Here is a 144179-nt window from a genome sequence, read left to right on the forward strand (position 1 = left end):
TTGTCAAATCAGTTTCAGATTATTTTGGTTCCATGCCCACGCTCATCATCGCTACTGGATCTGTGACACTACCTCCCCTATTTATCTATATCTATATCTATCTATCTATCTATCTATTTGAAATACAATTTGGGCCCTATCTTACACCAGGTGCATTGTGGCACAAGGTGCAAAATTTTGTTCTTAGATTACACTCAATGCAGTGATCATTATGCTGCCAGGCACATGAGTTGACAAGTTGTCAAATGACGGCGTATCAATGAATAGCATAGGTGTAGTCAGGCGCATAATCAAAAATTGGTATTTTAACGCCACTAAATTATAACGTGCATTATATTGCTACTGTCAGAGAATGAAACAACTGGGAACGAGTCCCAGGCAACAATTAACCTGTCGCTAAGCCCCGCATCCCATTGTTACTGTGTGAAACTCGGACAAACAAACCAGACTTGATTAGAAATACATTATGGAAAATGGCAGCTGACAGTATATCAGAGCAGGCTTTGAGGACGTTTTGGTCAATAAAGGATTTAATTTCGTCCAGAAGTAATCAAAAGAGACTTAATTATGCTATGGAGGGGTAAATTCAAAACTTACATACATATATAAATACATATACATATAAATACATACAAGGCAAAAACCACTGACGTTAATGCTAGCTACCTAGTGGAAGATTGAAACTGATCAGGCTACGTTAACATTCGATGTAGTAAGAATATAGTAGTTGGCTAATGAGCTTTTTCATCTTGGGGTTTATCAGGGAACCTAGTTACTGTGCCCACATTGTTGGCTTAGCAGCCTACATTTCTTCAAGCTGTTGAAAACGCGAGAGACGTCCTGTAGGCAACTGTTGATGAAATATACCCTCGTTTTCTAGCCTCTCGGGGTACCGGCTATCAGTATTACACGTCCCCCATGCACAATGTTTGACCATGGTTATCCGTCATCTGTCAGGGTTTTTTGATGAAATAAGCTCCATAAATAACCATTAATTTGTAATTTTATGCCTCCGCCCTGTTGTTTCCTTTGGAGTTGTTAGAGGGGATGCATCCCCTCTATTGAAATCCGGAGACTTCTTCTTCTTATTTTTCTTTTTACCTTTTTGTGCGCGCTATTCAGCCCAAACCGCTTAACGTACAAATTTGGTTGAAACACCGTTCCGTAGATCTTCCAAGGCTTTACCGTCCTATCCGTTTTTCATTTTTGAGAAGTTTATACTTTTTGAGATATTCTAATTAAAAGTGTATTTTTCCCCCATAGACTTGAATGGGGGCTGTGATGTCATAATAGAGCCAGCTGGGCTCGTTAAGTAGTTCTCAGAGCAGTTCCCAGGCTAATCAGAACACTGGCACAGGTGTCACTTGTGAGGAATTCAACTGTCTCAGCCTCTAAGCATACAATCTAGCTCTACCTGAACTACACATCCTGTTAAAGTGTTTCCTGTGTGTCAAAATAAAAGTCCCAGCCATAATATCTCATGCATTCAGCATTATATCTCTAGAACGGCTTGACGTACATGCTTCAAATTTGGTACGAGTGTTTTTATGGACTCAAAGATGAAGTGAGTTGATGTTGGAGGTTGAAGGTCAAATGTCAAGGTCAAAAACACCTTGAGTGTGATATCTCAAGAATGCCATGTCACACAAGATTCAAATTTGGTTACTCCAAAAGCACCTTTGCAGGTATCACAATTACCCTACCAACCAGCTAGCATCAAGCTTAACAGCCCCTCCAACACTCTAACCAGCAGATTGCATCCCCTCGTGTAATTCCTCGGAATTGCATTTCTAGTTTGAGCTGAGTCTGAGTCAGTTGAGGCTGGACTGTCATTGGCTCATCTGCGTTCTAAGGGTGGCGCTTAGCAACAGGTCAATTGGACTGCTTAAATGTCCTTAGGATTTTTATTCAGTCATTTAATATTATTAGCGTAATGTTTTTTTGCTATGTTGACGCATAGACAATTTTTAAAGCTGTTGAAATACTGAAAGGGAATTCAGACATGCCCTAAATGTGTATTTAGCATCGCGCTTCAGACTATGTTTAGTTTCTGTTGCACGCCAAAGCACAGCTTGCACCCAACCTCTGTCTACTATCAGTGTAACTTTCACACAAGCAGCTGCATCCCAACCACTTATGGGTCAGAGTGTTCTTGGGGACCCCGGTTTGATTTAGACCGCTTGTTATTTCCTATCCTATCCGCATTAAGGCAAAAGAACCCAAAAGGTATACTTAAAAAATGTCCAAAATATTTGTAGCCAGGAAACCCAGAAAACCTATACTAAACAAGTACAGAGTGGAAGTATAGCTTCAGGGCAGATGCGTAACCTTAGCAATGCACATGGATATGAAACCGTCTATAGGCCTAGGTTGAGTTTGTGATGAATAAATGGTGTGTATCTTCTGACCATAAAAGCAAGGCTCCACTAACATAGGTCACCACCCAGTTCTGTTTTAGAGTACAATTTCACTCTGAATGCAAGGGGAAATCATGTGCATGACAAGCTAACATTAACCTCCACACTTCCCCTCTGTCAACCTTCATATACAGAGGAACTAGAAGCGTTCTTTTCATTTCACTTTTATCAGACACCACATCTGCCAAGACTTATATCTCTTTAGTGGGGAATAACAGACATGAACAAACAAGGTAATGTTTTGAAAAACAATCTCCTTTTATCTCTATTCTGTTCCAAGCTGAAGAGGGTAAATTGTGAGTTATTAAAGTAAATTTTATCCTTAAGTTCCCTGTATTTAAGCAATTTGCAAATAATGCTATTGATGCAACACATACGTGTACATATTTGTATTTACAGATTCGGCATTATAATGTAGGCTATTATTAGTTATGACAGGTCACTTTGTAACACACTATGTAGCTCACACAGACTCATTTCTCATGCTCGCTGATGTGTGAGACTTTTTTGTACTTCCTTAAATTGTTTCACTTAGAGTTGTCCACATTTCAAAGCTTGATTGGCCAAATATGGTTATAAATGGTCTTTTGGCTTTTATACTTCAGAAAATGTACATATATTTAAGTATGATATATTCCTGATTATATCCCAAACTTTTACAGGTGGGAAAGCATATGGAATGCTCAAATCCCAACAAGACGACAAACTGAACTCCATCAATGAGGTTTGGTTACATTTGTTAATAGTAACATTATGCAGTCTGATATCATTCATCTGATTGTACACAAAAATTGATCTTTCAGTCAATATACTCTTAATATTCTACAAAATATCAGGTATGATGTTTTTTTAGTAGGCAATTGTTTCTAGACATGTCTATAAACGTATAATGATATCAATGTTACACTTAGGCTACTTAAGAACTTAAGCAACTTCTGCAAATCGTAGAAACTATTGTAACATGTTCAATGAACCCATCCATTAAGCATTATAAAGGCACATATAAAACACTGAATACGCACTGACATGAGTTGTAAGCAGCCCTCACCAACTAGTCCCAAACAACTTGTCTGCAGCATAAATACAGTGCTTATAAAAAGTATATTGGATATTTCCCCTTTTGTAGCTTTTATAAATGGAATCTTGATCAATTTAATTTGGCAATTTTTTTACAATAATTTACAAAAATCTTCCTTCCTCTTTAATGCCAAAGTGAAAGCAGATTTCTACAAAAGTAATTGTAACCCCTTTTTAACGAGTGCTAGTCACTCAGCACAGTAAAGCTTAACTTAGTTACACTAAATAATGGCGCGACAGGATCCTGAATTCTCAGCGGTGGAATAGTGAATTGGCTGAGATTCCTGATACCATAAATATAAATGTATAGCTGTGTAGTAGGATTATAAATGGTAAATATGAATATGAATAATTATAAATACAAATTTAGTAGCGCGGTGTCTCCACTGTAAAAATACTACACTTACCTTAGGCTAGTGTATTATGCACTTCTACAGAATGTAAATAACAATGTGAAAATAATAATCAGACTAGTGAATGTAGTTAAATGAATTGCCAATACACCCTGGATATAAAGAAATATAATAATTAAATATTTATTTGATAATAGCCACGTCGTGGACGTGACAACCCAAAAGCTGACAAATGTCAGGGAGCGAACAATTCACTCAAGGGTAAAGTTACGATAAAACCGACCGTTAAGGAATGGTAATGTTAAAGATTAACATATAATGCTATGTTAGCTTAAGCTAAACAGACACCAGTGTGGAAAGAAACAAACAGTCAGCGATACATTACAAACAACATACCATATAATCACATTAATATAGTATTGACCCCATACTTATTAAAATAAAGATAGCCCCAACCCCCTTTTTGGCTGGCCGTTTGGAGCTCGGTGGTGGTGCACAAGTGGCAGCTCTATGAGCTGCAGGCAGGACAGCAACCGCTGAAGCGGCCCTCCAACTTGCCGGTGATCCAAACGAACGAGGGAACGTGTGTGTGTCAGTGTGGGTTCAAGTTACTCACGATCCACCGTCCCGACCTGGCGAATCAGCTCGCAGCCGACCCGCAGCCAGTGGTGGCTCTCTGGTGGGCCCAGCACCAGAGAACAGAATGCGCCCCTGCAGCGTTGGCTAGCGGCAGTGAGATGCGACCTCAAACAAGGATCCTCGACGTCAGCAGTGTAGCGGCAGGAGATGTCTGTGATGGTTGTCGACCTCCGGTGGGCCCAGCACGGAGGAAGAAAAACGAGTCCCCGACAAGTATCAGGCCAGTCCCTGAGGTGAATTAGCTAAGGCGGCAGCAGCTATCTGCCCCCTAGCTAGCCGTCTGCTTTAGCTTGCCAACAGCCCAAAAAACACGAGCTTCTAAATGTCAACACTGCCTCAACACAGCAGTGGACAGAATAACAGTGATCCTGAGACCTCCGACAAAACGTGATATACAGATACAGATCGCAGTGGGCATAGCACTACACACCAGAATGGCATTGATGGAGTAGCCTATCAAAAACGGGACTCCGCTCCTCTGAACTCTGACTGGGACTGCACTCTCAGCTCCTCTCCTGAGGCGTTCGAATGTTCAGAGAGCTCACCATTTCGCGGGCATTAAACATTTATAAATTATCATTGGACGATATAAAATTCAAATAAAAACACAGAGAACAAACAAATCTGATTGGTCTGTACCGAATTCCATATCAACATATTGCAAAAACATAAAGCACTATGGTCATTGTAGTAACAAAAATTAAACAGTGTGGTGATAACCACTATAAACATATTTTACAGGTGCTTACATAATGTTAACTAAATAAAAGTATATATAATGCAAAATAAGTGATTGCATAAATATTCACCCCCTTCAAGTCCGCATTAAGAACTGTAGATACACCTTTGGCTGCAAATAAAGCATGGAGCCTATGTGGATAGGTCTCAATTAGGCTTGCACATCTGGATACTGATACTGTTGGAAGGTAGCCTGACGAGCCAGACCCACATTAAAATGTAGGGTCTGGGCACTCACCGTTCGCAGTGCTCAGTCCGAGGAGCGGGATAATCGGTTGTCTTTCAAATTCCCTCTGCATGCAATAGGACAGCGCTATGAGTTCCATGCGTTTCCCACCAGCGGAGCTAGTTGGCTAGTTCAAACTTTTGCCAACTTAATAAAAGCTTAACTCGTGTAACACTGTTCGCCAACGCGCAACATCCATCTTATTTGTTTTCAAGTAGGGAATTCAAGCCAAAACAACTCTGCCATCAATCATTATGTTAAGCCCGCCTAACGACTCTATACACGATTTGATTGGCCTGATAGAAGTTTCATTTTTCGAGCTCACAAGCTAACGGAGAGTTGCTAGACTAGCCCTGGCAGCAATTTGCTGCTGCTAGGGTGCGTCTAGATTTCTAGGCTAGTTGGAAGGGGATTGGGCGTGAAAAGGCAAAATTTTGGTCTCAGCAGACCAAAGAACCTTCTTCTATTTGACCTTAGAGTCTCCCACATGACTTTGGGTGAACTTTAGTCGAAATTTAATAACAGCTTTGCCACTCACCCATAGAGCTTTGATTGGTGAAGGCAAAAGTTGCTGTATGCATAGTTTCTCGCATCTCAGCTGCTGAAACTTTTAAGTTCTTCAGAGTTATCATACCACTCTCCACCACTATTGTTCTTGAACGGTCACTTAGTTTGTGGTGACTGCCTGCTCTAGGCAGATTTGTACATTTGCGGTTTACGGTTACCCCCACATTCTAAATAATTTTTATACATCAGATTTATGTGGCATAGTCATATTATACATCATTTGAAAGCTTGGACTCTTGGGAATCAATACATGACAATTTTCTTCATGTAAAATATGTGTAGTGCTTTGCATTGTCAGATTAATCTAACTATGTCTCACTTAATCAAAAATGCCATCCTCCCCCTCCTCCGCCTTTGGTGCTTCCCTACCTTCTAGCTGCAGTGTAGCTTCTAGGCCTAATATGCTAGCTATATGCTAGATATAGCATATTGGGTCTTGAAATATTCACAGGAATCCATAGAAATTGAATAATCATGTTATTTTATCCAATATCAGTTGTACAGATGTATAGTCCATCCTATACACACCAATTGAATTGAAATAGAAATTGCAAATATTTATATTTTTGTGTAATTATTCTATATTTAGTGTAGTCATTCCATATCAGAACCCCTGAAGTACAATTCAAATACAAGCATGCAACTTCAAAGTTTTACCTTTCATTTGAGACCAAGATTATGCTTCTACACTAGAGTGTGGCTACCCGACCTGAGCCCGACGGGACCCGACGGGTCGGGTCGGGTTTGGACAAATACTTAGAAATTGTAGTTGGGTTCGGTTGGGGTTCGGACACATGGGGGCAATATGCATTGGACGTTTGTTTTTTGAGAATAAAATAAAATGTAAAAAAGACAGCTTTCTTCCTGTGTGCAAGATTTGTTTATGTAGCCGTGACAATGTGCATTTCAGGCTTGGGTGACGTTAAAAAAAGTTGTTAGCCTATCAGGAGATTTTAAGACCAAAGAAAATTAAGCAAATTAAGTCTAGACCTAGTATGTGAAGGCAGTCCTATTTGCGCTGCATACTGTGGTAAAGACATAGGCTATAGCCTATGTCCATAGCCCATACCATACCTATAACCATAGGTATATACCGGTAGGCTATAAGGTCGTCTCGTTCAACTGGAGGAGGATTTCCTCGAGTTGCCCCAATTAACGTTGATGCTGCATATGGATCAGTGACAGAGGGACTGTAGTTTCAATGACTGTTGCAGTTCATTTCAAGACTTTTCGTCAATGGTAAGACTAGAATTCTACTTGCTTGGGCCTCTTGTTAATATGCGCTGTGTGTGACCTGCGTGCGTGCACTCATCTGATTCTGTAGACAAGAATTCCATTTGTTGTTTGTTCCGTTTAATGGGCTAAGGCTATCTACAAACGTGAACGTTTAATCACTAGTATGGGAATAACTGAGGTATCATCTGCGTCGGGCTCGGGTCAGGTTCGGACATAAAAATGAAAATGCCTGTCGGGTTCAGGTCGGGTTCGGACGCAACTCTGTCGGATGCGGGACGGGTTCGGACAGAAATTTGCGAACCGCACTCTATTCTACACAAAGGGGTTCATAGACAGTAAGCATTTGATTGTCAGTATGTTTTGGATAACCAAAAGTCCTATGGGGAGTTTCCATAGGGCATTTTACAAAACACATGAGCATACCTTGGCAAATATTGGTCTAAAGTACTCATATTTTCATTCTATATTGATCTACTTTTGAACATAGCTTCACAAGACCTTGTGCTAGGTCTCAGTTGTGTTTCTAAGTCATATCAAGAGACCTAGAGGGCTGAAATGTGGTGAGTTCAGAGATGCTTGTTATCTGGCAGAAAAAAAAAAATATCCTAGCCTCTGTAACTCTGTGTCAGTACACCACACAGTTCTTTTGATTGTTTTCCAAGAAACAGTGTCTGAGCTTTCCAAAGAGGTCAAGCATGTGATTATAGGCCAAACTAGGTGGGAACAGTGGCCTCTGAAGCAGGCACTGTGCAATTTCAGGCAACACCTGGAAATTGGTATTGAGAATTAAGCTGTTAGATGCGCATCTCGTCAGTGATTGGCTGGAAAAGTTTGTTATGCTTTTATGGTCCAGGCTGGACCAGGTTGTCCACAGAGACCTCATTTTTTACAGTGTATTAAGGGCACAGGCAGCTAGCGGATGGTGAGGTGATGTTTGCTGTATGTGACTGTATGTGAAAATGTTTCCGCGTAACATCGCTTAGAGCTCCTTTAATAATGGATATCACTGAAAAGTGTTTTGTATCCATCCCCTCACTTATGCTTTTCAATATAGACTCATTGACCAGTGACTGGACCTTCCAGACACAGGTTACTTTATATTAGTATACTATACACATTCACTTCACTCAGGCAATCTCCATTTCACTAATTGTGAGACTTAATATCGACAATTGGCTGGACCGCTGTTGACTTAGTCACTTTAAGGGGAATATTTATGCAATTGCATATTTTGCATCATATATGTGATGGTATCCAGGATTTTGCAAGGTGACGGTGTCCAGAATGTTGCTAGAATGGTATCAGAATCTTAAGTTGGTGAAATTCCACCAGAGAGAGTTGAAACAGAGCAAAAATCAAGAATTTTTGAGTGCTCCATGTGAAGGATCGCATCACATATTTTTAATTATTTAACATTATTTTGTAGAAATCTGCTTTCACTTTTACATTAAAAAGTGGAATTTTTGTAAACTATTGTAAAATGGGCCGAATTAAATTGAAACAACTTATTGCGCACGACGGGATGGATTGGCAGCATGGCTCATTCACAGACTCATTCATACTTTTCCTTTTTGTTAAATATCCTTTTATCTTCGATTGTATGGGGGGAATTGGTTATTTAAGTTATGTATTAATTATTTATTTATCACAATGTATGATTTGAAACTTCAATAAAATGTGTTTGTGTTGTTTGATTTGTGTGATAGTTTTGCTGCAACTGTGGCTATGGTTGAACTGGCAGCAAATACAGCCTGGCACCCCAGAGATAATTACATCTCTAAACTTAAAACTAAAAATTCAGATTAGTCACATTACAATATAATAAATGGTTTAGTGAAGGTTAAGTAGTCATTTTGTTTGTGTCATTCTGCAGATGTACCTTACTGATTCTAAGTATGCTGATGTGGAATACCTGCAGTCCAAACTGGAATCTTTCAAACGTAGGCCATAGTGACAAACTCCACGCATTTAATAGTTGAATAGCTATGAATGATACCTAACTGCTGCAAATAATACAATAACATTCTCTCCCTCTCCTTTTCCAGACAAATACATGGAGTTTGACCTTAATGACCAAGGAGAAATAGGTAAGCAGACAGCACTGGAATTTTGCTATATTAGCTTATTTCAACTCAGTATCAACAGTCTTTAATACGTCCCTTCAGACATTATGGGTCTAAAACGAATGCTGGAGAAGTTGGGTGTTGCCAAGACTCATCTTGAACTAAAGAAGATGATGTCTGAAGTGGTGGGAGATAAAGAGTCCAGGGACACCATCAGCTACACTGATTTCCTTAACATGATGCTTGGGAAGAGGAATGCAATATTAAGGCTGTAAGTCTACAACATACTACAGATTAACTAATGATCACAGAAAGTGGTTCTACCAGTTGAGTTCGAAATGAGCAGCCAGAACACAAATAGAATGTAAGAACATTTTATACATTTTCATTATTCTTTTTTGTCTCCAAAAGGATTCTAATGTATGAAGAAAAAGCAAAGGAGGAAGAGCCCAAGAACACTGGCCCACCACCTCCCAAAACCTTTGCTGATCTCCCATAATTTCAAAATGATTCAAGTTAGGATATGGCCTTCAGTATTATCTGAGACATCATATTATTCTATTATAGACAATGAATCAAGTTGTTTAACGTGTAAGGCTACAAGTAAGATAAGGACGACACGGCGTTCGGGTAGCAGAAGTTAATGCACATTCAAGGTGGTAATGTGACCAGAACGCCAAATGGTCATTACACCTTGAGGTACATTAACTTCTGCTTTCTGAAAAAAGTCCATTATCCTGCTTATACCACTGTTGCCACACTTGCATTATGTAGCTTATGGCCTCTTTACACCAAACAACTTTGACAAGATTTGGGAAAGATTCTTGAAAGATTGTAGTCTTTTGAGTAACGCTTGAATGGGGGGTATTAGTTAAAAGACTACAATCTTTCAAGAATCTTTTTCCAAATCTTGTCAAAGTTGTTTGGTGTAAAGAGGCCATAAGCTGATAATATTTCCACGTTTTGATCACTAAAACAGAATTGCTCGTAGAACTACTTCACCACACCTCACCACATATTCTCTATTTTCTTAACTTACAGGACACACTGCCATTACTAGTTCAAAATGTGTGGTTGCTTTGGCCAGCACAGCCCCCCAATATGACATGGGCTCCCCTGAAAAAGTGATGTGAAATATTGGGAGTCTCTAAAATCTGGATGATGCTATTATGCCATGCAATTTTGCAGTTTCCTGGATCAGACATAAAATCATATCTTCACATATTGATTTATCACTAATTCCCTTAAATAAAGATACTGACATGCATGCTAGCATGCCATTGTTGTAATAACCATTTATGAGTGGCGCCACTAAAAAATCAATCTTCACTCACATTGACACTTTACTAATGACCAGAAGAAGGAACACAAGAAACAACTTTGTTGAGTCCCATTAGTCTACACGCAACATTTCTTTATTTTGTAGTTAGCAATCAGTACACCCCAAAAACATTTTACAGTGTAGGATCATTGACACCCTCTGAATGCATGCCAAGTTTTGTGAAATTATGTTCATGGGGGCCATATCAGCTACACATACTCACACACACATGCATGCACACACAAGCACATATGCACACACAGACACACGCACACACATAAACACACCCACACACACACGCAGGCACACCATTACCCCCACATGCACACTCACAAACGAACACACACACACACACACACATAAGCACACATATACTGTACACAAACACTATGCACACACTCATTTACATGCACAAAAGTTGCAAGAGTAGGGACTGGAGTAAGAGATGGAGACAAATTGATAAGCGTTTATTTTTGCGGAGAGAATGTGCAGGACTGAACAGCGGCTGTATTTTGTACCGCAATTGGTGTTGAGGACTAGCATTTTTTTTCAGGGGGGGGATATAATACTTGTCTTTGTGGGTTGTGGCTGGCTGGTTTGTTGACAGACCTTCAGACCTGAGTTTCCCTTATAAATGGTAGAATCTGCTAAATGTGGAAGTTGTTACAGTCTTTCCACCATCTACTTGCTGAAACACTCTGCTTTGCATGTTTCCACCCCAGAGTCTGTATCTTCTGTGCTGTACTGCCCACTTCCACCAGACTATGCATCTGCATCCCCACTGTTATGATGCCATTCCCACCTGACATGCATCTGCATCAAAGGCAACTGCAACTTTCTTGCTCATTTCTGCATGTCTGCAATGCAGTGTGTTTTATACTCTTGAATGAATGCATGCATGAAAACCTTTTCCGCATTATTTTACAAAAATAATAGGGATTTTGAACTTTTCTCAGAAATATCACTTCAGGGCACCAACTAAACTTACAAATGCGAGAACAAAAGGGACGGACAGAGGAATGTGAAACTTGACGTACTTTTAATAAAAAAGACAAAACAAAGCACTTTAGAAAATGACAATTTTACCAAAAAACCCCTACCTGTGGCATGTCTGACTATAATTCAAGAATTCTGTCATACAACAACCCCCACCCACACACACACACACACACACACACACTACATTAAACATAAAGAACAGTGGGAGTGAAGCTAAACAAACAAGTGCTGGCCTGCTTGATATAATGATCCATTTCTAAAGTCGGTTAGTGGTTCTGAGTGCCCATTACGTGAGTAGTAGTCAGGTTATCTAGCAGGCTACAGAAATGTCCTTAAAAGGCTTGCATGATTAAAATAGTTGCACAAAGCATTTTGAAATAAGAAATGTGACTACACAAAAATATATATAAAAGTAAAACATGTTTTCAAAAATCAACATACATTTCTATTAATCAGTCATGATGAAATTTATCAATAACATACATGAAATGACTTGAACCCATGTTTTCGTGGCAAACTGAGACAATGTTGTCATGTACTGTGTCAGAGACTTGCCAGATGAAAGGGGAAATGCCCTAAACAAATTCTATGATTTACCATCAGGAGTTTCCAAATGAAGGCACAGTGTAACCCTGCCATTCCAAACTTGCAGCAAGAGTCTGACCACCCATTTTTGACTTCAAGGCGTATCCTTCCAATACAAAAGTGAACCAGAAATTATAGAATTTCTAAGAGTTACCTAACTCCTTCACAAACTGTCCATTGTTTGTGTCTCTTTGGAAGTATACAAAGAAAGCTGAAATGATAAGCATCAATAAATCAAGGCATATTTAGATGAAGCGATTCCCATCTCCAGGCCATTCTTAGGGTGGCCAGAACACGGTCCCTTAAAGCTAATGAGGCTCATTTAACTATTACTCTCTCACAAGAAATATTACGCTATATGAAAAATATTTTGTCTATTTAAGGCATTACAGCAGTGGTTTCCACCCCCCCACCCCACACACACACACCCAGCACCACAATGGAGAGGCTCATATAGCCAACATGTCCATCGGCTGTTGCATAGCTTTTCTTTAACATTATTTCTGCATCCAAACTATTTAAATTAATACAATTTTCTCTGTTGAACTTTTGTCTTTTATCCTGCTAAACGTTAGGCCAACCAACATTATGTATAAGTACAAAGTTAGCTATGAACTCATCATCATTGGTTAGGCTAGTAGGCTACTCTGCTGCTATGCATTGCCATACAGTGCCCTCCACAATTATTGGAACCCTTGGTAAAAATTAGTAAAAATACGTTTTTTAAGTTATTTGTGTCTATGAACCTTCAAGCAGTAAATCATGACAATGTTTCACTAAGATATAAAAAAATAAGGTGACACAGCTTCAAATTTTGGTAACAAACACTCAAGGCGGGTTCGGCATACATTGAAAGATGACTGATGAACTGAATACAAATAAACTCAATATCAACCCCATGCCTACTGATGGGCTGTTTGTTTCTCCAACTTTTTCCCCTTTACTGAGCACAAAATCAAACTTCTGTGATGATTATCTCAGTCTCAGTCAGGTCATTTCCCCCCTCATTGTTTTGAGTGTGTGTGTTTACTAAAATTAATCAGGATAATTGTATACATCTTTTTACTCAACTTTACCAGGAGTGGCAATAATTATAGAGGCAGCTGTAATGTAAAATAAAGTGAGTGAGATTTAGTACACGCGTGGCAACGCTAGTACTTCTCCATCACTCCCCAGACCAGTAGTTTAATTTGACCAGTAGTTGTTTAAGACTTCTCGTTACATTTTTTCACCCCGATCACACGGCCCTCTATCGGCCACCACCATCACCACCCCCACACCCTTGGGGCCCAGCCCCATACATCAGGAACCACTGCTTTACAGGCGTCACATAGCCATGTAAATGGTCAGCAGGAAGAAAACTGCTACATCACAACTTTGACTACAGCTATAATTATCACCATATAAGTCCCCATTGTTCTGAAGGCTACTAGTGCTGAATTTTGGTATTTGACTAAGACAAATAATGCTCCAATATATCAATAATGATTTAAAATTCCAGCAGTTGACATTTCATGCAGCTGCAGTTTTGGAGGGGCTCTTACAAATACACATAGGGTTGAGGTTTGTACAGGTTCCGGGGTTGAAGGTTGGGTTCAGGTCTGCATTTTGGGAAGAGTAGAACAACTGCTCCTTTGATCCTGACTTCTTGGCAAAGGGCTCTCGCTACTACTGTGAAGAATGCCATGGAGAGATGGTTGCATATCTTCTGGAAACTCTACTCTCGGTTTCACACTAAAGTGAACAAAAATAAGAATTTATTTCATAAAATTATTAATAGTATGTAATGTTATTGATGTAATTGCCTGTCAAATGTACACTATCATTCAAAAGTTTAGAATCACCTAGAAAACTTGCCCTGACACTGATGAGTTAATGAAGTCTGCTTGTCTGAAGTTATACTTGTGCTTGAAATGTGACTTCTACAGAAGTAATGCGCAGAAACGTTCTTTGCAGTTGTATTTATAATTTCTACACTATATGTTTGATACATTATGTTATTTTTTTTAATTGAAATGGTAACGTGTCAGTGATTCCATGTTTTTGAAAAGAAATGCATATTACATTTGATAGCAAATGATCCAAACTGTAAAATCTACAAGAATGAACACACACACATATACAGATGCACATCTACAGTTGAAGTCAGAAGTTTACATACACCTTAACTAAATATATTCAAACTCAGCTTTTCATAATACCAAATATTTAATTTAAATACACACACACACACACGGCCACTGTATTAGGTACACTTGTTCAACTGCTTATTAAACACAAATATCTAATTAGCCAATCACACGGCAGCAAAAAAAAAAACCTGACAGACAAAACAAAATGTGATTAATTAATCTATATTAATCGCATGCATCCATTTTGCCATGAAATTATTTTCTAAATATTGCAATGTTGGCAAATGACTGAATCATTATAAAGCTAAACCAACATTATACACTTTAAAGCAATCCTACAGGGCTGCAGCTATCGATTATTTTTGGAATCGAGTATTCTATAGATTATTTCATCAATTAGTCGGATAAAAAACTATTTTCCGTCATTAAATGCAATTTATTAATATGCACAAACAATGTCATGCTGTAAACTAGCCCTACTCATTTCAAAGTAAATTAATATATCTTTGTTATGTAGATTTGTGCATCTGCAGCATTTACCTTTACTACCAAGTAACCTATAATAATTACGTCTCGGGTAGGTAGGGTGACCAGACGTCCCGAAAAATTCGGGACAGTCCCGATATCCAAGCAGTTGTCCCGAATCCCGAATCCTGCCCTAATTATCCCGAAAATTATACTCAATCAGAATACTGAGTAGTTATTTTCTGATAAACATTAAAAACTGTCCGTAGAGAGTCTGAGTCGACTGCATGCAGCCCCTGACGGCAGCTAAGTGTCTGGATGCAGCCCGGCTACTTTGTTTCTTTTTGACGTTCTATAATTAGGCGCGAATATGCACTGATTTCACGAAGCCGAGGACATTGTGCAGGCAGCGCAGCAGGCAGAGCCAGCGTGTGTGCAAAAAAATTCGTTGGAAGTTCGGCCTAATGTCCATGTCGTTTTAACATAATCTACTTAATCTAACAATTATTTTGTATTCTTACTTAATGACCCATAATTTTGGCAAGGCTTGTTATTAGCGTTAGGCTATGATTGTTCTTATTCTGAAAGGTCTGATTTGCACTGTTACGCATCATTGGTTTTTTTTGTTTTTTTCCCACAATGACATTTTGAGTTCAGGTTTTCTCTGTTGTATTTTGAGGCAGACTTTGTTTGCAGACAGATGTTTGAATAAAAATGTGTTTTGGTACAGGTTAGAAAATTCGCTGTAAGCCACCAGGCTGGTAACTAACATATTATACTTACCTTCCTGCTGAAATCTTTCGGAAGTTCTCAGACTGACTGCTGAATTTGCTTGAGCTTCCAGTGTTGTTATGCTTCTCTGAGCTTAAGTGAGCAGCCATAGCCTGTCCAACAGGGCCTTTACCACTTCTCCTAGACATAGGCCTCTCCACCTGGTCTTTTCCTGACATCTCAGAGGAACTTTGTGTCCTTGAGAATGCAGTCTGATTCCTGGCTTGGTGGTTCCCAAGAGTTTGGGTAATGAGAAGATCATCACCTTGGTTATCAGTGGGTGCAGGGATTGGCTCACCAGTGCTGGTGCCCATGGATTTTGATATGACCTTAAGTTTGTGGGAGTTAGGCATGTAGTGCTTCTTCTTGTGCTGCACACGGCTGTTGTGCTTCAAAAAGAATTCACAAGACTCTTGCAATACTCGGCGACTCTCGTTGATTGCACTGTTATTTGGAACAGAAAGAAAATTCATGTCATTTTTTTTTTAAAGGGCCCCAACATAAATCATATATCACAGAATCATAACTTCAAAAGAAAAACAAAAACATTCAAGATTGAAAAATGGAATGGAGAAAAAGAATATGCAAACTAGTGTTGTCACGACACTAAAATTATTGATTCGATACCGATATCAAGTCAAGAATTGCAATTTCGATACTTTTTCAATATTTTTTTTTATTTTGGGGGCGCCCACCACCTTGACGTCATCAGTAATATTGAATATAGTGTGATCATTCACACCAGTGGCAATCCTAGATTCTGCTTGACCCTCTACATGCACACACACACAAACAAACAAACACACACGGAATATGATGGCTTATGTCATATGTTTCTATTTCATATATTATTTAATATATTTTGGAATTCATATAAAGTGTATTTTGTTAATAATATATAGTATTTTATCATCTGCATAATTACTAGTAGCTACAAATATTTTGTCATTTAAATAGGTTATATTGATTTTTAAACTAATACACTTAGGCATATCTTTAATGTGGTGTGTAGGTCTAATTGAGTTCGCATAGATCTCAACAGTTCCGCCCACCACTGATTCCGGAAGTAAGAATTCCATATACTGTAATTTCTCCATTGACAACTGGAGTATAAAATCGTAACTGTCCACGGTAGACATAAAACCAGCTATGACATGATTTGTCATGATGACAAATTTCACAGGGAAACTACAATGATTGGTAACATTTGCAGAAAAGTTGTAGTGTTTGGACAAAATTGCAAGGTGACCCAGAATTTGGAGGGATTGGTTGAATTTGCGTTAATTGTTGCGATCGCAACATCGCAAAATCCTGGAGGGACTGAAATGCAACCTAAATCCTGAATTAAATTAGCCTGGAAAATCCAGACCCTGGTAATCTAGAAAGATTAAGGGTCTGGCCACGAACAATGTAATGGCCCAAATTGAGGGGCGGCAACAAGCATGCATTTAAAAATCTCACTGCACGCAATTGGATAACTCTAGACCATGTTAACTCTGAATGATTTCGGACTTCGGCGCAATCGGAAAACACTACGACCAATTTTTACTGTCCTCCAACGTTGCAGCGCTGTATTCATCAGTTTAGCTGGTTCCCCGGGATGCAAGGGGTAAAAGTAACGTGCATCATTGCTCATTGCCAGAGTGTCTTGCAGAGACAATTCCATTGTGCTCTCGCGAGAACTCTGGATTTCCAGGGTACAATTACATGCTCATAGTAGCCGATTCATCCCTCATTACCACTACGCTACACCACACAAAGAACATAAGCAGGGGTTTCTACAGGTTTAAAAAAATTAAAGTTAAGACTTTAAGACATTTTATTCATTATGAATAAATGCCCATATTTGCAAAAAATCCAAGAATTATAATCAAAGTAAATACATTTGTTCTCTGAACTTTTAAACAAGCTACAAAGTTTTATCAGTTCTCAGTTCCACATAAATCTTTCTATAATTTCATTACATCGAGAAACTGTATCTGTGCCGTTGAGATAAAGAACGATTATGTCAAACAACTAAAAAATGATATGACCACTGTTGAAAAAACGTCAATTGAACATTAACCCCAAAACAGAAAAAGTTGGGACATTGTGTAAAATGCAAATAAAAATAAAATGTGATAATATACAAGTTTTGTAAACCCATATTTAGCAAATATATGGAAAAAAATATGTTAATTTTGAATTTGATGCCAGCAACATGTTTAAAAAAAAGTTGGGATGGGGGTAACAAAATGCTGGAAAAGTTGTGTAAAGATGAAAATGAAAACGAATGAATGAAAACAAAAGGAGGAATATTTTACAACTGTGATAATGTTTGCAAATAGTAGATTCAATTTATAATTATTATCAATGAAGAATTCATATAAAAGTTCATAGCTCATGATATATATAAAGACATTTATTTACTCTTTCTTGTGTGTCCGCTTAAAGAAGATAGCCCATTCTGAGCAAGTCTTCTTACTGCTGACCCAGAAAACAGCAGATATGCCCACTACCAGAGTCATCAGGTATTTGATCAGAAATAAGGACAGGTCAGGCCAATCAAACTCCGTTCTCTACAGAACACAAAGAACGGTGTTAGGCTGATTGTGATCCTGGTACACACACACACACACACACACACACACACACACACTCAAAAGTTTGGGGTCACTTAGAAATGTCCTTGTTTTCATCATTAATGTTGTAAATGACTGTTGTAGAAAGAAATGGCTGATATTAAATGCAATATTTACATTGCCCATTATCAGCAACCATCCATTCAATGTTCCAAAGGCATATTCTGTTTACTAATCTGATATCTGATTTTAAAAGGCTAACTGAGAAAAAATTGGAGAACCCTTTTGCAATTTTGTAAGCACATAATGTAATCTGAAAACTGCTGCCCTGATTAAAAAAAACAATGCAACTGGTCTCAGCTGGTATTCTAATACCTGAAATTTCTAAGTGACCCCAAACTTTTGAGCGTTAGTGTATACATATTAGAGTGTGGCTACCCGACCTGAGCCCTATTATGTTGGGTAACCAACAGGTCTGCTTTACATGATGCAAACGTTGCAAATGTAAACAAGACCTAACAGCTTTCTTCCTGTGTGCAAGATTTGTTTATGTAGCCTTGACAACGCATGTGCATTTCAGGCGGCACGTCTTGGGTAATGATAAAAAAAGTTGTTAGCCTATCAGGAGATTTTAAGACCAAAGAAAATTAAGCAATTAAGTCTAGACCTACTATGTGAAGGCAGTCCTACTTGCGTTGCGTACTGTGGTAAAGACATAGGCTATGTCCATAGCCCATACCATATCTATAGCCATAGGTATAGTATACCGGTAGGCTATAAGACTTTTCTGTCTTTTCTTTTCAATGGTAATGCACACATCTGATTCTGTATACAAGAATTCCATTTGTTGTTTGTTCCGTTTAATGGGCTAAAGACAGGCTATCCACAAACGTGAACGTTTAATCACTAGCATGGGAATAACTGAGGCATCATCTGCATCGGGCTCGGGTCAGGTTCAGACATAAAAATGAAAATGCCTGTCGGGTTCGGACGCAACTCTGTCGGATGCGGGCCGGGTTCAGACAGAAATTTGCGGCTCGCACCGCACTCTAATACATACACACAAATTCACTTTAAATTCACTGAATAACACCAATAACTAAAACAAAAATATGGTTACTTTGATATGAAAATGTCCACTCTCTCACAGCTTACCTTGTGGGAACAGGGAATGCTGAAGTCACGGCAGCGGTCATTGATCCAGCTATGCTCCCAGGCTTCTCGTCGGCCTTGCTCATAAAGATAACAGCCTAAGAGTGTGAGCAACGGCAGTAGGTAGAGGCCACTAAAAATTCCAATGCGTATCATAAATTTTTTCAGCTTCTCTTGGTTTTGCTCATCATGCTGGATCACCTGCCGCACATTATTGAGAGAGACAATGCCAGCCAGCAGCAGAGCCAGGCCAGTGAGAACACCCACACACAATGGTGCAAGTACAAACCAGCGCAGCGTGACAAGGTCATAGAGCCCCACAAAGCACACACCACTGATGCTGTCCCCCTCCACCTTATCTAGGGCCAAAAGGATGATGGTGAGTGCTCCAGGTAGGCCCCATGCCACTGAGTGGAACCACACAGCCTTCTTCTCAATGGCTTCACAGCTCCACTTGGGCCCTGCTGCCAGAAACCAGGTGATTGTGAGAATGACCCACCACACAATCCCTGCTGTGGAGAAGAAGTATAGCAGCATGAAGAGCAGTGTGCATGCCTTATTGCCTTGAGCACCAAGGACAACCGTTCCCACACCTCCTGGGTGGAGAGACTGATTACAAGCAGCCCTGTTGCCCAGCAAAAAACCAACAAAGTAGATGAGTGACACAAAGCTGTAACACACTGCATAAAAGATTATTGGTCGCTCTGGGTAGCGAAAACGTTTAACATCAATGAGGAAAGTGAGGAATGTGAAAAGCGTGGCACACAAGCAAACAATGGAGCACACGCCGATGAATGTCTTGGCAAACTTAATTTCATGTGGCTTTAAGTACATATTTTCACATGGAGGGGCACAATCTTGAGCTCCCAGGAATGAAGAACCTTGTCCAGGTTGAGTCTTAAGCTGCATTGGGCACCAGAAACCTAGGTCCCGCTTTGATGAGGGTGAGCTCTTGGGTGTGGTCACGTGCTTTGTGGGGGACGCTATAGACCCATCAAGTGAGTTCTGACAGTAATTCAACCTGAGGTAGGAGAGAGAAAGACATGATTTAAGACCACTCATAGATGACTTCTATAGATGATCATTAGGGCTGCACGGAATGGATTTTTAGGACATATTGCGATTTGCAATATGATTTTTGAATGTCAATGAATTGATTCAGTTCAATATTCCAAATGTCTCTTTATTTTGTGCCACCCGATTGGTGAGCATGATTGTAAAGCTCACCAATCAGAATTTCTGTGCACTACGTACACAACCAATCAGAACTGGCAAAGTCGATGAGGATGAAATGTATATAAAAGTCAAAAATGTGACAAAATGAACTGGGCACAATTATTTGTAGCTTTTGCAATTGGATATTTGAATTGGTTCATATTGAGATTGCGATTGCTATAACTGTGCAACCCTACTTATCATGACATGGATACCTGGATTTACCTTCCAGTGTTTAAAGTAAGACAGTGTGGTTTGCTATGAAAAGGCAGTACATTGCTATTCACCAAGGCTTTGAACAGGTTCACGGAACGAAAACCAGAAACTTAAAAAAAAAAAAAAAAAATAATGTTCCGGAACAGAATTGTTTATCTAAAATAATGGTAACTGGTTTATACCGTTATTTTTTTCAGTTCTTTGACAAGATTTCTGTGCAATATGACTTGGTAGGGTTCATGTCTGGTTGTTCACTCATCGGGAGAAATGTAATAGAGAAGCTTGCCGCCAGCAAGTAGCCTAATCAAGATTGTATGCCCAAGCTGTAGCATGTCAATCAAGCTCAATCAAAAGAGGTAATTATTGTACCTCGACAAGTATCTCACAAATGTTTAGTTTCAAATACAAATTCTATCTATTTAGATAGGATATGAATTTCCATGTGAATTTCCATGTTCCATGTTGCTGTTCGGAACGAACCAATTGGAAAAAAAATATGGTTCAAAGCCCTGCTATTCAGTCATTTATTTCCCTTTTGGTTCACATAAAGCCAATTTGGTCTTTGACAAACAGGGAAGAAATGCATTTTTCGATCATTGCATTCTCGTTGTTACAGTATCAGATAGGCTGAATGAAACCACTAAGAATACATCAATATGCATTGAAGAATATAAGATTTTAGTGCTACTGTGGCCAATCCAAATGCATTTAAAATGCAAATGCACAGGCAGTCAAAGTATGGACAGCTGCCTGAATAATCACCAAAAATCAATTATCATCCAGTCACCAAATATTTTACTTACCATCTTTCTCATACAGTAGTTTTATTAAAGTCTTAAAATATCATATCAATGTGTCAATGTATGCATCATTGTGAAATCAAATGTGTCCATTTTGAGAAGTAAACGAGTGCATACCTGTCACACTGTAGTTCAGGGGGCCAGCTCAAACCGAAGACCTGCATGTCCATTTTACAGTCTGAGTGGACTCTCTCACACAGCTCCCGACATGGTGACAACACCACTGTGGGCTCATTACATTCAGGGACAAATGCCTGACACAAGAAGAGATGAGCATCTGGGGAGCACTGGAGGTTGGCAAGGGGCATGAATTGCTGTAGGAATATAACAAGTCTTTAAACCACCATTCAGATAAATAAAACAACTAGATGTACCGCAGAGCGGTACAAAATATGACCGCAGCCCAGTCCAGCACATGTTTTCCACAAAAATAAGTCACGCTGAAAGGCATCTGGTATCAGCTAGACCAAGTACCAAAACATGATTAGTTCATAGATTTCACATGTAATATACATTTTATACAACCCCACCCTCATCTTGCCTGTTCATAATTCTAAGAAATTTTTGAATTGTGTGCATGTGTGCGTGTACATGTTTATGTTTATGTGTGTGTGGGTGGGTGTGTGTGCGTGCATGTGCTTGTGTGTTTGCCTGTTTATGTGCCTGTGTGTGTGCATGTGCATGCATGCGTATATATGTCTACTGTGTGAGTATGTGTCATACGTAGGATAACTGTGAATGTATGTGTGTGCGTGTGTGTCTGTTTATGCACATGTGTGCATATGCAATGGGTTTACATGACCCCTGGAGGCAAACATACGCAAAAAATTGTTCATCCTAGGCCCTACGGTTCTCAAGATATTCACAGAAAACTGTGTCTGCCCTACCCTCCTTTCGGGGGGTCCAATCCAGCGGGGGCTACAGATCAAAGCAGCGATGGTTCCATGCTATCTATGTGGGGTTACATGCCCACCAAGTTTCGTGTACCCCGGTCTTTCAGTGTCCCAGGAATCCTTGTTGGTGTACGGTCACTAAATGTACACATAAATTATTTTATTGTAAGGCCCCCCATGAACGAAAGTCCACGAAACTTGGCATGCATTCGGAGGGTGTCATATTGATTCTACACTTTCAATTTCGTGCAGTTTTGACCATGTCAGCCAGAGATATTATGATGAAAACACCTAATGTTTTGCTTTTTAATTTTTAACTAGGTGGCGCTATACATGAAATAAGTGGTAATGGGATAGGTTGACATGCCCCCTTAAGACCAACATACAAAAAAAAGGTGGACCTCCTAGGCCCTACGGTTCTCGAGATATTCACAGAAAACTGTCTCCGGCCACCTACAGGCCAGTTGGTGTATAGTAACATAAATTAATTTATTGTGTGTAATTTATGAACGGAATTCCACGAAACTTGGCGTGCATTCAGAGGGTGTCATAATGATCCTACACTTCCAATTTCGTGCAGTTTTGACTATGTTAGGTCACAGATACCTGCGATTACAACACCTCATTTTTACTTTTTGTGTTTAACTAGGTGGCTTATACATGAAATGAGTGGTTATGGAATGGGTTGACATGGCCCTTTGAGATCAACATACAAAAAAAAAATGGTCCTCCTAAACCCTACGGTTCTCGAGATATTCACAGAAAACTGTTGTCTGCCCTACCTTCCTTTCGGGGGTCCAGTCCAGCGGGGGGGCTACAGATCAAAACGAAAACAGGAGGTTCCATGCTATCCATGTGGGGTTACATGCCCACCAAGCCCACCGGTCTTACAGTGTCCTGGGAATCCTTGACGGAAATTTGGACATGCGAAAAAGAAAAGAAAAAAAAAAAAAAAAAAAAAATCTGACTAAACCTATATGACCGCCGCTTCGCTGCGTGGCGGTCATAATAAGATATGTTTTAGGGGTGCACAATTCAGAAAATGTCACAATTCGATTCAATATCGATTTTAAGAATTAAAAAAACGATTCTCAGTATACCCAGTGTAGTTACTTTTCCCATATGATTGCAGTAAACATAAATATAGTTTAATACTACTCAATATCGGGTTTGAGTAAGATTTATTGTTTTCTTTCTGTACACTCATAAGGATGGCCAACAAAGTTATAATTTTGACATTATTTAGTATAGGCCCACTTGATGATAATATATGGCCTGCCCCCTAACAGTCCTCTGGGTCAATGTACAAAATAGGGAATCATGTGATAGCCTTCTGATATTGATGCTGATTGAAGAGGATGCAGCTTGAAGGTTGTTGATATTTCAGTTCAAAATGGAATCAAATTACACCTCTCCCTCTCCCTCTCCTCCCAATGTAACACTGTAGGTCCTAGCCTACACCTCTCCTCCTAAAGTAAAATGGTAGTCCCTAACAGTCACATTAGATTACATCTGATTGGGGAGCATTTGAGTGCCAGGATCACAGCACATTGCAAAATATAAACATTCCCTGGGTCAGATGCGTAGCAAAACTTGTTATATTCTAAATCACAGACTTTGCTAATCACATTGCCAATTTGAAATTGATGAATCCATCAGCCCTGCCTGAAACTGACAAATTTAGACCATTTCAGACAAATTGACTTCTTACCTTCATTGCCACTGCTGCAATGTCTTGGTCATAGTGTCCCAACATGTTGGGGAAGAAAGTCATGTTGTACGGCATGCCATGGCACCACTGCACCCTACTAGGTTCACAGGTAAAAAGGCTGTGGGCATAACAGGACCTAACAGCCCCCTGTAGTACCACATACATATGAAGCATCCTCCAGATCAACATGGTAGAGTCCATAGGTTCCTCTGTAATTATGATGTAGCTCTCTTAGTCCCCTATGAAGGCTAGTTCCTCTTCACCTATAGTCCACACCATTGGAGATCATCATCTGAAAGGAATGACATTTGGCATAAATTGTTTGTTTGTATAATATAGAGACCTATAAATTATGTTAGATTCACATCACTCACAATTAAGCATTTGAGAGCATTTGCATGTGCCAATCACAAACTACCAGTACTGGTATGTGCAATTGTTTTGGAGCTGAGGACTAGCAACAGGCGAGGACAATCTCGAAACAGCTATATCTACTGACCAGGTAATGTTTCACGATTCTCGTGTCACGTTCATCACTACTGTATGCTAGGTGAACGATTCTCCTATTACAAGGTTGCTTACCATCAAAATGGCTTTGAAGCTGTTATATTAAAGGTAAAAAAACTTGCATAGTGCTGCTTTAAATCGTTAACTTGGACGACCTAGCAAATGGACCAAGTTTGAGACAAGGGATGATAAGAGATAGCTATGTGGTGGTGGGCTCTTGTGTAGGTTCCACTGCATCACAAAGTCAACCTAGTGCATCAGTTGCCTAGCCATTTTTTTTTTAGATGGGCTTTCAATTAAACAAATATTGTTTTCTCAACCAAATAACCTATTTAGCTCTCTGATCATCCCAACAACATATCGCTTTTGTTTATGCACATCATTTAGACAGTAGTGCAATGTCATCACGTGTCTTATAGGCCTATATTCAACTTCACTGCCTTTTCTATGAATAAGAGGTGTGTTAAAGGGACACCAGGCAACGTTTTCGTGTTAATTAATCATCTTGGTAAGTCGGTATATGGTTAAATGACTCATTACAGGGTGAATGAAGACTCTCTCGCCCGCCCCTACTGCCTGTAGGAAGAATATCCTGCTTGCAAGTTCAGTGTATCGTACCCGCCGACCGAAGCAGGATCAGTTTACATCCTTCATCCACAGCACAGAGGCAGGCTAAAGAAACGCTAGCTATTGTTGCAAACGTGTATAATGGCAGAGCCGGCGAAGAAGCAGCGAAAACCCTTGACGGAAGATGCAAAGACAAGGAAAAGAGCTTCAGACCGAGCGAGGGGGAGTTTCGTAGAGAGTTAAGAGCGGTGTTCGGTTTCGGGGCGTGGGTAGGGATTCATGCTTTACCAAAAAATGTGGTCACCAGCAGCCACTGTTGTACCAGAGTTATCTAGATGACCGTGGTAAAGTTAGTTTTATATTGGACGTTGGATATTCGACACATTCGAAAAATCTATTTAGCACTGACTACGATGGTCGAGTTTGTGTCAAACCAACTTTAATGTGTTTAAACAAGGTCTGCCTATATTACACAAAGCTTCTTTTGTCCAAAAACCCATGTTTTGATTTTATGAATTTTTTATGCTGATAAAAGATTTCAATCTATTATGCGGCTTCACCTTTTGACTTACCCATACTAAAACACATCTCCTAAACTCGGCTTACTGCCCTTTCTAGGACACAAAGCTCCTTTTTCCCAAAAACCTGCTCTTTGATTTTATACAATTTTTTTTTAATGTTAAATGTTTCAAATCTATTATACTGCGGCTTCCCCAAAACCCATTCTTTGGTTTTATAAATATTTTTAACCTACCCATGTCAAAACACATCTGGTGAACTTGGATTACTGCTCTATATAGTACACAAAGCTTATTTTTCCCCAAAACCCATTCTTTGGTTTTATAAATATTTTTTAATGTAAAAAAAATGCTTTAAATGCTTTAAATCTATAATGCGGCTTGACCTTTTGACCTTCCCATGTCAAAACACATCTGTTGCACTCAGCTAACTGCCCTACATAGTACACAAAGCTTCTGTTTTTCAAAAACTCATTCTTTGATTTTATATTAATATTTTACTATTCAAAAATGCTATAAATTTATTATGTGCCTTCCCCTTTTGACCCACCCATCTCAAAACACATCTGCTGCACTCATCTAACTGCCCTACATAGTACACAAAGCTTCTTTTTTCCAAAAACTCACTCTTTGATTTTATATTAATTTTTTACTATTCAAAAATGCTATACATCTATTATGCGGCTTGACCTTTTGACCTACCCATGTCAAAACACATCTATTGCACTCAGGTAACTGCCCTACACAGTACACAAAGCTTATTTTTTCCAAAAACTCCCTCTTTGATTTTATATAATTTTTTTTACTATAATTTTTTTTTATAAATCTATTATGTGCCATCCCCTTTTGACTCACCCATCTCAACACACATCTGCTGCACTCATCTAACTTCCCTACATAGTACACAAACCTTCTTTTTTCCAAAAACTCACTCTTTGATTTTATATTTATTTAGGGCAGCCGTGGCCCACCGGTTAGCACTCTGGACTTGTAACCGGAGGGTTGCCGGTTCGAGCCCCGACCAGTGGGCCGCGGTTGAAGTGCCCTTGAGCAAGGCACCTAACCCCTCACTGCTCACTGCGCCGGGATTAGTGTGTGCTTCACCTCACTGTGTGTTCACTGTGTGCTGTTTGTGTTTCACTAATTCACCGATTGGGTTAAATGCAGAGACCAAATTTCCCTCACGGGATCAAAAAAGTATATATACACTTATACTTATACTGGAAAAAAGAAGCTTTGTGTACTATGAAGGACAGTTAGCTGAGTGCAAGAGATGTGTTTTAACATAGGTCGAAAGTGGAAGTCGCATAATAGATTTATAGCATTTTTGAATATTAAAAAATGTATATAAAATCAAAGAATGAGTTTTAAAAAAAATAAAACATGAGTGCAATAGATGTGTTTTGACATGGGTCGGTCAAAAGGTTAAGCCGCATAATACATTTATAGCGTTTTTTGACAGTAAAAAATGTATATAAAATCAAAAAAGTGAGTTTTTGGAAAAAAGATGCTTTGTGCACTATGAAGGGCAGTTACCTGAGTGCAGCAGATGTGTTTTGAGATGGGTGGGTCAAAAGGGGAAGGCACATAATAAATGTATAGCATTTTTTACAGTAAAAAAAATATATAAAATCAAAGAGGGAGTTTTTGGAAAAAAGAAGCTTTGTGTATTATGAAGGGCAGTTAGCTGAGTGTAACAGATGTGTTTTAACATGGGTAGGTTGAAAGTGGAAGTCGCATAATAGATGTATAGCATTTTTGAATAGTAAAAAAATAATATAAAATCAAAGAATGAGTTTTTGAAAAAAATAAGCTTTGTGTACTATGTAGGGCAGTTACCTGAGTGCAATAGATGCATTATGACTTGGGTAGGTCAAAAGGTCAAGCCGCATAATAGATTTATAGAATTTTTGAATAGTAAAATATTAATATAAAATCAAAGAGTGAGTTTTTGGAAGAAAGAAGCTTTGTGTACTATGAAGGGAAATTAGCTGAGTAAAACAGGTGTGTTTTGACATGGGTAGGTCAAAAGGTCAAGCCGCATAGTAGATTTATAGAAGTTTTTAAATAGTAAAAAATTAATATAAAATCAAAGAATGAGTTTTTAAAAAAAATAAGCTTTGTGTAATATGTAGGGCAGTTACCTGAGTGCAATAGATGTGTTTTGACATGGGTAGGTCAAAAGGTCAAACCGCATAATAGATTTATAGCATTTTTGAATAGTAAAATATTCATATAAAATCAAAGAGTGAGTTTTTGGAAAAAGAAGCTTTGTGTACTATGAAGGGCAGTTAGCGGAGTTTTTAAATAGTAAAAATTAATATAAAACAAAAGAATGAGTTTTTAACATGGCAGTACCTGGTCAAAATGTGGAAGGTCAAAAGGTCAAACCGCATAATAGATTTATAGCATTTTTGAATAGTAAAATATTAATATAAAATCAAAGAGTGAGTTTTTAGAAAAAGGAAGCTTTGTGCACTATGAAGGGCAGTTAGCTGAGTGCAACAGATGTGTTTTGACATGGGTAGGTGAAAAGGTCAAGCCGCATAATAGATTTAAAGCATTTTTTTTTCATTAAAAATATTTATAAAAATCAAAGAATGGGTTTTTGGGAAAAAGGAGCTTTGTGTCCTAGAAAGGGCAATAAGCCGAGTTCAGGAGATGTGTTTTAGTATGGGTAAGTCAAAAGGTGAAGCCGCATAATAGATTAAAATCTTTTATCAGCATAAAAAATTCATAAAATCAAAACATGGGTTTTTGGACAAAAGAAGCTTTGTGTAATATAGGCAGGCCTTGTTCAACACATTAAAGTTGGTTTGACACAAACTCGACCCTCATAGTCAGTGCTAAATAGATTTTTCGAATGTGTCGAATATCCAACTTCCAATATAAGGCTGATCATTCTTTCACGTCACCACGCAGTATGCCATTAGGGAGCGCTGTAAAATTTCCTGGTAAAATGTCCCTTTCCTGGACCATGCTTCACTTACTCGAATGATAATAAATAGGCTAATAAATCTTATTCGGTTTAGGAGCTTCCATGAGGCCACAAATGAAGAAACTATACCAATTTTTAACAGAATATTTCATCCTTCGATCAGATCTGCACGGAGATCTCATCCATTTTTTGTTTCTAATATGTCACGTAACTTCTTTCTTCTTTCTGATGAAAACCAGATTGTAGCTTGTTGCCTACCCTACTACGGTTAGATAGAGCTCTCTATTATGCAATGAAAACATTTCTCCTATGATTTATTGAACCGCAAAACGCGAATCTTGCGAATCTGCCCATTTCTGTCTAACTTTACCGAAGTCGTAACCCGAAATCATCATGGAATCTTATTGCAAAGTTCCAGTTAGTTGCATCAGAGACGGGCTCTGGTTGCATTCACCTCGGCTATTGCAAGCAAACACAATAACAAAACTCAAAAGGTTTTCCTGATGAAACTAGGTTATATCTAATTTGTTTAATTTCTTATTAATCTTAAATAACTACTAGATAGAAGAACATGGTGGTGGCAGTAGGCATTTGAGGCCTATCTTAAATATGCTAAATTAGCCTAAGCTAGTTGTCACTTCTTAAACTGATAGTTTACGTTCCTATCCAAATCATATATATATATATATATATAAAAAAAACACGAATAAACAAAAAATGGTATAAAACACCAGCAACATTATAACATTTAGGCTATAGCATTTTATAAACGATGATGCAAAGAGAGTCTCGTATGAGTATCCCCATTCGGGAAATATCGTTAGTAGGTAAACAAATAAACACTGTCTCGTGGGCGACAGATAAACTGCTACTGTCCATTCATTTAAACAGAAAGATAGGCGAAATTGCAACATACCTCCATTGCCTCTCAAAAATAAGCCCTTTACTGGTTAAACACTTTGATACTTTGTATTTAACACAAATCGTTTTGATGGCGGACCTTTCCTCTGTCTGAAGCATAGGGTCTGAAGTCTCCGCCCTCCCCATTCCAACATCCTGTTGCCTATAACACGATGGGATATCTATGTGCTTGCTTTCTGCAAGTGTTTGGTATGGAGAGAGGAAAATACTGAGAATTTCTATAGACGAGTTTTTCGAAGCAAAGCAGCAAGAGAGAAGACGACGAAATTCATTCGATTGCTTTCATCTTCTGGTTTTCTAACAGGGAAAATACATATCTGACTCCTTCCATCCTGTTGGAATCAATATCAAAATGTTGTCCGAGTTGTCTTGAACACCAGTAGAATGTTACTTCCATGTTTGTTTATCCAATGCCATTGGACAATGACTCTAAGAGGCCCCGCCTCCATAGTGTGAGGTTTAGGCGGGCGGGTTTACTTAATTTAGGTAGCCTAACGTTAATCATCTCACGTCGCAAGTATCAAACAACACAGCTTGTTATTTTTAAGAACATGGTAAGTTTCTGGGAGAAATGGCCGGGGTTGTTTCAGATTATTCTCGTAATATAACTTCCTAATGTAACGACTTAACTTGAACGTTGTAGTAGCACTAAGGGAAAGAGTCCTTGTTTAACGTATAACTTCATCCTGCAGGCCTAATTAACGTTACCTTGCCAGCTAACGTTGTCGCTCATGATGAAAACAAACGTTAGTGATTTACTCACATTAAGTCATGATATCCAATAGCTTCTAGTTACGCGAAAACCACTCGAAAGTGTTCTTCTGATATCAATGGGTCTAACTTAGCAGGGACAGCGGGGGATTCGGGATTCAACTGCTTAGTTAACTTGAGGTGACTTAAGTTTAAGGTTAACATTACAGTTAGCTTCTAGCTGTTAAATCTGTTTTTCCCCTTTTGTTTTTACTTTGCAAGCAGGTGGATGCCTTGTGTTAACGTTATATCTCAAAAGGACTTGACGCTAGTGTTATCTTTACAGTCTATGGACAAAGACCGGTATCCTGAACTTTGGTGTTTCGAATTAAAAAGACTTTGTTAGTGCTACGGGGCTAAAATTAGCCACACTCAATGCAGCGTTGTTTGAGTTCTGTTTCAGTATTTAGGACGTTAAATCATGTTATAGCTGCTAATGACATTGTCGAGGTACTTTTGTAAGCGTTAAGAGTTAGCTTGATCATGAATAACGTACATTTGTGCCAACATGGAAACTTTTAATTTCATCGTTAGCTGTCTGTCGATATGGCTAACTTCAAGCGTCAACTAACTTAAAGGGAACAAACACGTTTTACGTAACTTAAAGTAACTTACATCTAAATGGTAGCTGAAAGCTGAAGTTACATTAATATGACCGATATTTCTTGTAATGTTAATAGTCTAACGTAAATTAATGTCAAAGTAATATGGTGGGGTTCTATGCCGCGTTCCATTTACCTCAGAGCCGCTATTCACTTATCAGCTGAGTTCCAGTAGGCTATAAAAGTCGGAAAACTAATTGTTGTTCATTCAGTGCTGGCGGATAATGACGCAGTATGTAGTATTTTGTTGCACATGTGACCGCCTTGAAACATGTCCTCAAATGGACCTATATTGTTCTAACTCAGGGATGTCAAAGTCAAATACATTAGAGGGCCAAAAAACCAAATTTGCTACAAGCCGAGGGCCGGACTGGTTCAATGTTTATTAAAACATTAAAATGACTGCACGTAACCTATTGAACCAAGCCGTGTACTGTATTTTATTTAATTTAATGATTAAATTAATAATGACTGTGACTGAAGTGCGGGCAAAGTTTGCACAGAAATGTACGATTTTTCCCATCCTCACCGACCTTGTCATAAAACTTTTTTAAATTATCATACGATGCATCCTTGCTGCTTTGTCGTCTACATCAGCCTTTCTCAAACTTCTTTGACCTGAGGCCCAGTCAAGGCATACTTTGGGGTCACAGGGCCCACCTACATGAACCCACCCCCTCCTCCCACCCCCCATCAAATTATCATAATGATATCACAATTATTATTATTTTTAGGCTATACTATATTGCTATACATGCACTTCAAAACAGTCAATGTTTAAAGTGCTAAGATTGTTCACAAAAGTTTGTGAAAACATGCACATCAGAGTACTGCTTTACTAATGTAAAATATAATTAGGCCTACAATAGTTTCATTGTTTTTGCATTGTTGCATGATGCTTGCATGAGAAATACTTCTCAAAACAACAGGAATTATATGGGTGCCGTTGTTTTGGGATGTTTCCCTCATGCAAGCAGCATACACTAATAGAATATATATGCTATTTAATTACATTTAATTTGAATGCCTGAATGTAAGGATTCAGGAAACACAATACCAGCTTTTGTGAATGGTAAATGGCGGATCAGATCATGTGTAAATCACTGATCTGGAGATCTTTAACTAAGACTAATTAATAGCTTTTGGCTGACTTTAATACTTAATGCCAAACAGTGTTTTATATAGTCTGTGCTCTGTTTTTTATGGAAGTTGCATAAATCCACATCGTTCTATTAAATGTCGTTTCATAATTAAATAGCCTTCCAATAGGTTGAAGCTTAGCTTTGCTACCAGCGTACACGCATGCATTGAATAAACGCTCATACCACGACTTAATTCTATGCCTCTATGTTTGATGACACCAAACAAGTATTTCCTAATTGCAGAAATGTTTGTTTCTTTTTTTTCTGTTCGCTGCTCCTTGATCAATTGCGCAGCAAATTATCAGACGATGGCCCGGGAATAATTTCACTCTGCAGACCATTGTCCACATTGCGGACCGCGGCCCATAGTTTGACATGGTGACCTGCATGCTGCCATATTAAGGCCTTTTTACAGTGTATTTTAGCCGGGTTGTTCGCGTGGAAGGCTCTGTAGAAATCTGGCACCCTATTCAACGAAGTTAAACTGAAAGAGCGTGCCGTTCACAGACACCAGAATGAACGAGTTCACAGTAATGTTCATCAGGCAATACAGTACGTTCAGTTCACGTTCGCTCAAAATATGAATGAGTTCATGAACTTTTGTTCAATGAACGTGTTAAGGCACAACACTGGGGAGGGGGGTAGCTGAAAGTTGACATCTGCCCTGACTGAATACTGATGAATAATGAAGCCGAGGCCCACTTGCGGCGCCGCAGTGAGTTTGTGCGGGTTACCGTTGCATTGTAGGGAATGGAGTATTGGTGCGTGCAAAACAGCAGCCGGCGGCTGTGGCCTGCGGGCCGGTTCTAATACTAATCAAATATCATCCCGGGGGCCGTAGATAATTCATTCGGGCGGGCCTTGACTTTGACATGTCTGTTCTAACTGAACTGAATCGGACTGTAGCCTATGCCTACTGTACAACAAACTTTAATTCAAATCATATCTCTATCTATCTAAAACCCTTCACATGGTGCAATTTTACCAACTTATGATTCTGATACCAGCCACTGTAAGCCAGTGGTTTTCAAAGTGGGGGCCGGGGCCGCCAGGGGGGCCTCAGCAAGTTGGAGGGAAAAATAAAAGTAAGAAATAAATACATTTAAAATATACTATGAGGGTTGTTATACAATGCCATTATAATAATGTGACGCATATCTGAACATATTTCCGATGATAATGACTGGGAATAATAGTAGAGTGATGGCTCTCATATAGCAGAAAGCCCCAAATACATTTTTTACACACTGTATGCTCCATCGCGATGTGGTTGTGGCTAAAATAATTATTAGATTAGCTTAATGTATTTTTACATTTGCCGTAGTATTGTCGATGGGTGTAATAACACATCAAGGGGGTCCTTGGCCAGAACCTAGTGGTATTTGGGGGGCCTTGTCGTGGTAAAGTTTGGGAACCCCTGCTCTAAGTGATGCTGGGTAACATCACTTCTGTTGACGTTCAAACAAAACAGAAAGTTAGCTCACTACTTCCTCCCCCTCCCTCCCATGCAATTAAAACTCTCCTTAACGCACATCTCGTCGGTGATTTGGTGGAACAATTTGTTATGTTTTTATGGGCAAGCTTTGCCCAAGTTGTTTTGTGGCCTGGGTTGTCTACAGAGATCGTGGTTTTTTTTTTTTACAGTGTCAGGACACAGGCAGCTAGCGGATGGTGAGGTGATGTTTGCTGTAAGTGACAAAATGTTTTAGCCTAAAAAAGGTATGACATCACTTAGAGCACCTTTAAGATTTTCTCTAAGAAAAAACTTGAGAACAAATGAGATTCTTGAAAACAAAGTTCTTACATTTCTTCTCAATTTTCTTTGCCACTTTACAACCCTTCACCTGTCTTAAAATGTTACATAGTAAAGTTAAGCCTCTTAAAGTCATTCATATAATAAACACATTTAACAGTTGGCTCTAGTCTACACTAACATTTCTTTCCTATCTATATCTTTGATGTCAATATATTGTGTAGGTCTAATTGAGTTCCTATCACTTTAAGACTGTCTTGGTAGTGTGTAGGTCATGAGAGAGGAAGCTTGCAGTTTTAACGCAGTTAAAAGGCTACTGATGCGTGGACGCAATTCATAATGTTTTCTATGTAGTTACTTAAAATAAGGTTCGTACTTCTCTTTGGGACGAGCACTTTTGAGTTTTGGACTCACTTTTCCATTTAAATCGGGATTTTGCAAACATTCAGTGTCAGAGTCAATAAATTCAATAGAGCCTTGCACAAGTAGCTTAATTGAAATTGACAAGCAGCTGTAACTAAGCATGCTAAGCTCGACATCCAAACAGTATTCTAACGTTAGCTTAGAGCAGTGACGGCCGGTGGTTAAAAAAATAACGGAGGAAGGAATGTCCACTTGATTGGTGTTTGGCTAATGTGAGGTTGTGATGGTGTTGGTGGCATATGTGAACAATAGTGTATGTAGGCCACCTACCCAGACACATTTATAGCAGCAGTATGTACTAGCATTTTAACTGGCAATGTTGTGCAATAAATGCTGTTTTGACCTTTTCGGGGGGGGGCTGAAATGTTGTGCTCCGATGCTTTCGTTCTTATCCAGAGAATACGGTTATTTTGCTCCTGTGCGACGCTTTCACCCGGTCTGGTCGCATGCTCATTACTTAAATTACGTCACGTTAGCATTGATTTCGGAAAAAAGTTTATTACTCAGTAGGGGTGGGCGATATGGACAAAAAATAATATCTCTATTTTTTGTGATTTCGACGATAACGATAATTAGTCTATCCTTTAAAAAAATTGTAGAAGTCTGAATTACTTTACAGCTCATTATTTATGAATAGCATCAATACAATAATAACCAATAACCTATCCTGTGACTTTTTAACCAAATCAACCAATGCATTGTGACTCTGACACATTTCCAATTTTGCCCACTTGTGTGTGGCAATGACATGGTCTAGCCAGCTACATTAAAGAAGATGACTAGGCCTAACAGTTTCCCAAGAGAAAGTCTGAAGCTTAAGTTCCTTTCAAAAACCTTTACATAGGATTCACTGTAAAACTAAGCAGACCAACAGAGTACCATCTAAGTTATTTCCTTCGATGTTTTGTTTAAGAGAAATCATGTAGGCTAGCATTCCAAGTTACAGAATATAAACTAATGCGTTATCTTATGGCTAATGTATATAAGAAATCCCATAGAGATGCTAACGGTTAGCATAATCGATACACGTAGATATTTAGAGCGAACTTCAGCCCATTTACAAAAGGCTTACATGAGAAGGGTTCTTTGTTTACAACTGAATATTAAAATACTCAAAGGTAAATGTTTTCTCTCCATGTAATACCATGTAGGAAAAAATGTGACTGTCTCATTAATACTACGTGAACAGAAGTAGCTGCACAAAATCCCAAGTAGGCTACGTCTGGATCTCGCTCACAAAATAAACATTATTCAATAAGGGGCTTGAGGAGGAAGCTCCTCCAGACAGTAATTTTCTGTTGGCATTTTGACCTAGGGGAACGATTTTGTTCATTCAAAGTGTAAAAATAGTAATATTAACAGTAATTTATCAGATTAGTAATTCACTTTATATATTTTTTATTTTTCTCTGAAATTTTAGGGAGGGTGTTCCTCCCTTTCCTCAATGAAGGAGCCTCCTCTGGCTTAGAGATATGGCTTGATTGCATAACTTAAATTAGTTTAGTCTCCCCAATTTACTATGGTGTGATAAGACCTTAGCAGAGTTGAGTTCAGTTTTGAACAAATTTGCTCAGCATGGTCACGATTCTAAGCAGATTTAAAAGCAATTTAGCCCGTCATCTTCTAATGCTTCTATGTGCCAACAACAATCCTTCAACAATTGTTAATGTTTTGTTAAATGTAGGCCTACATGCAGAGAGGCGGCAGGTCTGTTAGGAGAGAGAGCGGGACAGGGCAAGGAAAAGCGTGAAAAGCGCAGGTCAAATGAAAAGATTTTATCTAATTTAAATAGTACAACATAGATGATTATTGTGTGATGGCCAGTGTTGATCTTGTGGTGGCCCGCCACAGATTAGTCAATGTATGGGAAACACTGTGTAAATTGGCCCTTAGGCTATCAGTATGCACACTGAAGGACAGGGAGGATCCAGAGCAGAGCCGCGCCTCCATATAAATAAAACTTATTGGATATTGAAATTAATATTCTCTTCTCTGACTGAATTGGTTCTGACTGCTTATGCTGCTTTATCACTGCCAAAGTAAATTCAGCACCAGTATTGTAATGTCTAAGTGACATGAATGTCTCTTCCCTTCCCTATTTCTTTACAGTTCATCTTCTGCTGACTGTTTAACTGAGGCTGACATGATGGAGAATGTCGGAAACATTGTGGATGAGTCTTTTCCCAGCCTTCTCTCAAATAGTGCCAGTGACCAGTCCTCCTTGGAGAATCTGACACTCGGCCCGACTTTAGGGATACCTGTTGCTGCCTCCACTGTTGCTAAAATAAGAGCGAACAGGTAGGCTGTAATAACTTATTAGTGTGTGATTTAAAGTCCAAGAAATTATTGACTAAGTAAGAATTTATTTATATTGTGATTTTCACAGACAGGAGTAACACATTGTTTTACAAAGAATAACTAAAAACAGAATGCAATACACAATTTAAGAGTAAAGGGGAACTATGCAGTTTTTTTTTTAGCTTAATTTACTTTACCTTAAAGGTGCCATGTGTAATGTCCGGAAAAAATCAATTCATACTCCACATTACTCATTTTCCGCCTCCCCCTTGAGTTAAACAATTGATTTTTACCTTTCTCCAGTTCATCCAGCCGTTCTGAGTCTGGTGGTATCAGTTTTAGCTCCAGCCTAGCATAGATCATTAAATCTGATTAGACCATCAGCTTCTGACATTTCTTCTGACACATGACATTTTCCAGGTTGAATGGTGGCTGTCTCGCTTCCCCTTAGCGTCTGTGAGCAGAAAAAACAGCCTTTCAACTTTGGTCTGGCAAGCCGCCAGCCTCAGTCAGAAAGTCTCGCGGTCTCGCAATGTAACAAATTGCTCTATGGCACTACACATATACACGCCAGGCACCGGCTAGAACAAGGTAGCGATGGAGTTTCTCAGACATTCATCAGAGCCAGTTGAGCACTGCTCCCCCATGCCCACATCCATTGCTGATGTGCCCTTGAGCAAGGCATCTAACCACTCACTGCTCCCCGAGCGCCGCTGTAGCAAGGCAGGTCTCTGCTCTGGTTTAGTGTGTGCTTCACCTCACTGTGTGTTCACTGTGTGCTCTGTGTGTTCACTAATACACGGATTGGATAAATGCAGAGACCAAATTCCTTGTATACGCAAGTATACTTGGCATATAAACCTGATATACATTTACAGAAGAGTAAAAAATTCAAGCTACGTTGCAGAGGAGACCTTAGCTTGGAATTACTACTACATTTGTCAATACTATTACAACAGGATAAGAGTGCCGACATTATAAGTACTATAGTCAAAGTGTGGTTGGAGGAGAAGGTGGTAGAAGAAGGAGGTCATTCAGGTCAAACTTGGCAACAATAATCAGAAAGCATCAAAATGTATTTGCTGTAAGAATATTATATTTTTTCGAAAAATCAACTTCCTATTTTCATTTGAAGTTGCTCTGTGTGTAGAGGTTATATTGTCACACATTTTGGCAATTGCTCATACAAATGAAATCAGTAATGGGCAGCCAAATGGGCAAGCAAAAAAGAATTCTACTAATTACATCACATATTATATGAGCACACAAAACCAGTCTATAGCTGATGTATAGGATTATGTATATTAAAGTAAAAATGCATGTATGACATCATAAACTGTTTAAAGTTACTGTTTAATGAGGTTTTTGTCCATTTGTTGTTGCTCAGTACTTAGTCAGAGGAAATTGTTTATTTCCACTTATAAATGATTGTAAAATATTTTACACTGTAAGATGATAGGGTTTGGATGAAAAGCATTTGATACTAGTCAGATATGTGACTGAAATTTTGTAGTTAAACATTTCCATCTCCATCATTGTTTCTTCCAGAATAATAGATACTCAAGCATCATACCTAGAAGATGATAAATTCTTTCTTGAACAGACTCTGAGCTCTGAGGAGAAGCAAAGATTTTCCCTAAGCTTTAAGGATGACTTGTGAGTATGCACCCACTGAAGAATTTCACTCCTTACTCAAAATTAGGTAAAAAGTATCATATGAAGTTCTTCATATCAAGCTTAAAATGACCATAAAATGCTAGAAAAGATTAGGAAATATGAGACAATCAATGCTACAGCCAGTATATTCCCATTAGAAAGGTCTCATAGTCAGAACTTTGTGTTTTTGTTTGTGCTTTGGCCATGGTTTTACCAAAGTCCTTTTAGGCAAGTCCCTCCACTCGGCGGCCATATTGCACTGCTGTTTGGGGACTTATCGGGCATCTATTTCGGCAGAAATGCGTGTGCGCAAGGCTTCTCGACACCAACCTTGCTCCAGCTGTGAGATCACACCACATGATTGGCTCGATGTATTCACAACACACCACATGATTGGCTCAATGTATTCACATGTCAACGGTGTGCCGCGGAAGGGCCACTGTACTGTACTGTGGCATAATGGCACGCAGACTCAAAGCGGCAAAAGCCAACGTTCCTAACCCTGCTCACAAGTGCCATCTGGTGGTTGTTTGGGTCATTGCAGCTTCACTGGGGAAATGTAAATAGAAGCTGCATGGTTCACGTGTGAGGTCACGTGAGAATCACGCGTGAAGACGGCCAATTGAATGTAGTACCCACATGTAGAAATTAGCATGTAAAGTGAATATCTTTCAAAATGTTTTCCCAGGACAGCATGTCCCAAATACCTCTAGTTGTGACCGGTTTTATCTTTCCACACAATGCTCCCCTTTTTTTCCCTTTTACCTGAACTGGAACAACAGAGATAATGTTAGATTCTTCATAAGCTCTCTCTAAAAAGCTCCATGCAGAGGTGTAGTAAAATGCTATGTAACATTAAAGAAAGACAGCAGGTTGCTGGGTTGGCAAACCTGTAAGAACTGAGCTTAAGCTAAGATTAGCTTAACTTATCAGCTACTTTATGCACAGGGATTTGCAAAAAATAAATACGTACACAAAGGTATACATTCGCTCATCATCTTGCAGTGTAGGCACAGCTGCAGTGTAAGATCATTTTCCAGGGTTTCCCGCAGCACTTGGCAAAACATGCCTGCCGCCTTAACTACGTCGTCAAAAAAAAAAAAGTAGTCCACTTCCAAACCGTGACCAACGCCAGTCTCTCTTCTCCGTAACACATTAAAAACCTGCCATAAATCGAAAAATAATCAGTTTTTATCATCTTTACGTGATCCGAATCAGAGCAGGTGAGAGCCGCGCAAATATCCCGCTAGCTCTCAGAATCCGTCAAATCGCGAACAGCCACAGCTCCGTTTACTTATCAGGTGTGATGAAATGCGTTCATATTCCACTTTTTATGTCTGCAAAAACTTTGCAGGAAAGGTTTTGTGGTAGGATTGTCCAATGGTCAAGTTGTTGCTGCAATTTGTGTCACAGTACATCTTAAAGTTGTGAAATATAATCGCATATTCTGTTTTTTAAATGCGGGCGACTGGCTACATTTATATAACCGCGTCTTTAAATGCGTTCATAATAACGTGCAGCTGGGGATGAAACTAGCGGTTTTTCAGCAGAAACACGAACCGTCGAAACTAATCGGTGATTTCACTCGTCCAATACATTTTTAAAAGAAGTAAATGGTTTTACAATAATTTCAGTCAAGCTTTAGTTGGTTTAGATACAACTGAACGCAGCCTATGCCAAATGGAAAGTAGCCTAATGTATTGATTTGCTGTGCATACTGGACAATAGATGCACAACGTAATTTAGGCCTACATGAAGTATTAAAATGATTATTTAAAATAGTCTATGTATGAAAAAATATTGAAGGGAATCAGGGGGAGCCAGCTCAGTAGCCTATCCTATGTCTTTGGCAAGTATAGCCTACTGACACAGATGAAGAACAGTCAGCCTCAGCCAGTAGGCTACAAGCAACCAGACCCTTTAAAAAAAAAAAAAAAGCTACATTAGCTTACTTCAAGTGTCAAACTGCAGATTTTTGAGGATCAAAACTGCAGTTTTGGAGGAAATATTTGCAGTTCTTATGCAGGAAATGTATTTTGGACACAACAAAATTGCATTGTACTGCATATAGTACTGTATTTTACTGCAGAAATGCAGTATTTTGGACATGAAAATACTAGGCTACTGCACTATAGCCTACGGTAGTATAACTGAACTGTACTTCGAAAAAAACTGCAGTTATTTTTTGTAATGGGATATGTACAGCAAGCATCAAAAACAAGCAGCCCAGAACTGGGCATTTATAGCTGTGAAGGTGATTCACACACAATTATTTTTATTTCTCCTAGTCCTTTATGGGGAAAAACACTATATTTTGTACTTAACGTAGAAATTCTAAATGGGGTGGGATGATTGTATTGGGAGCACTGAGGTGTCAGATGCGACTGTCAAAAAATGGTTACAATTTGGCCCTCAGAGTTCAGGTTGGAGGGGCCCTTAGCAGGATTTTGCTTAGGGCCCCATGGAGGTCTGAACCGCCACTGTCCAAACCACACACTGTGTGAAACAAACACTATCATGGAATTTGGACATCACAATAAATGAGGATACCCATAAATAATCTACACTGATAAGAGGTATAATTGACATTGGTGATGGCCTACACACTTTTGTATGTGTAGGCTATCATCTAGAAACTACAACAGAGCCTTTCTTAGCAGCCCATCGGTGGTTTTCAAAGTTCCTCAAGTTTGACATTATTGTTTATTATTGATATTCTCCTTAATGTAGTCTTAGCATGTCATTGTTTTTATATTATTGATTGAATGGACATTATTGTTTTATTATTGCCTTTCCCCTTTTTTTCCATTGCTTTTTATTAGGCTATTGATTGAATTGATATTATTGTGTATTATAACTATTATCCTTATTATATTTGACCTACATTCTAATCTGTTCCCTGTTCAATTTTAAATATTATTATGTTGTTTGTATTTATGTGTCGCTTTGGACAAAGGCGTCTGCTAAATCCATAACTATAACCATATTACAGTATTAACATTGGAACTATACATTCTGCTTAGTATTCCATAGCTTTAGTTTACTTGGGCAGCAAGACTGTACCTTTTACACTCAATTCTCAAATTTACCTTCATAACCTTCTGTTTAAATATATGATTTGTTATAAGCTGTCAGAATGTACTTATTTTCACTTACTACTCAAAATATTCATGCCTCATTCTGTAATTAGGCTAGATATGTTTAATGCTATCTTCATATTCTGTCGATCCTCTAACCTATTTTCATCCCTTTTGCTTCACAGAGGTGATGCAGAGAACTTCTTTGCTGATAACTGTTTCTCAGATATGCTGGTAAAAGTCAATCTTGAAGAATCCAAATCAAAATCTGAAATTTCCAACACCGGACTGTCAGGTCTGCTATCTTGCCTTAAGTAATATAATCATGGTAATGAGGAATGTCAGGTTTAGGAATGGTTAATGGTTAGGAATGTCAGGTTGTTAGAGGTGTTATCATTGCGTTTCCAATAATGCAGGATGGAAAGGGAACAGTTGGAGGCTGCTTTAGTGTTGCCGGTTTTGTGCAAGATTAGCTTTAACTGGCAACTTTAGTTTTACATGTCATCAAGAATGGGAAAATGTGCCAGTATTTAAGAAGGCAGGCATCTAAAGGAACGCGCCAACATTTTGGGAAATTAGCTTATTTGCTCTCTCCCCCAGAGTTGGATAAGATGACCTACTCCTATTATAAATTCTCTGACATGCTCTTCTCGTCTCTGTGCCTGCAGTAACTCAGTCTGGTGCAGCCACCGTTAGCCTAGCTTAGCATAGTTCGTTGAGGTGGCCAGCTCCAACTAGCCTTAAAGGAATTATCCGGAGTAAAATGCACTTTCTGAATGAACTTTCTCAAAACGCATCCAAATGACATGATTTTGATGTCAACTCAACGTATGTACTCCCAATCATCCGTAAATTGATCTAAAGTGCATTTTACTCCGGATAATTCCTTTAAGCTAGTTAAAAGTGACAAAAGAACTCCAACATTTTCCTATTTACATTTGACTTGTATGGTTACATGTACAAATAGCAATGTAAAATGAGACACAGCAATTTTCTAAGCATATACATACTTGGAACCATGTTCTCATTCAGGCAAAGCACTGCTACCTGGGTAGCACCTGAAAAGCTTCGCTTTGACTTCTGCAAATCCCAAGTAGCAGTGCTTCTTTTTTTGTATTCATTTGAGTTAACTGTATTTTGTATTGAAATATAATTTAATGCATGATGCAGATTTAACATCAGTAATGCTCTTCCAAGGCTCTTGCCTTATATAATGGAAAAAAAGTAGCAATGTATGTAGCTATCATTACTCAGTTGTTAGCATTGATGAGATGGTTGTTTGTTGAACGGGTGGGTTGGCTAACATTAGTGACGTTAATAGCTTTTGTGGTAATGAAGTAGATGTTTATCTTCTGAATATTAACCTTCTCTTTAGATGAGTATATTGATGCTGTTCACCTTCAAGATGAGCTGAAACTGTACTTTGACACGGTTGTGCCCTCAGCTATGCAGAGAGGACCAGTAGATGGCCTGGACATCTCAACAGTGAGTGTCTCTCTCTACCCACATATTTTGCTTAAACCTCTATTTGAATATTAAGGAAATTTAAATAATGTTTGCATTTTTATTTTGGTGGTTATGTACACTCGACACATTGGGGATTGCTATTGGTGTTCTATTTCTCATGGACCTTTCCGCTTTTGAGCGGTTGTTCCTGCCCCCATAGTTACTGTTGAGAAATAGCATGATCTGAGCATTTCTTAGACTGACCTAAGTTGCATATGTTCTGTGTTAACATGACATAACAAGGTCAAATGCTCTGCTCATCCATTCTATAAGCCCTTTAACTTATTCTGCAGTAGGTTATTAGCTTTGCTCATTATTGCCCACCTGCGACTGATATCTACACACACCACCAGAGCCACCGTTTGTTTGTGGGACAAAAGAAGGAGCTACAGGAAAATTGGACAATTTGATTGGTTTTAAGGTTATTATGATTAACAGACCGGAAAGGTCCATTAGAGACCATGTTTTTGGTTTGTAAAGTGCATCTGACGGTCAAGCATTAGTAATGTTAGCACCACCATGGACGTGTAGTCGACAACTAGTATGAAAAGTCTTCTCAACTGGTAAAGGGCCTCAACAAAAGACGGTGTTACAGTGGACTGAGCAGTGTTTCCTCTACATTTATTTCAGCATGGCGGCCCCCCACAGTTTAATTAATACCGCCACGGTATCAGAATCAGGGCAGACGCACATTTGCTTTTTAAATAATCCTGCGACCTATCCTCCCCTGCTGGCTGCCGCTCACATTGCAATTTAACAATAAGTAGCCTAAACTAGTCAGATGTTATTATGGCCCGTCCAGTTTCAGTTCACATATTATATATTGTATTGATGTAGCCTATTTAAAGCATTTACTTTCTTCTCAGTGTTTCCTCTTCATTTAGCCGTACCACTGCTTCAGAATTAGGGGAGACGCAAAATATTGTCCGGAAGCATAATAGGCTAAATGCCCTCCGCTGGCTGCTGAAAATTGCAGTTTAAGAATAAACAGCAATGCTAATCCGAGGTACCTGTCTAGTTTTATTCCATAAATATATTGTTTTTATAGACGTTAGTGGCATGCGCTATCAAGAGCTTCCATGTGCTACACATCGCAAAAACTACAATTTTCGCACAACTTGGTGGAAAGGTGTAGCACAGGCCAAGGAAAACCCATTCATTTCTGAAGCTGATCGTAGAAAGTATTTCCCATATCGTAGTCTATAGGCCCTAGCTTGCTCGTAACAACAGCAAAAATGAAACTGGATGTCTCCGTGAAGACACCGCTGTTACATTAGATGCGCACTCAATCGCAAATCGACGCAGTAAAAAAAGCAACGTCTGCTGGTAGTAGCGAAGGTTAATTTTGAAAAAAGAGGTCCTTCACTTTGCCAATAATAAGCCTCATATTACCAAGGACGGCAAAGCCTGCATAAATAAAAAGAAGCTGGCATTTAGAAATAAGGACCGGGTGGGTGTGGCAACAGCTCAAAAAGAACATAACATGATTCTGTGGAAGGCCAGAGAAAACCATAGAGAGGCCACTGAACAGAGCTTCAGGCATATGAACAATAAAAATCTCTTGGACTCCATGAACGGCATCACAAACAAGGATACAAGGAAGTTTATTGTCACATGCATATAGTTACTGGGAGTAAGAAATGCAGTGAAATTATGTCTGGTGTCCGCCTATTTGTGCATTTATGGGGGGCAAAAAATGCTTGGTTAAGTTAGCTGAGGCTTAAACGGTATACGAATTTAGTGTAGAATTTACGAAGTAGTGACTTGTCTAGATGTGTGCCATTCTGAAGTCTTTAAATTCGGGACCATAGCTCGTCACTTGTTTCAGGGACCTTGCAGTCGGAATAGTCATTTGTTTATTCAAAGCCTCAAGTCCAAAGCAGTTTGGGCTATTCGAAGTGTACGTTTATTGTACATAATTTTTACGTCATCCAGCCGTTTTTAGTCTGACAGTAACTCGTTTAGCTTCAGCTCATTGAATCAGATTAGACCGTTAGCTTATAGCAGAGATGCTAACGGTGTAATCTGATTCAATGAGCTGGAGCTAAAAGTGCTACTGTAAGACTCAGAGAATGGCTGGATGAACTGGGAAAAGGTAAAACTCAATTGTTTAACTCGATGGAAGGTGGAAAATGAGTGTAATTCCCCAAATGGCGGAATATCCCTTTAAGCTGTCATTTCTGGTTGGACTTTTGTGTCTCTTAAGGAAGGGGAGAGCAAGCGATTAAACTTCAGGCCTGGATTAGAAGGCGGAGAGAGTAATGTGCCAGCACTTAAGAGCTTGGAAAGTGAACACAGACACTGCGACGAGGACCAGGCCGTCACACCACCAGTCACAGGTGAATGCAGTTGATTTTACGGAGAAATTCTCCAATGTTGCCTGTCCGTTCTTGTTTTGAAGTGACTCTCTCTCCTTTTTATACAACCCCAACTTAGGAAAAAGTTGGGATGTTGTGTAAAATGCATATAAAACAGAATGTGATAATATACTTATTTCCTAAACTCATATTTAGCTGCAAAAATGACAGACAACATATCAAATATTGAAAATTTAAATTTTGACTTTCATGGAAAATATGTTAATTTTGAATTTGATGCCAGCAACATGTTTTTAAAAAAGTTGGGACGGGGCATGTTTACCATTGTGCTGCTTCACCTCTTCGTTTAACAACATTCTGCAAAATGTTTAGGGACTGAGGAGACCATTTGCTAGTGTTTTAAGAATGAAATAATCCTGCCCGATATAGGATTTCAGTTGCTCAACAGTATGGGGTTATTTTAATCATGTTTTTCATTCCATGATTCACCTAATTTGACAGGTCTGGACTGCAGACAGGCTATTTTAGCACCTAGACTCTTCCTCAATGGGGAAATAGTGTTTAAATATGTGCAGAATTCATTTTAGCATTATTTTCCTGAAATATTCAAGGTCTTCCCTGAAAATGGCATTGTCTGTATGGCGGTATGTGTCTACAGGGGACAGTTTAACATGTAATGCACACAACTTTATTGGTTGGTTAAACACACTAGCACAATGCCACAATCTGTAAGTAGCCTAGGCTGCATGTTAAAACATTTCAAACCAATTTTACAAATTAAAGCCTAGTCTACCCTATTTTATATAATAATGTTAGTCTGAAATGGTGTGTCAAGCAAGTTTATTTATTACCTGATTTGGTCCAACAAATATTTAGACTTATCTTATTCAGATTTATTCTAATAGCCTACTATGAAGTGTCCATTAGGCCTATGGAATCTTCAGAAATGTCTGATAACTTCAGGCACAGAGAAAGAGGGCCAAGCTGAAGCATGTTCCCAAACAGTGCAAGCGGGCCCCTTCACTTTTTATTTGCAGATTCACATTCTGTTTTTATTGCAACATATACATAACATCCCACTCCATTTTAGACAGAGTACCAGCTGAGATCAGTTGCATTGTTTTTTTTAATCACAGGAGCAGTTTTCAGATTACATTATGTACATAATTGCAAACGGGTTCTCAAATGTTTTCTCCGTTACAGTGGGCATCGCTTTCAAATGGCCACTTCAGTCGCGCATTACGAGGCGTGAAGCTGCGTGAAGCTTTAGTACCACTTACAGCCACTGTGCGTCGCTCTGCCACTGTATATCACTCTCTTAGTAGCCTGACTGCCGCCCCTTCTGAAAAAGCAGGAGGCTACCTTTAAACATAATTGTTACCGAGAGGAATCCCAGACTACGAATTCAATAACAAAATAAATCATGCATAATTAAACATTACCTCGATTAAGGCTACTTGGGTATGGCTTAAGGCTTGACTAAACGGTGGTAGTGAAAATCAAAATCTGCTTTTGATAGTCTACTGGTGCCGCTCCACAAAACGAAAAAATATCTTAATTTGCTGTCTACGTTATTGTTAGTGTTGGGGGTAACGCAACTACGCAAATCAAAAGTGTCTCAATTTGCCCTACTTTTTGACTGCAATGTAGTCAATTGACTGCTTGACATGTCATTTTTATTTTTCTGTACAATAAACAAATACATCTGCTTTATGCTGCAGAATTACATTCATATTTGGCTGACTGCAGACGCGCCCCATATTCCAAGATTAAGATAGTATGAAGTGCTTTTTGTATAGGCTACTATCATAAAAATTTGTTAAAACAAATAGCTATTTGCAATTTGACAAAACGCTGGTCCTCATTTTGCGAATGTGAGGACGATATGAGCCTGTTGCATTTAGTTCGATGTCCGAGTCACCCACAATGTTTGAAAACCACTGGCTCGTAATCACAATAATAACACACGGCTACCCTCGGAGATGCTGACTTGCAAAGGCCTCGGGAAAACACGTTATCTCCACTATCATCAGTCATGCCCCATGATCAAAGTGGGGAATGAAATAAAAGTTTGAGAACCACTGGCTTAACAAGTTACCTGCAGTCCAGAACACACAGAATCTGTTGCAATATTCTGATGATATCGGCAAATGTTTGTTTTCCAAAGTAAGAATTTCACTTCACCATGCACCTTCGACAATGAATAGCTCATTACACTTGTTACTGTTAAACGTAGGCCTAACTGGTATCATTACAAACATTATTCTCTGTCCTAAAACTGGCATATTTTATGGCATTGTGTCATGTAAGTTCGTTGCAAAATCTAGAGAAATGTGTGAGGTGGTCAGCGGGGGACAATTGAGGCACACAGTGGATTGTGTTATTACTTGAACATTCCACACTATACACAGCTGTGGTATCAGGGGCAGGAGGATTACTGTTAGCGCAGGCTTTATATAAAATTCTTCAACAGAAGTAGTGTTAATTTCGTCAGATGAGAGGAAATATGTTTGTCAACGACCTTTTTTTTTTTCATGACTAAGACGAGACGATGACGAGACGGCAGTAATGTCCTGAAACACTGACTAAGACTATCTTAAGATGAATTGTTGACGAAAAAAGACGAGACTAAAATGTTTTGCATGAAATAAAAACTAAGATAAAATCTCTGTTCATTTTCGTCTACAAAATGAAAAGACAGAATATCTAGCTGTTATGTTTTCAAAATATTCCAAATGAGTTCATACGCAACAGCTTTCATGTAGGCTAGTCTACGTGCTGTTGCTGCAACACGAAACTACATGGAACAAGAACACTGGAGATTTCTGCCAGAGTTAGCAAGCTAACTACCTAAGCTTTATGCCACAATGCTACATACCCAGAAGTTGAAGCTTCTCTCATACAAATTAACATCCCCAGAATGTCCATCACGAAAATGTTCAGCATGTAATGTCAACTATTCATCTAGTTAGACTGATGATGCAAAGTTTGCTAGCAAGTAAGCTAATATGGAAAGTTTGCTAGCAGGTTAGCTATGGCTAAGATGGAGAGTCTGTTTGGGGAATGTGTTGTGTTTAGCATATAAGCCATCTAGCGGTATGGAGTAAAACATTAATAGTTTGGCCTACAACAGTGTTTCTCAAACTTTTTTTCAGTTTCAGGACCACTTAACTAACCCTAGCTAAAAAAAAAAAAAAAAAAAAGATTAGACCTACTTCAACAGTAGCCTATAATTAGTCTGCACAATAGGCCTACTCACTGAACCACCTTGTGGATTCATACTGTATGATTTAAACTGGCATATCTTACATAGACAGTGTTGCAGAACTGTTTTTACATACAAGTTGGTTCAATATTGCAAACAACTCATCTATATTATATTTTACCACGCGTCTGCTCATGGACTACTTGGGATAGCTTATGGACCACCAGTGATTCCCGGACCACACTTTGAGAAACACTGGTCTACGAATATGACAGTGGTCCAGTCAAATCTTTTACTGTCTATGGTCAAATCCCAGCCGAGCTATAACTGTAGCTCGACTTACCTGTGCATGTAAACATACTGACTGACAAAAAATCAGAATGAGTAATTATAAGAGACGAGTAGCCCTGTGGACACACAAAATTGTTGGAAAATTGAGATGTGTGAAACACTATTTGACTATTTATCAGAAATAATTTGTTATAAAAAAAAAAGACTAAAATGTGTTGACTAAAACTGACTAAGACTAAGATGCCTTTAGTTTTCTTTTGACTAAAACTAGACTAAAATAACTAGACTAAAATGATGAGACTTTTAGTCGACTAAAACTTGACTAACAAAAATGATATTTGAATGACTAAATATGACAAAGACTAAAAAGGACATTTCGTCACAAGACTAAGACTAAATAAAAAATAGGTGACAAAATTAACACTAAAAGGCCTTGAATGCAGGCTTGCCCAAAATAAAGGCCTGTGGTTTGTGCAGCCTACAGTAAATAACAGACCCGCCACAATGTGCGGTATGATGCTTTTTTACAAGCAAGATGTTTTTGGTGCCCTACGCACACTGCATGTTCTTAAATAACAATGATAATCAGTAATATTCGACCATTAATTTGTGTAAATGGGGAAAGCGTGACCACCTTGATTGGCTGATGATTGTAACATGGGCATGATTCCAAACACCTCCCTTACGATGATGAGTGACTGTGACAGGTCTCGGAATGCGTGCGCTACACAAGGACAGAAGATGATTAATAACTGGGGCCGTAGGCTATTCACAAAGGCTTTTATCTTACCACTAGGAGTAGGCTACTCCTATATCGCACTAAAAGATTTTAGCTTGGAGTTTTCTCTTAAAAGTTATACACAAAGCCTTTCAGACAACTGCTAAACTAGGAGTGAGTCTTCATTGCTATGGATGACGTCATTACTCATGCACGAGCTTCACTGAAGTGACCACCTTGATTGGGTGACCGGTCGGAGAATGCGTGCGCTACACAAGTAGTGCAAGGACGAAAGATGATTAATAACTGAATAAAAAGGCCTAGCCTAAATGAATAAAGAGTAAGGCAAAACAAATAGCCTAGTAGCCTAATGAAACATGGGCCTACGGATTGATGCAGTATCTTTGCAACATTATTAAATTAATCTGTCACCATATGCCTTGGCTACGCTTGCAAAGAGGAGAACATTTTAATTTGATTCACAATGAAACATTTATTTTACATGTTAACAATGAGTAGTTTTGGTTGTTGTTGGTGGCGTTATTGCATCCCTTTTATGAATGCAAAATTGTTCCCTCGCGATTGGAAGCTCCTGTTGCCGCATAGGCTACGCATTTCAAAACATCGCAACATAAAATGCCACAAAAAGCTGTTTATGAATAGGTCTTAGTGAGTTAGGAGTCCTCTCGACTTCTTTTAAGCTGTCCCAGACTTACAGTAGGTGCTACTTTTAGGTCTAAAATGCTTCGTGAATTACTTTTTGTGAAAAAAATGAGGAGTCCTGAAGTTAGGAGTGACACGCCCATTATTTTTAGGAGTTGCTCCTAAATTAAGCCAGTTAGAGCTACTTTTAGCCTTGAATCTGACCCCTCAATAAAAAAGGCATAGCCTAAATGAATCAAGAGTAAGGCAAAACAAATAGCCTAGCCTAATGAAACATACGGATTGATGTATCTTTGTAACATTATTAAATTATTCTGTTACTATGCCTACGTTTGCAAAAGAGAACATTTTAATTTGATTCACAATAATGTTACATTTAATTTACATGTTGACAATGATTAGCCTAGTTTTGGTTGTTGTTGGCGTTATTGCATGTTAGTTATGCCTACAATGCAAAATTGCTTCCTGATTGCTCCTGTAGCTGCATAAGATTTCAAAACACGCAAAATGCAGGTTTGTGAATAGGTCTGTGAGTTAGGAGTCCTCGACTTCTTTTAAGCTGTCACAGAGGTGGGAAGGTGTGATTTGTTGGGGGCAGGGCCGGATTAACTGGGCACAAATGTCTGATGGCCCCCCTTCCCCCCCAGTCAACGTGAATCGGGTGGTCAGTTAATAGGCCTATATCGTGAAGATTTTTCCTGCCATCTAAGGCCTAGTCCACACGTACCAAACCAACCTTTTTTTCCTCCGTCTTCCCTGGAACCGTATCAAGAATATTTGCGTCCAAACGGATCCATCTCAACACGACTCAACACGTTACTTCATACCCCAGGCCTATAGGTGGCACTGTTTCTTTACAGAAATTGACCAAAACTTGCACTTTACAAACAGACAGAATAGGCTACGACGAAATGGCTAGTGCAAGGAAACCAGAATTGTTTGTGTGGACTGATGGTGAACTGTCAACTGTAGTCAACTGTAAAACTAATAAACTTTATTTTACGGTTTGTGAATGGTGCAGTCCCGTCCTTTATTTGGCTAACGCAGGTAGGCCTACTAATCACCTTTACTTTCTTTGGTTGTAGGATAGTCCGTGATTCACATTAGTTTTGGCTATCACCGCAATTAGGCTACTAAATGCAAGGCTTACCCAAGTTCTAGGCTATTCTGTCGCCACATTTATAATATTGCTATAAAACCTTCGTTAGTAACAGTCAATACTTTTGCCTGCATCAAATTGTGCATTCGCATTCAGTGTGCTACCATCGGCTTAACGTGAGTTCTAAGCGTCTTTGTAGGCCTATGCTTATATCTGATTTCACTCGACTGTGAATGCATGTATGTTGTAAGACATGTAAAATAAATGAATGACACTGGCACTACACACAAATGAATGTAGCCTAAACTTACACCGCACTTTTCTAGTAAGTTAAGTTCAGTTAAGTTTAACTTTAGTTAAATTCACTGACAGTAGCTAGAATGCATAAAAAACACCGGGAAAAACAGTGTTCAGTCCACCAAGTCATAAGCTATCGGCGCTGCGCAGCACCAGTTGTGATATTTATCGTACGGAGTGTAATCGTAGGCAATGTCATGTATGAAAACTAGTATTGTTAGGCAATACTATAAGTGCAAGTCCAGGGCAGCTGAGGTGTGGCGATGACATCATCGATACGCGAGCAGGATGTGCAGTTTCTCTGTCTAAACTAATTCAAACGGACTACGGTTTCAGATTTTTCCACTCGGGGACTAGGTTTCAGAAAAGTGCGGTTTCGGGCAGTGCGTTTACAGGATTCGTTTGGACGCTTGGCCAAGACGAAGCAAAACCTCTGCGTTTAACCTAAAAAGCGTCCACCGTGTGGACAGGCCCTAAGGCAGGAGCGCATCTGTGAGGCCAAGCCTCACCAAGTAGCTTGTTTGTTTACAACTAACATTCCATTTAATTAAACTGCTTCATAGGCTATGCCAAAATAGTTTTCAACATTTTGAATATTCCTGTCGGGTGAATTGAAATGTTCTCAAAGTAGCCTTATGGCTGAAAGCTGCTTGGGATCCCCCCCGTCAAGCAATACAACCATACAAACGCGCTTCCTGCACTCATTGTTTCAAAAGGAGTAATTTCGGCTTTGTCAGAACTGAAGAGCTGTGGACGGCATGGCACGTGATGCCCAATGAAAATAAATTAACGCAACCAGGGCTCTACAGTGCGCCCATTTCACTCGCACATGCGAGTAAAAATGATGCCGTGCGAGTGCAAAAAAATATTTAGGTGCACTGGTGCGAATGACTTCTAACCATGTCAATATTTGTCTACAAAATACACCGCAACATCGGTGAAACATTACTGGTGCAAACCATAGAATCACGTCGCGAATGCAGCATAAAAACTACACCTCCCATCAACGTTAGCAGTTTTTAGCGTTGTGACTAAGCTAGTAGTCTTCTATCAAATCCAAGAGCTGCAGAAAAAAAGCGGAAAGTTGGACTAGACTTGCCTACAGCCAAGATGCAAAGATTGAAGAAATTAGTTTTTCTATCCACCGAATTCATTGGATATAGGAGGAACAGGATGAGATTCTGAGAATGCAGTGAGAGAAGGAAAGGTAACCTAACATGCCTTTTAGCCCAGTTGACGTATTGGCTGCAATATGCAAAATATATCTGTAGCTTAACCGCACAAAAAGTAGCCTCCCCGTAATACTCCCATTTTATTCAAAGGTAGAACGCTACTGACAACTCCAGGCTTCCACGCATGCTGGTTTGTTTACACCGAATACAAGCTGAAGTGCAAAACGAAAGTAGGCCTAACGTTTTCCTACTGCCCCCATCAATGCAGATATTTCAAATACAAACTAAAAGTATTAAAAATAAATATCCTTGATTAGCCTATGTTGGGTTTTGTGGAAGAGAAAATGGACTGTTTTAGTAGTAGTATTAGGCAGTATGCAGTCAGATAGGTCACCATGGGCATATTTGGTTTAGCTATAGATGGATTCACAAATAAATAAATTGGCCTACATTTGACCGGATACTTGATATACAGGCTAAATGCAAATATGGCAATGTATTATATTATTTTACGTTAACAAAATGTAGGAAAATAGAACAGACTGAAAATAAAGTAGGCACTGATCTTTAAAATCCTTCCTGTAGCCTAAATGTCAGTCATTCTTAATATTCGCAATTGGTGCACTGGCATGTTTAACTGTTAGCTGCAGTATGTTAGATTATGTGCAAGTTAAGTACAGAACTGACTGTGCACCCAAATCTTTGTCTGTGCTCCTAATTTTTTTAACTTGGGCGCACAAGTGCTCCTGAAAAAAATATGTTGGTGTAGAGCCCTGGCAACGCAACACAACACAGACCCCGCTTCTCTTGCGTCAGTCACTGACATGAACGAAACACAGAACCTGCTTCTCTCACGGCAGTCACTGACCGTAGCCTAGAATAAATGCATGGGGAAAAACACTTCCCCATGACAAAGACATCGTAAAACACTGAAAGTTAATATTTTGTCACTAGCAACATACATCTGTCAAATGTGTTATGTTCCAAGTAATCGCAATTCTGTTCATAAAGTTGAACAAATACATTTGCTTATTTCACAGAAAAATATTAGGGCTGTCAAAATAACTGATTAATTTCGATTAATTAATTTGAGAAAAAATAACTGATTAAAAAAATTAGTGCAGATTAATCGATTCCGTATGACCTTTGACCCCGAGCCGTTCTAGGAAAAAATTAGACTGTAAAATGAAGGAGAGAAGAAAACGTGCTGCCTGGATCATTGATTGGAACATTTAAAAAATGGCCTGATGGTGTTGAAAATAAAGTCCTTTGCAATGTCTGCAAGTGTTGACATTGAGGGGAGTGTTCATTTATTTTCATTGTGTCCCCTAGATTATATATCTGTGGCCTGAAATGCCTTGTATGTGAAAATAAAACTTCGTCCCGAAGCACTTTTGAATTTTATTTCCTCAGCATATTAGGTCATATCCATAGATTATTATGGCCATTATTTGAACAGTGAAAATAATAATAAGAGTTTTTGAACTTTAATGTCGCTAATGCTGATTATGCAATGATTCATTTGAATTTAAATATTTAAAATACTTTCACAGCAAAAATTATATATGCAATTAATTTAGATTAATTAATCACAGAGTATGTAATTAATTAGATTAACTTTTTAATCGATTGACAGCCCTAAAAAATATAAATAGCCAGTTAGAGTCTACAGTGCAGAGTTGGTAAGTTATGGTAGGCCAACTTGGAGTGAACATACAAACAGGGGAAGTTCTTTCTCTAGTAGCTGAGTAGCCTGATGGTAGGCAGGTGCGCACGTATAAGTCCGAACATGCAAGCGCCAATGAATCGTGCTCTCACGACAATCATGCCGTTAAGTTCGCCTTCAAGCAAGGAAAACGATGATTTGAAGACATCTGTTTCGTTGGAAAGGCAAGGGGGTAGCAACAGGGCAACACAGAGACAGGCCCGATGGCAGGGCTGTTATGAGAGTATTAAAATATGGGATATGCTACGGGAAAACGTTAAAACTGCAAGACAGTGGGGGAAAGTTAAAATACGTGGTAAACACGGAAAAAGTTGGCATGCATTGTTTCGGTCCCCGTGCACAGGGATTATTTGTCATATTATTAATCACATATGATTATTTGTGAAATTGTGCAAACAGGTGCAACACAAAAGAAGGACTGGTAGCGTGCAAGCTCACGGGAAAGACTGATTTAAGAACGTTATCACAGTGTGGCTGTGGCGTAAAGCAGCGCGGGTGGAAGACAGCGACAGTTGGCAGGGGAGGGTCATGTCTTTTTTAACAATTCTGTCGGAGGGTCATTGAACAATTTCTAGCAGGCAAGGGAGGGTCATGCAACTTTAGACTGAAGCATTCAAAATTCCTCTGGTGGCCCCTTCAATAAATAATGAACAGTCCCTAGATTGCTGCTGGGCTATGTCTTGAGAAAACCAGAATGTTTAATTTGTCCTGTGTTTCTTCTACGGCTGCAAACGGGATTCACTTGCAGTTAACCAAATATTTCTTTATTAGGGCAGGCATATTTCTGGCTATTAAATTATTTCTAAACCAGTCTGCTAAAGTCTGTAGTGAAGTCTGTGTAGGGTTTTCCAGGCTCCATTTCTTTTTACGAGACACCCTGCTCACTTGAGACATCTGCCGGTTGTTTGGATTGTTGCAGCGTCGTTGCAGTGTCACTGGAAAAATACAAATTAAAGTTGCGTGATCCCGCACGCGGACCGCGAGTGAAGCTGGCCAAGTCGAAGCACTGCCCACTGTAGCCTTTTAAAATGATAAGTAAATATGTTCCTTTGGAAATTTGGATCAATGGTTGCTTTTATATAGGAACGTCACTAATTACCGCCCATCCCCTATGTCCGCTCTCTTACGTGTATGTGTCACTTAATATTAATTTCATTCGGTTAGCCGTGGCCTACTGGTTAGCGCTTCGGACTTGTAACCGGAGGGTTGCCGGTTCGAACCCCGACCATTAGGCACGGCTGAAGTGCCCTTAAGGAAGGCACCTAACCCCTTACTGCTCCCCGAGCGCCGCTGTTGTTGCAGGCAGCTCACTGCGCCGGGAGTAGTGTGTGCTTCACTGTGTGCTCACTGTGTGCTGAGTGTGTTTCACTAATTCACGGATTGGGATAAAAGCAGAGACCATTTCCCTCACGGAATCAAAAGAGTATATATACTATACTTCTATACAAAGCAAGACTGCGGATTCCTAAAGAAACGCAAGCACCCACACCATAAGTGTATCTAAATTAGCTATGTACCAAAAATGACATTTTACCGTGACTCGATGAGCTGTAAACAGTGTTGTAAGGCTGCGTGTACAAATCCGCTTGGAGCTCCAGTGGAATTTTGCTATCGCGATGAGACTTCTCGTTCTAACCGTTGATGTGCCGTGTGAAAGGGTGGAAATAGGAGGCCCACCAGGCCAGCACTAAGCGTGGTAAACAAAATCGGATAAACGAACCAAACCAAATTTTGTTCAAATCTACACACCTAGGTTCATTTATCAAATGTTATTTTGAAGTATTGAAAAATATTGTTTAATTTTTGAACGAAAGGGGCGTTAATTGGTGCTCTTACCATAAATAAATAAATCCATCCCCAACAACAAATTTAGAAGAACCACAATTATTGGCACCCCTAGAAAATGACACTGATGTAAAATGCACTAGTCATCCTTCAACATGGGAAAGACAAGCGAATACACAATTCAAGCTAGAATGGCACTACGTAGGGCGCATGCCTTTGCTAAGAGCCCAGTGTTTAACTTTGTATATCCTCTGCCACAGGGTGTATTCATGGTATGGTATTTATGGTATAGTATGTACTGTCTAACATTTTGTCAATCCTTGCAGGTGCTTCTGACAGACCTTCTACCAACAATGAGATGAGGGTTCTAGACATTGTGGATGGCATGGGCGCAGACAGCAATGATCACCATTCTTCTGCTTTTTTGCCCACAGCTAGTATACCTGAGGATAGTGCAAGACCTCTCCATCACTTAAATCCCTTTAAGGTGACTCGAGAAAATTGCTATACATAGTGATGTGTTTTTGCATGTACAATACTATTAAACCTCTTTCTCAGAGGTGTCTAACACCCGGGCAATGTTCCATTTATAAAAAGCGAAAAAATAGTTTTTATTTTCATTTTACCACAGAGTTGATATTATAATTGACTTTAGTGTCCATGTCAGCCATTTCAAAAGTACCATTTCAATAGAGATTGAGCCCTGAGCAATTTTTTTAAAACCGCATTAAAGCCAGATTATGTTAACATATTAAAATTTGTGCTAACTTTGACAGCCCATATACATATATAAGAAATTCTAAACTTAATAACTTTTAATAGCTCATCTATACTCGACAGATGATCTAGGCAAACAACCACACACAGAAAGCGGAGGACTGTAAAGAGAAATTTGATTAATGTAACCAAACAAATGTTAAGATTAAAATCATAGATTGCATCTTTGACAAAGCGTGTTGGTGGGAATCGTCTACAACCAAATATTTTCTTCTTTTTTTTACCTTCATTTTCCCCTTACATTAACTATTTTTTGTTGTTGTTGGAATGCAGGATCCTAGGGACAGCACAGCCTTTATGTCAAACACAAACCAGAGTGGTCACCACCTCTCTAAGGTACTTCAGAACACGCATGTGGTCGATGAACTATCGGACAGACAGGAGAACCCCAATAAGGCCTCTGGGTTGTCCTGTGTACTTGAACCTTTACAAGGAAGTAAGGAGGATTTTGAAGGTCCCTCATTGGATCCCAAATATCTCTCTCAAAGCTTTCATGATGAGGAGGCTGGAAGTTGGAGCCACTTCCCTGAGGATATGGACTTTCACCAAGGTTAAATCTTAATCAGATTAGTAGCAACAATATATTATCTTCTTAAGACTATAAAATCTTTCCCAGACGACCCTAGTAATCACTGTTAGGAAGAAGAATGTTAACTTGCATGAAGGTCTCATTTGTTATTTCCTTTTTGTTTTTTTAGGTGAAAGTGAAAAACAGAGTGTTGTGTACCAGAATGAAGAGGGAAAATGGGTGACCGATTTGGCCTACTACTCCTCATTTCAGAAGGAGTTAGAAAGCAATCTGTCTAAGGAACTAAGCAGCCAGTTTCAAAAGGAAGACTTTGTCTCTGGCAGTAAGTAAAGAAAGTTCAACTAAAATTTACACCAAGGCCCGAGTTTGGCAGCGATGTCTCCATTTCAAGGCTTTTCTCCCGCTCAGGTGTATTAAATGTCTCTGGCAATATGGGAAGTTCGGGAAAAGCTATGTCAAGGCGGGGACTGAGATGGGCGAGACCTCTCTGATTAATTTAATTTGAATAAACCAATCACATGCAAACAGCCAAGCTATCTATCGGCAAATACTGTGTTGGCCTAGACAAAAAAAAGGAAGAACCCATAAATGGCGCCATATCGATATTGTGAACAAGTGAGCAGCAACCATACAACAGTGGCACAAGCCTGAATGATAGAGAGACCAAGAAATCATCTCGAACAAAGTGGTTCAAAAATAGGTAAAGTTAACCAACAATTGTGGAGCTACGATGGCAATTTTAAAATAGCAATCATATTTAAAATATATGTTAAAATTTTGATGAGTTTTAAAAATCTGTGGTCCTAAAAGTGGCCGTTTCCAACAGATTAATAGGAGATGTGTGAATATGTGACTGAAAAATGTAATGACTGAATTACCATAACCAGAGCCATCATATAGCTGAAGGCTTTGGAGATCACTAAAGAGCTAAACATACCCACCGACTTCAAAACTAGCCTTAATGATACGGCGCAATGGACACTTTTATGGCATTCTGAAAAAAGATCAAGGCATTCATTAACATATTACTGTATTACAAGTAATTTATTTAATTTCAATTTGACAAATGCATCCCAAAAGATGAATGAATTTGATCTCATGATTTAATTTTAATGGTGTAAAACAGCCTGAATGGCCTCATCAGCAGCATTTTCAAAAAAAGATTTGTTATACAAAAAGCTGCCATTCTTTTATTTTAATTTTATTTATTCATTTTATTTTTCTAAAAATTGTCATGAAAAGAAGGGTCGTCTTATATTCAGGCCAAATACGGTACATGATTGTCCCATTCTTACCATAAAGAGATGTAGCATTCTGCCATCCTATGTGAAATAATAAGCAGAACAGTAGGAGTAGGCTATATCCAAAATACCTACACGATGTTGGCTGCAAATAGCCCATCATTAATAACATGTCATGGTAGGGTGTCCGAAACGGTAGGTAACGTACATAGGCTATGTCATTATATCATATTGTAATGTATTATACGTAGTAGGCCTGGGCGATAAAACGAAAGCGATATGTATCGCAATAGACATGTAATCGATATCAATAAAAAATGCGTTCGATAGAACATTCGATAATTAAAAGCATCATACACCTTCCACCTTACGTTGTCCATAAATAAATAGGCTAAATATATCTTGCATTGTAGCTTGTATGTGCAACTCTACCAGAGTAGACGATAGAAGTAGGCCTACCTCAACACAGACTCTCAATGAGTCCTTGCTCTCTCTCTCTCTCTCTCTCTCTCTCTCTCTCTCTGCATCCCTCCTCAGCATGATGTAATCCAAACATTCACAATGGGTGCAAGACTACTGAATTGCTATTAAATGGGGTTAGCATCATTAGCACGCTGCACCTAATTTGTTCAAAACTGTTGCATTCAAATGGACTGCTAAATTCTAATCAACTCAATCCCGATGGAAAAGTATTTTCCAAGACTCAAACGGCCTGTCCTAAGGAGAAAAAAGTATTCATTTGAAACTTAAACACACGTGGGGAAACTGAACAGTCTAACCAGTAGACTTACTATGATAAACTAGCAAATTACTTTGTTTACAATATTTCCAGGCTTCAACCAGTGCACTCATTCAGACTTATGTGCACAATTATTTATTTGAGTGTTTTTCATGATTGTGTTGCTATTTCTTTTCCCTGTTTGCTTTGATTGATAACTGAGGTGATTCAAATCAGAGGAAGGTTAAGTTTAAAATAAAAGTGTTTAAATGTAACTTTTTTTCCCTTTCTGGTCCTTATCTGAAATAGATAAAATCAATAATTATCGATGTCGACTGATATAAAATACTTATATCGTGATAGTTTTCAGCCATATCGCCCAGCCCTAATACGTAGTCTATCACATATGTCATTTAAGTAATTTGCTGAATTCATATTTGGAGTTCAGAGAGGGTTCACTTCCTTATTTAAACTATGCTATCTCAAGGTGACGTTAGTTAATTAAAGCTACATTGTGGAATTACTTGAGATTTTTTCCTTAAAATGTGTGGTCATTCATGTGGAATTACTTCCACCAACAAAGTGTAGTATCCTTGTAGAATCTGTCATTTAGAACACATACGGGAGAGTAGCCCGAAAAGCGGTAGCCATGTCGGGCCTCCATCTTTAGAATACATTAGGTATGTCCAAGGAAGGACATACCTGAAATTCTAGCTCTGCTCTTTGTGTTTGTCGTTCGGTTACCAAAAGACAGAGGGTTGTGCTCGCGGCTGTCGGGACATTTTAAAACCTGCATTGTACTGATGCCATAATGAAGAATTATGTTTATTCATTATCATATGAGAAGATATCCTCGTCACCAATTTTCTTAGTATATAGGCTAATGTGCAAATGATTGCATTTTTGAAAGTTCCAAATATGAATGAAGCTATCACTTGCCAGTCCCTCCAGGAATTTGCGATGTTGTGATCACAACAGTTAACGCAAATTCAGCAAATCCCTGCAAATTCTGGGCGACTTTACCCTGGAAATCCAAGGTTCTCGCAGGAGCACAATTTGAATTTGCTCAGCGAGTCACTCTGGCAATGAGTAATGATGCTCATTACCTATGCCCATGAAACCGAGCTGCACCAGTCACATCGGTGTGTCCAGGGATGGATTACTGCACGGGCCTACCAGGCCCAGGGGGCCCTGAAGCCCAAGCCTTTGCATGGAATCATTGCCTAAATATTAACAAATCAGGATGTAGGCTATGAATCTGATTGAATCCCCAAAATGCACCAGAATTCAGGAAATCACATCAAACAAATTAAAATAATTCTGGGGGAGGACCCCCAACCCCCCCTTCCACATATGTGACAATTAGTGGGGAGCCCTTAATACATCTGGGCCCAGGGGCCCGAAAGTTCATAATCAATAATGGGTGTGTCTGATATAAGCGGTCCAGAAACGAGCTGCAGCACTGCAATGTTGAAGTTAGGTGTGCCAGTTTGGCTGGTTTTCGTGTTGGTGATATTTGCATAAAATCAGCAAGGTCCTGCCTTCTTAAGAGCGTTCTGCTCTGCCTCCGCCCCTGGAGTGCCAGAAGTTCACATTTTCACTAAGTGTTGTGTAAGTGAGACAACATAATGGATATCGCTGAAAACATCACCAGTTTATGTATAACACATGTCCGTTTAAGCATCATCCACACATACTGTATGAGCGGGAAAAAATATAACGAAACAACGCACTAGAGATCTTGCATGGATTCGAACCTTAGATGTCATGGAAAAACAAAGTCTACAGATTAGCTCCTACGTCGTCTATACCACTATGCTACGAGCTGCTGAGATTTTTGTGATTTCTATCTCTATATTGGACTTTTAGTCTTAGTTAACATATGTGGGAAATTTACGCCCATGTTAACTGGTGACGGCACAAGTTAACATGGCCTATGCAAGCCTCGACATAAAGTAGGTTCATCTTTGCCTCACATACCAAAACCTAACTGATGTACAACAAACTGGCATGACTCCACTTAAAGAAGCCCTATGCAGGTCTGGTTATTCCTTCGCTGTTTCTGGGTTTTCGCCTGATTTGGGCTCGCATTTTTCACAACATAGCTCCCCCTGCAGCTTTGGTAGCAAGTGACTGCTACGCTAAACCCCCACTAGCTAGCGAGCTAGCCATCAAGAAACCAAGCTAAACACATACAGGGCTCACAATAAAACGGTCGAGCAAACACATTGTTCAAGAGACTTATCAAACCACATTACAAAAACGAAGTTCACCCAAGGGTAGGCTACTTACAATTTCAACAGCAACAAAGCCAAGTCTGAGTCCGTTTTGCAGTCTTCTTAGAAACTACAATCTGACTACATTTTCGAGACGTGATTGGATACTTCCGCTGAGTCACATCTTGATTTGTTCGGGACGGGACCAGAAAGTTGCATATTCGTTTTTTCCACGGAGAAGCACTAGGGGGAGATGAAGCACCCACCAAACGACCCAAAAAGTGTACCATCAGAACGACTCTCAACCTGCATAATTAAGGTCATTTTTGCTAAAATTGTTGCATAGGGCTTCTTTAATTCTTTAATCTGTTTTATGGGTAAAAATGAAACGTGTCAGTCATGCACAAACGTGATCATTTATCATTGTTAATGTGGACCATGTCACACAAAAATGTGTAGGCCTATCTCAACACAAACAGTTGCGTTTTTTTATTTTACTAGATCCATATTCGGGTAGGCTATTAGGGTAGGCTATATGTGTAAACCCACAATCGCGATTTTTTTTGTCTTATGATCACCCTATACGCTATTGTTATGACCATATGGCCATTCCAACAATTGAATGTTTTGCAGCAAGGTGCTGATCGACAGATATCGTTTTCTCTAAATAGGCCTGCAGTCAACCATGATATGGATCGGGCGACTTAGTGTTATCTGAGTCTCGGTTAAGTTATGAAGTGAGTTGCAGTAAAAATCTAGTGATTTGAACAATATAAGCTTATTTTCTCCGAGCTATTGCTGCAGCCCACATAGCCTAAATTAGATAAAAATATAGGCTACTGATCGTTCAGCCTGATGTAATGCTATAATAAGTATAGATCTTGTTCGGTTGACGAAAAAGCAATCACAAGACAACATACTCATTAATTTAATGGGAAGACCGTAGGATGTTATAGAGATACAAAACTTACTCAAGCTGTAACATAGTAAGTAGAATTGGTGGCACAACAGCCTGGGGGTGTATTGCTGCTGGCTGCAGTTTTACTGAGCAGTTTTGGCCCAAGTGATCATCATTTTTGCGCATTATAATCACGATTTGTGTTTCTGCCCCCAAAAACGAACAACGTCTGAAGTGGGGCCATGCCAGTTTGTTGTAACTGTTTTGGTATTTGTGGCAAAATAAATCTGTATTGTTCAAGGCTTGCATTCGTTGTGTTTGCTCATGTCATGGGCTATCACCAGTTAACATGGTCATCATGATATCTGTAGGCTATAGCCTACTGCTAAGACTAAAAGCCATTGTCAGCTCTCCGTAGTGTAGTGGCACTAATGCTTGATGCAAAGAACATTTCGCCTTGTGATATTTGCATAAAATCAGTAAATATTCAACAAGTTGACATGCTCACCATCTAAACTGGCACGCCGTAATCAGTAAGTAAACATTGGTTGTAGTGTTATCCAATTGCATGCAGCCCCTCAAGTTGGGCCATAATGGTCATTAGTCATGGCGGCTCCCACACACAGCATGCGTTGCAGTGCTGGAGATGCATCCCGTTCACTTTACGTGGGCTTATGTCATTTGTTTCTGAACTGAATTGTGGGTCCGTTGCGTCGCGTTGCTCCCGTCGCTCGCATTTAGAAGTTCAACTTTTGCTGCACCGACGGACGGCGCCAGCCAATCAAATTATGAACAAGTGAACAACAACAGACGGCACCAGCCAATCAAATTACGGTTATACCTTAAGTCATTTGCATGGCTACCGTCGGGAACACCCACTGACATGCGTTGATGGAACGCAACTGTGTGTGGAAGCCGTTAATCTTTCTAGATTTCCAGGCTAGGGCAGCGACCTTGTAATTTTGTCCAAACATCGCAACTTTTCCGCAGTTTGCCCAATCATCGTAGTTTCCCCGTGAAATTTCACCTACCACAACAGCCCCTCGCTCAGAATATTGACCCAGATGCCACACTAACTTCTGACACCAGAGACATCACCGCCCAACTCTGGGCCTAAGTGTTGCAGTATATTCATTTTAGAAAGATTGTTGATCTTGATCAATGTGATCTTTGCACTTAGGTGATGTCATTGAAAAAATCACAGAGGACCAAGAAGTGTTTGAGAAAGAAAACAGATTCATTCAGGTCTGCATCTCCTTCATTTTGACACTTATTTAGAGTGTATTCTACAAGTAGATTAACATAGAAGTCATTCTATGGCAAATCAGATAAGGTTGTTGCAGCATTTCAGATTCTTTTCAGTACATATGGGTCCCAAAACAAAGGCCTGTAAAATATTTCTGTTCAAATCCTCTGTCTTCATCTTTCAGCCCTAGATTTTTTGTTTTTGTAGCCTGAAAAGCACATGATCTGGGAAGCCATATTTGGGAATAAAATAATAATAATGATAATGATAAAATAAAAACAATTCTTAATGGTTTAGTCATACATGTTTGTCCTCCATCCTCCAGAAGTTTGAACAGGCTAGGAATAATGATTTTCAAGATTAATGCCCAAACATGATTGTTTGTAAAAAATAATTGCTGTGTTTATAACTTCCCCAAATCTTCACCTTGATTGATGTCAGGTCTGACCTTGCCATAAATTTGGTGCTACCTGAATTTTCTCAAATCTTAAAGGAGAAATACGGCAATTTTTCACATAGATCTCTGTTTCACAGTCACCTAGTACTGTCGGTACAAAAGAAAAGAAAAAACAAAACGGGCAGTTTTACCTAGCTCGAGTTGCTGCAGCCAACAGTTAGAGCGTCCAGGCAGCTACGGTGCTACACCCTGGGGCCGTGTTCATAAGCCCCCATGTTCATACCTCATGTTCATAGAGTGTAGTGCTGTAGCTGTCGGCTGCAGCAACTCGAGCTAGGCAAAACCGATTGTTTCCGGGTTTTTTTTGTTTTTTTTCGTACCTTACGCAGTACTCATGACCTTGAGAAATGGAGATCTATGTAAAAAAAAGCTGGATATCTAAGTTAAGAGTGCGGCCCACAAATGGAGATCCCAGAATTAGGTTGGTTCCATTCATAGAAATCTTCATGCTTATAGCAAACTGAGATGCCTTATAGGTTTGCCTGTTTGGATTGTAAATATCATACAATCCTGTATGAACAGATGTCGCACAATCATTCTGTTGCCAGTATTATCATGGAAATACTGTAAAACGTACAGTAATGGCAGAGACTTCAACTTAAACAAAGTCCCTTTATAATTGCCTGTATGCAAGACCCTTACAGTGAAATAAACTCCTGCCCTATATAAATGCAGTGGAAATTATATGTAGTTTTGTGAGTATTATAACAATACTTTCATTATTGTTAGTTAAGATTACGTGTGTTTTAGCACTGCTTTATGTTTGGTCTTTTCATTGATCCAACATGGATGTTTTACAAGGAGGTGAAATGTGGTGTAGGACAATTATTTGGTTGAAATTTGTGTTTGTCTAGGTATGTTTCGTAAATGCATTTGGGAAACGTAATGCTTCCAGGAAATGCAGATGTCTTTATTCCCCTAGGAGGAACAAATGGAGGCTAATGGCAGTTTGGGTATGGGAGATTCTTCATGGAAGCTGCCAACAAGTAGTCATATTCTCATGAGGGCTTCCCAAATTTCTTCTGACTTTGAGAGGGGAAATCATAGTTATCTGCGGTTGTCTTTGGGGGAGTTCTTCCAGCAGAGATCAGAAGCCCTAGGCTGCCTTGGATATGAAGAGGACACTGTTAAACGGGTGTGTATGTTTTTGATGTATGCATCATTGGAAAGTATTTTATGGCCCTTCATTAAAACATAATAACTTAATTTATAAAATTGACTCATGTTACTTGTTTTGCCCTAGATGGTCACACATAAGACTAACTGCTTTTAAAGTCTGTTACAACCACTATTTGTATGATTTTTGCTGTATTCAAGAGTACTGCAAAAACCTTACCCTGACATGAGATACTGTACTATACAACTAATATGCCTGGCTTACATTTCAGACGCATTCATGAAAAGGGGCCACTGTTATTTCATATGAAGTTGACTATTGTTTTGCTAAGTCATGGCTGATCTCGACACACAATACTTTTTAGTAATACCAGTGTTTCCCCTAGAATTTTTTCCAGCAGCGGTGCTGTAAGTTGTTAGCCTGACGAGCCAGACCCACATTAAAATGTAGAGTCTGGGCACTCGCCTTTCGCAGTGCTCAGTCCGAGGGGCGGGATAATCAGTTGTCTTTCAAATTCCCTCTGCACGCAATAGGACAGTGGCAGCGCTATGAGTCCAATGCGTTTCCCACCAGCGGAGCTAGTTGGCTAGTTCAAACGTTTGCCAACTTAATAAAAGGTTAACTCGTGTCAAACTGTTCGCCAACAGCAACAGCAACATCCATCTTATTTGTTTTCAAGTAGCAGGGAATTCAAGCCAAACCGTTGCAACTCTGCCATCAATCATTATGTTAAGCCCACCTAACGACTCTATACACGATTTCATTGGCCTGATTAAGTTTCGATTTCTGGAGCTCACAAGCCAACGGAGAGTTGCTAGACTAGCCCTGGCAGCAAATGTAATCTGCCGCTAGGGGCGCGTCTAGATTTCTAGGCTAGTAAGTTGTAGGAAGGTTTAATTTTTTTTTTAAAAATTACTCATTAAATGATGACTTCTGGTGGATTTTCTTGACAGAAATTGACAGATTGAGAGTTACAAATATGACACAACCATCAACACGGGCATCTGCTGTGAAAAAAAGATGTAAAAAAAATGTAGTGGACAAACCCCATCTTGCAGTCTAATATTAGTTAAAACAACCTGATTTAATGCAATTTGTCAGATTTCTACCCTGCACATATGTCAATCACATGCATACAGCAATCAGCATAGGCTGCTAGACATAAAGGAAACCTATGGTGCGTTCATATCCATGGGGATAAATGTTCCAACCAATTGGATTTTGTTGTTGAGTGGTGTGGTGAATCTTGGACAGTTTAGTGTTGCTAGTTTAGCACGCTAGTTGAAGCAGCCATGGCCTACTGGTTAGCGCTTCGGACTTGTAACCGGAGGGTTGCTGGTTCGAACCCCTACCAGTAGGTGTGGCTGAAGTGCCCTTGAGCAAGGCACCTAACTCCTCACTGCTCCCCAAGCGCTGCTGTTGTTGCAGGCAGCTCACTGCGCCGGTATTAGTGTGTGCTTCACCTCACTGTGTTCACTGTGTGCTGAGTGTGTTTCACTAATTCACGGATTGGGATAAATGCAGAGACCAAATTTCCCTCACGGGATCAAAAGAGTATATATACTTATACTTAGTAAACCATAGGCAGAGAATGGGATTCCCGCTAGCATGCTAGCTAGCTTTGTATGCTAAGCTAAGCGAAAAAACGGAACATATAATCATATTGCTTATTACAAAACAAAATGTTAATGATTGTATATGAAACGGTTTGTATGAATTACCCAAAATTCCCAGTTAATTCCCGTAAATTTCCATTAATTCCCATAGTTTCCTTTAATTCCATGAAAGTTTCCCATTTGGAATATTTCCAAAATTCCCCAGCTTAACTTCCCATGGTAAGTTTCCGGAAATTTTCCGCCCCTTTGCAGCCCTACCCACAACACGGAAAATCATTATTTACAATTAAATTTAAAAAAATTAATCATAATTTTCATCTCACCTGTTAGCTAAACTATTACTATATAGAATGTATAAACTATTCACCTTATTCAGCCCCGCCCATTTTTTTAAATTCCACGTTGTCTTTAAACTTCCGGTCGGCTAGCTACGTCTAGTTAGCTTCATTGGGATAACACAGCAGAAGAGGATAGAGAGGCTACAGGTTACAGAACAGCCGCTCCAAAGTCAGTTTTTTCCTAACTTCAGATAGGAAAGCTGTATAACAGAAATGTCTTAAGTCACCAAAATCCTAAATAAACGTTCCTAACTTTAGGATGACCCATAATATATGATGCCAGTCATCTCGATAGAGCTCTGCTATCTCAATGTAGCGCAATGGATGTACTGCTCAATCGGAAGTTCGGAGACAATGTGGGCAAAGCTAGCGCCCCCATGTTTGCGCGCGGAATAAGGTGAATATAGACTTGTCTTACACTGTATTGGTGCTGTGCAAGTTGAATTGAGTGCCTGTCACTTTAAGGATACGTGACGGCCCATGAGGCTTTCTTGAGTCTTACGGTTTTAAGATAATTAAGTAGCGTTGTTGTAGCCTGGAAAATCCAGACCCTGGTAATCTAGAAAGATTAAGGGTCTGGCCACGAACAATGTAATGGCCCAACTTGAGGGGCGGCAACAAGCATGCATTTAAAAATGTCACTGCACGCAATTGGATAACACTAGACCATGTTTACTCTGAATGACTTCGACGCAATCGGATAACACTACGACCAATATTTACTGTCCTCCAACGTTGCAGCGCTGTATTCATCAGTTTAGCTGGTTCCCCGGGATGCAAGGGGTAAAAGTAACGTGCATCATTGCTCATTGCCAGAGTGTCTCGCAGAGACAATTCTATTGTGCTCTCGCGAGAACTCTGGATTTCCAGGGTAGCGTTGTTGTGCATAAGGATATGTGGATGGAATTAATTAATTGGTAATTAATGTTTTCCATGTCATTTGTTAAAATAAATGCTCAAAAGCCTAAATACTCGAAGAAAATCTATCTTTGATTATAGGAGAAGCGTCTTGTAATGGTAATTTCTCTGATTTTGTTGAACTTCTACTCTACAAGTAACTATCTCCCAGATGTAAATGGTTGCATATCCTATTACTCAAATTCAATTATTATACCCAACAGTAGGCTAGATAATTTCACAGCCTAGGTATGTTAGCAGCACAGGGTTTGAGAGCATTGATTATAGAACAAACAAAAACAAAACCCTGCATGGAATTGATCTGGGAATACTGAAGGTAGGGGTGAGCTACTTCGCTGGCGTGTTTATTTGGTTTCTTGGTTAAAATATGATGTAGGCTATTTTTTTGCACAAAATTGCATCTGCTAATAAACTTAAACATAAACACAAACAAACATGATTTCCTGTGAAATCCCTGACTGTGCCTTCAATGCTAGCCTGCTATTATTTGTTGACATCAGCTGTCGTTCGTTCCTCTCCAGGTTTGCTCCTGAAGTTCACTTGCGTTGTTTTTTTTTTTTTATATTATTATTTTCAATTGGGCGACTTTTTTGCGCCGCTGCTGAACACGTAGTAGGGGAAACACTGAATACCTAGAGAGATTGGGCATGTGGCTGTTTTTTATGCTGGTCCATTTGGAGGAAGCGCTTGTCATTATTTATTTTCTCTTGCATTTCTAGCCCTCATTTGGTTACATCATAACATCTCCAGAGAAGAGGGAACCCTTTGCTCTAATCCGACCTTCAGACTTTTCCTCTAGGGGTAGCTCTTTCCACAGTGAAACTATTCCTCTCAGTGATGCAGATGAACCAATGAATGCAGGTGGGATTTTAGGTGATCTGTTGTATCCAATACTATGGTATTTAAGTGCATTTTTCTACAGTGTATATATAATTTTTCTTCAGATATAGAGACTGAAAAAAAGTGTGAATCCTGTGTTTACATTATTCAAACCTAAAATTGATGCACTTGGCATCATCAGGAATCACTTTCTTCACTTGTTGTGGTAGAGCAGTGTTTGAAAAAGGGGCAACAGACTGAATTAGCAAGCTAACAAACCTTACCACTTACTACTTTTAGTCAGAAGATCCCCCACAACTAAATCTATAATCAATCAATTTTTTTTTTTTTCTTGTTGGTGACTAAACAATACAATCCCTCAATTGTTAAACTGTCTATAATTAAGGCATACGGGTTAAGTTATTCCATACCAGTTTGTTATTTTGTCCTATCCATGTCTTATATTATCATACAACATTTTTGCCTGATATCTTATTTCATTGCTGAGAGATGCCTTTTCAACTATGTATAAACATGCACCAGAAAATTGCAAGGAATGCTCCTTTCCTCTCAACGAAACAATATTTTTGCAGAAAGATAAATGGATAGATAGATTTGATTGTCTGTCCCAAACAAAATTTGTGGTAGCGATGCGTACATTTTTGTCCAGTCAGTCTCCCGTGTCATAAGACATGGTAGACTTATTGGATAGAAATCTGAGGCCAAGGATAACTGATGAATTGATCCATAATGTACAATCTGAATAGCCTGACGAGCCAGACCCACATTTAAATGTAGGGTCTGGGCACTCACCGTTCGCAGTGCTCAGTCCAAGGGGCGGGATAATCAGTTGTCTTTCAAATTCCCTCTGCATGCAATAGGACAGCGGCAGCGCCATGAGTCCCATGCGTTTCCCACCAGCGGAGCTAGTTGGCTAGTTCAAACAACACGTGTCACACTGTTCGCCAGCAGCAACATCCATCTTATTTGTTTTCAAGTAGCAGGGAATTCAAGCCAAACCGTTGCAACTCTGCCATCAATCATTATGTTAAGCCCACCTAACGACTCTATACACGATTTCAATGTCCTGATTAAGTTTCGATTTCTGGAGCTCACAAGCCAACGGAGAGTTGCTAGACTAGCCCTGGCAGCAAATTTAATTTGCCGCTAGGGGCGTGTCTAGATTTCTAGGCTACAATCTGAACTGAACTATCCTACTTTTATTTGTTTTATTCCATTTGCCCTGACAAAACTCTTCTCTCTTTGCACACTTGCATGTGAATTCAGAATTACATGTAGGAGTTGTATTACAGAAAGGTAATTTTATCATTATATTATTTACTCATAAACTTTACCTTTTGTAAGCATAGAAGACTTGGAGAAAACCCTGGAGGACAATGTTGACAGAACCATAACCAATATTGATGTCCAATCTGCACTAACGGACATGGACAATTTAAAGGTAAGCTTATGAAGACCATTGTCATCTGCTTGTGAAGTTAATAAAGGCCATCTTCACACTGCAAGTCAAAGTACAGAAATCCAATGCAATTTCCCAGTTTTATTTTTTATGGTTAGTTATATTGTCATTTAACAAAACTGAATTTCAGACTGTACCTTTTCAATTATAAATTTAGTTTACAAGTGCTTTCTGTGAAACTGGCACAAATCCTAAACTGAAATCCTTGTGTAATTGGTTTCTATTCTGTGTTATGTTTTGAGTGCAAATGAGTACATTGAGGGATTGCCCTAAATCCATAAAATATGTACGACTGGACTGATGCTAAAATAGCCCCCCCTCCCCCAAAGACACATCCTTAATTCTGAATGTCTCCAAGTTCAAAAACAAGCATTAAAGTGACAAACAACATCGTTTTTACCCTCTAGGGTTTGAATAACACTGTCATGCTGGGAAAGGATTGCAATATTAAGGAGACCACAGTTTTGGGAACAGACTTGCCCAAGACCCCTACTGATGTACAGCTAAGCATTAGCACAATTGCTTCTGCAATTGCAAATGCCTCCCTCAATTCTGATCCAGCCCAGCTTGCTGCTATGATTATTGAGCTGTCCCAGAAGAGCCACTTCAAAGTTAAACAGACAACAAATGACGACCAAGATGCCAGCATTTTACCTCATCCCAGCAGCAGGACTGCAGCAGCCCAGGCAAATATTGTAGGTAATATTAGTACATTTGATATGGAGAAATACCTGAAGAGAGTTGAACTTTCAGCCAGTGACAGCGATGTATATAGTTCCCAGTTCTGTGTCGACATTCTTGGTTTGACTGATGGCCAGGATGTCTCCCATCGGATAGTTGAACCTCCTTTTGAAAATAATCTAGAAGCTGGGACTAGGAATTCTACTGAGGCTGAACACCTGTTCAATGAGCGGACTAGATCATGTTCTTCAAGGATTTTATCTACATCATCTGATGGGACAGAAGAAAGCCCTTATAATCTGACAACCTTTCAGTCGAATGGAAGGAAAGTTGTTACTTCTCATCCTAAGAACTTACCAACTGCATTGAAAATGTCAAGTTCCTTGAATTGTAACTTGCCAAACACTAGAGAGGCCCCTCTCAAATCTAAACTTTTGGCAGAATGCAAACCAGGATCGGGCAAATCAGAGGTAGCTAAAGACCCTGCTACAGACAGGAGCAAGAATGATGCTACTGTGAAACTCCAAGAAGTTTGCTCACATGTCTGCAGCACTCCAGCTTCGGACACTCAGGATTCTGTAGAAGGTAATGACCAGCTGTTGTACTAAAAAGAAATCTAGAAATCTTGTGAACCATCTATACTGTAACACAGAAAACCTGTCATGTCTTTTAGTTGTCATAACAAAACATGGCAAACTTCAACAAGGCCTTGTTGTCCAAAGTTACATTGACACACCACACTGTGATGGTAAGATAGGAAGGTGATGGTAAAGTGGTGGTTCAGTAGCATTTTTATATTTGTCCATAGGATGTAGTATATGAAAACGTTTTTTTTTTTTTTTTTTTACCATTTTTTAAAGTAAAATTATTTTTTTACAGGGTGTCCGCGGGGTTGTAAAAGGCATTAAAAGGTAGTAAATGAAATTAGCCAAATTTAAGGCCAAACTCTTCTCAAATTAAAAGTCCCCATAAAGGCAGAAGGCCTTTTCATTCAAACAAATATATAATTAAATGAAAGGGGAAAAAAACAACAATATAACATGTAAACATTATTCACATGTTATAAGGTGTTATTTGCAATGAGCTACCCCTGCCTTGACTACAGAATAGAGGTTAAACATAGGCCTGACAGTGTTGCTTTGTTTAGGCTATAAGATCAGGTTTAGGCTATAGGCTAAGATTTAAAATGTTCTACCCTCAGTAAATGTCATGTTAAGGTTAGTTTAACAGGTGTGACCTTTACATTATTCAAAGCTTGCTCAGGAGCTATAGAGAGCCGAAGTCACAACCCTTCCGTTAGCCACCATGGGACCTATCTTTCAAAAAAAAAATTGAACTGCTGTCTATGGTGAAAAAGAAATTATTTTCTGGTCCCGGTTGACTTGTGCCTTGAATTACCCATATGATATTTGTCAATTTTATGTCATTGTTTATGTAAAGACATTTGCAGTTTGTTTCGTTCTATTGAATTACAATATTGTGATGGATCGTAATTCCAACGACTACAAACCCATCAGTCGCGCTAGTGACATTAGCTCATTCACAGCCACACTAGATTGTACAAGCATACCAGCAACAGGTCTTAATTGGGCTTTCCTTGCCGATGAAAATACCATGAGTCAGAGGATTAAATATATCAGGTAAGTTGTATTTGTCCATAGACTGTACATAAGATACTGTTAAGTGACATAGCAGGCAGCAAGATGCAACCGTTAACTAGCATAACAGCTAATCTTTCGATCGTACATCGTTCGAGACGAGAGATGTAGTCCACTGAGCGGATTCTCATAAAACCAACATAACTTTTGAAGTCTATCGAACAACAGTACTTTCTTGACGTGAAAAATTATCTTTTAAATTCACACACATCATATGTGAAATTCGTGGCACAATTCAAACTGGACCAAAAAAGAATTGTTATCTCTATTAACTCCCGTTCATATTTTTTTGAAAGACAGGTCCCATGGACCGGAAGTAGAAGGGCGTGACTTTCTATAGGCGGCTCCCTTGATGTAGTAGTATGTGATGAGATCAAAGTCCCAATAGACTTGCTTAAAATTAGTTGAATATAACAACGTGTAGGTTTTTATAGGTTGTAGTGTAATATGCTCTTAATATATTATAATATAATATATTTTAAGTCAATTTATCAATTAGTTTTCACAAAATTCCCCAGAAGTCATCATTTAAGGGGTTATTTTTCAAAATTTTCGTCACAGGGAGCATGCAGGCCCAAAAGTATTATCACATGGGGCCCACATTCTCCAGCAGCACCCAATCAATAATTAGTATTTTTGTAAAATGTGACCTATTTTTGAATGTGATACCTTGACTGGTAAAGTATATGAGACAGCAAGTGTGTGTGTGTACTGCGTATGGTCGTGGGCCTATTTGGAAGAAAGTCCAGTAAACCTTTTTTGATTTTCATTTGTCATTTTGTCTTGATTGAGATAGAATGATAGTGAAATAAAGAGTATAGTGCTGGAGAAGTGGTGTGGTAGGCTCTTCCTACACATTACAATGAAATAACTTTTTATCTTGGGTTAGGATTAAATAACAAATAATTATGTCTAGGCCAGTGTTTTTATTGAAGCAAAAAAAGGAACAAAGTGTCCAGTAACTTTATACTTGATTTGAATTGTAAGCATTGCTACACTTTCTTACTCAGAAAGTTAAGTAACAAAATGACTAGTTACTTTATAATTAGTTACCCCCAACACTGAATTTTGAAAGGTCGCCGCTAGTTGCAGCTCGAAGTCGTGTTGGTATTAAAAAATATTGTGAAGGTATTAAAAAAGGTATTAAATTCAATTTAAGAATTTCTGTATATACCCTGTTTTATGCCTTTATTGCAGATAGGACAGTGGAGAATGACAGGAAGTGAGTGGGAGAGAGAGTCGGGGTGGGATCGGGAAAGGACCACGGGGTGGGAATCGAACCCGGGTCGCCGGTGTACAGTGCAGGTGCCCCAGCCAGTTGCGCCACGGCTGGGGCCGAAAACGGTTATTTTACCTCTGAACATAACGTTTTGTTCTTTGTCTATTTCCATTGTGAAAATTTGTCTCTAGCAGATGCATTGAAGTCCTCTCCTGAGCACAACGCTCCAACGCATGCACAGTCTTCCTTTAGGCCCTCCACTTCTCCTCTGACCCATTCAAGCCCTAGCCAGACCTCTATCCTCACCAAAGAGGGGTAAGTACTGTCGATCATTGTATTCTACAGCATTACAGTTCCAGTGTTAGTTTATTTTGATTTTTTTTTTTTTTTACTTTTTTCATTCTGTTATTAAGTGTAGCATTCTTACAGGTGTGTACATTCTTTCCTGTGAAAATTTAAATTATTTTTTTAACATGTCCAGACTATAACATGGTATATCAGGAGCAAAATAAGCAGTCAACATAATGACAAGATTTCTGCTTCAAATTTGTAGTCAGGGTTCTAAAAGACAAATACCACATTATTGTAAAATGACACAAACTGTTGTGACCGAAAGTTGTTGTCTCTGAGCTTCTGTAAAGCCTAGTAGCTCTCATTTTAAAAGTTGTAACAGTATAACAGCTGTAATAGTAATTAACTTTGTTCTGTATCTCTAACTATAGCGCAGGGGTCGGCAACCTTTGTAACATGGAGTGCCAGTTTGAAATTTTCTTCTCATCTAGTGTGCCATTATCAACGATAACGCAAAGTTAAATTATGACACAAAATATAAAAACATTTCCAATATACCTGGAATTTTATTCTCAACAATAACAGTATCTGTATTCTTAACAAAATAGCCACATCAACATTTCAAAGACTGAAAAACAGCTAGCCTACACATTTAAACTAAAACTAGTGTAGGCTGAGGCAACATCAAATTATCAGTTGCCTACCAGACAGTCAGTGTGATCCCTGGCCCTGCTTTGCTTGACTTAGCTCTGTGATCTGGGGCTTGTAGTTAGTTACTTTGAGTTGCAAACAGGCCTCAGAGTGCTCCGTTGTTAACCGACTGCGGGTGGGGCTGAGCATATGTTTCATGTGTGAGAACACCTGCTCACAGAGATATGTTGACCCGAAGACTGACAGCAGCGCCAGTGCAATGCCCCTGAGACAGCTGAATTTCTCAGGTGTAGATGCCCAGCAGGTGAGGATGTGGGCTCCTCGCGGATCTTTCACTGGTGTGGCTTCCAACTGTTTTCTGAGCTCTGCAAACTTGGTCACCCACAGTGTTGAGCTCTTCAGCTCAATCAGCTGCATTTCCATGTCCTCTGTATCCATCCAGTCGATCAGAGTGGCATCCAAATCAAGTCTATCAAAGCTGTCGGGCTTGATCAAGATAGAGAACATTGGTCCGTGACATTTTAAAATCCACAAATCGCTGGTGAACTCCGCCTCCAGCACACGATGTATCGGGTTATTTCAGCGGTGCTGATGTTGCGCAGGGAGGACAGCTCTCTCAGGTGTTGGAAGTAGCGAACGTGGAGGTGGAAATGTCATCTGAGAATACTGCCAGCTTACCGACAAAAGCCGCCCATGTCTCATACATGTCCCAAAACAGTTTGTCCTGCACCTTGCAGTCTGAGATTGAGCACGTTCAGATGTCCCGTAATGTCCGCCAGAAACATAAGTTTCACAATCCACTTCTCGTCCTCCAGTTCTGGATATGTTTGGCCCTTTTTTCATTCAGAAAGGCCTTGATGGCATCAAAGCAGCTGACAAATCGCCTCCAGAACTTTTTCGCAACTCAGCCATCTCACTGCTGAGTGGAGAGGCAGATCTGTATATTCGCTGTCCAGCTCCTCGAGCAGGGACTGAAACTGCCGGGTGCGTCAGTGCAGATCGCTTCACTATGAAGTTAATAATCTTTGTCACCAAGGCCATAACTTCATTGAGATCCCGAATTTGACATTTTGCGCTATTGAGATTTTCCTGATGTATTATGCAGTGGAGTTTCATGATGGGGTGGCCGAATTTTTCTTCAATCAGTTTGACAGCTCCCTTGTGTCTCCCAACCATAGCGGGCGCCGCCTGTGGTCACTGCAAACACTTTTCTGATGTTAATCCCTCGCTCTTCAAAATGTTCAATTAATGTCTTGGTACGCCTTCACCTTTTGTAGTGTCAGGCATTGGCTTCACGCAGCATAGTTCCTCTCTGACAGTTGAATCACAGTACCTTGCCATGACTGCCAAACGCTGGATGTCATTCACATCCACGCTTTCATCAAGTGCAATGCTAAATACCGCAGCATCTTTTAATCCAGCTGTTTGCTGAGCTCTGACATTTTCAGCCATTTCATCAATACGCCGCTGAACACTTCTAGCTGACGTGGGAATGTCCTTTATTCGGTGACTTGATGGTTTCTTTATTTGGCAAGCTTCAAAAAAGAACATCTGAGCAACTGAGAAAAGCCTCCTTAATAAATTCGCCATCCAGAACGGCTTCCCCATGCTTTGCAATGCAATGCGAATGCGATAGCTTGCTTCTGTCCCGTGATTTTTAGCAGTGGTAAAAACCTTTGAAGGAGCTAGCTTTGTTTTCCATATCTGGACACAGCACGTTTAATTGACTCTACTTTGTCTGCTTGATCTTTGAAGGTCTTCTCGTGCTTAGGCCTCAAAATGACGCTTTTAACACTTGAAGTTCTGCACACAACATTCTCACAGCATAAAGTGCACACAGCACGGTCCTTCACAAATACAAATCCAAACTCTTGTGTCCAGCAGGACTGGAATGGCCTAGTTTTAGCCTTTTCAGCAGCCGGCGTTGCCATTGTTCACAATATCATGCTCTGTCATTCAGTCAGTAATGAAGACAGCGGACAGGGCGCTTTAGGTCCGCCACACACTTTTGATCTGAAATTCAAGGCTTCGCAATTTGCAGAACGCAAATCCACGCGAAAGTGGTGTCCTCCCGGGTCCCTAGTGCCGCAGTCAAACGCCACAGACAAAGAGGCAGATGCTTTTATTTTTAAACGGGACAGATAAAGTGAGTATCAGAATAATACTAAGGTGCCAGCGTGTCAGTGTTTGTTCTGGCTAAGGTACCACCCGTGTGGCACGCGGCTATAGGTTACCGAATCTGCTATAGCTGCCTTGAGACTTTGGGTCCAGAAGTCCTTGAAAAATGCTTGAATTTGAATTGTGGGAACTCTGTGCAGTGCACTAATGACAGTCTCGAAAAATGAATTCAAACAGCTCATGTTGAAGGAACAAATCCTATCTTGCTGACACTCTTAGTATGTTATTAAAGGGATATGACCTCTATTTTTGTATAGAGAAACCAGATGTAGCAAATAATTGGGGGTCTAGCAACAAAGGTGCAGGACCCTAGTTGTGTTTCTATGTATTATAATTATTCTTTATTCTGACATAGGAGTCTATGGCAGCCCATAGAACAGTCAGGTAAAATTTGGCATAGTGATTGGGGACAGTCCCATGATTTAATTTCACCAAGTTTCATGTCTGGACCTCAAGCACTCTAGTGCCACAAATGAGTCAAAATTGGTGTTACATCCATCATTTTTTAACCGTATGCCCTGTTTCAAGATTGAAGTATTGTTGGAATCCTTGGATGACACCGAACTCCATGCACCCATGGCGTCAATTTCCGCCATGTTGGACCTTCTGCTATTTTGGATTTTATCAAAAGCGAAACTAAATTCTCAAGTCACAAATTTTGTCAGATTTTCACAGAACTTGGCACAGATGATCTTCAGACCAAGCCTCACAAAAGTTACCTATAGGCAGAGTTCCCACAGGTCATGGAATTTCTGGAATATCATGGAATTTTGGAAAGTCTATTCCAGAATTTTATCATTTTTGGTACAAAGTCATGGAATATCAGGGAATTTTGTTGCAGCAGTTTAAAACTTACTTGCCAAAATACATTAATACAAATATATTTCCTCAAAATCGGTGTATATCTGGTTATTAGCCTTACTGCTTGCTTGAGTAGCCCGACTTTGTTTACCAATGCCCATTTAGTAATTAGATTAGATTAAATTAGTTTACTTTATTGTCACTGTACAAATACTGTACTAGTTTGCGTTTAACACAAAGTAGGCCTACTATTTTACGGACTATAAAAAAATAATGATTATGTAGGAAGTTTAGAAGATTAGAACCCAGAATTGACCTGCACACTACAAAAGTGCACCGAATTCAACACAAATGACTCAATACACTTGAAGGAGGTATGAGTCCTTTCTTTTTCAGATATCTTAGGATTTCGCCGTAGTATCGTTTCAGTATCGACCATCGTGATATTTATGGAAGGTATCGTATCGAAGTCATAATTTTGGTATTGTGACCACACTAGTGCAATGTCCATGTCAAATAAACCGTATGTAAATAAATAAATAAATATTCTTACATGTGTTGTAGAGTTTCGTCATATGAGTCATCAGAGGACCTCATGAAGACCTGCCCCAGAAATCCTCCCTTTCCAGAGCTACACATTTCCAACCTCAGTATGAGCCGTCTTACTTACCTTTCCATCAATGATGGTCATGGTACTCCAGATCAAAAGGTAGATTTTTTTTTTTTTTTTTAAGAACTTGCTACGTCTGGGGCAAAAACAATGGAATTAAAACGTTTGTCCCAGTCCCCTCCTTTTTTTTCTTTGATATGCTCACCAGGTGTCCTGACTGATTTCGGTTGAATAATTTTCGACATGATGTTGGGAATAATTCTTATGTTTTCTGTAGATTTTCTTTTAGAATTTTAACACAATTTTCACCTTACTGTACTATATAATTCATACAGTATTTTCATTTAATTTTAATTGCAACACTACATTTTATTAGAGGTTAATGGGGATAAAATATTTTGTTTGCTGCTTCAAACATATACATTTCCCATCAATTACCAAGACTGTGTTGGCCCGTCAAAATCTAATTCATCCTGGCAAAGTTTCATAATGAAAAGTGGGTTTACATGCGCATGTTTAATCCGATTAAAATTGGATTCATGCCTCAATTGGAATAAAACAAACTCATCAAACTCCTTGATCAGAATCACTGATCTGAAGATTAGAATCCAATTGAATAGCCATACAAAATTGATAAAATAAACTGTCTGAACACAGGTAATCATTTCCGCTTCATTCCTTTGAAGGCTGAAATGTAGGCCCATGGACTAGTTATTTTGTTTGTTTGTTTTGACCATTTCTGAACTGTTACATTCCTTTAACTTACTTTGCGAATGTGACCTTTTCGCAATGTCATTACCAATCATAGTTATACCACCAATGTGTTTATTATTATTATTACTATTATTATTGCATTTCCAAAGTACATCATTTTTTTTAACACAAATGTTTTCATCAATATAGATATAAGTAAATAAATATACAGTTAAGAACAAAATTATTCACACCTGCCAAATATTGATTTAAGGCTGATTTTCTCTTTTTCAATATGTTTGTTCTGACTGAAAATGACAGTCACATGCCAAAAGTTTGTAAGACAATGTGGGAGAAACATGGAATTAAAAAAAGAAGCGTTTTCATCTTTTTTTAACATTTTAATGAAAAATGGCAAGTCCAAAATTGTTCATACCCTTTTTAAATAATCACTGGGAACATCTTTATTTGCATTCACAACTCTTAAAATGGCTTATAATATCTACCAAGCCTCTCCATGTCTCCACAATTATTCTAGACCACACCTTTTCAACAGCAATCTGGGTTTTCAGTCAGGAATGATTATTTGCCATTACTCTGCCATTGTGCTCACTTGTGCCAAGAGACCTGCCCCAATAGGCATCATTGGACCATTAAACCATACAATGATCCAAAACATACAGCCAAACAAGGCAAGAAATGGTTAACAGAGAACAATGTCAACATTTTAGAGTGGCCCAGCCAGAGTCCAGACCTCAATCAGTCAAAAAAGTTAGCACAAGGCCAAAGTGATGGCAAATAATCGTTCCTGCCTCAAAACCCAGATTGCTGCTAAAAAAGGTGCAGTCTACAATCATTGTGGAGACATGGAGAGGCTTGGTAGGTATTATAAGAACCATTTTGAGAGCTTTGATGGCAAATAAAAATGTTTCCATTGATTATTTAAAAAGGGTATAAATAATTTTGCACACCATTGTTTGCCGTTGAAAAATAAATAAAGTGTTTAATCCATCAACCAATGTGCTACCAAGTGAGGTGACAAATGTTTCGGTCCTCAGACCTTCATCAGTGCAAACCATATACAATGACGTGGCGCCTATTTATAGTCTGCGTCTACTTGGTTGCAGCTCTGTCAATCAACCTGACCCCTAGCTAGGTAGGTTGAAGTGTGTGAGAATCATGAGAAAAGAAGGCCCTCAGGCTCATTGTTACAGTAGACCTAGTCATAGACAGTAGTCAAAATAAAATAAAAAAAATTACATGCAAAATAGAGAAACAAGAAAAACATAAGGAAACAAGATTAACAATGAGCAAGTGAAGTCAACAAAGGACTCTCTTTTGTCCCTACACCCCGGGCCAACCCGTTCCAGACCAAAGTGGAATTGGTCAAGTTTTTCCGCACCATCAAACTGAAATATTTCTTTCACAAGGACAGAACTGGCCTACCCCTCACCACTGACAGCCTTACGCGTTCTGTCCAAGCTATCTTTAAACCAAAGAGCACCTTCACAGCACCTGTGAATAATGCCGCCATAGACACTTTTTGTAAACTGGTTGATGAGGACATTGATTCCATATATATGTCGGCACCCAATTACAAATGGTCTAACTGCACTAAAGAGCACTTATTGTCATTGTCTTCTTTGAGCAAGAATAACAATATTATCTTTAAAAGTGGAGTAAAATAAGGGAGGGGGACTAGTATGCATGAACCGTACTGACTACTGTATGAGCATGAGGTCTTAAGACAACTGTCTGACGCTGATTCCTATAGAAAGCTGACTGGTAATCCTACAGCGTCCTTCAAAAGGGAGGTTGACATTTTTGTTAAGAATGGTTTTGACAAACATTACTTAACTGCTTCAGAGAGGGATTATCTCATCACTGACAACCCCACCATTCCAGTAATTTACACATTACCTAAGGTCCATAAGCAATACCATAAAGTACCTGCTGGTCGTCCCATTGTGTCTAGTAATGGGTCTCTCACTGAGCCCCTTTCTAAATTTATTGACGCACATATTAGACCCCTGGTCACCAACTTACCGTCCTACCTGAGAGACACAGGTGATTTCATAGACACCATTAATAAAGTTAGTCTAGATGAGGTCGACATCCTTCTGGTCACCATAGACGTCACTAGCCTTTATACGGATATTCCCCATGATTCTGGACTCCTAGCTTTAAAGTTATACCTCCGAGGTTCTTGATGGTGCCCTGGAACGAGTACGCAAATATGTACATCGTTATCGCTCCATATTGAACACCCAGCGTAGCGATCCACCTTTGATTTGTTGCACAACTTAAACACCCCTCAGCCAACAAATCAAACATGTCATTAGACAGCACTGGCATGTTCTTCAGGCTGACCCCAAATGTGCTGAGCTTTTTCCCAACCCACCCCCTTTTACTCACTCCAGATCTGCTAACTTAAGACAGGCTGGTCCACTCAGACACCTTCAATCACTCTATGCGTCCCCGTGAACGCTTGGATGATCTGACGGGCTGCTTTCCCTGCCGCAATTGCATGTCCTGTACTTCGATCACTAAGACCAGCCAATTCACAAGCTACTCCACTGGCAAACAGTACAACATAAGTAAATTACATTAGTGGAATTGCATGTAATGAATTTTCTTGTTATATTGCCCTTGTGGTTTGCAGTACACAGGATGCACAAGGAGACAGTTAAGAGTTAGGCTCAATGAACACCACAGTGCTATTAACAGGCAGGACCCTAAATCGCCAGTTGCGCGGCATTTCACAGAAGCCAACCACTCCATGTCAGATCTTACATTTTTAGGAATAGATAGTCTCTTCTACCCGTAGGAGGAGCTCTACAGGACAGATGCTCCTTCAGTGTGAAGCACGCTGGATCTACTACCTTAAAACGTTACATCCACATGGGTTAAATGATGACTTTGATTTGACTTGTTTCCTTTGAGCTGGTTTATCTGAGAATGTTCAATCTGCTTATTATATATCCGAATATCCATCTATTGTTTAATATTCACTTGCTCATTGTTAATCTTGTTTCCTTATGTTTCTCTTGTTTCTCTATTTTGCATGTGTTTTTTTTTTATTATCTTGACTACTGTCTATGACTAGGTCTACTGTAACGATGAGCCTGAGGGCCTTCTTTTCTCATGATTCTCGGAGTCTACACTTCAACCTACCTAGCTAGGGGTCAGGTTGATTGACAGAGCTGCAACCAAGTAGATGCAGACTATAAATAGGCGCCACGTCATTGTATATGGTTTGCACTGATGAAGGTCTGAGGACCGAAACGTTTGTCACCTCACTTGGTAGCACATTGGTTGATGATTAAACACTTTGTTTATTTATTTTTCAACGGCAAACAATGGTGTGCGAGTTTTCTTCCATGATTGACTACTACGTTGCCTAAAACTAACGCACCCGCACAGCCTTGAGTATTTGGCGCGAGACCCTACCGGTCTAACCTGACCTATAAATAATTTTGGACATGCTGTTTTTCATAAAATTTTAAAAAAAGATCAAAATTATTTTTTTGATTCCATTTTTCTACCACATTGTCTTACAACCTTCTGGCATGTGGCAGTGTAATTTTCAGTCAGAGCAAACATATTGGTCAAGAGAAAAGCAACATTATATCAATGTTTTCCAGGGGTATGAATAATTTTATTCTTAACTGTAGCTGTACTGAATACAAGTATATTTAAGAAACCTTTTTTTTATTTTTTTTTTATTTTAGAAAAACACCAGTATGGAACTGAGCACCACCATCATTAGGGCCAGCCCAACCCCTGAGGAAGAGGAAGTGAAATTGAGAAAAGACTGGGCAGGTGTTTTTCAAGACTCTTCTGGAAACATTCTTGAGCCGTCTATGAGCCCGAATCACACTCAGTTCAAAGCTTCTGATCCTACTCAACAGATCTATGGTCTGGGAGCACACAGTCAGAATAGCTGTAATTTCCATCAATGGACTAAAGACTTTCCACCAGACAGTAGGCCAACCAAGAACTGCTCCGAGATTCGCCACTGTGCATATGTTGGTGATTCAGGCTACACCAGTAACCTCAACATCCAACACCAGCAAGGAGGTATCACTGGCACAGATCCGAGATCCATTGTCTCCCAGCATTGGCATGGTATTTCTGGCCATGGTATGCAGTCTGCCCCTACATCTTCTGCCTACATGACCTCTGATCTGCGGTATGCTCCTCCCATTTCTAACTATACTTCCCATGTTGCGTTGTTGGATGTCCCACGAACTGCGCCCGTTCCGCTTTCAAGAGGTGCTGTCTTCAGTACTCACTCAACGCAACAATATTTGGATGGAGAGGTGCCCCCACACATGTCTATTCATTTAGGTGGAGGGCATAGTACTGTCTATCCCATATTACCTGCCCTACCTGGTGGGTATGCCCAAATTCAGAACCCACACCAGTGTTTCAGCAAATCTTACAGCCAGCAAGGTATTACACAGTGGGTACCCATAGACTTCACAGATCTTGAAGGTGAGATGTTTTGCATTATTGTTTCTGGAGAATTGTACAACATTTGTAGTTTATGGATAATTCATATTATTGGGCCTCAATCAGAATTTTGTTCTTAAGAAGGTTCCACAAAAACTCATAAGCAGATTCACAAAGGTGTTCTTAAACATCAGAATCATTCAAGGGCGTTGTTCTTCATGTTCCATCATGTTGAATCCCATATCTTAAGTTGACAGTAGGGGTCAACCAATTATCGGCTGGGCCATTTTCGGGCCAATTATCGGTAGGGGTCGACCAATTATTGGCCGGGCATTTTTTCCACCGATAAGCCGATATTGAAATGGATAAAGAATTAAATGCGCTACTTTGTCTGTAAAGAGTCTCTCACTCCCTGCATTTGCTACTCTGTAGTCGAGAGCATTGTCCCGCCCACTACACCGTCTGATTTGTTAGTTAGCACGAATGCAGCCAATCGGGATCGAAAACTGAATACACAGAAAGTTTAGGCTTCTCATTGAGGCAGACTGTAGACTAGGCTTCAGCGGTATGGAGCTATTTTTCGAAGGTAAGATACTTTACATTGCTGAAGTTGCAATGAATTACATTGCATCCTCTTTGTGACCGGTCCCTTAACAAGCACAGAGCAATTATTTTCATAGACTAGGCCTACTCAATGGGCTATCACTCAGCTCTTGGATTAACATGATACACAGGATTTACACTTGTGATTCAAGTTGATAGACAATTGTGTAATAAAAGAAGAAAGAAAAGTTTGCATAATTAAATGCTTTTGAATGAAATTTTTGCAGCATATCGCCTTTACTATCTACCCCCCCTTTTGTCAACTGACATCGGTTTTACATATTGGTTATCGGCCTCCTGTTTTGGTAATAATTGATATCTGTATCGGCCCTGAAATAAACATATTGGTCGATCCCTAGTCGACAGGTCTGCCAGTTCTTAATTAGGTAAACACCCCATCAGCCCCTCAAAAAAGGGCCTGACACTGTAGGGCTGTACACACACACGCGCACGCACACAGACATGCATCTTTCTACAGACATGCATGTTATAGGCTACACATACAGACAGAAATACATGTTATATACAGACAGGTGAAATGTGGTGTTGTACTGTTAATTCTGACAAATTGTCTGATCCATCTGTTATCAAGCCTCCGTGGTTGTGCCTGATGAACTTAAATTCCCCAGTCCTTGCTGTGTGGGAATTGCCTCACAGATACCCCTTAGCATATTCAACCCCACGGATCGTTGGCTGCAGGTCAGCATCTCCATTTCCAGTCTGTCTATTGATGGCGAGCAGGTAAGGCACAGAGGTTCTAGATTGCTGATTGATTGATTGATTGATTGATTGATTGATTGATGGATGGATGGATGATGACTTTTTACAGGTGGATTTGATTCCTTACCAGTGGATAGTTGTGAAGAATAAGACTGTTGTTTGCCCAAAGAGTACTGAAGAGCAAACGGTCTTGTTCATTGCACCGCAACCTGGTGTGTACCAGTGCACACTTAATGTGCAATCGTGGCCAGCCTCAGCTGAGCCAGAGACTGTGACTAGAGCCAAGTTGTTTTCCAAGCGCATATTATTTGGTGCCGTGGCAGAGAATCCTGCTGTAGAGGTAAGTGTAGATACTGATCATATGTTCGTTTACAGTAATATGTATTATGCATGACTCTTGTGTGCATGCTTGATTGCAGGCATGCATGATTTTTCTTTTTTCTTTTCACTCATCGCTTGCCTCGGTGCCAAAGTCTGGCCAGGTTGTTTCATATTCCTAAATGCCTCATGCACAAGTGGATGATTTTGGAAACAGCTGCGTTTGGAAATAGTCTCTCAGACCATCAGACTCTGTTGTAGTTCCTTCTGCTCACACGTATGTGTGACATGAAAAAAAACAATGTAGGGCAGTTACGCCAAAGTCCTTTTAGGCAAGTCCCCCCACTCTGCGGCCATCTTGCAACGCGTACGCAAGGCTTCACGACACCAACCTCTCTCCAGCTGCGAGATAACAATCTTGTGCACCAGTGCAACCACATGATTGAGCACGATGTCTTCACATGTCGGCTTTTTCTGGCGGAAGGTGCGAGATATGTGTCCAATTGCCATAATGGTGTTACAAACTAACCCCATACATTTCTATGAAGGATTCTTTGAGTGCTGTGTCTCCTCATTAGAAAGTCTTTCGCATGGGCAAATTCTCACTATATATTTCTAAAAACTATATATGTCCGGAGTATATTTTTGCATGATGGCAAGTTGGATCTTGTAGCTCTGCAATTTTACAACCTCTTCAGTAGACCTCCCATTCAAAATAAATGGATTTCATAACTAAGTTATTTTTGTCATACCACACTGTTTGTGCGATATCTCCTTAGCACTTTAAAAGTGCCAGGTTGTATGAAGAGCCTTTAATCACTTACGAAAGCCAGATTCGATTTAAAGCGTAACTCAAGAGTTATACTTTAACAGGAATTAAGACGGGCCCCACCTTCCTCCATGCTTGGTTTCATCATAACCTGTACATAGTCCTGTATTGGATTCAGATAAACCAAGTGTAGAATTGATACATTTTGGCCTGTACCATTTAGGAGAACTGGTTGTGCAACCTAAAGTGCATCTTTTATAAAAGCATACTGTATACCCTCTAGATCTGATGTAACATGAGTTGAGCACTGTCTGTCCCACAGCCGACTAGATTAGCTTATTCACACCATGCCTACTTCCAGACCACCTTCTTAAGATAATAAAATTCTTTAAGACGTCTGAGTGCCCCAACCATAACTACGGGCTTACTTTGGTGGGATTTGTATGGGAGTCATAAAAATGTTACTCCTATCTGTGACTCCCGGAACAAATGGAAGACAAGTATGCATTTGGTCATTATTATGTCGAATAGACACACTGAATGATTTCCCCCAACAACTTAAACCGTGTCCAAGGGATGTTTTTATTAAAGTTTAAAGCATTATTGTTTTTGTTTTTTTTTACTCTTGGCAGGCAGAAGTAGGTAAATCAGGTTGTCTGGACTTTGGAGACCTCCCAGCTGGCAGCTCCAAAGCCCTTCCTCTGAGACTTATCAATAGAACCCATGCTGTAATTCCCATTCGTCTGTTCATGAGTGCTGTGAGTCAAGCCTTGATGACCTATTTTGAATTAGCTATCTGGTAATATGACAAAACAAATTCATTTGTGAGAAAAAATGTAAATATGTATTGGAGTACTGGTGTCCTAACCTATAGTTTATTTGACATTAAATTTTTGCTGTATCCTGTGATATTCTTTCCAGAATGCTACTTCTTGGCGCTGCTTCACCTTCTCCAAGAGTTCAGTTGTTGAGGAAGTAGTGCATCCAGCAGCTAATAGGACTGCTCCATCTGTTGTCAATTATGTGCTACATGCTAGCAATGGAGATGTAAGTATCATGTGTGGCCGTTTTTATGAATGATTATGAATGATTTCATAATCTCCCACCTACCATGTTGTATTGTTACAACATGTACAAACACCAGCGTACATGAGACAGTGATTTTCTAAGGATATACAAACTTTCAGGTAAAGCACTGCTATTATTGTTGTTGTTAGTAGTAATACAAATAGCATCCCCTTCTTTCCCTCCCCCTTTTATTTACATTCTCTGATAAACTTTACTAATTTCACTCTTTCTCTCTGCCTCTCCCATCGTTATTCTGACGGGGCCCCATTGGATGGCTTGGGAGACTCGGCCCTGGCGGGTCGCGGTGTGGTTTTGGCATTGGTTGGGTCCTGTGGGTTATCTATTGGCCCTGGGCCCACGGTGTGCACCCTCCTCATACGCTCATGCACATGCCTTGTCCTGGAAGCACACAGCACGCTTCACTCTCTTTTAATTGCACTACATGTTAGGTGACATACACCAAACATAAACAAAAACTACAAAACAGGCTAGGGTAAGAGTGGAGTGCAGGTAGATGCCTCATCAGGTGTCTATCTGCATGCCTCACTTATTTTAATGCACACATTGAGGAGGCATACATCTTACACAGGGTAAGTGTGGTGTGCATGGGGAAATCCCGACAGATATTCACCAGGCATGCCCACTTCTTTTAATGCTACACTCTAGATAGACCCCTCAACCTAGCCATTCACATACTGTACATATTTAGGTCAAGAGTGGCGTGTTGGGGGAAGGTCTGGGGGTGTGGTTGGTAGTGGGGGATGTGTGCATATGCTGGGAGCCTGGGGGGGTGGGTGGCACGCAGGTCCTCCCCTCTGTCAGCTCGTCGCAGTATAACAGCGGGGGCTGGGTGGAACTGTGGCCATTAATGGGTGTCCTATTATTATACTTATCTTTAATAGAATAATTACAACTCCTCTCCTGAAACCCTCCCTCTCTATGTTCCAGCTTCTCTCCTCTTGGCCCAACAGCAAGCCAGCCTTATACATATGCACACACACACACACACACACACACACACACACACACACACACACACACACACACACACACACACACACACACACATCCTCACATACTCACTACCCCTCAAACCCCCATCCCCACCCCCATCCCAACACCACCTCATTCACACCCTCAGAGCTACCATCCGCACCCCCATCCCCCTTCTTTTCATTCCGGTCATCAATTTCATCCCTGATAATCATATCTGTAATCATCCTGGGTATAAATCATCCTTAGCCTTTCTGTTATTAATGTTATGTTGTGTTATGTTTATGGAAGCCAAGTCAATGTGATGTTTTGTTAAGTTACAGTATGTGTTTATGTAATGTACATCTGTTTGTCGTATATAGTATTCATGTGCATGTCGTAGTGTTGCATTTAAAAAAAAAAAAAAAAAAAAGGTAAAGCACTACTACTTGGGATTTTTAGGTGCTACATGCAAATCACGCACAGCAGTACTTCTGTGTATTTATAAAAGTCAACATGTAAATAGGAAAATGTTCATATAGGGATATTCAAAGTTCTCTAACCATCGCCGTTTCCGTTGGTGCAGTTCACAACACAAAGACTCTTCGTGGAGAGTGCTGCTCTGTGGTGCTCTATGGTGCTTTCTGAGTTGTGCACAGTTTTTCTAGACGTTGCATAGAAACCCATGTAGAGTAAACAACGGTTGAAGGAAGCAGGCTTCGCAACAATGGAATTAACTTTAAACAAGCTGACTATCCACTGTTATCACTATCAGGAGTAAGAAAGAAAGTACTACAACAAACTGAACAAGTCTGCTGCTTTTAAACTGTTTCCTTTGCGTGATTAGTTTTGAATTTCTCATTATGTCTTTGAATGTCTTTGTGTGTCTGTAGAATCCTGGGGTTTTTATGATATGGGTCCATTTTCATGCACCACAGAAGTACATGTCCACCACAGGTACAACAATGTACTTTTACTTCAATCTTTTTTTCTGTCCTTTGAGAAACTTTACAGCTGCTTATTTCATGCAATATGTTTTACTGTGCTTGTGCTTCATCTTGCATTATTGTGTGCAAGCCTATTCTCTTGCAAATAAATAAATGCAGTCATTGGCATGACTAGCCACGTTTACATGGACAGTTTTTGTCATTACGATTAAACTATTCTGATTGTGCTTTAGAATCTTTGATCGGAATAGCCGCCGTTGCCTACTTTTCCTTGAGAAGATACAGCAGGCAATCCGATTGACCGTATACATGGCTGTTCAATCTGAATAGGAATGGACTACACCACCTCTTTCATTCCGATTAAAATTCTGATCAGATCAAGCATTTTTATTCTGATTGAGGTATGAGAATTTTGATTCCAATTGAGCCGTTATTCCATTTCTAATCGGAATAAAAGTGTCCATGTAAAGTTCTGTCTACTTAAAAGCCCTGCTTATCTTTCTACCTCATAGTAACTGACTAAGCTCTTCCACTGCTTTCCATGCGTGTTCACTATCAATCTTGTACATATTCTTGTGTGCATACTATGTGCTAGCCTGACCAATGAATGTATGAATTTATGTGCTTTCATCGGTTTCTCTGTGATCCTCCTCTCTTTCTACTTGCTCCTCCCTGTTTTCTTTCTCTCTATCGAACCATTCTCATGCGCTTGTAGTTTTTCCCTTGTTACTGTCACATTACTGCTTTGTTTAGGAGGTTCAGGCTGTTCTCTATGTAAAGCATCTTGAAACTATTAAATAAATAAAAATTTAATTGACTCTCAGGAGAATTGGGGCCTGCTGATGAATTAACAGCACGTATTGATATTGAAGTGGACAGCCCTGGACCTAGTCGTGTGATCCAAAGTGTTGGGCTCAAGGCACGGTCAGGAACAGCTCGAGTGCATGCCCCAAGACATTTACAGGTACAGAGACATGATAATGGTATAGTAACTGACGACTTCAAATTATTATGACCAGCACGCTAGCGAAGTGGCAGTCATATAGGATTAGCCAGACTTTTTTTTTTTCAGTAATTTTGTGTCATTAATTCCCGGGACACTGTAAGACCGGGCTGCACGAAACTTGGTGGGCATGTAGCCCAACAAGGACACGGAACCATTGATTTTCGCTTTGATCTGTTGCCCCTCTGCTGTACTGAACCCTCTATAGGAAGGTAGGGCGGACACAGTTTTCTGTGAATATCTCAAGAACCGTAAGGCCTAGGAGGATCAAATTGTTATTTATGTTGGTCTCAAGAGGCCATCTCAACCCATTCCATAACCACTCATTTGCGGTATAGCGCCACCTAGTTAAAAATAAAAAAGCTAAATTAAGGCGTACTCGCAGGTATCTTTGGCTGACATGTTCAGAACGGCACAAAATCTGACGTGTAGGATCATTACGACGCCCTCTGAATGCACGTTTCGTGAAATTACGTCTATGGGGAGCCATACAATGAATTAATTTATATATACTAGGGTAAGCAAGCTGATTTGAAGTTTCCTATAACTACCAGTGAGCCGCAGGCGCAACGCATCACTTTTTGACGCTACAATAGGCACACAAAGGGCTATATCTTGGCTATATAAAACGCATGGTCACTGGCGAATGGCTTAAACAAATTTCGGGGTTTGTCCTGTCCACATTGGGGGTGGTTTTGTTATCAAATGTTATAAAACATCAGGGCATAAGAACCGATTTTTAGATGACGCGCCAGACCACAGGTCGTTAATTACCTCAGCCTTGAGTGCATTGTTCAATGAGAGGGAGGCGCATGGCGAAAAATCAGAGAAAAATCTGTTGTACTACTTGAAGTGCTCATCACACAGATATGAAACATGAAAGAGCCTTTTCTCAGCTTTTAAACGGTGCCATCTAGCCGCTATTTGCTGTGATAAACAGTTCACGAGAAAAATAACTTTAACATTTTCAAGAAATGTAATCATTAATCTCTGTGACTCCACATCCATTCATCTCGGTGGAATATCTCATGAGCTCTTTACGTAACACATGACAAACCATATATATGAGAATTAGGGATGTCACGATTTCGGAATCGATCGAAATTGCATCTCAATCTCAAACTTTAAACTCCAAGGTCGAATCGACGATGTACCCCAATGTCATGTCTAGCATGTATGCCAAGACGCAAAAAAAACACACACACACCCACACACACACACGTGCTGAACACTCCTCTAATTTTAGGCTGCAGCCAGTTAAAAAATACACATCAACTGACCGAAATCGAAGGAAGCCCTCCTGACTCTGAAATCACTGGTGTGGAAGTATTTTGTCGTTCATTCACGTCAATTAAACACTAACTTATCATAACACCCCCAATTATCACCACTTTTGTTCGGAAATTCTAAAACAACAATGTTTTTTAACACTTCAAAATAACATTTGCTAAATGAACCTTACATTTTTCAGTAGCCATAGGTGTGTAGATTTGAACAAAATCTGGTTTGGTTCTTTATGGGAGCATTTACTGCCTGAAATATCCGATTTTGTTTACCACGCTCGGAGTTATAGTGCTGGCCTGATGGGTCGCCTATTTACGCCGTTTCAACGGCACATGAACAGTTAGACCGAGAATTCTCGTCATGAAATTAAAATTCCACTTGAGCTCCAAGCGGATGTGTACACGCAGCCTTACAACACTGTTTACAGCTCTTCGAGTCACGGTAAAATGTCATTTTTGGTACATAGCACCTATGGTGTGGGTGCTTGCGTTTCTTTAGGAATCCACCGTCTTGGTTTGTATAGAAATGGATATAAGTGACCCATACACGCAAGACAGCGGAAATACGGGACCGACGGTAATAGGGGGAGTTCCGATAGCCTACTCAACGTAGCAAGTGAAAATATTATCTAGTTACAGTCCAAAATTACTTTAAGGCTTAAAATGCACATTGATGAGTACATATTCCATGAACACTAACCTTGGTTCTCGTCGGAGTTTGCTAAAACAATCAAATTATCATTCTCTGTTGTTTCATTTCACTATCACGTCTCTGTTTAATGTTTGTTCTATTTACATTCTCGCGGTTGGAATGGTTTCAGAATAAAAGCCCCCCGAAACAGAATAGGAAAAGGCCAAAAAAGTAAATAAGATATAAGGAATGCATTAATAGTTTTTTTTTTTTTTTTTAAAGATCGAAAATCAAATCGAATTGGGACTTTAAAATCAAAAATGAAATCGAATTGAGGATTTTGAGAATCGTGACACCCCTAATCAGAATAAACGGTAGACCTTACCAAACACAACAGTGTAATGCATTTCCGTGTATAATTAGCTGTTCCAGAGTAATCTGGTTTTGAAAAAAATTATAGCAAATTTCAACATGGTCTCCAACTTTGTTGCTTCACTTTAAAAAGAAATGTTTAAAGCCCACAGTGGTAAACATTCCCTGTCCCAACATTTTTTAAACATGTTGCTAGCATCAAATTAAAAACTAACATATATTTTCCATTTTCCAATGTTACAAATATTTTTGCTGGTAAATATGGGTTTACGAGACTTGTATATTATCACATTCTGATTTTATTTGTATTTTACACAACGTCCCCTTTTTCTGATTTGGGTTACATGTCATAACGAAGAATACATGCAGATTGATGATACCCCGTGCCAATTGAGGCCATTAATTTACCTCTTATCTTTTCTGTTTCCATAGACAGTTAGTCTTCAGGCACCATTTGGTCAATCAACTGAACAGACTCTACCTTTGAAAAATGCAGGCAACATCAATGTGCAACTTAGACTAAAGGTTTGTACCCACTCAACTAGTGGCAGGTCTATACTTCTACAACTTTCACTTTCACTTCAACTTTCACTTTTTGGCAAGCTGTATACATCTTGGTCTGTCAAGGGATTAAATTATAATCGCAAGACTGACATGACGACGAGAAAGTCTTCCTAATTATAGCGCCCCCAGTGGTCAAAGTACACCAAATGTATTGTGCGTCCTCAGGATCGGGTCCCGAGTCCATATACCAAGTTTGGTTTTGATAACGTAAAAAAAGCGTTACTGAGATCTGAGCTAATTTCCTGTATCTCTAAGCCCCCTAGTGGTTGAAGGTCACCAAATGTATTGTGTGTCCTCAGGATTGGGTCCCAAGTCCATATACCAAGTTTGGTTTCCATATGTGAATGCATTGCTGAGATATGAGCCTACTTCCTGTGATTATAGCGCCCCCTAGTGGTCAAAAGACTCCAAATTTCTTGAGCCTCCTCCTAATTGGGTCCTGAGTCCATGTAACAAGTTTGGTTTTGATATGTGAAAGCATTGCTGAGAGATCCCTTATTTTCCTGTTTGGTGGCTTCATCGCCAAGTTTGATTGGCTGTTACAGGCGAACGGTTTTAGGTTTGAAGACAAAAAGGGATAACTTTTTTGAGGCTTGGACTGAAGATTATGTGTGTCAAGTTTGGTGTCAATCGGACAAACTTTGTGACTTGTGAAAACTTTTAGGTGTTTTTGATTAAATCCAATATGGCGGCCGGATCAATTACGTTGATGTCACAAATTCACATCTGTCGGACTTACGACCTCCCATAGTATTAACAATCACCATTAGTAAGTTTTAATTCCAAACACAACACCCATTACAGGCCAAAAGGTAAATTTGCTAATTATAGCGCCACCTATAGGTCAAAAGTCATTCCTCTCAAATGAGTGACAGCCCAAGAAGATGCGTCAGCCTATTATGAGTTTCGTTGTAGCTCTGGCTCTGCGATTAATCAGTTATCAAAATAGTTAGCGATTCATATGCGACATATGTGATCTCACTAATTAGCTGAGGAAAGTATGTAGGACTTTATTTTATTTCCTGTTAATTTAATAGTTGACAACTAATCCATTAATTGTTGCCGCCCTAATGATATTTTGTGTTTGTGGTTTTTGTAGCCTAGTGATGCACATCAGACTCCCTTGACTTGACAACAGCAGAGATTAGCTAGACTCTGTGTTAACAGCACTAATGTTTATAAATGCACTTTATATATATTTTAATATAATGTAATAGTGGTTCCTCTTTGACTTCTTGCCTTTTTTGAAAATTGTAGAGCAGTGACAGCAGTGAGTGCTTTTATGTTAAGCCAAGTGAGCTTATGTTGCATGCCGGAGAGGAGCAAGGAATTGTGGTTTCTTTCACGGCTAAGGATAAACAAAAATGCATTGAGAGGTAAGGCTACTCTTTTTACCTAATTACTCCAAGGTCTTTAGTAGGAAAAACCAATTCCATCCATGGACAGTGTGCCGTCTGTTAAGAGTGATGCGAGCGTTAGTCCAGAGCCCCCTGGTGGCTGGCTGCAATACAATGTGTAACTCCGCCCATCCCCATGTATTTCAATGGCCAAGTAGCCAACTTTCCGTGTCACTTTTCTCACCTAAAACTATTTTTGTATCAACAACTTTTATTGAAAAAAAATAGTTTTCAAGATGCTTCAATACACACAATTTTTCTTTTCTTAAAATTATTTTTTTTAATGTTATATTAACAAATCTAAAAAGGGCGTGTTTACACCTATGATTGACAGCTGGTTGGCTGCTGACACGACGCTTTATCCATTATGTTTTACCGTCTAGGCTGCAGACACTACCACGTCATTGCTCACTTATTTTAACGACACCAGATTTCGACACATAATCTAACCTAAATAAGTGTTGCTGTTATTATCATTAGGCTATATATTATCAGAGTCTGACTAAATACATATTGATAGTAAAAGTAAAGTAAAAGTAAAGTAAAGTAAAAGGGCTCTGCTATATTGATCCGAAGTGACGTTAGCCATAGTCACCATCATTTACAGTCCTACTTGTTTCAAATGGTTTAACGTAAGCAGTGATTGCCGCCATCATCGTTGCAACTTCATTTGAATACACTTTGTTACTGGAGAAAGCGATGGGTTTCATTAACGTTAACTCTTGCTTAGTTTTGCGAATGGCAATTAACGCCACCTAGCCTGCTAGGTCGACAACCTCGGTATGCCCATTTATGAATCAGCCCGACAAATAACGTTACTTGTGTTTTAGTGAACACATTATTGGACCATAGCTTAACGTGAGGAGGGATTCAAAGTTACAAATGGCCAATTTGCTTAGTATGCTCAGAACAGCGGTATCTGAAAATGTGTTAAGGTATCGTTGTTACCTGCAATTGCACTGCTGGAGAAGCATTTTGCATTGGTATGATTTGATCAGGTCTTGCCAGTGATGTGTAAATCCTCCCGTAGACGTACATAATTTCAAAATAATACGTCTAAATTGAAAACTGTGACAACTCATTGATGGGCTCTCTCAATATGTCTGTAATCGTATGCCTCTACCACAGGCTTGCTAGTCTTTCACCAGAGAGGGTGCTCCATTATAAATCAAAAATTTAATATTGCAGCCTTCATGTCGGCTGTAAAAATATGAGAACATGGACCTACTACATCAGGATACTCTGTAAACATTTTACACATAATCAGGAACCTACTTTGCTGTTCAGTGGTACTACGTTTAAAGAAACATTTTTATTCTTTGTTTCAAGTGCATAAGAAAATACCACATTATGATGATGGTTATGGTTACCCTTAACAAATACAAAACAATATAATACTTAAAACAGGGATCAATCAATAGCCTAATGAAATAAACAATGAAAATGAGGGGGGAAAGCAATAATAAATAATAATGCCCATTCAATCAATAATATAATAACAATAACATGGTAAGACTACATTAAGGAGAATATCAATAATAAACAATGTCAAATTAATCAACAGCCTATAATGAAAATAAAACGGTATTACTGCATACAAACCATAATGTATAAGAAGTGCTTAAAAGACCAAAAACTATCACTATCAAGACTGGTCGACACAACAGACGCTCATCAGAAGACCGCAGTGGGCGGTTGGGGATGTATATCTTGATCATTGAATTAAAATAACAAGGAGCAGGTCCAGTCAGTGTCCTATAGGCCAAAGGGAGTGATTTTAAATTTAATTCTGGCTACTGTAGGGAGCCAATGGAGAGTAACTAGGAGAGGAGTTACGATGTGTCCTCTTTGGCTGATTGAAGACCAGTCATGTTGCAGCATTCTGAATGATAGATCACACAAAAGAAATAAAAAAACATTCAATATTGATTTAGTATCAACCAATAATTATTCTTATATTAATATTCTTGTAACGTCTACATCTTTGTGTTGGCTACAGTTAAATACTAAGCAATGGCCTCTGACTTAAATACCAAGGCAGTTAAATGATCGTGGTATGGTATAGTCTAAGTGATACACAGGACTACACAGTAAACCCAATTAAAAAGCATCTCAGTATACCCATTTAAAATAGTCAAGGATACGTATTTAATAACATTTGGGGTTGCTCACAGTATACCCACCACTACAACTAACTAACTAGACTACACCACTGGTTAAATGGCGCATTACAATTTACAATTTGTGTGAGTTCAGGGGCATACAGAAAGTTGAAGTTTGGGTGACATCAATAAAGAAAATAGACACAAAGGGATGTGTACAGCCTCAAGTATGAATGATGTCACATTAACAGAAGGTTCAGAGCAGCGGCAGACCTTTCTTGGTGCCCATAAGTTATTGAAAGTCATGTGTTTTCAGAACGTAGTGGTGCTGTGCCATGTCCCATGTATAAGGGGCTTCAGGTTGATCCAGTGACGGTGGGTGATTATGTCAGGGAGATGGATGTCAGGGGACTTGGAGAAAGGGGGAGGACATGCCACCTCAGACCACTCCAGCCAAACCACTTCACGTAGGCATTCCCTTGGTCCAGGTCCATGCTTCACATTACGTTAACGTTAACTTGCGTTGCTTTATCACATCATACCGTTGCTTTATCACATCATATACTGTACTGACTGTCTAGTGTTATTAATCCCCATGTATAGTCAATGGTTACTCCTCCATGTTGAGATGGCATACAATGAGATATTTGAAAACAGCAACAACTAATAAAACCAAGTGCATCGACTGTTACGGGCTGTGTGCTAATCTTCACCTTAACGACTAACTTAGCCTCCCGTTAACGGTAACGTTAATGTAGCTGCTAACGTTAGCATGTAATTCGCTGTCCGTATTTCTGTTGTTAGCTCATTAGTATTCACCATACTAAATTGTCACAGTCTATAATCAACATAATAAGCTCTCTTAGACGTAGTTAAGAACACCAATAGACAAAAGAAACTTTTCAGTTGATACGCAACACTTACCAGACAAGAACAAACCGATTGTTGTTTGTACTGTTTAGCCAACTCAATTTAGCTAATTCATCCAGCCAGCTAGCCTTCGGCGCCGAGTCGACCTGCGTTGTGGAAAGGAGAAGGGGGCGGGTTTCACTTGACAAGGGGCGTGTTTAACTCACTGAGTGGCAACTGAGTGGGCGTGCCTGACCGCGACTCCTCTTCACTGTGCATGCTTCAACTTTTGCTGCGCAGCCGCACTTCAAATTGGCTCCAAATTTTCCAAGATGGCGTCGCCTTGGCGGCTTCAATTCCATAGAACACTGCAGAATGCAGCCACACTGTCCAGTTATATACAGCTATATATACAGTCTATGGTTCCATCAATCTGAACTGATCAAACTCAATTTATCAGTGTCTTAATTACAGTTTTCTTATGAAAGGTGTAATTTCTCTCAGATTCCAGTGAGGATCTAACATGCTAAAAGTCTACACAGAGGTTTCTTGACTTCCACAAGTCAGATCTTATCTTACACATTACCTCTCATTTTGCCTGCCTCTGAATCCTTACTGATCTAACAATTTCACTGAGGATCTAACATGCTAAAAGTCTACATAGAGGTTTATTGACTTCCACAAGTCAGATCTTATCCTACACATTATATCTCAATTTGCCTGCCTCTGAATCCTTACTGATCTAACAATTCCACTGTGTCTTCAGTGTGCTCACCATTCTGGTGCTGCCTTCTGGCCCCCAATATGAAGTTATCTTGAAGGGAGAGGTTCAACCAGAGGGCAATGGGAAAGTTGTCCATAATTCCACCACTGTCTCACAATGCCAGGTGCCACCAATTCTCTCCAACAAGCAATTTATGGTCTGGGGAGGAGTCACACTTGGCAGGGCCATGTAAGTTTATCATAGTTCACTTTTTCTATTTCTACTGGTTCACCAATTTCTTCACACCTTTTTCTTTGTTTTTATTTTTGCACATAGTAGGCAAAGTGTGTCCAAATTCACACCCATTCTTCTCTGTTGAATGGCTCTGTTGAGTACAAATATCACATGCATATTACAAACCATCTTTGTCAGTGTACTTTAATCAACGTTTCGCTATTTGATTAAATGCTAAGAGATAGCAGGGAATTAATGTGGTCAAGTAAATATGCACTGTGACATTTTATAACTATGACAAATAAAAGCAATTGAATTGAATTGAATTGCAAATTGCTGTTAAAACAGTTCAGTCTTGAAATATCAAATTTTGCCAGTCATAAACTGCTTCCATCTCTGCAAAAATGGACACACTAAAGCGCTGTGGAGAACAGCGGCGACACTGAGTGCGGCCCACTTCACTTTCGACATTCGATTACTTTGACAACATTATTCTCAATACAACCCAGCACACCAGCGCAGGTGGCAGCAGAGTGCGATGCTGGTTTGCGGGGTTGTATTTAGAATAATGTTGTCAAAGTAATTGAATGTCAAGCGGACTGCAAGGTTTTTCTCATCTCTGCATGCCTTCTTTGTCTGTTAAGGCAGCAGAAGTTGGTACTCCGCAATAACTCAACCAATGTGGCTCAACAGCTGCGGTTACTGGTCAGGGGTCAGGACCAAGACTGCTTTCAGGTAGGATCAAAAATATGTCTTCAGTCCCATTTTAGAATATTGCAGTGAGATGTTATTGTAGGAGTATGTGTTTATGGAGGTTGTACAAAAAGTGAACAGTGCAAAGTGGTTACCAAGAATACCATATAGAATAAAAATGATTGTTAACTAGCAATAAGCAAATACTAAACATTAACCTAAGAAGCTGAACTGTAAATGAACAATTACCATATTTTCCGGACTAGAAGTTGCACTTTTTTCAGTTTGGCTGGTCCTGAAACTTGTCAGGTGCGACTTGTATATCAAAATATATATAATTTAACATGTTTTTAAATGACGGTGGGTTTCCACACAGCGAAACACCTCGCGAATTTTGGCCAGCGAAATTTCGCCTCGGGGGCGTGACTGCCAAACCGCTAACCTTTTAACTGCAGTGTCTAGCCAGTGGTGGCAAGCGAGCTAATTAGGCTAACCAGATAGTTCAAACGTTTAAGTACTTAATGAAGATATGCAGGAGTCTTTATGCCTCGACTAAGTTGATGTTGCCTATAGACAACAATTCATGTTCATAGAAACAACAAGGTCAATAAGACATAATATATTTCATACCTGTGTTGCAGCATGTAGCCTAGCTGTCTAGCTAGGTTTACAATGCAATCCAATGTCCGAACATACTAGCAGTTCCCCTGTCAGCTAGCTAAAAAGTGTGTTTAAACATATATAGTGGTCTATTTAGTGGTGTATGTGCTCTGACTAAATTTGTGTGGCATATAAACCGCAATTCGAGTTGATACAAGTGCCAATGTTCATGTAGAAACATTTTAATCACATACAAATTTTCGTGTTACAGCTCAGGAAGTCTCCGCCATCTTGGTCAGACTTTTTTTGTAACTCCCGCCTCCAAACACAAACACGCGGACCTGATTGGTTCTCGAATGGTCCTCATTTAAATAAAGTTAAACTTTCGCCAACTTTGTTTCGCCTGCCTCGGCGATTCACTCTCATTTCGCCCAACCAGGGTGAATTTCATCTCCATTCAACCTCAATGAGAGCGACGCGAAATTTCGGTGTGTGGAAACCCACCGTGACTGACATGAACCAAGGAGTAAACATTACCGTCTACAGCCGCGAGAGGGTGCTCTAAGCTTGTGGAAGGAGATTAGGAGCTTGATTAACTTGCTTTTGTTTGGTTCTTCGGTTAAGAAAGGCATGTGAATAGTTTCTAAAATAAGGGTAGCACCTTAGTATAACGTCGTTGAAAGTTTGCACGTTATTTTAAAATCTTTTTTTCTCTCTCGCTCTCGGAGGTAGCCTCCCGAGCATTTGCTCTGCCGCCCGTTTTGTGCCTCCACATCACCCAAAATGCTTGATTGCATTGCATTCTCCACAATTTTAGCTACATTTTCATACATCACATCAGCATTCAGTGAATGCTTTACAATTACCGTCGGGCCCTCCTCGTTGGCCACCTTCGTTATAGCCCGGCTCGCCTCAGCTTCGCCGCCATTCACTCTTTCGGCTTCATTAACATTCCCGGTAGAATTCTCAATCTTTTTGTCTGTTCTTGATCTTGGATTTTGTGAAATGAATTTCAAAATAATTTGATGCGACTTCTATGTTTTTTCCCTCTTCATGACGTATTTTTTGACCGATGCGACTTATAGGCCGGAAAATACCGTAAGTGTGTTATTCGTACCTGTTTATTACCAGATATCTTTTTAGATGAGTTACCGCTACTCTTCTCTTTTCTCACAGCTTCAGAGCTCATTTGGGCCAGAGGAAAGGCTGAGTCAGCATAGAGAATTAACCATTCGACCCAAGGAAGACATGGCAGTACATCTGCTTTACACTCCCACACGTGTGGCATGCATGCTGGCAAAACTGGAGATCAAGCAGTCTTCAGTCAGGCCCTCTCAACCTGGCATTAAATTCACTGTGAGTTTTTTTATTTATTTATTTATTTTTTTTTATTTATTTTTTTTTTCATATTCATAAAGCAGTAGTCAGTGTAATTTTAAAGAGAACTCGTTTTAATTATTACCATAGTTAAAGTAGCCAAATAGATTCTTTTGGAGTGAACGCCATGGAAAATTGTTGGTTCGCAAATTCTTAATTTAAATTCTGCTGTTTTCACCCGCAGTTATTTATAGATCACCTGCAAAACTTCGACCAATCAAATGTGTAGTTGGTTAAAAGTTGTTCCTTTTGCCATCCTGTTCCCTCAGATCCCATTGTCAGGGTATGGTGGCACCAGTAATGTTATTCTGGAAGACCTGGAGAAATATTCTGAAGGCTACATGGCCTCACTGACCGGAGTTAAAGTCGGTAGTGTCAGTAAACTGTGTCTGTGTGTGCGCAACACTGGTTCCCGAGCTGCTTATGTCAAAGCTGTGATCTACACTGACCTGCAGAAATCAGAGCTGGCTGAGACCACAGTCTTCAGCCTGGCACCTTCACAATTTGTTCTGAAGGAACGGACAAAAGAGGTAGGTGAACCGTGTTCTCTTTTCCCCTTAACTCCCTCCCCTGATTAGAGCCACATCAAATCTGAAATGTTTCATTCCAACCATTGTCAGCATTCAGGTGCACTTTTTGACTACACCCATGCACTTTACAATATACTGCACTGTCTAGTTTTCAAGCACCACACCTGCCTAAAAACAATGCATGAAATATGCACAACTATTTTCCTGTAGGCCAGGAACATCCTTTGAATAAATCATGCATGGGATTTAGAAACTAGAAACTTTTGATGAACACTGTTTTTATTTTTGGAAAACCGTTGTAGGACATTTTAAGCTATTAGAAACATGTCATGTTTGGCTATTTGCTGAGTTGCAGAATTAAAGGAAACCTAGCAGGTTGTCAATGTTAAATGTTTTCAAATAACCAAGTCTCCAAGTTTAATGTCATCAAATATCGGTAAGGTTATGTTGATGAATCAGCTTGCAGTGCATCTCTCTACTTCTTGGATGACTGTGCACCTTTGTTGATAGGTGATCACTGTGCTTCTGAAGACCTCTCCACGGGAACAGGCCCTTTGCCAGTCAAGAGCTGCACTTCTTGCCACTGTTTGCCTCTTCTGTGGGGATGAGATCTCACGACAGCAATATAGAAGGTCAGGCAGAGAACAGTTTCCAAATTGTAGGGGGAACCTGTGAGATGATTCACACCACCAATATCACATCAACCATGTGTATCACACCAGTACTGAAATATTAATTATTTTAAACATATTTATTCAGGTTCAGAACAAGCAAGCCTCTTACTGGTCAGAAGGTACTCTCTGATGATTCATTACTGAAGAATGTCCCCTTTGATGAGACTTTCCTGGGTGAAGATGAAGTCCATGAAGGTACTGGTTACATAAACACAAAAGCAGTTGTACAGACTATCTACCTGTGGGCATTGGAGGATTCTTGTGCTTACTATTGAATCACTTGTATTATGATCAATATGCTGTGCTAATATACAGATTGATTTTTAAATGCCTTATTTTAATTCTTCATTTATGGTCTGTTTCTCTTGAAGGTATGGTAGTGTTTATTATGACGCCGCGCAAGCGAAGCGGCAGTCATATAGGTTTAGTCAGAGTTTTTTTCATTAATTTTGTGTCAATAATTTCCGGGACACTGAAAGACTGCGCGAAACTTGGTGGGCATGTAGCCCCACAAGGAAGACATGGAACCGTTTTGATCTGTCTGATGCCTGAGTATTTTTAAGTAGACTGGTGCAGACTCATTCATTACTCTTCAGGCTAGCTATAGTTAGATTTGAAATGAAGTTTTAAATCAATGGCGTCACTGTATACATTCTGGACAATCTTCTGTAATCTCTCAGTGTATGTTGATCATATCACCGATCATACGCAAGCAGTGTTTTGCAGTAGCCAAGGCGAAAGATACCACCTTAGCCGTTGTACAGGCTACAGTTGAGATAAGTAGGGCTTCATTTGATGAAAGGATTGTATTGGAGGATTTGCTTGGATGACTATGCTCTCTGTCTTGTAGAAGGTAACATTCCTTTATCCATATGGAAATATCAGAGATATTGGCAGAGATGCAGGCAGAGATCCATGCATATAAATTATTTTACTACCCCACTTTGATTTCTAGAGATTACATGACATGTATTGACTCAATGTGTATGTTTTTGTGGCAGTGTTTGACCTGCCCCAGAGGCCCAGTGATGCACAGATCTTCTTCAACAACATGAATAAGGTCTTGCTTTCCTTGTTGGGAACCACAGATACTGCAGGCTTGGATGACCATCTGGAATTTCTGCATACATCACAACGTAATGGATCGGAGTTGGATGGGTACACCAGTTTCTTTATTTATATATTGTTTCGGCTTCCAGATTCAGGCATTTACGTTGTAGACATTCTTTTTTAGTCAAAATCTAAACATACAATTCATCACACTGTAATGTAAATACAGTCACACTGCATTCCTAGAATATTACAATTGAGGGTTTTCTTTGGCCAGAATAGCATCTCATTCAAACATATACTGTGCAAATAGATGATACACTGCCAACAGAGACCTCAATATCTATTGTGAGTTAACAGCATCGCACCAGCCAACCACTATCAAAAGCACATTTGGGTTAAATCTCTTACTAGTCCCAAACAAAATCCTCATTTGAATCAGATCGGAAGCAACTTTATTCTTTGCTGTTTGGACCAAAACATGCTTTTATTTTTGGACGCTTACAGTATATGAACACTACATTAATTAAAAATAATAGTGCACTAAATGATCACACATTCGGCTATTCCCACACAGGTTTTCATGTTCCTCCTTGCTACCCCACATTTCATTTTAGACACATGAAAATGACCTAAATGATCACACATTAATAAAATATTGTAGTAGCAGATAAAATGCTGATTGATGCCTCTTAGGTACAAACAATTATTTTATAATACCCTCGATAATACTAATGGTCAACTCATAGTAAGAGAACATGTTTGTCTTCTATCCTACTAAGTTTGGTCTAGCATAGATATTAAATGCCCAAACAAGGCTTCTAAGATGATTTATTTTCTTGGTATCACACTTTCAAAAATGCCTCAAGGGCAAAAAAAAATTGAAAACATTTACAGTTGTTAGTTTTGGGACCTAAACATTTAAACATTATATAGACAAACTCCAAGCAAAATCTGAGATTGTGTGGCAACCATTTTCCTGGATTCTGACTGATTTGATATGGAATGACCCATGCATTAACCATTGTGAACATAGTGGTAATGGGAAGTATTACTACACTTACTACTTCAAGTTCAGAATTCAAACGACCTAAACATCAATGTGCATTTTTTGATGAAAATGGTTTGTAGTCAGATTGTCATGACATCCTGACTGCTCTGTTTTGTTGCTGGGTTGGTGATGATGGAAACATTACTGGCACTTTGGAGTCAGTGTTTGTTTTTTTTAGTTGAAACCTTCCGTGAAAAATATTCCCTCAGCCCTGATAAAAAGTCATTCCTCTGTCAGTCCCATGATCACCAAAATGATCAATCAGTCCCTCCGGTCCGGCCATGTCCCTACGTCTCTTAAACTGCGGTCATCAAGCCACTACTCAAAATGCCCCGCCTTGACCCCGAAGCACCTGCCAACTACCGCCCCATCCCTAACCTCCCTTTCCTGTGAAAGGTGTTGGAAAAGGTTGTTTCTGCCCAACTCCACAACCACCTCATAACTAACAGTCTTCATGAGAAGTTCGAGTCTGGTTTCCGCTCTGGCCACAGTTCAGAAACTGCCCTGGTCAGCGTCACCAATGACCTGCTGATGACTGCTGATGCTGGCTTTCAATCACTTCTCATCCTTCTCGACCTCACCGCAGCATTTGACACTGTACCTGGTTCACATCATATCTCAGACAGAACAGAGTATGTATCCCTGGGTGGTGCTAAATCGGACACACTTTGTCACCTGTGGTGTCCCTCAAGGATCAGTCCTTGGCCCCACCCTCTTCACGCTGTACATGCTCCCTATTGGTCGTGTCATCAGCCAGCATGGAATAGCTTTCCACTGCTACAATGATGACACCCAACTTTACATCAAAACAAACCCAACCCCCATCTGCAGCCCTTTCCACACTTTCCACCTGCCTGAAGGAGAAGGTATGGATGACGGCTAACTTCCTGCAACTTAACAGCTCAAAAACGGAAGCCATTCTTGTTGGCACTCTACACCAGACCCGGCCATCCACGATCAACAGCATCACCTTCTCCGGCCACGACATCAACCTCTCATCCTCAGTCACAAACCTTGGTGTCAGAATGGACCCTCACCTGACTTTTGAGGCCCACATTAAACATCTTTGCAAAACCTCCTACTTCCACCTCCCGATGCCGAAAAACTTGTCCACGCCTTTGTCTCCTCCAGGCTGGACTACTGCAACGCACTTCTCATCGGGATCCCAACCAAGAACATCCAGCAGCTGCAGTACATTCAGAACTGTTCTACCAGGATCCTGATGGAGGTGCGGAAGTACCAGCACATCACACCCATCCTCAAATCCCTCCACTGGCCTCCTGTCCAGTACAGGATTGAATTCAAAGGTTCATGGCACTGCCCCCCCTATACCTCAAACAACTAATCACCCCCCTTTCCTCCTCACGCCTTCTCCACTCTGGACAGGCCAACCTCCTCCAGCCTCTGAGGGCAAGGCTTCAAACTATGGACGACCACACCTTCTGTTCAGCTGCACCCAGTCTGTGGAATGCTCTCCCTGTCCATCTAAGGTCCCCACAGACTGTGGACTCTTTTTTTTTTTTTTTTTTTTTTTTTTTTTTTTTTTTTAAAAAAGGCCTTAAACCCCACCTTTTTAGAAAAGCCTATGGCTAAAACTGTTATTTTAATGTGTTTTTTTTTTTCTCTCTCTGTTTTCCTTTTATGCTAGATTTAAAGTATTTTATGTTTTATGTGCATTGTAGCACTTTGAGGTCATGGAATTGATGTAAAGTGCGTTATAAATAAAATGTATAATAATAATAATAACATATTTTGGCAATGTTGGACTACTGAAAGTGCCTGACAGGCCCTGGATTTAAAAGATTTACACCACTTTGGTTTTTCTCATCTCCATCTACAGTGGTTTTGGACCCTCAGATCAAGCCAGCCATGTGTCGCTGGATGTCCTCCCTGTGAAGGGCCCTCCCCTTGTAGCTAAGGAGGCCTTTCAAAACCCCTCAGATGAATATTGTGGTTCCTGGAGAGTTAAACCTGAGCAGGTGGTTTTGAGAGCCCCTACAATTGGTTAGTGGTTTTATTTTTGTCATTTTAGTGGGTGGTGAAAAATATAAAAAATATTGCAGTCCACTAAGTGTCCATTAGGCTGCTATTGCTAGCAATGCATGTTGATATGAAAACTATTGCCCGAGTAGGCTTTATGACATTATGATGGCCTAAATTCACTAATCACAGCTGTTGCTGGAATGGAGGCATTTAATATGCACATACATGTAATATGCACATACATTTAATTCACACACACCCCCCTTTCTAGCCATCCATCTGTTGAAGATGGGGGGATAGATGGATGCATGGATGAAGGGATAGTGAAGAGTAGAGATGTATGTGAGTTTTGTCAGTGTTACAATTTGCATGTCTCATTACTGCTTCATAATGTTCTAGGTCAGACATGTCAAAGTCAAGGCCCGCGGGCTGGATCCTGCCCGCGAATGAATTATCTACGGCCCCCGGGATGATATTTGATTAGTATTAGAACCGGCCCGCAGGCCACAGCCGCCAGGTGCTGTTTTGCGCATCAATACTCCATTCCCCGCAATGCAACGGTAGCCCACGAACTCACTGCGGCGCCGCAAGTGGGCCTCGGCTTCATAATTCATCAGTATTCAGTCAGGGCAGATGTCAACTTTCAGCTACCCCCCTCCCCAGTGTTGTGCCTGAACGCGTTCATTGAACGAAAGTCACTCGTTCATATGTATTTTGAGCGAACGTGAACTGAACGTACTGTATTAGGCTACTACTGCCTGATGAACGTCACTGTGAACTCGGTGTCTGAACGGCACGCTCTTTCAGTTTAACTTAGTTGAATAGGGTGCCAGATTTCTACAGAGCCTTCCACGCGAAAACCTGGCTAAAACACACCGTAAAAAGGCCTTAATATATGGCAGCATGCAGGTCACCATTTCTCAAACTATGGGCCGCGGTCCGCAATGTGGACAATGGTCTGCAGAGTGAAATTATTTCCGGGCCATTGTCTGATAATTTGCTGCGCAATTGGTCAAGGAGCCTCGGACAGAAAAAGAAAACAAACATTTCTGCATTTAGTAGGAAATACTTGTTAATTTGGTGTCATCAAACATGGAGGCATAGAATTAAGTCGTGGTATGAGCGTTTATTCAATGCATGCGTGTGCACGTTGGTAGCAAAGCTAAGCTTAAACCTATTGGAAGGCTAATTATGAAACTACATTAATAGAACGACGTGGATTTATGCAACTTCCATAAAAAACAGAGCACAGACTATATAAAACACTGTTTGGCATTAAGTATTAAAGTCAGGCAAAAACTTTAATTAGTCTTAGTTAAAGATAGTTAAAGATCTCCAGATCAGTAATTTACGCATGATCTGACCCGCCATTTACCATTCACACAAGCTGGTATTGTGTCTCCTGAATTAAATAACATATACTAATTAAATAACATATAAATATTCTATCAGTGTAGGATGCTTGCATGAGGGAAACATCCCAAAACAACGGCATATAACTGCAGTTGTTTTGAGAAGTATTTCTCATGCAAGCATCATGCAACAATGCAAAAACAATGAAACTATTGTAGGCCTAATTATATTTTACATTAGTAAAGCAGTACTCTGATGTGCATGTTTTCACAAACTTTTGTGAACAATCTTAGCACTTTAAACATTGACTGTTTTGAAGTGCATGTATAGCAATATAGTATAAAAATAATAATAATTGTGATATCATTATGATAATTTAATGGGGGGTGGGAGGAGGGGGTGGGTTCATGTAGGTGGGCCCTATGACCCCAAAGTATGCCTTGACTGGGCCTCAGGTCAAAGAAGTTTGAGAGAGGCTCATGTAGACGACAAAGCAGCAAGGTGGCATCATATGATCATTTAAACAAGTTTTATGACGAGGTCGGTGAGGATGGGAAAAATCGTACATTTGTGCAAACTTTGCCCGCACTTCAGTCACAGTCATTATTCATTTAATCATTAAATAAAATACAGTACACGTCTTGGTTCAATAGGTTACATGCAGTCATTTTAATATGTTTTAATAAACATTGAACCAGTCCGGCCCTCGGCTTGTAGCAAATTTGTTTTTTTGGCCCTCTAATGTATTTGACTTTGACATCCCTGTTCTAGGTGGTGTAGCTGACATTTGCCAAGTCCAAATTGTGAATAACTCAGGATGTGAGCTGAGTTTTGAGTTGTCTTGGCCAGCACATTGTTTGACCATCACCCCTCAAAATGGAGTCATCGAACCAGAGTATGTACCTGCCTAATTAGTAGTGGTATAGTATATGGAATCGATCACACCTCACCAATACCTGATTAGTTTCAATCTGCCCATCTTTTTTTTGTTGTTGTGTTGCTTGACTTTTATGAAGGAGCCATATGCAGATTCACATAAGCCCCAACCCATCCTTGATCTCAAAGCCACTGCAGCTGCCCTGGAATGGGCATGTTTATGTCTTGTGTGACGGTCAGCAAAAGGTTGGTTCTAATCCTGACTTTAATTACTGTTGTCCCCATTTAATTTGAACTATTACTAACAAACCTATGACTAATGTCTCCAAGTTTGTGAAGGTGCAAATCCAACAGAACATGACCAAGGATGTGGTGATGTCTGGTGTATCGGACAAGTCTGTCTTGCCCCTAGTGCCACAGGCAGAAATTCCATCTTTGCCCACAGCCAAAATCCAGCCAAGGGGCGACATAATTTCTCAAATTGAGATTATAAACCGCATTTTGGTCTTTCCCATCACACCTTGTGGGGAAAGCACAGGTAGCGTAGTCCTGTGATTACACCACATAGTTAAAGTTCAGCATTTATTCTTAATGTTTTAAGTTGTATGTGTTTTATGAACAGAATAATTTACTTCCTTGTGTATTAACATCATGCAAATGTACTGGATTTTTAAAAGTAGATAATACCGGCATATAATCTCTGGGTGAAACATTTCTCTTCAAATAGTTCTTTATGCTTCTCTATTTCTCATGTTCAATCTCTCTCTCTCACTCATGGGCTTGCTCAGAATGTTCTCTTAAGGTGGAGAACAAAGGAAAAGAAGTGAGATGGTATCTATCATCTCTTGCCCCACCATATGTCAAGGTAAAGTGTTTAAAAAATTGCTATCATGAGAAGGATCATTATTATATACAGGTTTTTCATGACCTATAGCAGACTGTAGAGTAAATCTATAATGTCATCACCCGTTTCCCATATTCATAAGTCTCGTCATGTTGCATGCTTCTTGTTTCTATGAAACAAGTAAATTATTTGTTAAGCAAATACATTATGTAAATCTATTATGTCAACTAATCCTGATGCAATTTGAGTACTGATGCACTGCAAGTCCAAGAGCGGTCACTGAAATGTGCTTGACTTGGAATCAGCTACGCCCCGCAGCCTCTCAAGATTTTGTATTGGATCCAATGCTTTCCTAATGCCTTATAAGAATATGCAACATCACACATTTTAATGTTTACTAGGTGATTATCATTAGAAAGTCTGACAAACACAATAGGTCCTCTCTCTCATTTTTCTGTTTCGTGGTTACAGATGCACTTGGGGCATCTTTTGTGAAATACAGTAGTTGTTTTAGCAAAGTCCTAGGGCGGAGTACATGGCCATGAATCCAAATAATTAGACCGGCTCACTGATTGTGTAGTAGGCTACCTGAACATGTCAATAGATTATTTTGGCATTTCTAGTAGGGCTGTGTATTGGCAAGAATCTGACAATACATATACATGGGTTATGATTCGTTATATATTTCAATACTGTGCGGAAAGCGATATATTGCGCTATATGCGATATAATGCGATATATTTTTTTTTATTTTAGAAAAACGGCTATCACTTTACTTGACCGTATCGACATAAGAGTGACATGACACCGTCATGACACAAGAACCCTAATCCTATAACCCCAACTCTAAACCTAACCCCAATCTTAACCCTTACTTGTTATGACAAAAACCAAATGTCACTTAATAACAGAAGCGTTATGTCAAACGTTTATGACTTGTTTAGGACGCATTCATGACCGTGTCATGTCACTCTTATGTTGACACCGTCAAGTAAAGTGTAACCGAAAAACGTACATTTTATGCGTATGATGGTATCTTCTTTATAATGTAAGTAAAAAAAGAAGTTTGCTTTAGACAAACAATTTAGGCAGAACTGTACTGTACAGTGTGCTATGTCAATAACAAAATAAAGTGCAGTATGTAAACTCTTTCTCTCGCTCTCTCTCTCTCTCTATTTAAAAATCAATACTGTATTGCCAAATAAAATATTGCAATGTTCTATTTTATCTATTTTCTTACACCGCTAATTTTTAGAGGAAATTATGTACATGTTAATGCATGAAAACTATATGTTGTATATTAAACTTCTGATTACTGAATTCTACATATTGGTCACTGAGGAACACTAGCCATGTAAAGTGTGTGTTTTTTTTTTTTTTTTTTTTTTTTTTCGTAACAATCTAGTGCCTGGAGTACAATATCTAATGGGAAGACTAAAAAGGTACAGTAACATCTGTAAATACTGATCACTATTGTTTGTGTCTCATGTGCTGTAGGGTGTTGACGGCACCGGAGATGTTTACCGTGCCACTTACACAGCATTTCGATGCCCTAAAGTCTCTGGCATACTGGGGACACAGGGAAACATACAGGTGACTACAAGATAGTGGTGTTTTGTGTTAATATTCATAGAATGAGAATAATTAACATATTTGATATGTTTGGCCTTGTAGCAAAGCACTCAATGATAGCAGTGCTAAAAACTACTAACAACTAAAATGGGAATATAAATATAGAATAACTTTTCACTTCATTATGGAATAACACTCACATTTTCTAGGAAGCTGACACAGTTTGTAATACATTCATTCAATCAAACTGAGTGATGACTGTACAGGTAACGTACAGTAATGTCGTGCAACATGGCGTTCAAAGCTGTCAAAAACACTCAGATGGTATTTTGCAAGACCATTTACAACCCTATAATCAGGCTGAGGAATAAAATGACCCTTTTTAGCAGATATCTAGAGCCCCTCATGTTTATCTGGCATCCACATGAATAATTAAGTGAGTGTTAGGCTGAATGTCTGTCTGGCAGCCAAGGACCATTTACAATAGCCTCTAGCAACTACTATTGAAATCTACCATTCAGTGGTAGTGTGACGTGTGGAGGGGGGCAGTGATCAGAGGGGTGGTTTGCGTCACAATCTGTATTTGTATCACAAATGCAATTTTTTGTTCAGATTTGCCAGTTTTTTTAGTGGTCAATTAAAAGTCTGACATTTGCATATCAAGGAGGGGAAAATGGGTTTCCATTCTGTCCTCTCTAAGCTGTCATAGAATTATTTTTCTTTTTTAAAAAAACCTAATAGGTATGTATAGTATAAGTTTATATATACTCTTTTGATCCCGTGAGGGAAATTTGGTCTCTGCATTTATCCCAATCCGTGAATTAGTGAACACACAGCACACAGCGAACACACGGTGAGGTGAAGCACACACTAATCCTGGCGCAGTGAGCTGCCTGCAACAACAGTGACGCTCGGGGAGCAGTGAGGGGTTAGGTGCCTTGCTAAAGGGCACTTCAGCTGTGCCTACTGGTCGGGGTTCAAACGGGTAACACTCCGGTTACAAGTCCGAAGCACTAACCAGTAGGCCACGGCTGCCCCGAAGGTGTATACAAACAAATGCAGTTATGTACATAAAAGCCATACAGGTTTTAGAAAGAGCAAGCTTAAAAACCAATGATGTATATACAAATATATAATTATGTGCATAAAAACCTTTTTCAATTTCAGGAAAATGAGACTAAATATCACCATACATGGAAGAAGAGGTTAGGTCTACCTAGTGGTTAAGTCTGACGTCACGGGTCCAACAGCTTTTTCTCAAAAAAACCTTTACTAGCGCAGCCAGTCGTTTTTCTCAACTTGTAAACTTTGTCGCCATTATCTCCGTTTTAGTGAGAGTAAAACAAAATCACTTAACTTTGACAGAGTAATTAGTATAGCTGTGCAGCGAGATGATACAATCAAGGGTAACGTCCAGGCTTCCGCAAAAAATAAGATTTTCTTAGGTTGAGGTAACTAGTGAGTAGTACCATTTAACGGCTACTCTGAATAGCAGAATTTTTTTTTTATTTTACTGTCTATGGAGAAAAACAAGTGGCTCTGAAAGCCATTGGACCTGGAAAAAGATGTATTATCCCATTATTGCATCATCACTTTAGCATTGAAGGGGACACAACTACAACTGATCCTTTAAAAAAAAATGGCTGAGACATCACTACATTCAATTACTGTATATATAAACAGCTTTATGTGCTTGAAGTTACTATAACTCAGAAATATAACATTTATAGATAGACATCCATTTTGGTTGGATATTACACAATCACTATTACTCTAATGCGTTGTTATTACGTAGTGCATTGTTACAGGCCCTTTTTTTGTAGTAAAAGGCAGTGTATGTCAATTGTTCTGAAATGTTGTTTGCTACTGGCTCTTTCAGGTGCCCTTCACCTTTCTTCCACGGGATGAAGGAGATTATGCCCAGTTCTGGGATCTTGAGTGCCACCCAGTGGGTGAGCAAAAGCAAAAGAGCCGTTCGCGTTTCCAGCTCTGTGGCACGGTGAGGTTCTGGCATCAACCCCAAAAAAGACATTGAAGCATAATTGAACTAGTAAAAATTACTGTCTATTCAGCACACCACACACATATAGCTTTAGTCATCAGATGGGCTGATTGTGCTGCTTTCAGTCAAATTCACCACACTGGCTCACAAAGTTCTGGTATGAAAGGGGTATGGTTCAGAAAAGGAGTAGATTTAGTAGGATTGTCTATAGATCTAATTTCCATTGGTTTGAAAAGGACAATGTTCACATCCAACAGCAAAACTTTTTTTTGTAAATCTATTTCATTCTCAATCCACAGTCTTGACATCTAATGTGAACTCTTGTGAGACCAGAATAAACAGTTATTTTCTGCTTACACATTAAATACTTATACAACCTAAACCTATTTATGAGCTAGACTACTTTATTTTGTTACTTTCCCCCCTTCTATTCTTGTCTGTCGCTTCTAGCAGTAGGCTTACAGGTAGGAAGTTGTGTTTCATTATTGCTGTGCATAGCTTACAAACCAAGGTATATGGTATAGGGGCCTCAAAAGGGCTTTACTCATCATTGCACTATCCTAGATGTAATTATAAATATCCAGGCGGTTCTCAAGGAATGACTGTTGCTGTGGACTCTTGTAATCAGATGTTCATGGGCATCTCCTGCTTAACTTGATTCAAGTACAAGCAAGAAGCTATACTACAGTAGCCTAGAAATCTAGACGCGCCCCTAGCGCTAGTCTAGCAACTCTCCGTTGGCTTGTGAGCTCCAGAAATCGAAACTTAATCAGGACATTGAAATCGTGTATAGAGTCTTTTGGTGGGCTTAACATAATTATTGATGGCAGAGTTGCAATGGTTTGGCTTGAATTCCCTGCTACTTGAAAACAAATATTCTATTAAGGCCCCATTATGCAGAGGGCATTTGAAAGACAACTGATTATCCCGCCCCTCGGACTGAGCACTGCGAACGGTGAGTGCCCAGACCCTACATTTAATGTGGGTCTGGCTCGCCAGGCTAATACTACAGGGCGAGATAAAAATAAAAAAAAAATGCACGTGTTCTTGACAACCTGACAATTAAATCAAAATGCAGGACATTATCTCAGTATGCAGGATGCTGAACAAAGGCTGTGCAGTACCACCCAAAGCGATACTACTGGAGGTCACCCTAGGCAGGAAGGGTATGTTGTTATTACTCCAAAGTAGGTGACCGTAGCAATAAACTACTCCACCTTAACAGGAAAAATCCTAGAGCAGAACTGGGCTTAAAAAGTGGGTGAGGGCTCACTATCTTGGCGCTGGTGAGGAAGAGAGAAAAAAGGTGTACAGATTGGAAGGAAAAAGCAGCAGAGAATCACCAATGGTTATGCGAAGTACGTGTTGCAATTTTTGTGTTAAGTTTCTTGGATTCTTTAATTTTTATAGGGTGTGAAAAGTAGAGCAAGCACTGGTTTAAATGAGGGTGATCCATCGCTGGCACAACTGGAGACCTCCACCAAGCCAAAGATGAGACCTGACTCTAAAGCCAAGACTGAGTAGGAACTTTGATATCACAAATCCATTTTTAACTGAGTTTATTAAGTCATCTTGGCACAGGTGTTGTAAACTTGTGGAAGTTCTTACAGGAGACCTGTGCAAATGTTTCAGGTCAGAGGAGGCACCCAAGAGAGGAGGAGTATATGCTCCCCAGGACATCTACACTTTCCCAGTCACACGATTGGGCCTGGCTCATACACTGAAGGTCAACTTTCGCAACAACTCCTTTGACACCCATGAGGTGAGTTCACAATCAGACTCAACATTGTGTGCAACGATGTAGGAGAATGAGGTGATGCATGCACAAATGCACATTTTGTCAAATGGAAAAAAACACTTCACTCAAGCTCAGCTTCCTCATTTCTTACCTGAAGTCATTTAGTGAAAGGTGTGATTAATTATTTTTTTATTGACTTACAGCTTACATTCTGCAGTCCCAGAGCACCATTCCACATCAAGCATTCCAAGTATTCTTTAAGGTGAGTTGTTTCTCCAAAAAGGAGAAAAATCCAACATTCAAGTGAAGCAAATTTATTTTGTGCATATGCTTTCCCTGTCATTTCTGATGCAGTAATTGAATGCATTAGATCATTTGAAGGTTTTGTGTGAATTTCGATATTCCTCTCATTTTAGAATTCATGTAAATATGCCTGTTTAATTCTGAAATGTGTGGTACTGTATAGACGATGTATGCATATGCACAAACTTGGATATAGATAATATGGACTGATTTTAAAAGTCAACATGTGGATATGTGTTCATGACTCACTTGACTTCTACTGATGTTTTCCTCTTTTCCATCAGATCACAGCATTACATCAACCTTCCAGTCCAATTCAAACCCACCTCTGAAGGATCCCATGTTGGCTTCCTTGTTGTTCAAGTGGGCACATCTGGTGCAAAACTTAGCATTCAACTTGTGGGTGAAGCAATTACTTGATTTATTTTGCAAGGATTATATCCTTGAATAATGTTATTTAGGAGACTGCTGTAATCTAGAACACTAATTTGGAGTAATAGCAATAACCGGTCACCGCATATTGTCCCGTACAGTTCAGTGACATTAGTTGTTCCAAATGTTTCTGGTTAATGAGATCATGAGGGGTCATACGAATGTGGATTTTGTGCATTTTATTGAACATTTGAGAATATATATAGTGAAATGGCATGAAAGAGATTTTGGTCTTTTAATTTTGTTGCTTTATTTGGAACTGTGCTACTACTTTGCATTATTGGTTTCCATCTATTTATTGTAAATCTGTATTCCCAATAAAGTGATTTTTGTTTTTTCTAGCTTTATGGTCCTAGTTGTGGGTTATTTGTTTTTTGCTACACTGACATTTTAGGGTTAGGGTTACAGAGGAACCCTACACAGGGTTAGGTCTGACAGAGGAATTGAAGTGTGCTAAGGCTAGATTGGAAATTACTCCTCCTCAGTCCAAGGACCCAGTGGTGAGGAAAGTTGCTCCCCCACAGTTAATGCAGGGAGGAAGTGGAACCCAGAACAGGCAGTTAAGCAAGCTCAATCAGCATTAAGGCATAGGGATATAATGGGCCATGTGCAGCGCGGGGGGGGCGGGGTCTAGGGGTGGGCGTAAGTAAACCCTTGTGGAGTAAGGCTTCTGCAGGAGAAGAGAGGGAAATGGTAGTGAAGGAAATGCATAGACAGGAGGAGACTGTAAGATGTACTAAGGCAGTGTCGCAGGCAGAACAAGGGCAGTGGGTAAACTGGGAAGGGGTGGAAAAAAGACTGATTAAATGGAAACATCTATGGGGCATGGAAGCTGGTAGGATCAGATTTATGTTAGGTGCTACATATGATGTGCTCCCATCTCCAAAGAATTTAAGTCAATGGTTTGGGAGGATGATAAATGCATACTTTGCTCGTGTGTGGGCAGCCTCCACCATATCCTATCAGGATGCAAGGTAAGTCTCACCCAGGGGCGGTATACGTGGCGTCATAACCAGGTATAGAAATGTGTGGCAGCGGCAATTGAGGATAAAAGGAGAGAAGTCAATTCATTAGCAGCTAGAAAAGGGGTTAGGCAAATTAACTTTGTACGTCGGGGATGAACCTCGTTCTGCAAAGGCCAGGTGTAAAACCGGCCAGTTGGAAAATGGAGCGGGCTGGGAAATGAAGGTTGATCTTGGCCAACAGATGGCGGTACCTCCACATATAGTGAGTACTAAACTAAGACCTGACTTAATTCTATGGACGGATTCAGAGAAGAGAGTTTACTTAATTGAACTCACTGTTCCTTGGGAAGACCGAGTGGAAGAGGCCAATGAGCTGAAAAGAGCAAAATACACTGAAATAGCAGAGGAGGCAGCCAAGCAAGGTTGGAGTGCACGATTAAGGCCTATTGAAATCGGTGCACGAGGGTTTGTGGCCAGATCTGCTATTAGCTTGCTGTCTGAATTGGGCATTTGTGGTCGAAGTCTAAGGCAGGTAGTTAGTAACATGTCCTTGGCAGCAGAACGAGCAAGCGAATGGTTGTGGGTAAGCTAAAGGTAAGCTAACTGGCTCATTTGTTTTGTGTTTGTGATGGACTGAGCCTACGTTGATGGTGGTTGGCTATGGTTTTTATGGTTATGGTTCAGTCCGCATCAACGGGACGGCTCAACCTAGCCAACCTAGACCATGCCTAGGTTGGTTAAGGGTATTTGGATGTTTATTGTGGTAATACGGTGGCAACATGGGGCGTAAGCTAACTGGCTAATTTGTTTTGTGTTTGTGATGGGCTGTGCCAGAGAATGTCTAATAAGGGGAGAACTGCACTCGGAAAACTTTCGGTTTCTGAACAGGTTGCAGTTCCTTCTGTGGTTCCACATGAGGGCGCTCATCCACGAGTGCAGAATGAATGGAGGTTTATGGAGCTGTACCCCTCAAAATCCACTTTTCTAGGGATATAATTTTTTTTTTCAAGTAATTTGAATATTGTATTCGAAAGGGGAGGCAAAGAAAATACACTTGGTTGAGTATTATATTTTAAGTCACTTAATTGTTCTAAAAAGCCTTTCAAACGTGTCGATGATGTCATTCATTAGCATAATGCTAGCGTGTTATGGGCAACAACGGCCCAACCTGTAAGAAATCAAAAGGACATAAGTACTCGTTCATTCAACTTTTGATCTATAACCCATGTTGAAGTTATACAAACTACAATCAAATCTGAGATTTGTCAACGACAATCGGGTGAAAGAGACAAATTTAGCCGTCTAGCTACATTGACTCCCATTCATTTTGCACCCATGGCGATCGCCCCCAGTGGAACTCTGGTGGAACTGCAACCAAAATTTGGTATATGGGACTTAATACGGAGTGACCAGGCTCTCCATAGACGGGCTCTGGCTGTGCCTAGGTTGATGGTGGTTGGCTAGGGTTTTTATGGTTATGGTTCAGTCTGCATCAACAGGACGGACCAACCTAGACCTAGCCAACCTAGACCATGCCTAGGTTGGTTAAGGGTATTTGGATGTTTGGGCATTTCTCAGAATTGGGGCCTATTTCTGTCCACAAGGTGTAATTCTATTAAAAACAAATTAAATTGAATACATTTTAGCACCACTAATTAAACAAAGACAAGCATAGACTTTTTTTTATGGTTGCTCTTACTAATGATTTTAACACATTTTATTGGTGTTTTGTGGTACAAAATCTGTGTTTTGGTGTTGTCCGCCACCAGAGTTTTCACACGTGTCATATCTCAAACATTATTAGTCACAAATGAATAAAAACAAATATGTATATGAATTAAATGTTACCTAAACTAATAAACTACATACACAGATTAAGCATATATATGCATTTTGTACTTTATTTTGCTTAATTTCTACCTGCCCCATGGTTTAGCCGTTATTACCAGCACACTCTGCATAAAGGCACTTTCCTACTGTTTTTTCATCAAATGTTTATTTGGTTGCCATGGTAACCTAATATCATAGTGGAGCACATGGATTTCAAGCAGCAAGACTGATGCCTTGATGTCCAGAAAAGTAAGTAAATCTACTCTTTATTCTTTGTGTTGGGCATGTACACTTATTATGCGTCATTACCATATGTGTTGTATTTATGTATTTTTTAATATTTTCGGATTATTTTTATCACTTTCATAGTTAAAATGGTGTATATTACACATAGAAAACTAGCTAAACTTGCTTAGTCATCATCTTTGCTATAAGGCTAGTTTTTTGGCAAAAATGTCATTACCAGCACATTACAGCTTGTGCTGGTAATGACAGGTTGTGGTGGTGATGACGGCAGATACATTAAGCATACTGTTCTTTAAAGAATTTATCATTTATGTTGAATACGCTATCGTAAATTAATATACATTTACCAATCAAAGGTATATATTATAGTATATATTATGTACTATATTTTAAATATTTGCATTAGTTTTTAAAAATCAGCTACCCAAAGGTCCAAATCATACAGAAAACGTCTAAAAGATAATCCTGAGAAATATGCACAGTATCTGCAGAGTGAAAAAGAGAGATATCGTAGAAGAAAAGCAGGAAAATTGAAATCTGTTTCCTTATTGAGCTCGCGAGAACACAGATATGAAAAAAAGAGATGAAAAGTTAATCAACAAAGGAAGAGAGCTAAGGACAGAGAAAAAAGAAAAATGCAAAATTATCTTTCAATGAATAGTCCTCCAGAATCTCCTGATGTCCCAACACAAGAGAATCAGAATGTGCCAAATGCAAGGAATGAAAGAGGAGGTATGGCAGATTCTGTCCAAACCCCAAAGCAAAGAGGACGCAAACAAGTCAATAGAAACAGAAGAAAGGTCTACCATGATCTCCAAACGTCTCAAAAAAAGCTGGAAAATGCCTTGAAAAAGGTAGATAAGTATAGGAAAAGGTTAGATAGGCTGACTAAGTTGCATACCACTGACCAGTCCCCAAGAACTAAAGCAAGAAAACAGATGAGTGAAGGACATGGTAATCTCAAGAGGACACTTGTGTTCAATAACACATTAGTCTCACAGCTACAACAAACTGTTAGATTTTAGTGGTTTTCTGTATGTCATTCTTTTGGTTCTTTGTTTAAGATACTGCAGAAACTGGGGAGAGGACGTTTATTGTAAGCAGACAGAATGTTGTCACTTTACAATAGCAAATGGTGTACCTAACTAATTGTTCCCCACAAGAGACATCTTAATTGAATATGGCTATATCACCCGTCCCCCCCCCTCCAATTTGACCCCAGACATGAATGTATATTCTGGTATAATAATTAGCCAGGAGTTTCCTAGTTATTGGCTTCAGTTTCTTACCTTGGCTTCACCTTGCAACATTGTGCTGTGCTGTGCGTACAACAGGGTTACCAGAACTCTGTCCAGACATGTGGACTCGAGTCATGATTTTAATGACTTCAGACTTGACTTGATAAAATTCGGCATGACTTGCGACTCGACTTGGACTTGAATACTATTCACTCGAGACTTGACTCGGACTTTGCCTCTTTGACTTGTGACGGCTTGACATGTCTCGAGTCAAAAACTACATTTCCTGATCGTTGACCAGTCACCCCAGAGATGCTTTCCCTCCGCGACTAAAAAAAAAAAAAAATAGCGGAGACAAGCGGCCAGTCCAGAGCACAGTTCAGTGCTGCCGCTACCTCCACATGCGTTACGCACTGTGTGTAGGGCACCAAGAGACAGAGAAACGACCAACATTTAGCCAACTAGATGTACCGCATAGCGGTACAAAATATGACCGCCGCTCAGTCCTGGACATCCATTCCGCGAAAATAAATCACACTTCAATTTGTCTCCATGTTTGACTCCATCCCCCACTCTTGAAACTTTTGTGTATGCTTGTTTGGCATGCCTGAGTGTGTGTGTGCGGCTGCACAGAAAGTAGCCTACTGGTGCTGAAAAGGTGAATAGATTGTAGAATAGCCAAAGAAGATGTAGCATTGTTATAAAACCTTTAAAATCTCTAAACAATCACAAGTAGGGCAGTTCATCACAGTTCATCCATTGCAACTGAATTGATGAAAGGTCACTGACACCTGTAGGCTACATTGTATTTGGGAAAAGCAAAAGGTATCAGCATAATGTTATTTATTTATTTATTTTTATGTATTTATAAACAAAAAAAGTTCCATGCCGTTTTCAACAGCTGTTGGATGGATGGATGGATTTTTGTGAATGTTTCTTCTTCTACATAAGATTTTAGTCATCTTTAGTTCATGTGATACTTTATTGTCAATGCACAAATTAAGTAACAGTAGTCTGAAACGTTATTGTTAATACACAAATTAAGTAACAGTAGTCTGAAACGAAATGCTGTTTTACATCTAACCAGTGGTGCAAATAACTGACATGTCCAAATGGCCCTTGATGAAATGCGCCGCTAGACTGTTCTATTACATTTTAACGGGCCAAAGTTGAAGAGCTTTTGTCCGTTATTGTTCGCGTAAATATAGGCTGATTCATGTTCCCTTGCATTGTGTAACTGAGGTCCATGGCTAGTCTGGCTTTCATCAGACCAAGCTCAATCTTTTAAGAAATCAAAAATAAATAGCGGGCAGATCAGGCTGGGTTCACCCAGCCTAGTCCATAGGCACCGATATTGTTTAATTTTCCGATTGAGATATACACGCTCTTGGCTATTCTAAATGCAAAATGCATCAGGGAGTTATGACAAAACGGTAACTAACAAACTAGATCCTAATAGAAAGCTGTTAGCTTCCCTAAGCTACAGGTAGGATTATAAGGTAGGCCTATTTACAACATAAATTGTCAATAGGCTATGCTGGCGACACAAATAAAATCTCCTTTGGAAACCAATGCCTTACACCTTACAGTATCAAGCGGACTTGTTAAAGTTCACGTTGTAATAACATTCACGCAGCTCCATGAGTCAAGGAAAGCGCGAATGAAGTAGCCACTTCTAAATGGGACCCACTACACAGTAGCTTAAGGTGTGTTGCTAAAGCAGCCATAATGAAATGAAGGTGTCATTGTTTGGATACTTCACACACACGTGCTTTTTAATTTCACAGACTACAACTACCAAGCTGGAATCAAAGCACATTGATTCCCCTCTCACACCCTGCACGCACTTAAAACAAAATAAACAGGCGTCTCAGTCTCACGCATGTATAGGCAAAACTGTATCAGACCGGTGTAACGTTGGTAAATCTTCCATTGCACAGAATGATTTTGTAGCACGTGCAATAAATGACAGTCGAAAGATACAAACAGTGCGGCTATCAATTTGCTTTGTATAACCGCATTTATAGTTTTCTACAAATGCAATCAATCAAATGGGCCTCCATCACTCAACCAACGCTAACGGTAACATTACCTAGGTCCTTATTGATATTACAAGATTAACATACCTGCAGTAAAAACCAAGCATGTCCGATAAACATCCTCAGATTTATTTTGGCTTCAAGAAGAAATGGGAATTACACTTCATGTGAACATCGCCCCTATCCTTATTAGATGTTCGCCAAATGTAAATTACAGTCCTTGTAGGAAGGCCCATTGTTTTTCCAACCCACTTTTAACTTCCAACAAAATTAGGTCTCACTGCAACGATGCGCCATCTAGTGGACAAACGACTACTTATCGCCAATACTGAAAATGCAGCCATGATGATGATGATGAATATTTATTTTGGCTTTCTTTTAATCCTACTGAATTTGTAATTATGTATCGGCCGCTCTAATACCGAGTATGTGGGTGCCTGTGTGTGTGCATGTGTATATGTGTGCACCGCCATTTACAGGCCAATGAGTGTACAGTCACTAAATGTACACATAACCTAATTTTTAGACCCCCATGGATGAAATTCTACTTAAACTTGGCATACCACCAGATAATGCCAGGTCAATCATACACATAAAATTTGGTGCAGTTCTGAACATCTTAACTGAAGATAGGGGATTAAAGCAGAATAATATTGCATTTTCATTTTTACCAGGGGGCGGGTGGGGTGCAAATCACAAATGAGTGATTATGAGCCAGGTTGATGTGGGCCCTTGAGACCAACATACCATAAAAGATTCTTCATCCTCAGTGCCACGGTTCAGGTAGTTATTTAGGAAAAACTGTTTTTTTTTGGTTCGGGGGCCTGCGGGTCGGGGTGGGGGGGGGGGTGGTCCCAGGGGACCTAAATGAAATTTTTCCGTAAAAGTCTAGTGGGGCTACATACCCACCAAATTTCATGTACCCGGTGGTTCGGGTGTCCCGGGAATCAATGACCAAAAATTCAGGAAGTAGATGACGGGAAAAATTCTTGAATTGTGTGCGTGTACAAGTTTATGTTTATATGTGTGTGTGTGTGTGTGTGTGTGTATGTGCGTGCTTGTGTGTTTGCCTGCGTATGTGTGTTTGTGCATGTGCATGCATGCGTACATATGTCTACTGTGTGAGTATGTGTCATGCATTATGATTACTGTAAATGTATGTGTGTGCGTGTGTATCTGTTTATGCACATGTGTGCACATGGAATGGGTTAACATTACCCCTGGAGGCAAACATCACGGAAAAATTGGTCATCCTAGGCCCTACAGTTCTCAAGATATTCACAGAGAACTGTGTTCGCCCTACCCTCCTTTCGGGGGTCCAGTCCAGCGGGGGCTACAGATCAAAACGAAAAATGACGGTTCCATGCTATCCATGTGGGGGTACATGCCCACCAAGTTTTGTGTACACCGGTCTTTCAGTGTCCCGGGAATCCTTGTTGGTGTACGTCACTAAATGTACACATAAATTATGTTATTGTAAGGCCCCCCAAGAACGAAAGTACACAAAACTTGGCATGCATTCGGAGGGTGTCATAATGATCCTACACTTTTAATTTCGTGCAGTTTTGACCTTGTCAGCCAGAGATATTGTGATGAAAACACCTAATCTTTTGCTTTTTAATTTTTAACTAGGTGGCGCTATACATGAAATAAGTGGTAATGGGATGGGTTGACATGCAGCCTTAAGACCAACATACATAAAAAAGGTGGACCTCCTAGGCCCCCACGGTTCTCGAGATATTCACAGAAAACCGTCTCCGGCCACCTACAGGCCAGTTGGTGTATAGTAACATAAATTAATTTATTGTGTGACGCCCCATGAACGGAATTCCACAAAACTTGGCGTGCATACAGAGGGTGTCATAATGATCCTACACTTCCAATTTCGTGCAGTTTTGACTATGTTAGGTCACAGATACCTTCAATTACAACACCTCATTTTTACTTTTTTGTGTTTAACTAGGTGGCGCTATACATGAAATGAGTGGTTATGGAATGGGTTGACATGGCCCCTTGAGATCAACATACAAAAAAATGGTCCTCCTAAACCCTACGGTTTTGAGATATTCACAGAAAACTGTGTCTGCCCTACCCTCCTTCGGGGTCCAGTCCAGCGGGGGGGCTACAGATCAAAACGAAAAACGATGGTTCCATGCTATCCATGTGGGGTTACATGCCCACCAAGTTTGTGTACCCCGGTCTTTCAGTGTCCCGGGAATCATTGACGGAAATTTGGGCATGCGAAAAAAAAGAAAAAAGAAGAAAAAAAAAAATCTAACTAAACCTATATGACCGCCGCTTGCAATGGGCGGTCATAATAACTAGTAGCTTTACTGCAAAATGATTTGCACTCTTGTTAGAGAACGTTTACAATGTCAAAATGCACCAACAGCATGTTACATAAAGATGATACTTTTCGAAGTCCTTTCCATTAAGATCCAACTTGAACTTATGCTAGCCTACTGCATTTAATTGAGAACCCCATCTAAGCACGCACGAGAGGGAGAAAGAAAAACGAAAGTGACAGGTTCCAGCTGGCTTGTCATTGTTGATGGTGATTGATATTTTCTTTTAAATATAAGAAACGATAAAAAGGAAATCATGAAGGCAACAAATACTGAGATTAGGGAAATTTTGCGGATTTATCCGGTTCTCACTATGGTTATAAACTATAAGATCCAGGTCACTATGACATAGGCTGCACTCACTGTGATTTGGAAAGTGGACAAGAATATGAAGAGTTGTCTTTGCCTTTGTGTAATGGAACTGGTGAGTCTTGAAGTATTCAATAATTTGTTTACATGAAGCACATTGATATGCCGATTGAAACGCATTCCACTCTAGGTAGGCTAGGTGGCTACGGGCTACCATAAATTCATAATTCACATTTAATTGCAAACAGAAAATGTCAAGCAAGCATCATGTCATACATGCATCTATTTCCAAAGGAATGAAAGCTGTTTGTGCCAACTTAATATCATGCTTATCATTGTTAATATTGTGCTATACATGTGGCACAAACAATGTTTGAGTTTGTGGACTAGCCATAGGAATGGAGCTGGTAAAAAAAAGATCATTATAAGAATGTGTGGACAGTGGCACATAATGGGCTTAAAGTGACAGTGCACCATTTACAAATGAGATAAACAGCATCAAATGTGTAGTATTTCTTAAGAAATGAATACTTTAAATCAAAATTACTGTGTCATTATTATCATTTAAATAATATAAAAGTGTTGACCTTGGCTTCCCTTATGAGTCGTCAAAACCTACCATCAAAAGAAAATTAAAGGAAAACAAATATCAAAGGTCATTGCAGGAAACATTTTGAAGAAGTACCGGTTAGTGTATGCGGCACACAAAGAACTTGGATTATCCTACAAAGCAATGAGAAAGAACAAAATGACACCTGGTCTTCAGTATTCCAGAAGAAAACATAGTAATGTGGTGAGCAACACTACAAAAGAGAAGATTAAAGAATTCTTGGAACGTGACAACAATTTGCGAGCGACTACAGGAAAGAAAGACACCTTAACTTAGACAGAAGCTCAAAAAGCAGAAGCGTTACCTCTTGACTCTCTTCTCAGACTGTATCAAAGTTTCAAGGAGGAATATCCCCCATCTCATACAGTAAATTCTGTGAGAACCGTCCTTTCTGGATCGTCAAACCCTCCATTCAAGACAGGGATACCTGTTTATGTAAGACCCATGCAAACATCCAACTCATGGCCGATAAGTTGCTTTATCTGAAAGTAATTGAATTGAAAACATAATGCACTCACTATGTTGTGAAAGTCCAACTAAAGCCTGCATGTACAGAGAATGTGTCCATTGCCAGGACAAAGAAGTACAAACTGCTGCATTTGAACCTGGTGAGCAAACACAGTGGATGGAATGGCGGAGCAAAACTGAAAACAGGGAGAAAAAGAAAGGTGGTGATAAGGTGACATTCACTGCTCACTTAACAGTGAAGGAGAAAATCCATGGACCTATTCAACACTTGTTGGAAAATTTCACAGCAGCACTAAAGAATAAGTTTGGCAAACATTCTTTTTACATTTCACATCAGTACGCAACCCTCAAAGCCATGAAGGAAAATGTTCAAGACAATGAGTTAATTCTTTACGTGGACTTTGCTGAAAATTATCTGTGCAAGTATTCTTTGGAAATACAAGCTGTACATTTTGGAGACTCACATAAACAAGTGTCCCTACATACAGGAGTTGTGTATACAGTTGAAATAAATAAACTTATTGTGGTAATATGGTGGCAACATGGGGTGTAAGCTAACTGGCTAATTGTTTGTTTTGTGTTTGTGATGGGGCGTAAGCTAACTGGCTAATTTGTTTTGTGTTTGTGATGGGCTGTGCCTAGGTTGATGGTGGTTGGCTAGGGTTTTTATGGTTATATGGTTCAGTCCACATCAACAGGACGGGCCAACCTAGACCATGCCTAGGCTGGTTAAGAGTATTTTGGGTATTGGATATTTCAATGTGGTAATATGGTGGCGGCATGGAGGGGAGTGTCTCCAGGACGCTGGTTTCACTGTTAAGCCTTCATGAGGTGTCGTGGGCCTAACTTAACAAAACATCGGTGATTGAGGGTGCCCACTTAATACTAGTACTGGTCGTACGCGGCCATCGACCTGATATTTTCCGCGAAAATCTCCGAGATCTACACTATAACGTTTAGGAAGTCCAACCAATATTTATACCACTCGCTCACTGTCTATATGTCATTCATGGTTACCCTGCACACTCATCTCTCCCATGCTGATTTTTGTGTAGGCTAGCCTTAATTTTTTATCTTAATTCATTTTTGTCCTATTAAGGCGTTACAGAACTTTCATCACAAATAAAAAAAATGACAATTTAATTTGTTTGTTTTTACTTAAATTAACGTAAGCCTAGGCTAGAATGGAGCAAAGCCTCCTGGGAATGGGGGATGTGTTTCTGGTTTATCCAATGAACCGATTGCAGGTCAAGTCTATTTACAGAAATGTAGGGATAAATGAGCGGCCCCTCGTCTAAAGGCATGACCCTACAAACGATCAAGTTCAAGGAAAACTACAGGAGTTTTGACAGTCAACGGATTTGCGTGGTTGCTTGCTGTTTTACATATGGATGGAAGGCAGAGAGAAAGGTTAGCGGAGCTAAAGCATTGACGTTATTGAAACTAGCACAAGCTAGTCTTATGTTGATATGTAGCCTAGGCCTAGCCTAATGACTAATTATTGGGCCACTCAGGCTGATAAATATTTTGTGGAACTCGTTGGAACTGTCTATATGTAAGCCTATATAGGCCTACTTTAATCGTTCTTGTACAAACCTATTCAGTTTTTGCCTGTTTTTTTTTTCAATTATTTAATTACCTGTGTTATTAGGTTGACATTGTCTGTAGGCTAAATTTATACAGGCAACTATTGGAGTGCTATGATACGTCCTTGCATGATGCTTGAAATTGCCATCAATCCACAAAGCTGTTTTTATACTGCACTGTTGCATATCTAGTTCCTTACACATTTATTGAAAGTGCCTGGTTTGTGGTTGTGTGAGAATACAATCTTCTCGACCCTTGTGGCTTGGTTTTCACTCTGACATGCACCATCAACTGTGAGACCTTATATAGCAGGGGTGGGCAAACTTTTTGGCTCAAGGGCCACATTGGGTTTTGAAAATTGGCTGAAAATTTTAAATGGTCAGTAGTGGGAACTACTGTTGCCTTCATGATTTCCTTTTAAAACTTTCTGAAGGAGATATCAATTATCAACAATCACAAGCCAGCTGGAACCTGCGGCTCTCTCTCCCTCTCGTGAGTGCAGACGCGTTCCCAATTAAATGGATTGCATAATGTTCACGTTAGATCTGCTGCAAATGAGATAACTAAGAGTTAACTTAGTTTAACATGATGTTATCTCTATTTAGATAAACTATTATTCAGTTTGCCCACCCCTGTTATATAGAGATGTGTGCCCCTCCTAATAATGACCAGTGAATTCATTTAGGAACAGGTGGATTCCAATCAAGTTGTAGAAGCATCTCAACGACCATTGATAGAAGTAGGAGGCACCAGAGCTCAATTGCAAGCGTCATAACAAAGGGTCTGAATACTATGTAAATGGAATATTTCTTTTATTTTTTATAAATTTACAAAACACTGCAAACACCTCTTTTTTTGTGGAGAGTTGGAGTGTTGTGTGTAGATTGATGAGAAAAAAAACATGAGTCTGAAAAATAACAAAATGTTTGGAAACTTGAAAGGGTCTGAAAACTTTCCGATTGCACTATACAGTATGTTTCTCCCATATTGTCTTACAACCTTTTGGCATGTGGCAGTGTCATTTTCAGCCAGAACAAACATATTGGTCAAGAGAAAATCAACATTAAATCAATATTTGCCAGGGATATGAATAATTTTGTTCTTAACTGTATGTATTTGTGTGATTTATGTTCATATTATTAATTGCTGCTGTAACACCATAATTTCCCTTTGCAAGTAATCTATCTAATTCTAGTGGTTTATTAAAACATCATCATTTATTCTGTCAGTCTTATTTATTCTAATGAAAAGGAAAGACACTTACTCAATGCAGAACAACAGTAATGAACAAAATCCCATAATATCCATCACATCAGATGTAAACTGCAGATGGAAGGAGAAAGTTGTCAAGGCTTGTCTAGTGTCTTCTCTAACTCCTCCGACACCAGAAGATCAAGTTAGATGTTAAGTCAGAACTTCATAGGTTTCCTCATCATGACACATATGAACTTTGTGAAACTTTGTGAGGGCTAAGGGCTGTCCCATGGTGAAATTGTGAAGTGTGTGAAGGCTTGCTTGTACCCTTTCTGTGCCCTTTCCATAAGTCAGCATTTATACAGACTTTACCCAAGGGAATTGCCAACCATTCATACACTGCAGAAATTGCTTGTCCAACAAATTAATCTAACCAATTAATCTTACGTTAAGATAAAAACATATATTGTTGGTATTGTTTTTACTTGTTGGTATTGTTTTAGACACTTACCTAACGCTTTCTCGTAAAATCATTTGACTTCATTTAATACGAGTTTGACTTATTTTAAGATTATCAAGAGAACAAGCTAATTTGGCTGCCTGCGCATCAAGCACATTTTCTTAAAAACAAGCAAAGACATTTTTAAATCTTGCCAAAAGAACAATATCAAATAGACTCAGTTTAAGCAATGCCTGTTGTGATTTGTATGGCATGAGGGTTCAGTTAAGGTACTCTGAATAGACTATAATGTCCTCTGCACTATCAACAGAAAGAGTTGCTGTGAGATGAAAACATGATTTTATGTCCAGACCTCATCGAATTGGGTAGCGCAGCATCCTCCGAATTGAGCGTCTGAGTTCTTTACTGCGGAAGGCATAGATTGTGGGGTCAATGACTGCGTGACTGACTGACAGCAAAAGATGTAGGTGAAACAGGGAGCGGTAGCATTCACAGTAAGGGTCTTGTGGGCACAACATTAACAATAGCAGGTGCAGAAAAAAAGGGGTCCAGCACACCATAAACACCCCAAATAGAATGGTGAGTGTCAAAGCTGCCTGCATGCTTCTCCAGCCAGGAAGGCGAGTTCTTCCTGCTTCCAAAACACCTGGTAAAGAAGCAATGTGTCCTGCATGTTTCCGTGCAAGAAGAAACATGAGAACATAGAGGGGGAGAATGAGGAGCAAAGCGAGAAGAAAAATTATGATGAAGGTCACCATGACAGTGGCGATGTCAAAGAACCTTATCATAACTGCTCCACCAGTGCCACACAATGCCCAGATTATCCCTAGCACCATGATTGCCCGTCGGCATGTTACAATGACATGATACCGCAGGGCGTGAAATATAGTAATGTAGCGATCCACAGCAATTGCCAAGAAACTGCAGAATGAACCCAAAAATGACATGCATAGTAATGTGTCAATCACATCATCAAGGTGACGCTCCAGTGTCCCTCCCGTGTCCAAGTGACCAGCAGCAGAGAAGGCCAACATGGTGCTCTCCCAGGCCATGCACAGGCTAGAAAGGGTGTTGAAAGCAGCTAGATTGCAGATAAACAGATACATTGGAGAGTGTAGTTTAGGGGTGCGTATCACTGCAAGCACTACCAGTAGATTCTCAGTCAGACTTGCTATACCAACAACCAGGAAGACCTCATGAGGGACATAGACCTCTTGGCAGTCAGTCCCCACAGATGCAGCAGTGGAAGAGATGCTGTACCTATTCATGTTGCTCGACTGACCTGTAAAAGAATAAAAATATACAGTGCTGTCAAATATGGTGTAGTTTATTCAATGAAGAAAACATGCTTTATGACAAATAGGGAATAATGAGTCCAAACATGAATATTGGGATAGGCCTTTTTAAAACATCTGATTCCAAGCAACAAAATGACCTTGAAAAAGAATGCAAAAGGTTCTTCAGGTTGTACAGAATGCAGCAGCTCTATGGAATCAAATCAGACTCAAATGTTTTTTACGTGTGTATCATGACTTGAAACTGTAAAAATTATTTGTAACTGAAAATGATTGGTACAAGTATTTGTCATTATTACACTATGCCCTACACACTTATGAATCTATTTTATGAGAACGGAACTGTTTTACAGCTACAAATTATCCTACAGTTACAAATATTTTACCATTACAAATATATTCTACAGTTACAAAACTATGCTTTATGCGCACACAGCTGTCCTACAGTTAGCCTGTAGGTACATAGACTTGCTCCACTGTGGGGATCAAAAGTGCCTTGTGTGTGTGTGTGTGTCACAGTTTGTAACTGTAAAACTGATTATGGACTGTACAAACAATTTACACAAATTATTTTCAATATTACCTATATGTTCTTTCACTTAGGCTAGTCTATTCTACAGGTACAAATCGTTCCACAGGTTCATAAGATGACCCGACCAGGCATGGACTGGCCATCGGGAGTACCGGGCAATGCACATTTTTGGGCCGGTGCTGTCATAATTTAATATATATATATTTTTTTTATATCCACCGCGACAGTATTGAGTGTCCCAGTGACGCCACTTCCATTTGCCTCCATGGGACCTATCTTTCAAAAAATTTTGAACGCCAGTCTATGGCGAAAAACAAAAATGATTTTCTGGTCCCGGTTGACTTGTGCCTACCCATATGATGTTTGTCAATTTTAAAGACAATTTTTCATGTAAAGACATCTGCAGTTTGTTTTCGTAACTATTGAATTACAACATTGTAAAAGATTGTAATTCCAACGACTACAAACCCATCAGTCGCACTAGTGACGTTAGCTCATTCACAGCCACACTAGATTGTACAAGCATACCAGCAACAGATCTTAATTGGGCTTAATACCATGAGTCAGAGGATTAAACACATCAGGTAAGTTGTATTCGTCCATAGACTGTACATTAGATACTGTTAAGTGACATAGCAGGCAGCAAGATGCAACCGTTAACTAGCATAACAGCTAGCATGCTAATCTTATCGTTTCATTACGTTGGTGGCGTACATCGTTCGAGAGGCGAGAGATGTAGTCCACTGGAGCGGATTAAGCACAAAACCAACATAACTTTTGAAGTCTATCGAACAACACAACAGTACTTTCTTGACGTGAAAAATTATCTTTTAAATTCACACACATCATATGTGAAATTCGTGGCACAATTCAAACTGGACCAAAAAATAATTGTCATCTCTCCATTAACTCCCGTTCATATTTTTTTGAAAGACAGGTCCCTTGTAGCGGAAGTAAAACGGACGTCACTGGGACACTCTATAGAGCTGCACAGTCCCGCCCACAGCCGATGCCGGATGTAAAAATTCAATGCAATTTCTCCACTGACAATTGCAGTATAAGCCATAAAAACTTAACTGCTCGTGGTAGACTTAAAACCAGTTACGGCTGTACTAAGCGATTGTATATGCTCCTATAGACACCAAGAGTTCATGGGGCACTAACCTTGTTTTGAGATAAATGCCTTTTATTCGCGATCTCTTGGATAAGTACTTCATTACCCACAATGCTGAACAATCCCACAATCCCACAGTGATGCCTCTGATTGGTGGAAAGGCCGTTATGGTCATAGTTTGAAACTTTCTCAGCAAAAAATATTGACAAAGATGGCGGAGTCTTTTACTGCATATGGCGAATTAAAAACTTTCTTGACGAATATTGGTACTTGTATCAACAAGGATTGGGGTTTATACATCACACGAACTTAGTCAGGGCCAATACACTATCAAATAGACCACTGTAAATGTTAGTTTAAACACTCAAACTTTTCAGGTTAACCTTTAGCATTTCTGACATTGTATGTCATTACATAATGCAGCTAACATTAGCCTACATGCTGCAACACAGGTATGAAACATATTATGTTTTAGTGAGTGTCCAAAGGGGTGAAAGCCACTTTAAATCGGGTCACATTATTGACTGTTGTGTGTCCGAGAGTCAGTTTGTCGGTTTTGTAAGGGCCAGCATTAGGGACAAGACCTACAAAGTTATGGTGAGTTAAGCAGGGAGGTTGGTAACGTTAATGCTGCTAGCAGTGCTAGGTAACATTAGCTAGGCTACTGTAGCCTTCATACTGTATGATTCATATCAATCATTAACCTAGGAATACTTCGTGCATTTAATGAACATTTTGTGTAATAATTCACGGCAAATTAATAAACTGAATATGGTGGTCCAAGAGCAGACCATGCACCAGTCCATGCATCAGCCCGACTGAGCAGTGATGACAGCATAGGATGAGTCAGGTAACGTCAAAGATTGTTAAGGCGGAGCAAGATATTTCATCAGGAGCCACTTCCGGGAACCCGGATCGCACGAGGGGGGGGGGTCAAAATCCCCCTTTATGCAGAGCAGAGGCAGCGACTGCTCCATTGAAGTCTATGGGCATAGCTCAGAATTTCACCACATATGCTAAGGTCTTGGTTCTATAGAGTTAGGAATGTGAATTTCGGGCACATTTTCATGATCCTCAAACCCTTCTGAACATTTCAGGTACATTTTTAGCATTTTTGAGCAATCCAGTCTGGAGAAAATCAACCTTATATCAGGTGTCGCCCGGTTATTTCTGCGCTGCTGTTGGCGGTTGCAACTTACGCTTCGTCAATACGTCATCGACCGCCTCTTTATGCAGACAGGATTCGATCTCCATTTCGCGCCCATAGACATGAACTACGACGAAGTATCTTGCTCCGCCTTAACAATCTTTGGTAACGTTACGAAGCACTGCCGTTAACGTTAACCGCTTTCACACACACAATATAAAATACACAATGATAAATATAAAATTCAATATCAAAACACTATTATTTACACGATTACTCTTAAAATAACTGCTATTAACTGCACAATCACTATATAAAAATCACTGTTTGGAGGAAAGGGTTCGCGTGCTGTCGCCGGTTGGAAATGGCAAAATAAATCGCGCCCGATTTTGCCTATATTATTCAGTGGTAGCGGTGGTTTATGGGATGAGTAGTTCCTTTTCGGAAATGAAAATATGTACACAGTCTTGTACCTTTGACTTTTTTTGAAATTTCTCTTCGTTTTTTTCACTCGAAATGATATGTTGTATGCTTATGAGTTATGCCGTAGCTGGTTAGTCTAAGACATGCTGTAAAACTCTTTAGATACGGATTTTTCCAAACGTCAATGGGACAATTGAATGGGAATCTTACATCCGGCACCTAACCGCATTTTGGCTGTGGGCGGGACTGTGCAGCTCTATACACGGGTTTCCCGTTTACCAACAAAACTAGATGCGCGCGCAGCCGTGAGGCAGAAGACGCTTGGTGGCCGTCCACAACGTTATAAACTTAACCTAAATAGTCGGCTGCTGTAAATAACATCTCATTTCAGACTATATTTCAAAGTTTGACCTTCATTTGGATTATTAATATAACATTGTATTTTGTCATTTTTGGCGAAGACATGCATTCCGTTAGGGATATTGAACATATTTAACATTCTCTAACCATCATTGATTTGAATTGGTGCAGTTTTCAGCACAAAAACTCATTTTATTCTTTTGCTCTTTTGCATTGCTCTATGCTGTTCTGTGGTGCTTTCTGCCTCTTGGTTGCGCACGCATGTTTTCGTGACGTTCCATAGAAATCCATGTATTTGAGCCACAAAACGCGGCCCATTGGTTGATTTTCTTGACGGACATTGGGCTAGTCCAATGACATCTCTCGGCCCTCCCCCTCCCCTCCCAGGGTTATCAAAGTTTGCCATTTGAGCTGTCTGACCACGGAGAGAAGTGAGTTTCCGTCTGTGAAATTGTGAAAATGGATAGTAGGCCTAATAAACCACAAAAGTGCAAGGGGGGCGCACAGAAGCTGCGAGACAAAAGGCTAAAAAGAATACAAGTGGACGCAGCAAAATGTCAAAATCACAGAAATGTTCACCCCAAGGTCGACTGTTACAGCAGGTGCAGGGCCGTCGACATCGAGTGCTCAGGCTGAAGGAGTGGAACACAGCTTTGATGTGTAGTGTAGTAACACAGAGGAAGGCTTAAAGATGAACTGAACTGGAATTTGAAGTAAAGGTGATATAACAGATGTATTTTATTTTTTCTCATTGGTACAATGATTAAAATGGCTGAATTTATTAAAAGGGATAAAATTGTATGTTGAAAGTGTTGTTACACGGGCGCCGCTATGTTGGATTTCAACAATCGGCTACGTCACTGGCATGGTAAGCGACTCTGCACTAGCACTAGCAGCCATAGCAGATAATGAGTCTGAGGCTAGCTGACATGGCTGAGGAAACTAACATTAGGCCTAGCTGAGTTACATCAGAGAATGTAGAATGTCTAATAAGGGGAGAACCGCCACTCTCAGGAAACTTCCGGTTTCTGAACTGGTTGCAGTTCCTTTTCTGGTTCCACATGAGGGCGCTCACGAATAAGTGCAGAATTAATGGAGGTCTATGGAGCTGTACCCCTCAAATCCACTTTTCTCGGGATATAATTTTTTGCCCAGAAATTCGAATGTTGCAGTCAAAAGAGGGGGCAGCGAAAATACAAACCGCTGAGCATTATATTTTTTGAGTCACTTATTTGTTCTAAAAAGCCTTTCAAATGTGTCAATGACGTCATTCATTAGCAGAAGCTAGTGTGTTGTGGGCAACAACGACCCAACCTGTAAGAAATCGAAAGGACGTGACTACTCGTTCATTTAACTTTTGACCTATAATTCATATTGAGCTTGCAGGAACCACAATCAAATCTTCAATTTCTCAACGACAACCAGGTGAAAGAGACAAATTTAGCCGTCTAGCTCCATAGACCCCCATTGTTTTTGCACTTATTCGTGATCGCCCCTAGCGGAACTGCAACATATTGCAGGTACAATGGAGTTAATAGGGAGTGATCCGGCTCTCCGTAAACGGGCTCTGGTTACATATTGGCCATAAGCCGTTTATCATAGGCTAGCCTACATCACAAAATCTCATAGAAAATGAAACCAAACTAGTGAAACAAAGGCGAACACTTTAACAGGGGTCCTGTTTGCATTCCTAGAGTTTAGCGGGGTGGATGGGATTTTTTTTTTTTTTTTTAAATATATCTCGGTGCACATTGGGATCTTAATTTAATGCCTTCTATATGTTAGGCACTGGGGTCACCTCTATTGCTTCAAGTGGTCATACCTTATTTTTAGGATCAGTTGAATTGTTTTAAGTTTTTGTCGTAACATGGTGATAAGGAACTACAGCTGCATGTGACGTCACATGTTTGGGTGCTTAATCTCTAACTGATCAATACGGCAATTTGCTTAACTGGCTTAACATATTTTTGTAATAACGGAACGTGATGTAAACCGCGTGGTGATAACCTTTTGTCTGGATAACTGGTGTTGTGCTTCTACTCACATGAAGAGGTGGCTGTAAGTGTTAAGTGTCAATGCTAACCAGGCTAATAAACAAACAATGCTACCGTGAGTAACGCCGAAGGGTAAAGACTTCTTTTGTAGTTCGTTTATGAAACAAAAGGAGCAATTTCGATTTTCTTAAATAAGGCAAAATAGGGTCTGATATTTTCACAGTTAGAAGATTATTACTGTATAGACACTGAAAAATATTTTTGGTGGATAATATCGCTGATTTGGCTTCACAATATATTTTTTAAAATAGGTCTATGGGACTTAAAGGAACCGTATGTAAGAAAAACATTTCAATTAATCATAAAATGGCCCTGATATGTCACTAGACATTAAGAAATCATGTTCATTTCAAATACTTATATCACTGACAACAGTAGTCCGGCCAGGATATTGTCATTTAAAAAGTGAAGTTGCAGCCCTCAACTGATGTTGATGTTGTGTTTTGTCATGTCATGTTGTGTTTTGGCCTGATGTGCCACCCTCCACCTATCTACTAATCACAAAGTCAGTAGTGTTTTCGCCATCCGGGTTGGCAACCTCGAGTCAGGGGAGGGGAGGGATACACCGCTCTTCAGTATTTTGAAAGTGATTGCAGTACCAGTTTTGGCCACAATCTTACATATGGTTCCTTTAACATTGGAGCTGCTCTTCGATAGGAACGCAACCACTTGGGGCGCTGGTTTTCACTTTCCCTCCCTATTGGGATAACACGGCAGACAAACAAACGCAATTTTGGTGTTGCTTAAAAAAGGCTACGTATTGATTTTTTTAATTACATTTTTAGTGTCATTTATTTTTAATTGTCATAATCTACACATTATCAATGTTGATTCTTTCAGTTCAGTTCATCTTTAAGTACAGACCTGTGGATTCGGAGGAGGAGAGAGACGTTACGGAGGAGGAGGAGAGAGACGTTACGTTTGATGTGCAGTGTAGTAACACAGAGGAAGGAGAGGTACAGGTGGATTCGGAGGAGGTGGAGAGAGACGTTACGAGGAGGAGGAGGAGAGAGACGTTACCCAGCAGGGACAAATTGAGGAAGAGGTCAGAATAGCTACTGTAAATGTTAGCAGAATGAAGAGGGACGTTTCATGCAGGGAGGGCTGTTGTGTGTGTGTGGAGGGCTGGGTGACCACCTGCTCCTCCGCTTTCGATTGACATGCATTTGAGCGTTTCTCTGCAACATGCATCAGTAGCAAAGAAGCCATCTGCATTTTACATTGCGCTATTCGATTGTCGTCGATGCGGAGAGGAGAAAAAATAAAATAAGTTATCCACAACAAATCAACGAGTGGTCGGCTTCAGAATGCACTCAACTTTTTGAGATCTGAAGTCAGTCATGATTGGTCGAAATTGTTGTCAATCTTGACGCAGTACAACAAGCAAACCTATCACATTTCATACAGACACGTAGGCTACACACGCACGCACTCAGAAAGACACTAGAATGACAGAAATTATGATAGCCCGTAACAATGAAAATGTTTTGGGATGTGTGTATCTTCACTTAATAGTATCTGGGGAGATTGTAGGCTAAAGCGTGTAAATGCTCAACATAGGAAATAATTACAGGACTCATTTTATTCAGTCAGACTTAAAACATGCATAATAATAGTAGCCTATAGATTTTGTGCACAACCTCGTCCTTGCTGATTTGGAGGGTCACCCTAGTGGGTGTGTATGTGTGTTTGTGTTTTAGCCTTTGTTTTCAAATAATGCCATGAGTAGACTCGATGTCCAACTTAAAGTGTTATTTTAGCTTGCCATAAAGTTATAGTTTGCAGGTGTTACAGCTTACAGTTATTATTATCATGTAATATTAGTGAAACATTGCTTTCCCGAAATGAATGATAAATGTGTGCTTATATCCTCTATGTCGCGTGCCTCAGCATATCGTATAAATAATCATGGTGGGCCGCCATGGCCAAAAATGCCCAGGCCATTTTTTGGTCCCAGTCCAGCCCTGGACCCGACGTCCCAAAATATTCGATAAAATGAGCGCACAATTTAGTCAAATGTGTGCACGATTTACGAAATTGAGCGCACAATATAATACAGTGAGATCACAATTTACAACCCCAAAACAGAAAAAGTTGGGACGTTGTGTAAAATGCAAATAAAAACAGAATGTGATAATATCTTGTAAACCCATATTTAGCAGCAAAAAGGACATAGACAACATATGAAATGTTGAAAATGAAAATTTGGACTATTTCATGGAAAACTAGATGTACCACAGAGCGGTACAAAATATGACCGACGCCCAGTCTGGCACATTTTTTCCACAAAAATAAGTCACGCTTGTCAAATTGTGTTCATTTCTTACTTTGTTCCTGCTAAGCTTCAGTAATTCAGCAAAGTCAGGGTATCTGCTGGTCTGGCTGCTGGCTAAAAACAAAAGGTGAAAGGCATATATGATTCTAACTGTCTCACTGAATTGCATTATGCACACTGAATTCTCACTGATATCTGCTAGACAACAAGTACCAAAACATGATTAGTTCATAGATTTCACATGTAAAATACATTTTATACAACCCCACCCCCATCTTGCCTGTTCATAATTCTGAGAAATTGTTGAATTGTGTGCATGTGTGCATGTACGTGTTTATGTGTGTGTGTGTGTGTGTGTTTGTGCGTGCATGTGCTTGTGCCTGTGTGTGTGCCTGTGTGTGTGCATGTGCATGCATGCGTACATATGTCTACTGTGTGTGTATGTGTCATACGTATGATTACTGTGTGTGTGTGAATATCTGTTTATGCACATGTGTGCATATGGAATTGGTTAACATGACTCCTGGAGGCAAACATATGCAAAAAATTGGTCATCATAGGCCCTACGGTTCTCAAGATATTCACAGAAAACTCTTGGTGTACGGTCACTAAATGTACACATAAATTAATTTATTATATGGCCCCCCATGAAAACTTGGCGTGCATTCAGAGGGCGTCATAATGATCCTACACTTCCAATTTTGTGCAGTTTGGCCATGTTAGGTCACAGATACCTGCGATTACAACTACAACACGTTTTTAACTAGGTGGCGCTATACAGTGGGCAGTGCTTCGACTTGGCCAGCTTCCCTCGCGGTCCGCCAGAAATATGCCTGCCCTGCCGTAATAAAGAAATATTTGGTTAACGGCGAGTGAATCCCGTTTGCAGCCGTAGAAGAAACGCAGGACAAATTAAACATTCTGGTTTTCTCCGAGTGCAACGATGATAGACATCATTTGGACAAAATATAGAGCATATTAACCTCCGTTGCTCAGCCAAATGCCTTCCTGTTACGTCCTGTTATCACGGAGTTACAGGCAATAAACGATTTTTGATGGTCACAAGTTTACTTCATTAGCGTTGAATAATAATAATAATAATAATAATAATAATCAATAATAATCAAACACTCTTTGATTATTAAAGAGTGTTTTTCATTTAAAGGCTTGACGTGCTTATTCAGAAGAGCATTTAGTGTTCTCCCCAATCCCAGACGTTCACATTACAGCCCGACCGATTTATCGGCGGGCTGATATTATCGGCCGATATTAGGCATTTTCCAAACTACCGGTATCGGCATTTATAATGGCCGATAAATTAATATTTTAAAAATAAAATAAAAACGGACGACCCTTCAACAATGTCATGTGTGTTGGCGTTGTATAGTTTGTCCACCAGAGGGCACTCTACACCGTCCCTGCTGGCAACACTCGTGTATAACGCGCCACACATCCTGCAACCTGCTGATCCAGCCAGAGTCGGGCAGAGAGAACCAGTTATCCGCAAGTGAGATCATCAGTGAAGTGTGTTCATGGTGATTTGGTCACGAGACATACATTGCTTGAATAACAATTAAAAGAACATCCCTATCAGTTCTCTTAACTCAAATAAGCATGACAAAATTCGTGAAAACAATGTCCAGTTTTGCTGCGGTTAAATAAGTCGAGTGAAGCGGAATTAGCTAGTAATTACGTTACGTTGTTACAGTGTAGTTGACTGTCTGTCCTTTTAACTTTTGACAATGTGACTGAAGATGTATTTCTTTAATAGCGTGACAGTCCCTGGCCTGTTATTTTGAAAGCGTATGTTTTACAATTTGCAGTATGACGTTATCCATTGCTAAATGATGGCTCATCATAGACTAGCTAACCACAAAGCTAGCTAATGCCATGAATATCAGTGGAAGACCTTCGCGTTAACATTAATGAGCTTGGAAACCACAACGAACTTATTCTGCCTAAATAAAGTAATGATTACTGTATTTATAACTAGTATAACTGTAGTTACAGCCCCTGCATTGTAAAATTAAGTTAGACGTGCGAGGAGTGAACATTTAGACATAGAGAAAAAGTATCAAACGTAGCTTGTGCAAAACGTAGCTTGTGCATAAAAGTTAGCTTTTCTTTTACACGTGTGTGAAATCCAATGACGCCAAGTGTGCGTTTCAGACTGTCGTTCAGCCGCAGCATTAACGAGTTACATAATGGATTTAGATCACTAAATAGTAGGTTTTAGAAGGCAAGCAGCAACTGATGATTGAAAATGGTTTGATGTAGCTTGATGGAAATAATTTTGAAAAAGTGCAGGTAAAGGGATAAGCAAGCTGACATTGTAATTATAAGGTAGCTTATAAGGCAATAGGGACTAATTATTACACACGCACACTCAAACATTTAGGAGTGACCTTTATCTTGTTTAATGATAATACAAATGATGATTATTGTAATAATGTCATCATTATTTTTTGTAATTATTAGGTCTTAGTTCAAAGTTATATTTATGAAGCTTACAAATAGTTGTAAACAAACGGGCTACTTGGTGAGGCTTGGCCTCACAGATGCGCTCGTGCCTTAAACGGGCCTATTAACTGACCGCCCGATTCACTTTGGCTGGGGGGCAGGGGGGGGCCATCAGACATTTGTTCCCAAGGGTCTATGAATTGTTAATCCGGCCCTGCCCCCAACGAACGCAACTTTCCACCTCTGAGACAGCTTAAAAGAAGTCTAGAGGACTCCTAACTCACTAAGACCTACTTACTGTAGGCTGCGCAAACCACAGGCCTTTTTTTTGGGCAAGCCTGCATTCGAGGCAGGTCTTCTGTTGAAGAATTTTATATAAATCCTGCGCTAACAGTAATCCTCCTACCCCCGCTACCACAGCTGTAGATAGTGTGGCATGCTCACGCTTTATGTCTCCTTCTTGCAAACTAGGCCTATAGCCCAACCATTTACGTCTTCAAAAAATAACAACTTGCCAGATATGCCTTCATATCTTTGGGCTTCATTCAGCATTTTGTTCTTCCACTGGAAATGACTCTTCTACATTGGCTGCCTGCTGCATCCTTTCTGTTTGTATTGTTTAGAAAATGTTTGACGTCTTGAGTTAATGCATTAAACATTGTTTGCTGGTAACCAGCCACAAATAGCCTACAGATTCTTGCGTGCGTACATTCTCTATTCTCTCCAAAATGTGCCTGTTCTATAGGCTGGCCAAGTGCGAAAATAACCTGTCAAGCAGTCAATTGACTACATTGCAGTCAATATGTAGGGCAAATTACGAAACCAAAACGTGGGTCAGTGTTTCCCCTAGAATTTTTTCCAGCAGCGGTGCTGTTGATCGTAGTAAGCCCCCCCCCCAAAAAAAACATTTGAAAAAATGACTCCTTAAATGGTGATTTTGTGAAAGAAATTGACAGATTGAGTTACAAATTGATTTGTATTGTAAATGGACAGATTGAGTTACAAATTGATGACATAACCATCAACACAAGCATGATTACTGCAGTACTTGAACAGGATTATTCATGTTTTTCTTTCACCTTTTTCATTTACATTATTAGTATTAGCCACTGTACAACTGTACACTGTAGGCCACTGTACAAACTATTACTATTTAGAATATACAGTGCTGTGCATAAGTTAAGACATTTATATATAATGTATTTATTTACGATACATGATGCATTAAAAAATAATTGATGTCCTATTTTTTTTTTAATTAAGGCATTAAGACAAAAGGCAAAATATGTTTTTTATTCCTCCCTTTAGTCAATTTCAGCATGAGTGTCTTAACTTTTGCACAGCACTGTATAAACTATATAGACTTCTCTTTCATGCCATTACACTGTATTGGTGCTGTGCAAGTCGAAATGAGTGCCTGTCACTTTAATGCCGTGACGGCCCATGACGCTGGCTTGATTCTCACGGTTTTAAGCTAACTTAGTAGCGTTGTTGTGCATGGTGCATAAGAATATGTGGATGAAATGAATTATGTTTCCAATGTCATTTGGTAAAATAAATGGTCAAAAATTCGAAGAAAATCTATCTTGGATTATAGCAGATAAGTGTCTTGTATCATATCTATAATTTTGGTGAGCTCTACAGGAATTACAAACTATCTCAGATGTAATGCTTGCGTATCATATTACTCAAATTCAATTAAACCCACCAATGGGCTAGCTAGACCTTAGTTTCACAGCCTAGGTATGTTAGCAACACAGGGCTTGAAAGCATTGCCTGTATCACAAACAAAAACTAAACAATGGGTGGATTTATCTGGGAATAGGGTACTGAAGGTAGGGGCGAGCTATCTCGCTGGCGTATTTAATTTGGTTCCTTGGTTAACATAATGTAGGCTACGTTTTTTTGCACAAAATTGCGTCTGCTAATAAACTTAAACATAAACACAAACAAGCGTGATCTCCTGTGGAATCCCTGACTGCGCCTTCAACGTTAGCCTACTATTATTTGTTGACATGAAACCTGAACGAACGGCAGCTGTTCCTGAAGTTCACTTGCGTCTATTTTTTTTTTAATTAGGCAACTTTTTTTGCAGTGGCGCTTGAATTCCAGGAGCGGCGCTGCGCTGCTGATGAATACATTGTAGGGGAAACACTGTGGGTCGTAGTTGTCTAAGCCTCTGCTGTGAGAACAAACCCATGAACAAAGACGCATTGATATCTGCAATAGAGTTTTTTTTTGGCGAAACAAGCTCACAGCCGAACGAGTCATAGCACTGATGGGAGAGGCAACTGGCATGTGATCTCTCCACGGGCCAATGGATGTACAAGTTTTCTCCTGTGCCAACGATATTTAATCCAGTGCTTTGTCAAGTTCCAAAATGCTATTCGTTTTAACAAATTTTTATGATAGTATGAAGTACTTTTTGTATAGGGTACTATCTTAATTGCTTTATCCTCAATACTTGACCAATGGCTATGGCATCTGTCTATTGAAAGTGAAAATGTGGCATGTGATCTACTGTGTAGGCTTCATAAAATAAAATAAACAGATTGCTAATGGCCTACAAGCTGATCTGGGGTGCGTTTCCCGTACAACTACGGAGGTTAGCTTTTCAACAGGATGCATCGTTCAACTAACCAACATGTAAGGTACGACTGTTTCCCAAAACTGTGGTACTTACATAGTACTGTAAGTTTGGACCATGATAGTTTCCAAACTTCAGTAGTCTGGACTAAGGTAGTTAATGACGTTTAGTAGCACGTGAACGGGCACCTGCACATACTTCTGTGGCGCATTGCGTTGAGGCCGGCAGATGACAGCCGCCGTTGCACAGCAGTTACCAGTCCCCTGTCCAAGAGTTCGAATCTGGGTTAAGATTTTGACAACAATATTGATATCGCTGTTTACCTAAGTTTATCTTTTTTGCAGATCATATTATCAAAATCAAAATCAGCCTTCTTGGCTTGGTTTGCGTAAACTAACAAGGACCCCCCCCCCTCCATGAAAATCAAAGGCTACATATTCTCAGCTGAATCATCAAAAAGTGTGCACCACCTTATTATTATCTGCAGGTGTGTGACTTTTACTTATGTGCACATGGCTGCAAATTGACTTTTAATTTATGTATTTTCTGCCTTGAGCATTTTAAAATATGGATGTATGGTGGTTAGAAGTGTAAATATCAATTAGAAACCTAAATATATTTATAATTATTAATTTGCAAACAAATAACTGGTGTCAGTGACATCTTTGACATGAAGATCCCTGGAACTATGCTTCTACTAGCATTCTACCACAGGTCGAGAGGTGTAGTTGTAACTACACAACTTTACGATAGTGGTTGCGAACGTTCGTTGCTACTATGGTTTTGGGAAACACTAACGTAGTGTAACGATGCATTGGACTATGTAAGTTCCAAATATGAATGTAATTCTGCGGCATAAAGCATGTATTTGTTTATTGTACAGAAAAATAAAAATGACATGTCAAACAGTCAATTGACTACATTGCAGTCAAGAAGTAGGGCAAATTAATTTACGAAACCAAAACGTGGGTCATACTGTAGTTGTCTAAGCCTCTATAGCGTAGCCTGTTAAAAACGTCGCAGAAGCCTACCCAAGGCTACAGATTAATTCTGAACAGTTATTTCTCTACTGGCTCAATTATCACACCACTCTTTTGATTTGCGTAGTTGCGTTACCCCAACACTGACAATAATGTAGACCGCAAATTTCGATTTCGATTTTCGTTACCACCGTGTAGTCAAGCCTTAAGCCATACCCAAGTAGCCTAAATCGAGGTAAATCGAGCTTTTTCAGAAGGGGTGGCAGGCAGAGCGATGTACAGTGGCAGAGCGACGCACAGTGGCTGAAAGTGGTACTAAAGCTTCACGCAGCTTCACACCTCGTAATGCGCGACTGAAGTGGCCATTTGAAA

The 144179-nt window shown here is 39.7% G+C and overlaps 4 protein-coding genes across 11 annotated transcripts; 2 read left to right on the forward strand and 2 right to left on the reverse strand.

The window, feature by feature from the left end:
* Window positions 1-2364: 2364 nt before the first annotated feature.
* Window positions 2365-10173, forward strand: LOC125305893 (allograft inflammatory factor 1-like). Of its 2 annotated transcripts, XM_048260944.1 has the most exons (6): window positions 2365-2650; window positions 3080-3141; window positions 9127-9193; window positions 9299-9340; window positions 9419-9587; window positions 9728-10173. In XM_048260944.1, the coding sequence occupies exons 1-6, from the start codon at window positions 2638-2640 to the stop codon at window positions 9813-9815; spliced, it is 441 nt and encodes a 146-aa protein (XP_048116901.1). In that variant the 5' UTR covers window positions 2365-2637; the 3' UTR covers window positions 9816-10173. The 2 variants fall into 2 exon arrangements, with proteins under 2 accessions (XP_048116901.1, XP_048116902.1); XM_048260945.1 differs by lacking the exon at window positions 9127-9193 and having other exon boundaries at window positions 2633-2650.
* A 1615-nt stretch (window positions 10174-11788) lies between these two features.
* On the reverse strand, window positions 11789-29940 carry fzd6 (frizzled class receptor 6). The gene is made up of 7 exons (XM_048260943.1): window positions 29584-29940; window positions 24138-24429; window positions 21651-21847; window positions 19306-20323; window positions 17999-18147; window positions 15602-16033; window positions 11789-13955 (listed from the first exon to the last, which is right to left on the reverse strand). The coding sequence occupies exons 2-7, from the start codon at window positions 24336-24338 to the stop codon at window positions 13817-13819; spliced, it is 2136 nt and encodes a 711-aa protein (XP_048116900.1). The 5' UTR covers window positions 24339-24429; window positions 29584-29940; the 3' UTR covers window positions 11789-13816.
* A 114-nt stretch (window positions 29941-30054) lies between these two features.
* Window positions 30055-115630, forward strand: cep192 (centrosomal protein 192). Of its 7 annotated transcripts, none has more exons than XM_048260935.1 (44): window positions 30067-30142; window positions 33727-33770; window positions 36368-36556; window positions 38105-38212; window positions 41475-41584; window positions 42665-42774; window positions 45002-45134; window positions 56396-56556; window positions 57120-57396; window positions 57545-57697; window positions 63629-63693; window positions 65074-65286; window positions 68860-69001; window positions 70330-70421; window positions 70847-71705; window positions 74189-74312; window positions 78483-78627; window positions 82953-83718; window positions 84872-85020; window positions 85109-85339; window positions 86719-86844; window positions 87008-87133; window positions 89020-89083; window positions 89898-90037; window positions 92795-92887; window positions 94184-94302; window positions 98041-98226; window positions 98856-98946; window positions 100681-100860; window positions 101151-101411; window positions 101922-102043; window positions 102171-102280; window positions 103087-103243; window positions 106027-106190; window positions 108294-108417; window positions 108539-108644; window positions 108729-108936; window positions 109187-109263; window positions 110740-110835; window positions 112694-112813; window positions 114227-114336; window positions 114449-114578; window positions 114758-114816; window positions 115142-115630. In XM_048260935.1, the coding sequence occupies exons 3-44, from the start codon at window positions 36402-36404 to the stop codon at window positions 115275-115277; spliced, it is 7098 nt and encodes a 2365-aa protein (XP_048116892.1). In that variant the 5' UTR covers window positions 30067-30142; window positions 33727-33770; window positions 36368-36401; the 3' UTR covers window positions 115278-115630. The 7 variants fall into 7 exon arrangements, with proteins under 7 accessions (XP_048116894.1, XP_048116892.1, XP_048116896.1 ...); XM_048260939.1 differs by having other exon boundaries at window positions 74192-74312; XM_048260940.1 differs by having other exon boundaries at window positions 42734-42774.
* Window positions 115631-128046: 12416 nt separating this feature from the next.
* mc2r (melanocortin 2 receptor) lies at window positions 128047-129848 on the reverse strand. Its single transcript, XM_048261953.1, has one exon. The coding sequence runs from the start codon at window positions 129846-129848 to the stop codon at window positions 128934-128936; it is 915 nt and encodes a 304-aa protein (XP_048117910.1). The 3' UTR covers window positions 128047-128933.
* Window positions 129849-144179: the final 14331 nt, after the last annotated feature.

The sequence above is a fragment of the Alosa alosa genome, chromosome 13 (assembly GCF_017589495.1).
Source record: "Alosa alosa isolate M-15738 ecotype Scorff River chromosome 13, AALO_Geno_1.1, whole genome shotgun sequence".
Classification (NCBI taxonomy): Eukaryota; Metazoa; Chordata; class Actinopteri; order Clupeiformes; family Clupeidae; genus Alosa; species Alosa alosa.

What these genes read in the sequence shown, in the direction of transcription:
- mc2r (XM_048261953.1), bottom strand. Translation starts at nt 129,848, where the DNA reads ATGAATAGGTACAGCATCTCTTCCACTGCTGCATCTGTGGGGACTGAC.
- fzd6 (XM_048260943.1), bottom strand. Translation starts at nt 24,338, where the DNA reads ATGGACTCTACCATGTTGATCTGGAGGATGCTTCATATGTATGTGGTA. An exon ending in AAGCGGACACACAAGAAAGA is followed by an intron (nt 16,034 to 17,998) that starts GTAAATAAATGT and finishes TCCAAATAACAG; the next exon opens with TGCAATCAACGAGAGTCGCC. An exon ending in CGAAAGATTTCAGCAGGAAG is followed by an intron (nt 13,956 to 15,601) that starts GTAAGTATAATA and finishes TGTTCACTTTAG; the next exon opens with TGTGAAACCGAGAGTAGAGT.
- cep192 (XM_048260937.1), top strand. Translation starts at nt 36,402, where the DNA reads ATGATGGAGAATGTCGGAAACATTGTGGATGAGTCTTTTCCCAGCCTT. An exon ending in CTAAGCTTTAAGGATGACTT is followed by an intron (nt 38,213 to 41,474) that starts GTGAGTATGCAC and finishes TTTGCTTCACAG; the next exon opens with AGGTGATGCAGAGAACTTCT. An exon ending in TGTCTATTGATGGCGAGCAG is followed by an intron (nt 85,021 to 85,108) that starts GTAAGGCACAGA and finishes GACTTTTTACAG; the next exon opens with GTGGATTTGATTCCTTACCA.
- LOC125305893 (XM_048260944.1), top strand. An exon ending in CAAACTGGAATCTTTCAAAC is followed by an intron (nt 9,194 to 9,298) that starts GTAGGCCATAGT and finishes CTCCTTTTCCAG; the next exon opens with ACAAATACATGGAGTTTGAC. An exon ending in TAATGACCAAGGAGAAATAG is followed by an intron (nt 9,341 to 9,418) that starts GTAAGCAGACAG and finishes ACGTCCCTTCAG; the next exon opens with ACATTATGGGTCTAAAACGA.